The following is a 144179-nucleotide window of genomic DNA, read 5'->3' on the forward strand; positions in this document are numbered from 1 at the left end:
TCTAAGTGTTAGAAACAGAAAGAAGAAGAGAAGAGAAGACTTGGCTGTGTACAGCCAAGAGGCTGTTTCGGTCTGGGGCACCGGACTGTCCGGTGGTGCACCGGACAGTGTCCGGTGCGCCAGGCTGCCTCGGCAGAACAGGCCGCTCTCGGGAATTCGCCGACGGCGTACGGCTAAAATTCACCGGACTGTCCGGTGTGCACCAAACTGTCCGGTGAGCCAACGGTCGACTAGGGCCAACGGTCGGCCGCGGATTCTGCGCGCGACACGTGGCCAAGCCAACGGTCGGAAGGGGGCACCGGACTGTCCGGTGTGCACCGGACATGTCCGGTGCGCCAACGGCTCCCAGATCACCAACGGTCGACTGCGCTGTTTAAGGAAGGAAATCAGGCACCGGACAGTGTCCGGTGTGCACCGGACTGTCCGGTGCGCCCGACGACAGAAGGCAAGATCAGCCTTCCAGATTTGCTCTCAACGGCTCCTAGCTGCCTTGGGGCTATAAAAGGGACCCCTAGGCGCATGGAGGAGGGCACCAAGCAACTTTTGAGCATACTTGATCATCCACACTCAGTCTTTGCGCATCCGTTTGTGATTCTAAGTGATTCGAGCTCTGTTCTTGTGAGAAACTGTGAGATAGTCTTTGAGCTCGATTCTTGGCCGTGTGTGTGCGCATTTCGCTGTGGATTTGTGTGTGTTGCTTCCCTCCCTTACTCCGTGCTTCTTTGTGAATCTTAAGTGTAAGGGCGAGAGACTCCAATTTGTGGAGATTCCTCGCGAGTGGGATAAAGATAAGCAAGGCAAAAACACCGTGGTATTCAAGTTGATCATTGGATCACTTGAGAGGAGTTGAGTGCAACTCTCGTCCATTGGGACGCCACAACGTGGAGTAGGCAAGTTTTTGTACTTGGCCGAACCACGGGATAACCACCGTGTCATCTCTGTGATTGATCTCTTGTGGTTATTGTGTTTTGACTCCTCTCTAGCCACTTGGCCATACTTGTGCTAACACTTAACAAGTTTTTGTGGCTTAAGTTTTGAAAATTGACAGGATCACCTATTCACCCCCCCTCTAGGTGCTCTCAATTGGTATCGGAGCCGTTCTCTCCAAGAAAGGGACTAACCGCCCGAAGAGATGGATCCTAAGGGGAAGGGAATCGTGATCAACGACAAGGAAAAGGAGTCCTTCGTCAACGAGCCAAAAGATGATAAATCCAATGCTCGGGCCACAGACGTAAAGATGGGAAGAAGAAGAAGACAAGGCGCATCAAGGAGATCGTCTACTACGACAGCGACGAATCCTCTTCTTCCCAAAAGGACGACGACAACGACTACAGGAAGACGGTCAATTCGAACTTTTCATTTGATTATTCTCGTATTCCACATAGTTCGAATTCGCATTTGCTTTCCATTCCTCTCGGCAAACCTCCACACTTTGATGGGGAGGACTACGGATTTTGGAGTCACAAAATGCGTAGTCACTTATTCTCTCTTCATCCAAGCATATGGGAGATTGTAGAGAATGGAATGAAATTTGATAGCTCGGATAGTCCTATGCTTATAAATGAACAAATCCATAGAAATGCACTAGCTACTACTGTTCTTTTAGCATCTTTGTGCAGGGAAGAATACAATAAGGTGAGCGGCTTGGACAATGCCAAGCAGATATGGGACACCCTCAAGATCTCTCATGAGGGCAACGACGTCACCATGCTCACCAAGATGGAGTTGGTAGAGGGCGAACTTGGAAGATTTGCTATGATAAGGGGGGAGGAGCCAACCCAAACATACAACCGGCTCAAAACCCTTGTCAACAAGATAAGGAGCTATGGAAGCACGCGATGGACGGACCACGACGTCGTCCGCCTAATGCTAAGGTCCTTTACCGTTCTTGATCCTCATTTGGTGAATAATATTCGTGAGAATCCCAGGTACACCAAAATGTCGCCCGAAGAAATTCTTGGAAAATTTGTAAGCGGGCGGATGATGATCAAGGAGGCAAGGTACGTCGATGACGCGTTGAACGGTCCAATCCACGAGCCTCAACCCATTGCTCTCAAGGCATCGAGAAGCAAGGAGGCACTACCAAGCAAGGTGGCGCAAATTGAGGCGGCCGGGCTTAATGATGAAGAAATGGCTCTCATCATTAAGCGCTTCAAGACGGCGTTAAGGGGTCGCAAGGAGCATCCCAACAAGACCAAGACGAAGGGGAAGCGCTCATGCTTCAAGTGTGGTAAGATTGGTCACTTTATCGCTAATTGTCCCGATAATGATAGTGACCAGGAAAAGAAGAGTGGGAAATGGGAAAAGAAGAAGAATTACAAGAAGGCAAAGGGCGAGGCTCATATTGGAAAGGAGTGGGATTCGGATTGCTCCTCGTCCGACTCCGACAACGAAGGACTCGCCGTCACCGCCTTCAACAAGTCATCCCTCTTCCCCAACGAGCATCACACGTGCCTCATGGCTAAGGAGAAGAAAGTAAGTACTCGAAACTCTACTTATGCTTCTTCTAGTGAGGATTAGTCTAGTGATGATGAAATAAACTATTCATGCTTATTTAAAGGATTAGATAGATCTAAGATTGACAAAATTAATGAATTGATTGATGCTTTAAATGATAAGAATAGGCTACTAGAAAAGCAAGAGGATCTCTTGTACGAAGAACATGATAAGTTTGTAGAGGCTCAAAAATCCCTTGCATTAGAAATTAAAAGAAATGAAATGCTTGCTTGTGAATTGTCTACATGCCATGATTCAATTTCTAAATTAAAGAGCATTAATGATGACTTAAATGCTAAACTAGTAGAAGCACAAAAATCCAACTCTTGTGTTGAACATGTTGAAATTTGCACTAGGTGTAAGGATGTTGATATTAATGCTTGTAGTGAACACTTAGTTTCCATTTCAAAATTGAATGATGAATTAGCTAGTCTTAATGCCCAACTTAAGACTAGCAAGAGTGAATTTGAAAAACTAAAATTTGCAAGGGATGCCCACACTATTGGTAGACACCCCTCAATTAAGGATGGGCTTGGCTTCAAGAGGGAAGCCAAGAACTTAACAAGCCATAAGACTCCTATCTCCACCAAGGAGAAAGGGAAGGCTCCTATGGCTAATAGTGTTAAGAAGAATCATGCCTTCATGTACTATGATAGGAGATACTCTAGAAATGCCTTTAGAAGTAATGATGTTTTTGATTCTTATGCTATGACTGCTTCTAGTTCTCATGTTATGCATGGTAGAAATGTGTTTAGAAGAAATGTTGTTCACCAAATGCCTAGGAGAAATGTAGTTCATAATGCTCCTAGGAAAGTAGTGAATGAACCTTCCGAAATTTATTGTGCTCTAAATGCTTCCTTTGCTATTTGTAGAAAGGATAAGAAAATTGTTGCTAAGAAGTTAGGGGCAAGATGCAAGGGAGATAAAACTTGCATTTGGGTCCCTAAGAATATTTGTGCTAACCTTATAGGACCCAACATGAGTTGGGTACCTAAGTCCCAAGCCTAAATTTGCCTTGCAGGTTTATGCATCCGGGGGTTCAAGCTGGATTATTGATAGCGGATGCACAAACCATATGACGGGGGAGAAGAAGATGTTCACCTCCTACGTCAAGAATAAGGATTCCCAAGATTCAATTATATTCGGTGATGGGAATCAAGGCAAGGTGAAAGGGTTAGGTAAAATTGCAATTTCTAATGAGCATTCTATCTCTAATGTATTTTTAGTAGAGAGTCTTGGATATAATTTGCTATCTGTTAGTCAATTATGTCATATGGGATATAACTGTCTATTTACAAATGTAGATGTGTCTGTCTTTAGAAGAAGTGATGGTTCACTAGCTTTTAAGGGTGTATTAGACGGCAAACTTTATTTAGTTGATTTTGCAAAAGAAGAGGCCGGTCTAGATGCATGCTTAATAGCTAAGACTAGCATGGGCTGGCTGTGGCATCGCCGCTTAGCACATGTGGGGATGAAGAACCTTCACAAGCTTCTAAAGGGAGAACACGTGATAGGTTTGACTAACGTGCAATTCGAAAAAGATAGACCTTGTGCAGCTTGTCAAGCAGGTAAACAGGTGGGAGGAGCGCATCACAGCAAGAATGTGATGACCACTTCAAGACCCTTGGAGCTGCTGCATATGGACCTCTTCGGACCCGTCGCCTATCTGAGCATAGGGGGAAGTAAGTATGGTCTAGTTATTGTTGATGACTTTTCCCGCTTCACTTGGGTGTTCTTTTTGCAGGATAAGTCTGAAACCCAAGGGACCCTCAAGCGCTTCCTAAGGAGAGCTCAAAATGAGTTTGAGCTCAAAGTGAAGAAGATAAGGAGCGACAACGGGTCCGAGTTCAAGAACCTTCAAGTGGAGGAGTTCCTTGAGGAGGAAGGGATCAAGCACGAGTTCTCCGCTCCCTACACACCACAGCAAAATGGTGTGGTAGAGAGGAAGAACAGGACGCTAATCGACATGGCAAGGACTATGCTTGGAGAGTTCAAGACCCCCGAGCGTTTTTGGTCGGAAGCCGTGAACACGGCTTGCCACGCCATCAACAGGGTCTACCTTCATCGCCTCCTCAAGAAGACGTCATATGAGCTTCTAACCGGCAACAAACCCAATGTATCGTACTTTCGTGTATTTGGGAGCAAGTGCTACATTCTTGTGAAGAAGGGTAGAAATTCAAAATTTGCTCCCAAAGCTGTAGAAGGGTTTTTGTTAGGTTATGACTCAAATACAAAGGCGTATAGAGTTTTCAACAAATCATCGGGTTTGGTTGAAATCTCTAGCGACGTTGTATTTGATGAGACTAATGGCTCTCCAAGAGAGCAAGTTGTTGATTGTGATGATGTAGATGAAGAAGATGTTCCGACGGCCGCTATACGAACCATGGTGATTGGAGAAGTGCGGCCACAGGAACAAGATAAACGAGATCAACCTTCTTCCTCAACTATGGTGCATCCCCCAACCGAAGGTGACGAACAGGTACCTCAAGTGGAGGCGCTTGATCAAGGGGGAGCACAAGATGATCATGTGATGGAGGAAGAAGCGCAACCAGCTCCTCCAACCCAAGTTCGAGCGATGATTCAAAGGGATCATCCCGTAGACCAAATTCTGGGTGACATTAGCAAGGGAGTAACTACTCGTTCTCGATTAGTTAATTTTTGTGAGCATTACTCCTTTGTCTCTTCTATTGAGCCTTTCAGGGTAGAGGAGGCCTTGCTAGAGCCGGACTGGGTGCTGGCCATGCAGGAGGAGCTCAACAACTTCAAGAGAAATGAAGTTTGGACGCTGGTGCCTCGTCCCAAGCAAAATGTTGTGGGAACCAAGTGGGTGTTCCGCAACAAACAGGACGAGCACGGGGTGGTGACGAGAAACAAGGCTCGACTTGTGGCAAAAGGTTATGCCCAAGTCGCAGGTTTGGATTTCGAGGAGACTTTTGCTCCTGTGGCTAGGCTAGAGTCAATTCGAATCTTGCTAGCATATGCCGCTCACCATTCTTTCAGGTTGTACCAAATGGATGTGAAGAGCGCTTTCCTCAACGGGCCAATCAAGGAGGAGGTGTATGTGGAGCAACCCCCTGGCTTCGAGGATGAACGGTACCCCGACCACGTGTGTAAGCTCTCTAAGGCGCTCTATGGACTTAAGCAAGCCCCAAGAGCATGGTATGAATGCCTTAGAGACTTTTTAATTGCTAATGCTTTCAAGGTTGGGAAAGCTGATCCAACTCTTTTTACAAAGACATGTGATGGTGACTTGTTTGTGTGCCAAATTTATGTCGATGACATAATATTTGGTTCTACTAACCAAAAGTCTTGTGAAGAGTTTAGCAGGGTGATGACGCAGAAATTCGAGATGTCGATGATGGGCGAGTTGAACTACTTCCTTGGGTTCCAAGTGAAGCAACTCAAGGACGGCACCTTCATCTCCCAAACGAAGTACACGCAAGATCTGCTAAAGCGGTTTGGGATGAAGGACGCCAAGCCCGCAAAGACTCCGATGGGGACCGACGGACACACCGACCTCAACAAAGGAGGTAAGTCCGTTGATCAAAAAGCATATCGGTCAATGATAGGTTCTTTGCTTTACTTATGTGCTAGTAGACCGGATATTATGCTTAGCATGTGCATGTGTGCTAGATTTCAATCCGATCCTAAGGAGTGTCACTTAGTGGCGGTAAAGCGAATTCTTAGATATTTGGTTGCTACGCCTTGCTTCGGGCTCTGGTATCCAAAGGGGTCTACCTTTGACTTAGTTGGATACTCAGACTCCGACTATGCTGGATGTAAGGTCGATAGGAAGAGTACATCGGGGACGTGCCAATTCTTAGGAAGGTCCCTGGTGTCATGGAACTCTAAGAAACAAACCTCCGTTGCCCTATCCACCGCTGAGGCCGAGTACGTTGCCGCAGGTCAGTGTTGCGCGCAACTACTTTGGATGAGGCAAACCCTCCGGGACTTTGGCTACAATCTGAGCAAAGTCCCACTCCTATGTGACAATGAGAGTGCTATCCGCATGGCGGAAAATCCTGTTGAGCACAGCCGCACAAAGCACATAGACATCCGGCATCACTTCTTGAGAGACCACCAGCAAAAGGGAGATATCGAAGTGTTTCATGTTAGCACCGAGAACCAGCTAGCCGATATCTTCACTAAGCCTCTAGATGAGAAGACCTTTTGCAGGTTGCGTAGTGAGCTAAATGTCTTAGATTCGCGGAACTTGGATTGAATTATAGCATACATGTGTTTATGCCCTTGATCAGGTTCATTCTGCATTTTGTTGCTTATTGTGGTGCTCAAGTTGTACAAACACTCCCTGGACCTCACAAGTCCGTTGCAAAGTGTTGCATATGTTTAGGGGGAGATGTGTTACAACTTGACCCTTTCGAGATTAACCATGTGCTTGAGTTTGATGATTTAGTCTCGAAGGAGAATTGAAAGGGAAAAGGTGGACTTGGATCATGAAAGACTTCCACTGCACTCCGATGAGAGGGTAACTTATTCCAAGTTCATCTTTAGACTCTTATTGCCTTTGTATTCTTATTGAAAATTTTGGTGAGGCAATGGGGTTAAAAGGCCAAGATTGATCCCGTTTTGGTGCTTGATGCCAAAGGGGGAGAAATAAAGGCCAAAGCGATAAATGGATCAGCTACCACTTGAGAGATTTTGAAAATAATAGAGTAGAGTTTTTGTTTGTCAAATGCTTTTATTGTCTCTCTTGTCAAAAGTTGGCTTCTTGTGGGGAGAAGTGTTGATTATGGGAAATAGGGGGAGTTTTTGAAATCGTTGATCAATCCCTTTTGGAATGACTCTCTTTATGCCTCAACATGTGTGTTTGACATAGAGATAGAGATTTGAGTTTGATTTGCAAAAACAAATCAAGTGGTGGCAAAGGATGATCCATATATGCCAAAAATGAATCAAAAACAATTTGAGTTTTATTTGAAGTTATTTTGCACTTGTTCTAGTTGCTTTATGTTGTGTTGGCATAAATCACCAAAAAGGGGGAGATTGAAAGGGAAATGTGCCCTCGGGCCATTTCTAAGTATTTTGGTGATTGAGTGTCAACCCAAGTGCTTAAATGTGAATCAATGCCCATGGATGAACAAAGTGAAAATCTAGAGCAAAGGTATGTTTCTAAGTCTTAGTACATTGGTTTTGTGTACTAATATATTTGTCTAAGTGTTAGAAACAGAAAGAAGAAGAGAAGAGAAGACTTGGCTGTGTACAGCCAAGAGGCTGTTTCGGTCTGGGGCACCGGACTGTCCGGTGGTGCACCGGACAGTGTCCGGTGCGCCAGGCTGCCTCGGCAGAACAGGCCGCTCTCGGGAATTCGCCGACGGCGTACGGCTAAAATTCACCGGACTGTCCGGTGTGCACCGGACTGTCCGGTGAGCCAACGGTCGACTAGGGCCAACGGTCGGCCGCGGATTCTGCGCGCGACACGTGGCCAAGCCAACGGTCGGAAGGGGGCACCGGACTGTCCGGTGTGCACCGGACATGTCCGGTGCGCCAACGGCTCCCAGATCACCAACGGTCGACTGCGCTGTTTAAGGAAGGAAATCGGGCACCGGACAGTGTCCGGTGTGCACCGGACTGTCCGGTGCGCCCGACGACAGAAGGCAAGATCAGCCTTCCAGATTTGCTCTCAACGGCTCCTAGCTGCCTTGGGGCTATAAAAGGGACCCCTAGGCGCATGGAGGAGGGCACCAAGCAACTTTTGAGCATACTTGATCATCCACACTCAGTCTTTGCGCATCCGTTTGTGATTCTAAGTGATTCGAGCTCTGTTCTTGTGAGAAACTGTGAGATAGTCTTTGAGCTCGATTCTTGGCCGTGTGTGTGCGCATTTCGCTGTGGATTTGTGTGTGTTGCTTCCCTCCCTTACTCCGTGCTTCTTTGTGAATCTTAAGTGTAAGGGCGAGAGACTCCAATTTGTGGAGATTCCTCGCGAGTGGGATAAAGATAAGCAAGGCAAAAACACCGTGGTATTCAAGTTGATCATTGGATCACTTGAGAGGAGTTGAGTGCAACTCTCGTCCATTGGGACGCCACAACGTGGAGTAGGCAAGTTTTTGTACTTGGCCGAACCACGGGATAACCACCGTGTCATCTCTGTGATTGATCTCTTGTGGTTATTGTGTTTTGACTCCTCTCTAGCCACTTGGCCATACTTGTGCTAACACTTAACAAGTTTTTGTGGCTTAAGTTTTGAAAATTGACAGGATCACCTATTCACCCCCCCTCTAGGTGCTCTCACGTAGCCATAACAACCAGCGCCACAGGCAGAGGCATCGTCGCGGAGGCATCTGTAGTCTTCAGAGCTCCGGACTTCGACCCTCCAATCGCGCTAGCGTAAAGGGCCTTCGTCTCACGATGAGGATCCACCAACCGCAGCGGAGCCTTCATCTTTTTTTTCAAAGACTGCTAGTGGTCCTTGTCCATCACAGCTATTACAATAGCTCCATCATTCCACCCGTAAGAAAAAACTCAGAAATACCAAGCCAGAGAATATGTAGAGTCATCCTTGCCAGAAGCCATCGAAATGCGATCATCCCTTCACCACTCACCCCTTGACACTTTTACCATCCGAGCAAATGCTTCCCGCAGAGCGAGCAAATACATGACCTCTCCTAGCTCAACGCACGTCTCGGCCAGCTCCTCAGCAAACCTGTCACAGACCTTCGCCAGTTTTGCTGCCCTCGCCAGCCACTTCGCCTTTGCCTTCACCTTCCTCCTCTTTCTCACTAGTGGCATTACAACCTTACCCTTGGAGCACCCCTCAGCCATACTACCACTCTTGATTCCACCCTTCTTCCACTCCTCGACATCCCCAACATCAGCGGAGCCTTCTTCAGAATATGATCCGTACCGAAGACTGTTTAGCTCAAACACGCGATGTAGCCTAACATTTGAACCACGTATATCCTAGCTTTTCGGTGTCTCCGTCTCGTCGAATATTTACTAAGAATTTTACGTTGTATTGCGTTGCCTAATGCCATGCAACACAAGAACAAGGGGATTAACGTTGTGTTCTGAAATATTTATTACATTAGCACAACACCCCTGTTCGTTTCCGGATTGCAGTACATGCAACAATATCATATATCCAAGGTTTATCATAAGAGGTAATTGGCTCTTGCCTTATGTTTACTCTATTTCTGCGCCATTGTGTCCTTACACGAACTAATCGGTGACATACCATTTCCTATAAGCACGCTTCATTCGTGTGCCGCGTTTGCTACATGTTGCCTTCCCTGTGTAGCAACACTTTATTGATTTGGTTTACAGAACGTCCTTTATGTGTCGACAAAAAAGTTGCTTGTACATGTTGCACTTATATTATTTTTTCGATGTAAATGTAGTACTAATATGAGCTAATTTCACCTGCATTCATGAAATAATTTTATCTTGTTATGTTTGTGTTTCGTGTGCTTCACTCTCAGCTAAGTTACCTATTTATTTATGTGCAACAAACTCACAGTACAAGGGAATCAACATTAGGTTTTGGATACTTTATAGCAGCACTCTAAATTGTTTTTTGGATTTCAATAATTGCAACAATATCACATAACCAAAGTTTATTTAGAGAGGTAATTGTTTCTAGCCTTTGCTCGTACTCCATTTCTATGCCATTGTGTCGTTGCATAAATAGTTCTATTTTGTAGCATTTAATTCTACCACGCTTGATTCATGTCCTGCCTGTGCTCCTTGTGCATCAACAAATTAATTAAATTTGTTTGGTTTATAGTGTTTACAGAACATCCGATTAGCCACGATTAATCGACGATTAATCGACTGATCGTAACTCCATAGCCGATCAAGGGTAACAACGTGATCAGGGCGATCAGATATCTGATCATCCGATTAGTCAACCTGGCTGGCTGGATTGAAATTTCGGCCCAGTGGCCCACTTCACTTGCCCAGTCTGCCTGGCTGGCTGGATTGAAGTAAAATTCAATCTAGTCAGCTAGGCTGACTAATCGGATGATCAGATCTGATCGCCCTGATTGCGTCGTTACCCTTGATCGGCTCTCTGGAGTTACGATCAATCCATTAATCGCCGATTAATCGTGGCTAATCCAATGTTCCGTAAACACTATAAACCAAACCAATTTAATTAATTTGTTGTCCAGCGGCCCACTTCACTTGTCCAGCGGCCCAGCCCAGATTCCTTTTCCCCAATTCCCACCACGTGAGCAGAAGCTGCACAACCAAGAGCCAACGGAGCAACGCCCAGGCACACACGATACGAACTAGCCAACCAGCTGCCGAGGGAGGAATCCTAGCGGAACACTGTCCAGGTGACGGCGGCGCGCTACCGGTGACGGGGGATACGGCGGCATCGTCCCCTCCTCCATCCCCGGCGCGGCGGCGCCAGCAGCCGGCCTGCAGGTACGGTCTCCAGTCTCCAGAATCCAGATTCAGAGCTTGTCCCTGTTTTCTTGTGTGCTCTGTTGTACTGTAGCCTGTAGGTATGGGCGTATGGCTGTTGGCCTGTAGCTGCCCATGTCCATGTTTGTTGGTTTTCAGTTTTACTTAGATGCTGAAAGCCTGAAACCTTCCAGTGATTATTTGCTTCATGTTGTAGTATGGCTGTTGGCCTGTTGAAGGTTGATCGGTTCCTATAGCCCTGGACGATCAGGATGTCTGATTGACCGATCAGAGCCCGGTTAATCGGGCTGGTCGTCGACTAATCGTGATTAGTCAGCTGATCGCCCCTCTGGTGATCAGGAGCGACCAGTCGATCTGAAAACATTGGAACATTGGTTTATACAACGTTCCTTAATTAGCGACCAAATTATCTTTGGTTCTGAAAGGAGTACTTACATAAGCTCTCGCTTTGTTTGTGATTTCCCTCTGCTTCGTGATTTTCTTTGCTTATACATTTCAATTCCACATGTTCCCAGAAATATAGCTATGCACTCTTGTTGCAACAATCAACAAAAAATCCACTCTCAAATGAAACATGTTTTAACATCTACATTACATATGTTCCCACAATTAAACAGTTGTCTACTCTTGTTGCAACAAAAAACACATATTACAATCCACACTTGCTTCATACATGTTTTATAGAAGTAACAAAGAATTTTAGCTCACTGTCTTGTACTCTTTCCATACCTTTTCAATATGTTTGTTTCTTATTGGTTTGATCCCCAACTTAATCCAACTTACTTTGAAACAAAAACTATGTTGTTGGTATGTAGTTTATACCAACATAATTATTTGTGGTAGTTTAATCTGCAAATATAATCTGAGTTAGTTGAGATCAGCCTTGCTACAATGGGCATCATCATTATATAATATATAAGTTAGTGGAGATCAGCACACATGCATGACATATTGACATGATAATAAAAATAACTCACTTCTCAGTAACTACGATGCTTTCTTAAAAAGGCATTGAACTTCAATAGTATTAACTTTTATTTTATATTAGCCATGTTACTTGACACTTCTTATCCACTTATTTACATGTTGACGACCAACTTTCAGATCAGCTCAACAAAGATAACCTTGCGCCGCCTCCTAAGAAGTATGTACTTTTAAAAGAATACAACCAGAGTTGTATATACTATTCAATTCTGCAGGTATGAATCATAGTTCATAGTAACACCAACAAACATATAGGATCAAGACTACCCAGCCAGGTTCTACAGACCCTCAAAACCTTAATCGTTAGATCATCGCCGTTCTCATGAAGGTACTAAACATTCTACTCTCTTGCCCTCTTCATAATTTGTAATCAATATAATCTGCATATTCTTCTTCACTCACCTTCATAACTATACCACACAAACACAGCAGCTCAAAGACTCTTTAACTACTGATGCTCACCTTTTTTGTATTGGTACCTATGTTGCATACCTATGACGAGCATCGTCACTTTTGGAGCACGAATGTTTTTGTGTACAAGTAACCAAACTGCTGAAACCTTCGCAGTGCTGATCCCCAGCTGTTGAATCCTGCTAATGATGTAATATATAAATTCGTACGAACCTGTCGGTTGACTATGTAGCTAATGTAACCGCTACATTAATCACCTCTGAACAATGTCCAACTCTTTCAATCACTGAATCTTGGTTTGCTTTGTCTTTGCTCTTATGTCCTTATTTACTCTCTGTCAAGCATACATAAACGGTTCGCCACGCGCGCACTATACACTAGTATCCTTCTAATCGTTGTACTGAATCTCTTTCCTGGTGAGTGGTTGCAGAATTCCGGAGGAGGCGCCGCCCATGGCGATGGCGGCGACATCTACAATGTCCGGGCCGCCGAGATCCTCGCCAACGAGGCCCTCGTCAGTCCTCTGCTCTCAACTCTTCTCTACTCACGTCAACTGAATACCCAACCCAATCCAGTTCTATTGATTTCAGCTGCTCCCCATCAATGAGGCCGCCCCAATCTACGAGAATCTGCTCGCCACTTTCCCCACGGCCGTCAGTATACTTTCCCTTGATCCCGTTCACTGCTCCTCATTGTTTATGCCAAAGTACTGATACATAATTCCATGCCCAGGCCAAATACTGGAAGCAGTATGTCGAAGCCTACATGGCCACCAACAACGATGAAGCCGCCAAGCAGATTTTCAGCAGATGCCTGCTCAACTGCCTTCACATTAGTCTATGGTCAACGCTAAACTCACTTGCACCATATCGACTTTGCGGGCACGCACACACACACATGCTCTAGCTGAGTTGGCATGCACATCGAACCATTGATTCTGGTTGGGTTCTTGTAACTTGCAGGCGCTGTTACATCAACTTTATCAGGAGAATTAACGATAAAAGGGGCTCTGAGGGTCTTGATGAGACGAAGAAGGCTTTTGATTTCATGCTCAACTACGTTGGTAAGCAGAGGACTCTCATCCAAGCAGTGTATGGTGATGAAGCCACCTTCGGTGTAGACTACAAAAATAATCTTTAAATCTCCAGGGAATGATGCAGCTTCTGGCCCTGTTTGGATGGAGTATATTAATTTCCTCAAGTCCATGCCGGTCTGTTGTGCTCCTTGTTTTCTTTTCTGTTCCCCATCTTAACATTATGGCCTTACATGTGTGGTTGCATTCTGGGTCATTGCTGACTTGCAAACTCTTTAGGTTGTGACGCCCCATGAAGAGTCGCATCGCATGACTACTGTTCGTAAAGTGTACCAGAAGGCAATTTTAGTTCCAACTAATCATGTAGAGCAGTTGTGGAAGGATTACGAGAACTTCGAAAATTCTGTTAGCCGCACCTTGGTATTTGGAAATTCTCTTTGGGTTTTTAATCTTTCTGCAAATAAGCATGCAAATAAGTCTATAAGTTGCGTTAAAAAAACTGTTCTTATATGCTTTCTGGCTGTTTTACTTTATCACTTCTTTTGGCAATTTTAAATTTGACCTGCCTTTGTTTCATAGTTTGCACAATCATACTCAAGCTGATGATTATCTACACACGTTCCAGGCAAAAGGCTTGTTATCTGAATACCAACCAAAGTTTAACAGTGCTAAGGCTGTATATAGAGAGCGAAAAAAGTACATTGATGATATTGATTGGAATGTACTGGCCACCCCCCCTACAGGCTCGTACAAGGTAAACCATTTCTTATGTCCTAACGTTGCCTCCCTACAGGCTCTTACGAGGTAGGCCATTTCTTAGGTCCTAATGTTGATTCATACGACTTGACTAGCTAATAGCTATGGTGCAAATCCATAAATATTGACTTCAAGAATTGTTTTTTTATGGACAATCATTTGTAGCCTACCCTACTTACTTGGGACTAAGGGCTTTGTATTGTTGTATGGATGATTGTTTGCAATGTTTCAGTTTGAAATATGTTTTACCATATTCCTAATATTTTTTATTTTACCTTTATATGCTCATGTTGGTGGCTCTTGTTGTGTTTAATCTCTAGCAGTCTAGCCTACCTCAATCTACTTCATTTTGTTGTGCTGCTGTTTCTATTGTTTCATCTTGAAGGTTTTCACCCCTAAAAAGATAACTTAATTATATGGCATTCCAGAATTTGCTAACTGCCTTAGAAGTTGCAACCTGTATAGCTACCTAGTTGAAGTCCATTCAGTAGTATACCAGTATTCCACAAGCAGAAGTTTATCTTGTATTTCAGAATCCATCTGTTTAATCTGGAACCAGAGGTTTTATTGGGCCAGTTTGATATGCACCTAATGGATTGCTTTTTTGTGTTTTTTCTTGCTTTGAGTTTGGCTAATACCTCTCATTGAGTTTAGGCATTTGTGTTTTGCCTGCATTAAGTTTAGGCCATTGCTTTCATATCGAACGTAATATGGATACAGATCCACTTCCTTATAAAGTGCAATTTCTTGTTTCATTTACTGATCATGCTTTGGATTATTAGCTTTTCCTGATTTTTTTCCAATATTGGGAAATTATGTCCATTTTCTTTTCAGTCTGTTAGGCCAAACGTCAAAGTGACTGGTTGGTAACTTGTTAACTTATTTCACAGGAAGAGCAACAGTGTATGGCATGGAAAAGACTCTTGGTATTTGAAAAGTAAGTAAACATCTGTGCCACAAGTGCTATGTTGCATGAGTGAAAAATTACACATGATTTTTTTCTGCACTTCATAATTTAATGTTTCAAAGGACATAACAGCTTAATTCTTCATATTCTTCTTTTGCCTTTGCTTCACACAAATCATTGCTTAGTTTAGTTTTTTTATTTGGATATTTTGAGAGCTGTTTTAAGTGGAATTTAGATAGCATGACATGACTTCAACTACAATTGATGATCCCTTCTGAACTTAGGTGTAGAATTTATGTTTTCTATGTTTTACCGATGTAGTTCTAGTAGATGAAAGCCGGTAAGGAGTAAATAGAAAGCTAGAGTTATAGCGTCAGACCCTAGAGTCAAAAGAATTTAGAATTAGCAGGACCAAAACTGAGTATATGAGAAGTGACTTTGGTACTACAATTAGTGAGGATGGAGATGTAAGTTTGGGACGCCAGGTAGTACCAAAGAAGGACACTTTCCGTTATTTGGGATCGATGCTACAGAGAGATGGTGATATTGATGAAGATGTTAGCCATAGAATCAAAGCGGGGTGGATGAAATGGCGTCAAGCATCGGGAGTCCTATGCGACAAGAGAGTACCACAGAAGTTGAAAGACAAGTTTTACAGGATAACGATTAGGTCTTCTATGTTATATGGGGCTGAGTGTTGGCCTACTAAGAGACGACATATGTCACATATCCAACAACTAAGTTTCCCAGAGATGCGTATATTGCGTTGGATATGTGGGCACACAAGATTGGACCGAGTGAGAAACGACGACATACGCGATCGGCTAGGAGTAGCGCCAATTGAAGAAAAACTTATTCAACACCGGTTCAGATGGTTTGGTCATGTCCACCGGAGACCCCCAGAGGCACCGGTGCATAGAGGCATCATAAGACGGGACAACAATGTGAAGAGAGGTAGAAGTCGACCAAACTTGACATGGGAGGAGGCAATCAAAAGGGACTTGAAGCAATGTAATATCCCAATGGAGTTGTGTTTGGATAGAAGTGCCTGGAAAGAAGCTATCCACGTGCCCGGATCGTGATTAAGCCTTTTTTCTTTTAGTGCTCTCAAAAGCTTTTCCCTCCCCTCTCCCTTTTCCCTTTTTGGTGACATCTTGTTGGGTTTCAACTCTAGCCTACCCCAACTTGCTTGGGACTAAAAGGCTATGCTGATGTTGATGATGTTTTACTGTAAGCGTTAACTTGTCTTTATGCTCTGCGATCTGTATGTACCCTTTTTTGTTTATGGTCATTATGTGGGGGCAAATTCTGTATTAAACCATTAATTGAAACTTGTCCAATTTTCACTTTTCGTTACCTCCATATAAGATTACTCCTTGCATATTTGATAATGGCATGAATTTTGTTTCTCTATAGGGGGAACCCTCAAAGAATTGATGCTACAACAGCTAATAGGCGTATCACCTTTACTTATGAGCAAGTAAGCCTATTTCTATCTGTATACTTAGATGCTAGAGGCGCCTAAATGAGATGACCTCCTGTCATAGGCCACACTACCCGGTCCAGAACACAAGGGCAGAGATAGGACAAGGGACTGGGATAATAGATCTAATCTTCTTTCTTGATTAGATGAATACATCTCCTTATGAGAAAAACATTAGATTGGTTAAACGATTATATCCTCTAGAGGAGGCCGCATGATGTATATTTATATCGACATAAATTGCCAACAAGTTGTAGTCTGACTCAGTCACAATAGTGGTAACTGATCAGGATTCTATGTCTAGTCATGTTCGGTTACAACTCTATCTATAACTAGAATACATCTCTATTTATACAGAACAAGGCATGTAGGCCTAAATAATTAATCCTTCCATATTCTAACAACCTCTCTCAATCATAACTTGTGCAAGTTAAGATTGTTTCTAAAGTGCTCCATCTTCTTAGTAGTAAGTGCCTTGGTGAACTCATCTGCAATCTGGATATTAATCTCACATCTAGTAGCTTTCTAGCTACCCTTCCACGCACAAAGTGAAAATCAATGTCAACATGTTTTACTTGACCGTGAAATAAAAGATTTGGCGTGAGATATGTAGCTCCAATATTATCGCACCAAATTCTCGCTGTTTGGAGCTTAGTAACCGGGAACATGGAACTTGGCCACGTTCCTCGTTTCTGGGAACGTTTGTTCCGTTACAGGAACGTGGGAACAATCTTGTTCCGATAGTGTTAAAACCTAGTTTAGTAGCGTACTGCGTACCACGTTCCTATTCATCGATCCCATCGATCAGAGAACCTGGTTACTAAGGTTGGGAGACTAGGAACTTTCAATTCTTGTTGAAGAGATTGAACCCTCATTAGTTATGCGGTGGTATTTGCTAGAACTTTATACTCAGCATTAGTGCTCAACTTAGACATGATTATGTATTGCTTAATTTATGTGTTTGTTGGATGGTTGGGCAATTAATATCATCGGTACGAACTACCCGACAACTATCCGGTACCTACCCGAGTAGTATCCGTTATCCGTTTCTTACACGCCCGGATTATTACCCGGTCCCGTCTTGTATCCGTCCTGAATCTTAACTACCCGTATCCGGTCCCGTATCCGAGAGAAATATATTAGGGTAGGATACAGGATGACCCTGTATCCGACTGTATCCGTCCCATTTTCATCCCTAATAATAGGTGTTGGATGGTTTCAAATTCTTGCTCACAAAAGGGACATGTCGGGGGGTGCGAAGCCCCCCGCTTTGCAAGTCTATCGGCTGTCCAACACCTAATCTTGATATTACTTTATGAAATGCAGATTTGCTATGCTGTTCGTGGTTTTATTGTTGTAGTTTATCCAAGACAAAGAAAAACACATAAATTGCTGTTTGGGCTATTTTACCTTGTACATTTCTCTTTCCTCAAATATTTTAACCCTGAGGTCTGAATTGGCCATTTTTTTCCATTTCACAGTGAAACATATGGGGTTTGTAAATGATCAATGGACCATATGCACTTGATTTAATTTTCACATTTCTTGTTTTCCAGTGCCTGATGTATCTATATCATCATCCTGATATATGGTACGATTATGCTATGTGGCATGTGAAGAATGGTTCTATGGATTCTGCATCAAAAATATTTCAGCGAGCTCTAAAAGCAATCCATGGTAATCTTTTTAGAATTCTTTTGATTAGTTCACTTATGGATATTTGTTCCACTAGTCAATGTACTAGTTTGGAAGTATGTATATAGTTGGAGAGTGAAACCCTATCCTATTAATAGACCAATAGATGTTGGGCCTATCCTATTACACAAGGGTATGAAGATATACAAGGGGCTAACCCCAAAACCCTAAACAGGTTCTACCTCCCTCCCCGCAGTCTTAACTCTATTTTGCACATATGTTGAGACTGGATCGAAAATCGGTGAAGACACTCGACGACAACCCCTTGGTGAAGATGTCAGCGAACTGCAACGTGGTTGGGACGCTGAGAACCCAAATGTCACCGGCGGCGATACGCTCGCGGATGAAGTGCAGTTCGATCTCCACGTGCTTCGTGCGCTGATACCGCACGTCGTTGGCCACTGTGCGGTACTCGGCCTATGCGCTGGAGCGAGAGACGATGGGCTGCCGCTTGGCGGTCTAGGAGATGAGGCTGGTGTCCAGAAACACAGCATAGCCGGAAGTGGACCGACGCGTGTCAGGGCAGCCAACCTAGTCAGTGTCGGTGTAGACCACGAGCTCCGACGTCGGGGAGGGTCGAAGGAGAAGGCCGTAGTCGATGGAGCCGCGGTGGTAGCACATGATCCGCTTGAGAGCTTGGAGATGGGGCTCCCACGTGGTGTGCATGTGGAGGTACACCCGCTGGACAGCGTCGGCGATGTCGGGCCTAGAGAAAGTCAGGTACTGAAGGGCGACGGTGAGGCTCCGGTAGGACGTCCCGTCGGCGACCGGGGGCCTGTCGTCCTTAGAGAGCTTCACCTGAGTGTTGACAGGCGTGGAGCAGGGCTTGCAGTCGGACATGCCAGCACGCTCCAGTATGTCGAGGGCGTACTGGCGCTGGTGGAGGAAGAGACCCTGAGGCATTCGCTCGACGGTGATGCTGAGGAAGTGGTGGAAAGGTCCCAGGTCTGTCATTGCGAATTCGCGCTGAATGGCGACAATCGTGCGCTGAAGAATATCAGGACTGGACGCCGTGAGCACGATGTCGTCGGCACAGAGCAGTAGGTAGACGACGTCGTCACCGCGCCGGTAGATCAACAGGGACGTGTCTGACTTGGCCTTGACGAAGCCGAGGGAGGCCAAGTGGGAGGCGAAACGACTGTACCAGGGCCGCGATGTAGGCAACGTGACTCTTACTCTCATCGAGAGGATGTCACTATGAGTTGGGGCGATTTTCTGTTTATTTTCTCAAACACTACACAATGCCATACCCATCTAAGGGTTGGGGACACATATTTATAGCCCTAGGGGCTGCACTACACACTGCACTACACACTACACAGTGAACACGCTGCACTACAGATGTTGCTGTCCTTGCTATCCTCTAGATGTTAAAGGAGGACAATCAAAAGCTCCTGCTGTCCTCTAGATAGTAAAGGAGATGTTGTCCTTCATACTAAACCTGTTGTCCTTAAAGCAGTCAAAACTGCAGTAAGGAATCCTGCTGTCCTCTACCCACAGACCACAAGACTTATTCCAACAATTCTCCCCCTAAGTCTTGTGCGTCGTCTTGTTGGATAGTTGGGCCATCCCGGACCTGGAGCAAAGCTCAAGGAACTTGATCCTCCCAAGGGGCTTGGTGAGCAGGTCCGCAAGCTAATCCTTGGTGTTGATGTAGCACGCATTGATGATCCCTTCTGCCAAACAGTCACGGATGAAGTGGTACCTCACCCGGATGTGCTTGCTCCGTTCATGGAACACAAGGTTCTTGGCCAACGCTAGGACAAACTGGCTGTCCACCTGGAGTTCCACTGCTCCAACGTCTCTCCCGAGGAGATCACCGAGCAGGCGAGCAAGCCAGAGCGCCTGAGTTGAAACGGTGGAGGCCGCTATGTATTCGGCCTCGCAGCTGGACATGGCCACCACCTGCTGCTTGACCGACTGCTAGCTGATGGGGCACTTGCCGAGGAAGAAGAGTATCCCGATTGTGCTCTTGCTGGTGTCGATGTCGCCGACGTGGTCGCTGTACTGAACAAGGTGTGCCTCCCTAGGTCACCTCGGGTAGTAGAGACCGTGGTCAAGAGTCCCCGCAACATAGCAGACGATCCTCTTCACAACCTGCTCGTGCTCTGACGTCGGTTGCTGCAGGAACCGACTAACGTAGCCGACGGAGTATGCTAGATCCGGTCGTGTGTGGACGAGGTAGCGAAGACTCCCCACAAGACGCTGGTACTGAGTAGCGTCCACCTCCTCCGTCGTGCTGTCACGGCTCAACTTCAGCCTCTCCTCCACCGGAGTGAGAGCTGGGTTGCATTTAGTGAGCCTAGCCAGCTCAACAATGCGCTTGGCGTAGGCGGTCTGGCGAAGTGTGATCCCAGAGTCATTCTGGTGCACCTCAATCCCTAGGTAGAAGGAGAGATGCCCCAGGTCACTCATCTGGAAGGTGGCCTTCATCTCATCCTTAAACGTCGCCACCTCTGCATCCTTGGCGTCGGTGATCACCAAATTATCGACGTAGACACCCACCAGCAGGGCATTTTCTCCATTGCCCCGCCGATAGATGGCCGCCTCGTGCGGGCTTGGCATGAAGCCCATCCTCTTGAGCGTGGAATCCAGCTTGGCATTCCACGCCCTCGGTGCCTGTCGCAAGCCGTAGAGGGCCCTGCGCAGGCGTAACACCTTGCCTTCCTTGCTAGGGATCGCAAAACCTGGCGGCTGATGTACGTAGACCTCCTCCTTTAAGTTGCCGTTAAGAAACGCCGACTTGACGTCCATGTGATGAACGTGCCAGCCCTCCTGGGCTGACAGCGCAAGGAGTCGCACGGATTCCCTCCGTGCCACGGGGGCGAAAGCATTGTCGAAGTCGAACCCCTCCTGCTGTAAGAAACCGTGTGCCATCAACCGAGTCTTATGCTTGACAATGGAGCCGACTTCATACGTCTTCAATTTGAACACCCACTTAAGGGTGATCGCGCGATGACCATGAGGGAGATCAGCGAGCTCCCAAGTGCGGTTCGTCTTGAAAGTAGCCTAGAGGGGGGGGGGGGTGAATAGGCTAATATGAAAATTTTGAAAACCAACTTCGAAAGATTGTTAAATCCACAGTTCAACTGGTGCAGGCCGGTTCAACTGCTACGCGGGCAAGTTGAACCACTCTGAACCAATCCAACTGTTTTGCAAATGTTGCTCACAAGAGCGGAATTACAAACTTCTTGGGGTCGTCCACAAATTTGGAGACTCCCAAGAAACCTAGGGTTTCAAGAACACCAAGAATGCACAAGAGGTGTTTGCAACAAGCTCAAGATCTTAAATGAGATGGGAGAGGAAAAACCAAAATCGTGAGCACAAGCACAAACCTCACACCCAAGAGTTCCTCCAACCAAGTTGAATCTAGAGCAAGATTTAAGTGTGAGAGAGGGGAGAGGAGTGCTTTTGTCTCAAGTTAGGTGAGCAATAAATGTGGGGTGTTCAGCCTCTTTAAAGAGAGGGGTGTGGGGTCCTATTTATAGTCACGGCTCAAAAACTAGCCGTTTGACCCAGGACCCCGTCTAAAACCGGTTGAACCGCCCCTGGCATGTCAGGCAGACTGTCTGCCAGTCTGACTGACTGGCAGACTGACCTGCAGTCTGACTAGGTTGACCAGACCGGTTGAACCGCCCCTGACATCTCTGGCGACCTGTTTGCCAGTCTGACTAGCAGACTGTTGGTCAGAAGTCAGAGGGGTCAGAGACCAGTTGAACTGCCCCTCAAAACCAGTTCAACTGGTCTTGACCAGAGAGTTTAGGAGAGAAAACCCCAGTTCAACTGCCCGGAGGCAAGTTCAGCTGGTGTATGGTCAAAGAGGTTCACAACTGAAGTTGAAGTTCAGCTGGAGTTGAGAAAGCTCAACTGTAGTTGAAAAAGCTCAACTCAGCTGAAGTTCAGCTCAGCTGAAAAGCTCAACTGTAGTTGAAAAAGTTCAACTCAGCTGAAAAGCTCAACTGCAGTTGAACAAGTTCAACTGCTTTTCAACAAGAACACTCTAGGTTTCTCAAACCTAACCACGGTCAACCATATAATATTAAAGAGATTTTTGGTTTTCAAAAATTAGCTTTTGAATTTGAAGGCTTGAGCTATAGCAAACATCATTACCTGTGCGAAAACTACTAAGGAAGAAGTACATCATGCAACTCAAGATATACATAGAGTTTTATACGTCCGTCGCATGAAGTCCTTGCAAGGAGACTGCATAGTGTTTCTTTTTGTCCTTATTACTTTTTTAGTTCCTGTACATTCTAAACATATGCTGGGAACAAAAACTGTTAGTACCCTTATTTGTTTTGTCATTAAATCACCAAAACTCTGACTTAGGGTTGATTGCTCTTACAATCTCCCCATTTTTGGTGATTGATGCCAAAACAAATAAGGTCAAAAAGATAAACATTTGAAGTAGTAAGGTTCTTTTGAACAATTGTATGTAGATGGCCCCCCCCTAAATGTGTGCACAAATTTTGAATCAAGTGTGTTGACATACTATGTCAAATAAGCAACACATTTAGAGGTAGTGACTAAGTCCACACTAAATACAATTATCCGAGGGGTGCAAGAGTGTCATTAAGAGAGCTGTGATGCATATGATTGTTTCTAAACACACATCATTTGTATTTCGTAGCAATATATTTATTACAAACAGATGGGGCAAAAGATGATGGCCGAAAGACCATCATAACACAGTGAATAATATGCCAACTATTTTATTACATCCATTAATAAAAAGATACAAGTCATAACAGTGGCCAAAAACAAAACAATAAACAAGAAAGAAATAAAGAACCAAAAAAACGACTTGGCTATCCATAGATTTTAGAATTTCTCCCCCTTTTTGGCAGCAAGGACCAAAAACGAGGAGAGAGAGAAAGAGAGAACAGGAATCATACCCTCCAGGAGGAGGATAGGATGGAGGATATGAAGGGTAGTCCGTAAAGAAAGTCCGCATCATGTCTTCCTCAAATGATGAGTCCCGAGGGGGCTCATCACCAGAGGGAAAACCAGATGCAGAAGACGTCCTCTGATGAGGAGTAGGAGGATGGTGGTAACCGGAGCCAGAAGGCCTCGGGTCACCAGGAATGGGTCCCTGACCCGGTAGGGAGGAGGAAAGTGACCGGAGCCGGATGGTCTGGGGTCACCGGGAATGGGTCCCTGACCCGAATAGGGAGGAGTCGAGGTATAGTAGGATCCTCATCCTCAGGAGTAATGAATGGCACAACAAATTCCTGTTGGTGCCACTCATTAAGGTTCGCAGGGAAGGTGGGGGTCGGAGGCGGAGGGGACCCAGGAGGCAGGGGATGACCCATGGCGGCGGCATAACGACGAAAGTCCTCATGCAGCGCGTCAGTCCGGCACCTGTGCACGGACTCCTCGATTGCCCGGTCGTGGCACATGGCGAAGGCGCCAAAAATGCCCTTGGCCAGATGAATAAACAGTCCCCGGCCTCGACCCCGTCCCTGACCCTGACCTCTACCTCTCTCGCCGCGGTCCATCGGACGTGAGGCAGCAGCGACGCGAGAGGAGGACTCATGATGAGGAGGCTGAGGAGGTGGCTCATCAGAAGAAGCAGGGCCTCCGGATCCTGAGGGAGCCTGCTTTGTACGAGCAGCTGGGTTGCTGGAATCAACCCAGTATGGTACATAGCGGGAGTGTTTGACAAGCTTCTCGAAGCGAGTCTGAGTGACCACTTCGATCATCTTCATAATAAAGGGTGCAAGGAGACACCCCTTGAGTGGAGACCAGGAAGCACGAAGGATCTCTTCTTAGATCATGTCAAACACGTTTATGCGGGCAAGACTATTTGGAGCAAGGAGAAGAAGGAGAATCCGACTCTCCCCAAGGACATTCATTCGATTTCCGCCTTTCGGGAGAACGATCATCCTGGACAAAGAGTTAAGGTACCTATAGTACCTATGCATGTTGGCAGTGATCCAAAACTCCCGTTCCATAGAAATATGAATAAATTCAGTTTCTTCCCGCATGGGCAGCCTAATGTCATGGACTTTAAGGTTGCTGCCCTGAATATCTTCATCACAGAAGCCTAAGTTAGCTACCGTCGTTTTGCCCACATCTTGCCCGTGTAGCAGTTGAACCGGCCTGCACCAGTTGAACTGTGGATTTAACAATCTTTCGAAGTTTGTTTTGAAATTTTTTAGATTAGCCTATTCAACCCCCAGTGGCCAAGCTTGCCATAGTTGTGAAAGCCGTCATCTCGTGCCAGCTTCTTGTTGCCGACGCCGCCGCCTTGGGCGCCTCCGCGGGCACCACCCTTAGCTTGTCCTCGCGCCCCGGCCTGGGCGCCTCCCCGTGCCTTGCGTGGCTTGCCACGTTTGCGGCCCCGTGTCGAGGAGGAGTCCCCCTTCTTGTCACCCTGGCAGGCCTCTCACTGCTCCTGAGTGAGATGTAGCTTCCCGCCGATGGTGATAGGCCTAGAGAGGGCCTGTGGTTCGTCGACGACCTTGAGACGACCAATCGCTTCTTCGATCGTCATCGTGAAGAGGTCTAGCAGCGACTCGATTGAGTGAGCGATCTGCTTGTACTTCTCGGGAATGCAACGAAAGAGCTTCTCAATGGCTTTCTCATCGTAGGTGTCGTCGCTGAACTGCACCATCCTCGTTGTAGTCGACGTCGCCGTACCGAATTGCTTCCCACATGTGGCGAACCTGGAGCCGTACCCTCATCACCGCGACCCACTCGACGTAGTTGGTCTTGGTGAGGGTAGGCCACCCACCGCCAGGACCGATGTCCTTGACAACGGCCTGGACCCCACGGTGACCATGGTGGGAGCCGCGCCGCCTGTAGAGGCCGCGATCTCTGTCGACCCGGCCGCCGCCACCGGGTGCGTTCTCGCCCAGAGCGCCGTCAGCGCGTCTGCACCTATCTAGGTTGCCGCCGCGCGCGCCCCCATGGGGGTGCGCGGCTGCCCATTGAGCCGCCTGCTCTTGCGCTGCCTCCCTTGCTAGCCTAAGCTCGTCGTTGGTGCTGCCGTCGCCGGAAACAGAGCTGCCAGCGCTACTGCCGCGCAGAGCCTCGAGCTCTGCCGCCGCCGCTTGGGCAGCATCCGCCGCCTCCGCTGCTTCTACTTCCTCTCTCGCTGCCGCTAGTTCCGTAGCCGCTCGTGGCGTGGGTGGAAGCGCGAGTCGTGGCGTCTGGGTCGCGCGTGGCGTAAGTAGAGGCGCGAGTGGAGACATATGAGGAACATGATCAGTCTCAAGGAGGGAGTCGAGATCGGTAGGTGGGGAGGAGCCAGCAAGGTGAAAGACATCTTCGTCAAAAACAACATGACGAGAGATGATGCGATGGGAGAGGAGGTCAAGGCAGCGGTAACCCTTGTGGTCAGGAGAGTAACCGAGAAAAAGGCAGCGAGTGGGGTGGCTCACCGCCTTCGAGGGGAGGCGATTGAGGAGATGGGTAGCAGTGTTTAGGGCCTATATCCAGTAGCTGGCAGGGAGAGACGCCTGAAAGAGGAGGCAACAGATCATGTTGGTTTAGGCGCAAAGGAAAGGTCCAAAGAAAGTGAGAGAAGTCATCCATAATGACCAGATAGTATTTGTAACCAGAAAGGCTGAGGACAGGAGAGGTCTAGAGATCACAATGAACTAGATCAATGGGCTGAGCAGCCCTGGACGTGGAAGTATAAGACGAGAGTGACGGCCAAGCTAGCAAGCATGTCAGAGGTGTCTAGAGGTACTCCGACTGCAAGAAATATCGGAGCGGCTGGAGAGCTGGGACATCACGTCAGGTCCAGGGTGATCGAGGCGACGATGCCAAATGGCAGGGGTGGTGGTGGCGACAATAAGAGCATGGGGGGAGGATACACCGGTGGGGGAAGTGGAGGGCAAGTGAATAGAGTAGAGGGGACTGGATCTGTCACAACGAGCGAGCACGACACGAGTGGGAAGGTAGTGTATGGTGAGCCCCCAGGGATCGAACTCCATAGAATAGTGGTTGTCGCTAGTGAAGCGATGGACCGAGAGAAGGGGATGAGTCAGATGGGGAGCAACGAAGACGTCGTTAAGGTAGAATGGTCACGAAAGAACTGATGCACCTACTGAGATGACCGGGAGGGTGGAACCGTTGCCCACAACGATAGAGGGAGGATGGGAGGGGTTTGGAGCATGCGAGTGAGATAACGAGCTAGCAGTAGTGGTGTGGAAGGAGGCTCCGGAGTCGACCACCCAATCAGTGGGAGAGGGAGGGGGTGGCGAAGGCACGATGTGTGCGGAAAGGGCTAGGGGAGGAGCGCCGACAGAGCCACTAGGAGGGGAGGGAGACAACAAGGTGTCAATCGCCAGAGAGGCAATCACAGCACGGGGGAAGACAAGCGGTCCAGGCATGTGACGGCCCACCTGAGGGTGGATCTCGACGTCATCACGAAGGACATGATTCATGGCTTGATCGAAGGCCACGAAAATGCCACGAATAATCTGACTGTTGTGAAGGGTGACGCGCACAACATCCGTGGCAAAACCAGGCGAAGCCGGGAAGGAGGTGTCATCGACGGCCAGGGCAAAGGCAGGGCCCCCGGCGACAGGAGGAGGGACACCATGTAGAGCTGGGACCATGCGCGAGCAAGGATAGACGGATCTTCGTTGCCTGAGGCGAGGGAGCAGAGAGCGGAAGACCTTGAAGGGAACAGGGGCGGGCGACTCGACTCCGGCGAGCAGAGGCGCAGGAGAAGCCGCGACTTGGGACCCTCAGTGGATGGAGGCGGCACGACCAGGCGCGGGCCCGCGGCGCGGGTTGGCGGTGTCGACGACTGTTGAGGCAGGCGTGGGCCCGCAGTGGGGGCGTGCGTCGCGGCTACCAAGAGGATGCAGCTAACAGGGACTGGACGGAGCTCGGAGTGGAGCACAACGTGGGGAAGACGGTGGTCAGCGTCGGAGGAGCTCGCAAGAGCACGACGATGTCCTGGTGCGCGTTAAGGAAGAGCTCGTGCGGACCTGGAGATGCGCGGTAGGACGGCTGGGGAGAGGCCAGGGGTGGCCGACGGCTGTGTGGGTGGGGGGAGGAAGAGAAAGAAATCTAAACCTAGCTCTGGTACTAACTTGGAGAATGAAATCGTAACCCTAACTCAGGTTTGGGACTTGTATTAATAGACCAATAGATGTTGGACCTGGCCCATTACACAAGAGTATGAAGGTAATTACAAGGCTAACCCCAAAACCCTAAACGGGTTCTAACATATATATTATTCTGATTGGTCTAGCAAAAAAACACAGAACATGCTTTGAGGACGTGGATATGTTGTTGGAATAAAAAGCAAAATTAGAGTTTTAATAAGGTTTCTCTGCTGTGAGGGTTGTTTGGCACCTTTACCTGGTAGCATTAAATGGCTGGTTTAAGTAAATTTCATAAATGAATTGGAATCCCTGAGATACATGTCTAGAGGTAGATGTGTCTATGGAGGGGGAACTGCCTCTGGGATTTGATGTCTTTTGGGAAGTTTGTTTTAGGAGCTGCATATTTTCTAGGAGGTTATTTAACTCCGCTATGTACCGAAGATGTCAGGGTCATACCCCTCCAGTTGATACGTGTTCCAAGAGCTGATTAAAAAAACATGTTTAAAGAGCAGCTAGCATTTCATTTGTCTACCCTAAAGAGCAGAGATTGTAGGTCCTGCAGATCAAATGTAATTGCGACTTGATGTAAGAACTTGGTCACAGGTCAAGTTACATTCTTGAATCCTTGATCAAAAGATGATACATGACTAATCGACCATATGGATGAACTCAAAAGCCGGTGCAGTTGATATTACTTTGACCTGTTTACTCTGAATTTTTAGTCAAAGACTCTTTGCTCTCACAGGATTTTTGGGTTCCCTATCCCCTACAAATCCCATATGAACCCTGCAGTCTTAAAAGTTCACCTTTGTCTAGCCTTCTGCATTCAACAAAGAACACGGGCACATGGTTTTTTTTCTCGTACGCGCAGGAGAGCTGCACATCTTTATAAATTAGAGAAGAGAAATAAAAAGCTTTACAAGAAAGTCCCAGCTTGGTCTGGCCAAAACACCGATTACATAGCGTAAAAAAAAACTCGACCTAGCGACCCTAAAAGACCCAGTTAAACCAGGCTGCCCAGCTGCTTGGCTCCAGCCAAAGCCCAGCAAGCTAACTCGTCCAGAAAACTTTTTTTTTCTCGAAAGCACTCGTCCAGAAAACCTTGCAGCACTTTTTGAATGGAGGGAGACTTCCCATCAAAGGCAACCCGATTTCTCTGCAGCCACAAACACCAGGCTCCCAGGATGATGATATTGTTCAAACCTTGCTTATCTTTGTGAATTCTATTTCAAACCTCTCGCCATCATTCAGCAAAGGAACTGTTTCTCAGCACTGGGTGTCAGGTGCCCCAACCCGAAGGATGCTAGAATCCTGTACCAAAATTGCCGAGCAAACACACATGAGATCAAGAGGTGTTGAATTGTCTCTTGTTCTTGGTCACATAAGGGACAGACTACAGGTAGGACAACCCCCCTTTTTTGCAACATGTCAGCTGTCCAACATTTGTTTTTAATGGCCAGCCAAAGAAAAGTCTTACATTTGGGGGGCGTCCAAGATTTCCATAACCTCTTCCATGGCTAAAAAATGACAGAGCCCTTGAAAAGAACCTTATATCACGATTTCGAAGAGAAACGGCCAGAAGTTTCATGTCTCCATATGTGCTGATTGTACTCGTCATTCAGCAATACCTCATCAACAGTATCCCATAGGAGAAGGTATTGCTGTATACCGATTCAGGAGAGAGGGGTTTTGACATCTCACACCCAAAATCTGTTATCTAAAGCTTGAGCCACCGTCCTAGAAGCTACAACCTTTTTGTCTACCTTCTGAAACACATCTGGTGCCAGGACAGCAATAGAGCATCCATTCAGCCCAAAACAAGGTGTTTTTTCCATTACCAACATAAGAATCCACCGAGATAGCAAATAACTTTTTGATCTGAGGTCAGATGGGTATATCTAGATCACTCCATGGCCTGTTGGGATCAGTCTTTTCTTAGCCAAAGCCATCTTGCTTGCAAATCCTAACCCTGAAGCTGAAGGTTAGGTATGCCAAGTCCCTATGTCGCCCTGATACGGCGATACGGATATGTATACACGATACACCGATACCCTGATACGCTATTTCTCAAAAAAACACTGATATGACGATACACAATATATATTATAAATGAAATTTAATGCTGTAATAGTGGACCACAGCTTATCAGTTCAATACTTCAATTTAAGGGCATCAGAAGTTAATGTTCAACAACTTTCACTGAAGTAAACATTTACTTCCTCTTCTAGAATTTATCTGAACTCAAATAAATGAATCCAGCATTCCAAAAACATCGCTAATGATCTATGTTTTCTGGTCGCTCGACCAGCTAGTTGAACCGGGAGAACGACCAGACGACTAATCTCGATTAGTCGTCGACTAGGTCGACTAATCGACCTCTGGTCGACCTGGTCGTTTACTAGTCGTCCTGTTCATCCAGGACCTATGTATATAGTATATACTGTATGGTATATAGTATATAGTATATAGTATATAGTATATAGTATATACTATATAATATATACTATTATACTATATAGTATATAATTATATAACTATATAATATATATGAAGGATAGGGTAAACATGACATGAATTCAGCAATACTGAAAACAGCAAAGAAACACCTACTAGTTACTAATACTACCAGTCCCAGATACCACACAACACACATTACCACCCAGTTACCTAAAGAAGATCTTCATCCAACTGAAATTCATCACCTGCAGCTCCCCTTCCACCTGATTCTTGTTCACGCGTGTCTGAACGAGAAATCTGGGGTGGTGAAGTCTGGAACTCTGGATTCTAGAACTAGAACCGTGCAGCGCGCACAGATGGTCGCCGGTCAGCCGGTGTACTGGTGAAGTCTGGATTCTGGAACGAGAAGTCTAGGAGCCGGTAGGAAAATAGAGAAGAAGAGAAGAAAAGGAAAGAGATCGAGATGCCAGGAAAGTAGGAGATGTGAACCGTCTGTTTTATAGAGAGTAGAGACGGCGCTGGCGTTCCATCTCCCTGTAGCCGGGTCGCCCGCCAAAAAAAAAGCCCATGAAATCAAAAATTCAGGATCCTAAACCCTAGTCGTGCAGAATCGGCTGATCGAGCGACTAATCGCCCCTAATCGTCGACTAGTCGGACGACCAGGGCGATTAGGTGCTTTGATCGGGTCGGATGTGCTAGTCGAGTACCCTAAACCGACTAGCCCGACTAATCGCGACTAATCGCGATTAGTCGGACGACTTGAAAACAGAGCTAATGATATGCTAGACCACTAGACTCAGATAATCATCAGTTGACCACACAAGCTCACAGACCACACAAGTGCTAATTTCTAACAGACCACAGACTAGACCAGTGGCGGACGCAGCAGGGGGGCAGCCGGGGCAAGCGCACCCCCTACATGCCGCTTGTCCTAGGTACCCCACGTAACAAAATATTTAGATTCTTTGATGACTGATTGCAAAATAGAGTTTTGGATGCAAAATTTCAGTCACTAGACAGCAGTAGAGGCATTTGAACTCGCCGCCATGGAGCCTAACAAGAACAGAGAATGGGAGAAGTAGCAGCGAGTGTCAAGCAGCCAGTAGACTGAGATTTGAGGAGTTTGAGAAGGAAGAAGGGAAGAACACAGCCACATATGACAGACCTCAAGGTGACGGCTCCAATCCGTGGGTGACGGGCTGAAGGCCACAGATCGGCGGCGGCGGTGGCTCCAACCGGTGGCGGCGGCTCCAATTGGTGGGGGCTCCAATCGGTGGCAGCTAGCGACACACATACAAGAGGCAGTGAGCCTTCGTGCCTTTGGCTGCTCGCTACAGTAGCACGTGCACTGTAGGGTTATAACGTATCCCGCAGGTATCGGAGAAGTGTCCCAGGCGTATCTGACTTTTCTTTATTTATTTAAATCCACAGAAATTTCCGATACGTCCCGGATACATATCCGAAAGTATCCGTATCCGATACGGTATCTGACATCGGTACGTGAGTTTTGCGAAGTATCCTTGCATCCTAGCCAAGCCCTCCTAGGTTCAGCGGCCTCGTTACTTTGTCCCATGGCACAAGACAACTACCTCCATTCACCTCTTTCTTCCCTTCCAAAGGAAACCTTGCCTAATTTTGTCAATCACCTTAATCACCCATTTGGAGACAGTCATGGCAATAAGATAGACCGGGATGACATTACAGTGGTGATTTCTACTCCAAGTCAGTACATCTAAATATAATATATTTTTTTCTCAAAAAGCGTAAAAGAAAGGACGGGCCTGGTGCAGCGGTAGAGCCTACCGTCTGTAACCGGAAGGTCCCGGGTTTGAGTCCTAGCCTCTGCATATTATGCGGGTAAGGCTTGGCGCTTAAAGATACCCTTCCCCAGACCCCACACAGTGCGGGAAGCCTACGGCACTGGGTACACCCTTTTTTTTAAAAAAGCGTAAGAGAACTGCGTCCCATTATATTAAGCAAAGGAAGGAAACAAAGGGGCTAGAAAGGGCCCCGGGTACAAGCACTCCTTACGGAGGCCAGCAATAGACATACATAAAACTATCCATAAAGGACCTCCACAGACCCTAAACAATATGTCTAGGAGCAGCCAAAAAGGATAAACCTTTGGCTCCTGCAACTTGCCATTTCTCTCTTTCCTCATTACCAGACTCCGGAAGAAGTGTGAGATTGGGCGAAACTCCATCAAACACCAAACACTATTACACCACTCTGTTTCTATGCTTCCATACCATCCAAGCTCCCAAGGTAATGAGAGAGTCTGAACATTTCCTCCCTAGACCAGAAACAATAGCTGTATAATATATATATTTCTATTTCTATTATTTGGATAGGACATTGGTGTACTGAACCGTGATCTTATATTAAACATTGCTACTGCTTACTCTCTTTTTTCAGCTTTAGCTACAACAATTTGGGTTGGAACAAAATGCTTTGTTATTTTTGTAGCAATGTATTTTTGCATTAGAGGTTTATTAATCCATTTCATGGTTAAAGTTGTTAAGACTTGAGTAAGAATTTGCTCATATTTCTATGCATCTCTTGACATAACTACTAAGTAATAACCTGTTGAAGTAGTTGCCTTGCTCACTCAGAACTGTACTGGAGCACTGGTGTCATTAAAATGTATTTATACTTAAATTATTAACAATTCTCCTACTTCTATCATGTTGAGTATGCTACAAGTGAAGGGCAGGCCTGACACAGTGGTGAAAGCTGTCTCAATGAGTCACTAGGTCACGGGTTTGAAGCAGTCTCTTCGTATTTGCGAGGGGAAGACTTGCCTTAGTTTATTCCAGCACTGGCTTGGCCTTAGTATGCTACAAATATCTAATTAAGAATGTGGAATGGCATGCTTAGTTCTTAATTCTAATCATGTTGTGTACTTGGGTTGACCTGTGATCTTTTTATTCATTTTGAGTTACATTGTTATGTCTAGAGCAGCGAAAGGGCCTTTAGCTGAGTTGGTTAGGTGGTCTCTGAGTAGCACTCCTCATGTACTGAGTTCTAATCTCGATGGGAGCGAATTTCAGGCTGAGGTTAAAGAAGGTCACTTGCTGGTTCCCCTGGTTGTGCACACACGAGATGGACTGACCTATTGGTGGCGGAACCTTGTGGAGGGGCTAGTAGGCCTCAAAGCACGAGTAAAATATGGCTGCTTACGACCTTCCCTCATGTTGCACGGGGGAGGGGGGCAGCTTCCGTGACATTTCTCGGTCTAGGGTCTGATTGAGCTTCTTCTTAATATAATATCGTGGGGGCGGTCTTTCCCCTACTGGGCGAGTTTTTTTGGTTATGTCTAGAGCAGCATTCCTGGCTTAATTTGATCCATGAAATTCTCTTTTAGATTCTGAAGTACTTAAGTATGCCTTTGCTGAAATGGAAGAGTCCAGAGGGGCGATACAGGTCCATGAGCTTCCCTTGAACACTGACAAACTATAATATCTCTTAGGCCAATCTTATTTTCTCATATACACTTTCCTGTGCAGACTGCTAAGACAGTATACGAATCTCTTCTAGGTGAAAATGCTAGTGAGACCTCACTTGCAAATATTCAGGTGAGCTGCCATTACTTTTGACGTAAATATATTCTTTTGTTGAGTGCTTTGTGACAAATTTCACTGTGGTTTCCTACTGTAGTTTATTCGATTTCTAAGGAGAACTGAAGGCACTGAAGCAGCCCGTAAGTACTTTTTGGATGCTCGGAAGTCACCAAGCTGCACTTATCATTTGTATGTTGCTTATGCTACAATGGCATTCTGCGTTGACAAGGATGCAAAGGTTGTGAAAATGGTGACATCTTTGCGTTTTTTTCTCCTTTTTACAGGTCCCAATATTTTTAATAGTGAAGACAATTAAAAATAAATAAAATGTGTCAGTTTCATAGGGTCTATGATGTAGCATTAAGCTTAAGTTTCAAATATCATCACAAAATCAGATCCATATCATCAATAGATTCACATTGTAGCATCTTTCACTATTAATGTTCACGTGAAACCTTGAATCAGGTAATCTGACATGTCAGCTACAAGGCTTTCATGTCCTTTCTGGGTGTTGCATAAAGTGAGACATTTTTTTAATCTGTTCAATTGTGTGTGTTATCGCATCCTATGCTAATATTTTTGGTCTATTCAGTTCCATGCAATCCATTTTAAGATCATTAGTGAATTGAAACCTGCCTAGAGCGGTGAAGTTTGGTTTTAATAATTCAATGCTGCTGCACTGAGATTTTCCACTGGCATTACATCCGGTTTTTATTTATTTTTTTCTTGAAGCAAATAGGCCCAAGTGTTTTTCTATAAAGTCGCAATTGTTGCAAAGAAAATCAATCAATATTTTTCCTTGAATGTGTTTTTCTCTCTCGCTGCACATCTTTATATTAAGAAGAAAAAGAAAGGTATAAGGTCCAAAATAGATCGAGCTACAAAGTGTTACTAACCTTGGGATTGATCATTGATAATTAGTCTCTAAGGACTATAGGTTATATATATAGGCAGTAGGCCTGGGCCTAATGGGCCTTAACACCCCTCCTCAAACTCAAGGTGGGAATGGAGGATCTGAATCTTTGAGTTTGATCAAGTGAAACTGATGTTGTGTTCTTTTTTGTGCTTTGGTGAAGAAATCTGCCAATTGAGATTCTGAGGGTACATATTGAAGATCAATAGTTTTCTGCTGACAATGAGATCGAATAAAAGATGCATCAACACCGATGTGTTTGGTAAGTTCATGCTTCACTGGATCATGAGCAATCTGTATAGCACTCAAGTTATAACATAACAGATGTAGAAGTGTCAGAAGAGACACCAAGATCAGCCAAGAGCCAACGCAACCAAATAATTTCAGCAGTGGTAGTAGCAAGTGCCCGAAGTCCGGGTTCAGCACTAGAACGAGATATGGCCGCTTGCTTCTTAGATTTCCAGGCAATGAGAGATGATCCAAGGAGAATACAGTAACCTGTAGTAGAACAACGGTCAGCAGGATCACTTGCCTAAGTGGCATCGGAAAACGCATGAAGCTGAAGTGGGCTATCAGAAGCAGAGTAAACATCTGGATCTTGTCCCGCGTAAATATCGAAGCACACGAAGCAAATGACCATAATGAACTGAAGTATGTGTTGATACAAATTGGCTCAACATATGAACAACATGAGCAATATCAGGTCTGGTGATGGTGAGATAAACAAGACTACCCACAATATGACAATACTGAGTTGGTTCTGCTAGTGGTGTCCCATCCTTCGGACGAAGTTTTAAATGAATATCCATCGGTGTTGCAACTGTGCGTGTATCAGTAAGTCCAGAGCGATCAAAAAGATCTTGTATATATTTGGACTGAGACAGATAAAAGCCTTTTTGAGTCTGCTGAACTTCAATGCCCAAGAAATAGCTAAGCGGTCCCAAATCAGACATTTGAAATTTCTTACTAAGATGCTGCTTGACATGAGAAATATGTTCTGAGTTGTCACTGTAATCAGCATATCATCCACATATAATAGAAGTAAAGTGCGGCCTTTTGGAGAGACATGGGCAAACAATGCAGGATCATGTTCACCAGAAGAAAAACCAGCAGCTGTGATGACAGAGATGAATCACTCAAACCAAGCACGAGGAGCTTGTTTCAGCCCATACAATGCGCGACGGAGACGACAAACATGCCCTGAGGGAGTATCAACCCCCGGAGGAGGATGCATGTAAACTTGTTGTAGATCACCATTGAGAAAAGCATTCTTGACATATATCTGGGAGATAGTCCAAGAAGATGAGGTTGCAACTGCAATCAAGGTTCGAACAGTAGCCATATGCGCAACAGGAGCAAAAGTCTCAGCATAATCAAGTCCTTGAGTCTGTTGAAAGCCACGAGCCACAAGACGAGCTTTATACCTCTCAATGGAACCATCTGATTTTGTCTTGACTTTGAAGACCCATTTACATGTGATAGGAACAACATGCGAGGGTAAAGGAACGATATCCCATGTACCAGTGCGTTCAAGAGCAACCAATTCATCAATCATAGCTAGCTGCCACTCAACAATCCCAGAAGCTTCCTGATATGTAGTGGGTTCAACAATTGCCACAGCAGCCCGTGGAAAACCATAGCGATCTGGAGGTTCAATGATACCACAGTCACGAAGACGATATCCCTGATTAAAAACATCATTAGACTCATTATTGTTAGTACAAGAATCAGGTACAAGATCAGTATCAGGATCAGTCGTAGAAATAGTGCGGGAACGACGAATGCAGGTTTGGATGGCAGGTGGTTTGGAAGAGTAAGAAGATGACGTGGAGGTGGAAGGTGGTGTTATTGGAATGAGAACATCATATGTGGATGTAGAAGATGATGGTGCAGATGCAGGAATGGAAGGAAGACACTTGAAAGAAGTAAATTCTGTGGGATAATATGATGAGTGAGTAGACTGGTTGTGAAAGAAGGGGCGATTTTCATTGAAGCATGTAAATTTTATGCACAAATTACTTGGCACATGTTGTGGATTGAGTGGAAAAGAAATCTATTTAATTTAAGGTTGTAAATGTTGAGGATTGATAATAGATAGCATGTCAACATCCGATATATATATAGTTGCATAGGAACAAAAGATTGTCTGATGTAGCCAAGATTAAAAGAAACATATAAGTCTGGCATAATATTCGTGCGACAAACATATTTACATCTAAGTAGGTTGTTCATCAATACGGAGTAACAAAAGATAGTTCCAAGTTATTCCTTTAGTATTTATTGAATGGAGCGGTCATAGAGTCTTGTTAGCATCGTAGTCATCTAAACTACAACTTGAACCAAGATCCTTGCATCTACAATAGAGAATTAGAGTTAAATATTTGTAAAACTATTTGGTACATAGTAGGACATTACTTTATTGATATATAAAGGAAAATGTGTTTCAATATTTGTTGAAAAATCATGGGATGATAATTTGATTTATATTTGAGCAGTTTTGTTGTAAGCATCATTTAAGTAGAAAAAACAAATGTCTAATAAGAAGAGATAGTAAGATTTATAGTATTTCAATGGTAAGAACATGTTTTAGAGGTGAAGGTTCATGATTTTTCCGACGTCAAGCGCATGTATAGGTTATGAACTAATACATACAACTTGAAATTTATGATTATGAAAAAGTATGGTAATTCATGTAGACTGTTGGAAATACCTTTATGTCTCTAGCATTACTCACTTCAAAATTTTTATTAATACTCAGCCAATTTACAGAGGTCTCGTTGTTTTGTAAGTAATGGGCTAGAGTTTGAAAAGCTAACCTTTTTGAAGGAGAATCAAAAGCAATCATTTTAGGATTGGAGCAGTCTAAACGACGTATTTCCATCTATTAAGTAAAGATGGCGCATTACCGTCCGGAGTTGCTTGTCGCCATCAGAAAGTGCGGCGTGACAGGTTGCTTGTACTGGACCAGATTTGTCGACGTGAGGAACAGGTGAAAAGAGCAGGTTCACGCCGTCATCTGGATGAAGCAAGCGAGCGCGACTTGATAGCTTGCTGTGAAACGACGGCGTAGGGGATGAAGGAACAGACAACAAAATGAAGTTCATCTTCGTCCATAGGAATTCCGGCGCGACGACGTACTCGTATGTGGCGGCGAGTCCCCAAAAATGCCCGCACAGTGGCCTCCTCATAGTTGGCGGCAAGGGACGGTTGGACGGAGGAAGAGAGCGTGTATCGTGGATTGTTGTAAAACTGCGATGGAAATGGAGAAAACCGACACCAAAAGGGAATAGATTTCAAGCTGATGTCCAGACAGAGCAGAAGAGGGTGGCTCAGCGACTTGCTGAAAAAATGGCGGCCCAAAGGAGATAGCGGCTCCGCTGCGTAGAAGTGATAAGGTAGAGAAAGAGAGAGTAAGGAAGGAGAGAGAGAGAATGAGTGCAAACCTGAGAAAGAGGACCAAAGTAGCAAGCGCTCGAAAGCGACGACGACGCCAAGGCTGCGCTGTAGGCAGTCTGGAAGACGTCGCCTTCCAAATCTCCTAGCACTTTTCTTCCAGGTTGGAGCACTTTCTAGAGAAGACTCGACCAACTCGATTAAAAAAAGGCAGATGAAGAGGTGGCCTAGATAGAGTGGAACAAACAACGTTGCGCTTGAATGGCAGGATATTGGTACTGGCGAACATCAGACGGCTCTAATAATCTGGAATACGTGGCTACCTTACTTTGGGAGCTATGAGGCCTGCTTTAATATATAGAAACATCCAAACACACGAAGATGATCATATCGTGGATGAGTCCCAAAAAGAACTTCACCCGGGGATTTGCCAGAAAGTTTAGATGATGGTTGTCTATTAATGAGATACACAGCAGTGGAAACAACTTCACTCCAAAAGTGTGATGGAACAAAAGAAGATATCAAAATAGTACGAGCACTCAATAATATGACGGTGTTTGTGTTCAGCAACACCATTTTGGGCATGAGCACCAGGACAAGAAAGTTGAGCTTGAGTACCCTCTAAGGTCAATAGCTGGCAGAAAGTGTCAGATAAAAATTCACCACCAGAATCGGAACGGAATATTTTAAAAGTAGCAGAAAATTGGGTGTGAACCATGCGAGTGAAGGACTTACAAAATAGAAGGCAATTCCGAGTGGCGTTTCATGAAGTAAATCCAAGTATAACGAGAATGATCATCAATAAGAATGACATAATATCTACGACCACCTTTTGAAACAAATGGAGATGGACCCCAAACATCAGAGTGAATTAGATCAAAATGTTTAGCAGAATGAGAATCACTAGTAAAATATGGAAGTTGTATTTGTTTTCCAAGATGACAACCTTTACAATGAAAACTAGACTCAACATGTGTAGGGCCTAAAAATCCTGACTTTATTAGAGTGGATAGATGAGATTCACATAAGTGACCTAGACGATGATGCCACTGAGCAAACGACGTCGTGGGACCCGAAGCAGCAAGCACGAGGTGTAGAGGTATGGTAGAAAGGAAGACACAAGGTATCCAAGATGTAGAGGCGAGGCAAAGATCTACGACGACGGTCAGTTCCAATCACATCCCCCGCGTGACGATCCTGTCTAGAAAACAAGATGAGTCGTCAAATCCAACAAAACAATTGTGATCGATAATTTAACCAACTGATAGTAGATCCATGGATAACTCAGGTATAAAAAATACATTTGGAACAGTAAAATTAGAATCAGAAAGAGAACCCTTGTGGGTGACATGACATAATGTACCATCAACTGTCTGAACAGAAGTACCCTCGGTGACAGGTGTAGTAGATGCCAGACGTGACTGATCAGATGTCACATGAAATGAAGCGCCAGAATCAAGAACCCAAGATGATGATAAAGCACCAACAGATGAAGTAGCAGCAACCGCAACTAAGCCTTTAGGACTTGGTCCTATACCACGACCACGAGTAGCACGACGAACACGTAAGTCAGCCAACTTCTCTTGAAACTTAGCAAAGCAGTTCTCAGACCGATAAGTGGTCTTTTTGCATTGTTCACAAGGCTGAAAGGAGATGTTCCTGGCATGGTTTTTAAAGCGGTAAGGCGGTCCAAGGCGTTGGAGCACCGCCTGGACGCCTAGGCGACACCTAGGCGGGCAAGGCGCCTAGGCGTTAGACCACCGCCCGGACGCCTAGGCGACGCCTTAAGAACAGAGGTTCCTGGACAAGGCACAACGGTACCTGAACTGTGAAGTAGTTCAGGTAATGCCTGAGCCATGGTGAGAGTATCTGAACTGTGAAGCAGCCTTTCACGAAGAGAATCAAATTCAGGTCGAACTCCCATAACAAATCTGTAGGTAAAGAACTTCTCAATGAACTTATGGGCTGGACAAGGCACCACGGTACAAGTGGGCACCATGGAGGTCAATGCACTCATAAGACGATCAAAGGCGGAATAATATTCATCAATGGACATATCATGTTGCTCAATCACATGAGTCTGCTGCATAAGGGTATGCAAAAGAGCACCACTATCCTGAACAAACCGATCCTTCAGATGTGACCAGATAGCCTTAGCAGCAGTAAATTTGGACAGACTCATAATCATAGTTGGTTTAATGTTGTTGACCATTACAGCCATTACCTTGCCATCATTGATCTGCCAAGTCTTGATTGCAGCAACATTGCTTCTAGCAGCTGCTAAAACTGGAGAATCTTTGTTCAAATGAAATAGTAAACCGTGACCTCTCAATGCAGTCTGGACACAAAAAGCCCATTCTGGGTAATTCTGCTCATCAAGCACAATATTGACAACAATAGCGTTGGCCGACATATTGCAGAGTAATAAAACACTGAAGAATAACAGATCTGAAACAGACTGGCTGAAAGGTACCAAAATCCCTAGCGGGAGCAGCGGATGAACAGTGCTGCATGCCACGCAGAAGCAGACGGCAGTATGGCGCAGATGGTGCAGCAGTGGACACTAGCAGATCTGATCAGGGCTGCATGCAACGCAGAAGAGCAGACACCCTGTGCTGCGCGCTAACAACGCAGACAGCGGGGCACAGTAGCTCCGCACGCGGGAAAACACACGATGGTGGCTGACAGGAGGCCGCGACGACAGGGACCGCACGCAGAGGGGAAGCCGCGCGCGAGGGGAAGCTGAGCGGATGAAGACGGCGTGGCCTGGCAGAGGTAGACGAAGCCAGCGTGGCCTGGGCGCAGAGAGGAAGCCGCGCGCGAGGGGAAGACGAAGACGACGCGGCCTGGGTGCAGAGAGGAAGCCGCACACGAGGGGAAGCCGCGCCTAGACGAAGACAACGCGGCGTGGCGCGGCCCGCGCAAGGACGAAGACGGCGCGGCGTGGCGCGGCCCGCACACGGACGAAGACAACGCGGCGACTGCGGTCCGCGACGGCGGCTAGGGCGCAGCCCACGCACGAAAGACGGCGCGGCAGCAGCGGTCCGCGACGGCCGCAAGGTGGGGGAGATCCGCGACGGCGGCTAGGGCGGGGGACAGCCGCGAGGGCGACTAGGGTGGGTAACAACCGCGACGACGCCTATAAAAATTAGGGTTTCGTAACCTGCTTTGTTACCATGTTACTAACCTTGGGATTGATCATTGATAATTAGTCCTTAAGGACTATAGGTTATATATATAGGTAGTAGGCCTGGGCCTAATGGGCCTTAACACAAAGAACTGTTTTACGGTGGCCAAAATCTAAGATACACAAACTGATCCATCTAAAAAGAAAAAGACCACAAACTCTAATAATCATCTGGGTGGGCCGGTGGGGGCTGCGAGGAAGGACAACCCCTTGGCCCTAGCAAGCTCCCACATTCGACGCTCCTCCCCAACCTGGATTAAAACTACAACAATGCCAGGAGAGAGGCCGCCAAATACACATTTATTTCTATGATTCCACAACACCCATGCACCCAACACAATGAGAGTATTGAGACCATCTCTGTAAGGACTATCAACTGTTTCGCTGACTTCTTTCCACCAAACCATGAAACTTCGAGTGGTAGGTTGCGGTGCCAAAGCTTGGAGCCCAAATTGCCTAAGCACCAGGAACCATCATTCTCTAGAGAAGACACAAGTTACAATGAGATGATCGATTGTCTCCCTTTCTTGATCAAAAAGAGGACATCTCTTCGGGTGATCAAGGCCACGTTTTTCGAGTCCGTCCGCCGTCCAACACTTCTTAAGGGCAGCCAACCACACGAAAAAATAACATTTTTCATTAAGGAAGAAAAAGATTCAAATGGGAGAGGCTAGAGTCACCCCACCTGAGCAGAACCCACACACTCCTAGAAAGAAAAAAAGATTATAGACATGCCACAAATGAAATTAATACTAGTTTAATTAACTTTTTTAGACCGAGTTCTAGTTAGTTCTGAAGATTGAACATTTTGTACTATATACATATTACATCTTGCTTTCATTTCTTCCTTCGGTTCTATTGTTAATCCTTTGTATTTTGTAACACATTCTAAGTATTCTCTTATAGGTGGCACAAAGTGTTTTTGAAGCAGGTTTAAAGAGGTTTATGCATGAGCCAGGATATATCCTTGAGTAAGTTTTCTTTTAACCTTTTATAGAAAGTTGTATGGTATTTGAAGATCCGTTCCTCTAGATGTACTTAATTTTCTTCCTTTTAACGAAATGACGCACAGTTTTCCTGTGTGATTCGAGAAAACAAGTTTTCTTTTTACCTTTTCATTGGCTCATTGATAATTTTCTCGCCTAAAATATTCTAGTGTTTTAAACTGCTTGTTCTACTTATGAATATGCATGCCATCTTATATTTGCATATTGGTGATTTGAGAAGGGTTCACACTTGCTGTCACATTATAGTAAAATATAAGCCAATTCAGCGGATTATTGAAACTGATGTTATTATTCAGATACACAGACTTCTTGTGTCGTTTAAATGACGATAGAAATGTACGTGCTTTGTTTGAGAGGGCACTGAGCTTACTTCCTCCCGAGGAATCCACAGAGGTAAGACTTTTGTTTTTGTTAGATGTACTATGTGCGTACTGATGTATTGTGTGTGATTGTCCCTGTATTGGGCCTAGGACCACTTACCTCTATTATAATATAAAACCCTAACCCTAAACCAGGGTTGGGTGATATATTATAATAGAGGTAAGTGGTCCTAGGCCCAATACGTGTTAGATGTACTGTGTGCGTACTGATGTATTGTGTGTGATTGTCCCTGTATTGGGCCTAGGACCACTTACCTCTATTATAATATATCACCCAACCATGGTTTAGGGTTAGGGTTTTAGTTGTCCAACAGTTTTACTTCCTCCTTTCAACGTTACTTTGCATTTTCTTATGCGTGATCTCAATTAGCATCGAGGTCTGCTTTGGCAGTAGCAGCAGCAGTAGCAATAACAATAATATATCATAATTTGACTATTCCCACCCTTTTTGTGTAATCCTTAGTTGATTTAGGAAGTATTGTAGTCATGTTCTTGCATATTCCTTAGAGGTGCAAAATGCAAATAGATAGGTATGGTACCATCACTGTACTTACGGCGGTAAGGCGAGCAAGCAAATGGGATCACCGCCTTAATTTCTGAGTCCGCCACTTATGTCTTTATTCTCATAATCTCATGTAGGTATGGAGACGATTTGCACAATTTGAACAGAACTATGGGGATTTATCAAGCATGCTTAAGGTACAAGGCTCTAAATTAGTTTTGTAGTCATGTGCATGTTAAGCTTGTCATGTCAATGGAAGATGTTGGAATGCGAACCTTAACCCTAAACAGGGCTAGGAGTGGTATTAATAGACTGAGTAAATGGGCCAGGCCCAATACAATGAGGGTGATATGGTAATTACAGGGGAACCCCCAAACCCTAGACGGGTAGTCTAACACCCCCCCGCAGTCACAACTCTATCCCGTACAGATGTTGAGACTGGATCGAAAGTCTACGAATACACTCGACGGTAGGCCCTTGGTGAAGATGTCAGCGAACTGCAGCGTGGTGGGGACGCTGAGAACCCGAACGTCACCGGCAGCGACACGCTCGCGGACGAAGTGCAGGTCGATCTCGACGTGTTTCGTGCGCTGATGCTGCACGGGGTTGGTGGAGAGGTAGACCGCACTGACGTTGTCGCAGTAGACGAGAGTGGCGCGCTGAAGGGGACTGTGGAGCTCGTGGAGGAGCTGGCGCAGCCAGGAGGCCTCTGCCACACCGTTGGCCACGGCACGGTACTCGGCCTCAGCGCTGGAGCGAGAGACGACGGGCTGCCTCTTGGCGGCCCAAGAGACGAGGTTGGCGCCCAGGAACACGGCGTAGCCGGAGGTGGACCGGCGCGTGTCGGGACAGCCAGCCCAGTCAGCGTTGGTGTAGACCACGAGCTCCGACGTCGGGGATGGGCGGAGTAGGAGGCCGTAGTCGAGGGAGCCACAGAGGTAGCGCAGAATCCGCTTGAGCGCAGTGAGATGGGGCTCCCGCGGAGTGTGCATATGCAGGCGCACCTGCTGGACGGCGTAAGCGATGTCGGGCCTGGAGAACGTGAGGTACTGGAGCGCGCCGGTGAGGCTCCGGTATGACGTCGTGTCGGCGACCGGAGGCCCATCGTCCTCAGAGAGCTTCGCCTGAGTGTCGACAGGCGTGGAGCAGGGCTTGCAGTCAGACATGCCAGCCCGCTCCAGGATGTCGATGGCGTACTGGCGCTGGTGGAGGAAGAGACCCTGGGGCCGACGTTCGGCGGTGATGCCGAGGAAGTGGTGTAGGGGCCCCAGGTCCTTCATCGCGAACTCCCGCTGAAGGGCGACGATCGTGCGGTGTAGAAGGTCGGCGGTGGAAGCCGTGAGCACAATGTCGTCGACGTAGAGCAGGAGGTAGACGGTGTCATCACTGCGCCGGTAGATGAACAGGGACGTGTCCGACTTGGCCTCGACGAAGCCGATGGAGGTCAGGTAGGAGGCGAAGCGACTGTACCAAGCCCGTGGCGCCTGCTTGAGGCCGTACAGGGACCGATTCAGCCGGCAAACCAGATCCGGACGGTCAGCGTCGACGAAGCCGGTGGGCTGGCTGCAGTAGACAGTCTCCGTCAGAGTGCCATGGAGGAAGGCATTCTTGACATCGAGCTGATGGATCGCCCAGTCGCGGGAGAGGGCGAGGGAGAGGACGGCGCGAACAGTGGCGAACTTGACGACAGGGCTGAAGGTCTCGTCGTAGTCCACTCCGGGGCGCTGGGTGAAGCCCCGAAGGACCCAACGGGCCTTGTAGCGGTCGAGGGAGCCGTCCGAGGTCAGCTTGTGGCGAAACAGCCACTTGCCGGTGACCACGTTGGTGCCTGGTGGACGCGGCACCAGGTCCCAGGTGTGGTTGGCCAAGAGGGCCGCGTACTCCTCCTCCATAGCACGACGCCAATGTGGGTCGGCGAGGGCAGTGCGAACGGAGGAGGGCACCGGGGAAGCGTCGGGTGGAGTGCTAGACGTAGCAGCTGCCAGGATCAGCCAGTCGACGGGGCGGAGAACGCCCGCAGCACGCCGAGTCACCATCGGGTGGACGTGCCCGGGGTCGCGGTGGATGGCGACCGGGTGGTAAACGGACGGCTCGGAGCGAACCACCGGAACGTCGAGAGCGGCTGGTGGGGCCGGCTCGCGGCGGTGATAGACGACGGCGGGGTCGGCGAACCGGGCCGCGCTCGTCGACGGGCCCGAGTCGGGGGGCGCCGAGGTAGTGGCGTGGCCGCGGCGATGGTAGACGAGTGCGGGGTTGGTGAAGCGAGCCGGGGTCGACGGGGCCGCGCGTGGCGCAGGCGGGGTCGACGGGGCCGCGCGTGGCGCAGGCGGGATCGACGGGGCCGCGCGTGGCGCAGCCGGGGTCGACGGGGCCGCGCGTGGCGCAGGCGGGGTCGACGGGGCCACACGTGGCGCGTAAGAGGTCGTAGTGGCCGCACGAGGAGCAGGTAACGGCGCAAGACGGGGAACCGGAGGTGGGGGAGGAATCGGATCAGACTCGAGGAGGGAGTCAAGATCGGTGGGTGGGGTGGAGCCAGCAAGGGGAAACACATCTTCGTCGAAGATGACATGACGAGAGATGATGATGCGGTGGGAGGTGAGGTCCAGACACCGGTACCCCTTGTGGTCAGGAGAGTAGCCAAGGAATAGACAGCGGGTGGAGCGAGGAGAAAGCTTATGTGGAGCGGTAGCGGAAGTGTTAGGGTAGCAGGCACAGCCGAACACGCGAAGGTGGTCATAGGAAGGGGCTGTGCCGTAAAGGGCGAAGTGAGGGGTAGGGTGGCGCACCGCCTTCGAGGGAAGACAGTTGAGGAGGTGGGTGGCAGTGTGCAGGGCCTCTGCCCAGTAGCGGGCAGGGAGAGACGCCTGGAAGAGGAGGCAGCGGAGCATATTGGTGGTGGTGCGGATCATGCGTTCGGCTCGGCCGTTCTGTGCAGAGGTGTAGGGGCACGAGAGACGCAACTGGACGCCATGAGTGAGGAAGAAAGAGCGAGAGGCGTTGTTATCGAACTCGCGACCATTGTCACACTGCAGAGCACGGACCGGGCGACGAAACTGAGTGGATACCCAGGTGAAGAAGTGTGTGAGGGTGGTGAAAGTGTCTGACTTCAACCGAAGCGGGAAGGTCCAGAGAAAATGGGAAAAATCATCCAAAATCACCAAATAGTATTTATAACCAGAAAGACTGAGTACATGGGAGGTCCAAAGATCACAGTGAACCAGGTCAAAAGCCTGCTCAGCCCGAGAAGAAGAAGTAGTAAATGGGAGACGAGTATGTCGGCCTAACTGACAAGCATGACAGAGACCCTCAAAATGTCCCCTACTACATGAAGGATCTAGACTACTGGTAATCTTGGTCATGGCGTCGGGTCCAGGGTGGCCGAGACGACGATGCCATGTGGTGGAGGAGGTGGTGGAGACCAGGACAGGAGTTGGAGACACGCCGACGGTGGAGGGCTGGAGCGTGTAGAGCGGCCCCGAGCTGTCACAGCGAGCGAGAAGGGTCCTGGTGGCCAGATCCTTCACAGAAAAACCAGAGGGGTCAAACTCAATGGAACAGGAGTTGTCAGTGGTGAATCGACGAACAGAAAGAAGATTGTGAGTGATGTGGGGAGCTACGAGAACATCGTTGAGGTAAAACGGCCCAGAGAGAACCGAGGCACCTACTGAGGTGACTGGCAGAGTGGAACCGTTTCCAACGACGCTCGAGGATGGGTGAGAAGGGAGGGTGGGATGAGAGCGAGAGAGCGTGCCTGTCGTGGGAGTGGTGTGGTACGAGGCACCGGAGTCGATCACCCAGTCGGAGGGGGGTGGGGTCATCGCCATGGTGCTGAAGGCAGCAGCGAGGGAGGCGTTGTCCCAACCACCAGCCGGCGGGGACCAAGGCGTCGAGGTGTGGGTCCCCGGGGGCAGGAGCGCGGGCGGAGCCTGGGGCACGACGGGCACACCGTAGGGAGGCGTCGGGGGCATGCCGTAGTGAGGTGCAGTCAGGAGGGCCGGCGCCGAGGGGCGGGAGGCACTCGGTGCCTGGCCCGGCCACATGGCGATGGTCCCGGTCCAGGGGTTGTAGAAGGACGGCCACGCGTGGCCGCCACCCCGGCCGGAGGGACCACCACGAGAGGATCCACCACCCCCACGGCCGCCCTTGCGGGAGCGACGACCTCCGTCGGTCGTGGAAGTCGGACGAGGGGCCGTCGGGACGGCGGGTGGAGGGCGGGTAGGAGCCCCGGTCGACGGGTGGCCTGGCCCCCCGAAGACGGCTGACCGCTGGTAGGAGCGCTGTAGAGAGCCGAGGCAGGAGTGGGCGCCTCATTCGCCATGGTGAGCTCCTCGAGGAGAAGCTCGTTCCGCACGGCGTGGAAGGTGGGGAAGGGCACGCTCCTCTTGATGAGAGCCTTCAGGTGGCCGTAGCGGGGGCTGAGGCCACGCAGGAGGTTCAGCACCAGGGTGCGATCGGCAACAGGCTCGCCGAGATCGCGGAGAGAGTCAGCCAGGCCCTTCATCTGGCGGCAGTATTCTCCCACGGAGAGGTCCCCCTGAGAGAACAGGTGGAACTGGGCGTCGAGGTGGAGCGCCCGCGCATCCCGATTCCCGAGGAACTGGTCCTCGAGGGCGAGCCACGCCTGGCGCGCAGTGTCCGCCTGGTCGCGGATGATGTCCTGGAGCTCAACGGTGATGGTGCCGTGGAGCCACAAGAGGACAACGCTGTCCAGGAGGCACCAGGAGCGAGGCGGCGGAGCGTCGTGGTCGACGAGGACGTGATCGTCGAGGACGAACCTCCGCAGCGTGAGGAGAACCTGTCCTCGCCAACGGGGGTAGTGGGGAGACGCCGGATCCAACACCACGGACACGAGGGCCCGGATGTTGTGCAGACCTGCGGCCTGAGCGTGGAGAGCAGCGATGAGGTCAGTGTCGAGGTCGGAGGCGAGGGGGTCCTCTGGGGGTTCCGCAGGAGCTGTCGGCGGGCGCCCGAGGAGGCGCTGCGTGGTGGCCATCTGGGTGGTCAGAGCGGCGCCCAGGGCACGCTCTCTCTCCAGGGCGAGGGAGGCGACGCGCTCACGCGAAGCCGTCACTGCGGCCTGGATCGTAGCGAGGGTGTCGACGAGCGGAAAGTCGGCGGCGGGGAGTGCGGAGGGTGCGACGATGGGGCTCCAGGTGGGTGAAGCGAGAGCGGGAAACCCCGGCGGGGAGCCACGGCGCAGGGGCAGCGGGGGAGCGGCGTGGAGTGGCCCGAGGCCGGCGATGTAGGGGGCCCCTCCATGGGCGAGCTCGCTGCTGATCGCAGCAGGGGTGGTGGGGCCGGTGGTGACGGTGGCGGTGTCGTCCATGGCGACGACGGCGGGCAGCGGCACCGGCGTGGGGAGGGCTGGCGCGGCGAGCTGCAGGCGCGGAGCCGGTGCAGTAGGGCGCGGTCGGGGTGGGGCGCAGCCCTGCTGGCCGCCAGAGGGCGTCGAATTGCCGGAGACGGGGCTCTGGCGGCGGGTGCTCGGCTGCTCGGCACGGACGTCGGGGCGGCGCACGCAGCAGGGCGCGGACGTCGGGGCGGCGCTCGCAGCAGGGCGCGGGCGCGGACGTCGGGGCGGCGCACGTAGCAGGGCGCGGACGGGCGCGGCTGCTCGGCGCGGAACGGGCGCGTTGCCAAGCACGGCGCGGACGGGTGCGGACCCTGCGCCGCTGCACGGCGGCGTTCCTGGCGGCGGCCACGCAGGAGCAGCGGGAAGTAGGGGCGGGCGGCGCGCCGGGGAGGTAGAGAGAGGAGCCGGCGACTGGGGGCCGGCGGCGGCTGCTGCAGGGGAGAGGGAGAGGAGCCGGCGGCTGGGGCCGGCGGCTGCAGGGGAGAGGGAGCCCCCGGCGGCTGTAGGACAGGAAACCCTAAACCTAGGCTGATGATACCATGTTGGAATGCGAACCTTAACCCTAAACAGGGCTAGGAGTGGTATTAATAGACTGAGTAAATGGGCCAGGCCCAATACAATGAGGGTGATATGGTAATTACAGGGGAACACCCCAAACCCTAGACGGGTAGTCTAACAGAAGATGCTATTTTTTTGAGTACATGGTCGTGGTTTAAATTTATTTGTTCTCTGTATATGTGATTTGGATGTGTACCATCACTGGTGCATCTTATTCACTATTTTGTAAGTGGCCCTCAAATGAATTGCATTAGAACCATAGTAACCATTTGTAGTTTAGGAAAAATTGTTGGAGAGGACGACTGATACAGTAGATTTTTTTTGAATGACACTACAGTAGAGAACATTAATTTGTACTGTATGGTTTAGTTAGTCTTTTGCTCTTTACTTTTCCAAACTGTTATAGGATTTTTTCTCGAACGTGCAGGAGAGCGGCGCATCATTATATTAAGGAGAAAAAAGGGGATCCAACATAGACTGATACAAAAGAAAAAAGGCCTCATGGTGGCCAAAAAAGAAAATACAAGAAAGGGTCCATATGAAAAACTAAACTACAACAACCATGCAAAGACTGGGGAGCTGATTACAACCCTAGTAGAGGGGCTGATAGGACAGTAATACTCCTAGCCCCTACCATCTCCCAGAGCTCCGGTTCTCCCCCCGCCCTTTTGATGACCGTTGCCACACAAGGAGAGATTTTATCAAAGACATATTGGTTCCTCTGGTTCCAAATGCTCCAGGCTCCCAATATGACCAGGTTATTTAAACCTAGTCTTATCGCTCCTTCTACCGAACCATTGATCCTACTACAACACTCCATGAAGTTCCAATCCTCAATCTGTGTTAGATTAGAAACCCTAAACTAGGGTTGGGTGAATATTAATAATAGTGGTACGTGGGCCTAGACCCAATACAGGGACAATCACACACAATACATCTAACACCCCACCGTCGAAACTCTAGTAACGACAGATGTTGACATTGGACTGAAACTCCTCAAACACTGATGTAGGGAGGCCCTTGGTGAAGATGCCAACAAACTGAGAAGTAGTCGGGACATGAAGAACGCACACATCCCCAATGGTGACACACTCGCGGACGAAGTGGAGGTCGAGCTCGACATGCTTCGTGCGCTAGTGCTGGACGGGCTGGTGGAGAGGTACATGGCATTGACGTTGTCACATTATACAAGTGTGCTCCTCGTCAGCGGATTGTAGCCACGCCGCCTCGGCGATGTCGTTCGCCACTCGCGGCCATTGTTGTATTGGAGTGCCTTTATGGTGACGACGAACTGTGTACTCACAAAGGCAATGAAACTAGTTAGTGTGTCGAAGGTGACAGATTTAAGGTGTAGGGGAAGCATCCACAAATAATGTACAAAATCATCAAATATAACAAGATAGTATTTGAAATCTGAAACAATAACGACTGGGAAGTCCACAATCACAGTGTACAAGTTCAAAGGGACTAGACACACAAGATGATGATGACTGAAATGGAAGACGAGTGTGACGCCCAAGCTGACAAGCATGACACAGAATACTAGGTTCTTTATTGCTGAAAGGAATGGCATGGACGACTTTTGACATGACATCATGCCCTAGATGACCAGACGACGGTGCCAGAGCGAAGAGGTGGAATTAACGCTGAGTGCATGAGCACTGGGAAGCTGTAGGGGGTATAGCGGCCCGAAGATATTGCACCTTAGAATCTCCTGTCGGGACGTTAGATCCTTCATAGAGCAACCAGAAGGGTCAAATTCAATGACACAATTGTTGTCAATAGTGAACCGACGAACATAAATAAGATTCTTAATAAGTCTAGGTGAGATTAGAAAGTAATTAAGGCATAGAGAATTTGTGAGGGAAGTGTTCCCTGCTGCAGTAACAGGAAGTAAGGAGCCATCACCAACAATAATGGAAGAAGGAACGAGATATCACGAAGTAGCTGAATGAGTAAGTGAATGAGGATCAGAGGTCATATGAGAGGTAGCACCTGAGTCGAAGTACCAATTGGTATACTGAGGCTGCTGGAGAGTCATGGTGCTGAACGTCGAGGCGAGCAACTGTTGATCCTAGGAAGTAGGAAATCCAGGTGGCGGATTGGGCGGCGGAGTGTAGAAGCCTGGTGGTGCAGAAGCACCAAGTGAGGGTAGGGGCGCCCCCTGAAGATTACCATCTTAGTAGGCTACAAGGAGGGGGACCCTGTGGCTGCTGGTGTTGGGCGGCAACGCCTGTTGCTGCTGTGCCAGAAGCGCCTGCTTGTGATGTGGCGCAGGTGGACAAGGCCTTTGGTACGATGAGCCAGGGATTGTAGTACGTGGGCCATGGACTATCGGAGATTCCCGCAGCAGGCTTGGAGCCACCACATTTGCGCTCATCCCTGTTGCCGCTCTTGTCGCCTTCACCGCGGCCTCCACGTCCGCCCTTGTTGGATGAGGAGGAAGCTCCATGGCCATCGCCTTTGCCGCCTCCGGAGCCGGTGCCCCCTGAGGAGTGCTGGGTAGGGCCGCCGAAGCGAGCGGGAGTGTCGGTGACGAGAGTCGTCGGAGGAGCAGCTCCCATGGTGAGCTCCTCGAGGGCAAGTTCATCGCAGGCCTCGAGGAAGGTGGGGAAATGATGTCCGTGCCGGAGATGACGACCGACTGGGGCGAAGCGCTCGTTGAGTCCATGAATCTGGTTGAGGACGAATGAGCGATAGGAGACAGGTTCGCCCAAGTCAGGAAGGTCATCGGCCATCGTCTTGAGGCGCTTGCAGACGACATAGAGGTCGCCTTGGACGATGATGCGGAGTTTGGCGTCGAGGATAAGAGCGTGGGCCTCTCGATTCCCGAGGAATTGGCTCTTGATGGCGAGCCAGGTGTCACGAACAGTGATGTCGTAGTCTCTGCGGTCTTGGAGGTCGTCAGAGAGAGTGCCGTAGAGCCAGGAGCGGACGACGCAATCCATCCATGTTCAGTCGAGTGAGTCCGGTGCAGGGAGGTCGCGGAGGATGTGGTCTTCAGGGAGTACTTGCCGAGGGTAAGCAGATACTTTTCGCGCCAGCGAGTGAAAGTACCGGCGTCGAGTTCGAGGACGGTGGGAACGAGGCTGCAGATGTTTTGCACGACGATGACTTGAGCGTGGAGGATGAGCACCGCGGCGGCCTCCTGGAAGAGCATGGCCGTGTGGACGGAGGGCCGATCTTCGAGGGATGCCTCGTTGTGGAAGTCGCCATGGTCGCTAGGGGGAACTAGGTCGGCGGCGACGCGCTCCCGGGCTGCGCGCTCGAGTGCTGCCCAGACACGGTCAACGGTGGTGTCCTGCTCCCTGGCGGTAGCGGCGGCGACCTCAGCTTCCGCCTGCTCAGCCCGTGCCAAGGCAGCGAGGCGAGCTGCTTGCAGGGCAGCGACGTCCTCCTCGAAGACTAGAGCATGGAGCCCACCATAGATGAGGACGGGGTAGGGCCGCGCTTGAGCTGTGCGCCGGAAGATGGCGGTGCCTGGGTGGCTGCACGCCGGAGCAGCGAAGATGGGGGAAGACGGCGGCACCGAGGGTAGCACGCACGCCGGAGAGAGGGCCGCGTCGGGGGCAGCACGCCGAAGAGAGGAGGTGGCGCCTAAGGCAGCACGCCGGAGTCGGCCAGGAAGGATGCCTCGACTGCTGATACCATGTACAAACTTATGAGGAGGCTAGAACTGCATTGATTCATTGCATAACAGGGTAGAGAGGTTACACATATATAGACAGGGATCACAGGGTTTATAGAAACATCCAATCACAGTGATTGATCCTTGCCTAATCAACTCATATACCCTACCTATTCTGGGGAAGGTAATCATTTATCTAGCCCTGATTCTAGCTTACCAAAATTGACTAACACATTGTATATCCCGCACCCAAGCTTTGTTTTTGAAGGCCTCCAATACTGCACATTTCTTAGCCCTCCTTGTACTAACTAAGGCATGTGGTCGAGGAGCAAGGTCCAAATTCTCTGCTCATGAAGCCATCGGTCAGTCTAGAAAAGAGTAGTTGCCCCATCACCAACATCCGATTGCACTGCTACTGCAAAGAAATCATGAACCTTCTCTGAGACTTGAATTTGTAAAGAGGAACAGGGTCTATTAGGTTCTGTTTTTGCTAGCCAAAGCCACCTCATTCATAAGCCCCAACATTACTCCTCAAGGCTAGAAATGCCTAGCCCTCCAAGCTCAAGGGGGCGACAAACTTCCCACGCTACCAAGCAATGCCCGCCTTTTACTTCTCTGCGACCTTTCCATAAGAATGCCCGACGTATCTTATCACTCTCTTTGATTGCCCAGGAAGGCTGTGAGACAGTGGACTAGGGGAATTGGCGAATGATTATTGAGAGCAAGGCTCGAGTACATATAGGCAAGGATGCCCACTGGAATAGGAAACAGTCCAATCAGGGAGATCCTTGCCTAATACAATCAACTAACCATATAGGGAGGAGGCGCAGAAGGCAACAAGCCTGTGCTGCCATCTACTACCAAACAGGGAGGAGGCGCACAAGGCAACAAGCCTGTGCTGCCATCCACTACCCAAACCCAAGGGACCTACCAAACATAGGAAGATCCATGCCTAATATAGCTCATGCTAACAAAGGCAAATCAATAGCCATAGCTAAGTAAATTAACATGCTTGTCAACACAAATTGCACTTGTATTCTTCTAGCTCTTGTCATTAAATCCACCTTCCAATCCGGGAGTTGATCTGCAGCCCTGTCTATACTAAGGCTGAACATGTTCTTTTGTTAACTTCTTTAAAGATAGGGACAGTCCTAGATAGCGACATGGGAAATCAGAGACTTGGCAAGGCAACAAGTTTTGAATGATAGCCTCAACTGTTACAGGATCAGTTGCATGTTTGTTGCAAAGTATGTGTTTGTGTGTTTCATACTGCTTTCACAATAACATTTCCAGTTCCTTCTCAGCTCTCAGTGTTCCCTTCTGAGTCTTGATCTTTCTTACAATTTTTCTTCATGTTTGTGACTCTTATAAGTATTTTCATATTTTCGCTGGAGAACTACAATCTATACATTTATTATACGTAAAAGTTATGTTTTCCTCAGGTTGAACAAAGAAGGAAAGAGGCTCTATCTAGGACATCTGAAGATGCCTTATCTGCATCGGAAAACACACTTCATGACATAGTTTCTCGATACAGTTACATGGATCTTTGGCCATGCTCATCAAAAGAATTGGATTATCTAGCGAGACAAGAGGTGTGCACTATCCAACTTCATACATTAAGCTTCTGCGATCTATACATATATGATTGTGTTTGAGTTCTTATGCGATGATGAAGTTAGCGTGCTAAATGACCTATGTCAGGGCCCAAGAGGGCCCGCTATAGTGCCACTACAGTAACAGCGGCACTGTACCACGCCCTCAGGTTGTTTAGATAAAGATAGACTAGTTTGGGATAAGATTAGATCTAGTGCTTAGTGGTCAAGTAACCCTCTCTATATAAGGAGAGGGATTGTATCAATTAAAGGTAAGCAAGAGATTAGAAGGAAATCCTTTCTCTCTTGTCGGTCGTGGGGGAGAAGGGATTAGAAGCAAGAGATTAGAAGGAATTCACGGCGGCTGAGTTCGCGTCGTACTGCGCGGATGAGGGCGTTCAGCGCCAATACTTCGCGTCGTACAACCCGCAACAGAATGGCGTCGTCAAGCGACGCAACCAGCCAATTGTGGGGATGGCTCGAGCTCTCCTCAAGTAGAGGGGAATGCCGGTTGTCTTCTGGGGAGAGGCGGTGGTGGCAGCGGTCTACATCCTGAACCACTTGCCCAACAAGGCACTCAACGAGATGACACCGTACAAGGCTTGGCATGGGTGCAAGCCGACGGTCTCTCACCTACGGGTCTTCGACTGCCTCGCGTTCACCAAGAAGCTTGGCCACATCGGCAAGCTCGACGATAGAAGCACCCGGTGGTGTTCATTGGCTACACGGAGGGCTCGAAGGCCTACCACATCCTTGACTCAGGAACACAACGTGTGCGCGCGACGTAGTGTTCGACGAAGGGCGAGGATGGGCATGGGACAAGGCGGTGGACGACGACACGACTCTGACGTACGACGACTTCACCATCAAGTACGTCCACTTCGAGGGAGCTGGGGGAGTAGGCAACTCTTCTTCGAGCAGGTCTACCCCAGCCCCCAAGTCTCCACCGACTCCAGTGCCACGCTCTCTAGCTCCGGCTACATCGAGCTCTACACCACCACGCTCTCCAGCAACGACTTCGGCTGTCGCACAACCTCCCAAGTTATTGGGCCTACATGCACCTGTCCTTGTCTCAAAGACCTCAGACGACTATGCATGTGCACCAAACAACTTAACAGGATATGTCCGAGTGTCCCAAGGATCTCGGATAAACACTTACCGCCAAGATCGCAGGATTAAGTAAACACAACTCACACACCAACATTTGTAGCGGAAATTCTTTATTACAAAATGGTTACAAGTTACAACATTTACAAGTTATAACAAGGTTTTAATATATATCATCGGAGTTGATTACAAAAGAAATTGTTTTAAAAAATTACAATTTGAATGTATAAAACATTTATAAGTTTTAAAATACATGCTAGCTTAAGTGACAATCCTCAATAAAGAAGCTTAAGATGGGATACACATATATAAGAAGGCCGAGCCCACCGGCACTTAACATCAATCACAATCAAAGTGACTCGTAACCTGTAGCAACAATGAGAATAAAACCCTGAGTACGCAATTACTCAGCAAGACTTACCCGACTAAAGAAAAGACTCTCAAGGGTATGCTGGTTTGTCGGGAATCAAGGTAAAGCTTACCAAATTTCAAAGACTCGATTTGCAGAAAAGCTTACTAGTAGTGGATCCTTATGCCAAAATTTTACTTTACAAGTTAAGTACTTTTCCTGAATCTCACATTAAGTACTTTACAAGTTCAAGGGTCCTAGATCAGCAGGCCAACAATCAGGCGGTCCTTAAGCGATACAGATGGGCGACCTTTCCTGCTCAACGTCTGGTCTCACATTAAATTATTTCTGAAAACCTGGTACCTGTCAGAGGTACCCTACTGAAATGATGAAGTCATCAAGGCCTTTGATACCTTCATCACTCCAGCCTCTTTTTCTTTGTAAAAACATGATTCATAGATCAAAACATTTTGTTCTTAGTCTATGAGCATACTAAGAACATCTAGCTTTTTAAAACAGGTATTAAGGATGATAATCAATAGTTCAAGGAAGTTATGCAACAAAGGTTTAATTATTGAACTCCTACTACCCTAATGCAGCATATAAGTGATAAAAATTTTAAAACAACAAGGAGGTGGCAAATGCATCGGGGCTTGCCTGGGATAAACATAGGTTAGTGTTTGTTAGACGATGACCACTTGACGATCAGCTTTTGGTCTGACACTTGTTCAGGTCATCCATCCTTAAGTTCTTCCATCAGCATCACTTTGCAAAGAAGCCCACGCTTAACAGCATCTTGTGGTCGACTCAGCTTGGGTCTTCCGCATCACGTGATTAATTAACGTACCTAATTGAAATGTATAATGCACATGATTGAATACGAGCAGGAATAGCACAAGATAAATAATGCTATAGAATAGAAAACTAAACACTTAATGGCGAGGCGCAAAACATTCCCATAAGTAAACGCTAGACATTGATAAATGACTAATCACCACAATCTCGCTTCTTTAGCTCATCCGGATCTAACTCAAACCTTAAACATGGCGTTCTAGTCAATTGGATCTAAACCAAACATCAAATAACAAAAGCCATACATATGTTCTATGTTATCCTCAGATCAACATTCAAACTATACTATTTAAACAAAACGTTACCCACACAAAAGAAACTCCAAACAATCAATTTAATACTTGCTGATTTATGGACAGCAGTACATCAGTTATGTGTTTAGCTCATAACTTACAAGATATTCATCCTAAAATAGTAAACTATGACTTTCTGGAAAGCTTCTGAAGTCCTCTATAACTTTGGTATTATCATCACAACAGGATTCGACTTTAGAAAGGTCAAACAAAACTAAACATAAATTCTGTCCAGATTTGGACAGAATTCGACTACTTCAAAAATCCATAACTGGAGTCTCAAACATCCAAATCAGGTGATCCTAGACTTTTTAGAAAGCTAATAGAATTGTCTACAATTCATTATAAACATCTCAGGTTAATTCAATGCATATAAAGGTCAAAAGACATAAGAAAGGCTTTGCTGTCCAAATTTGGACAGATTCAGAGATCCTACTTCAAACAGCTGTAACTTAACTTATAGATCACCAAAAAGGGTGATCCAAAATTTGTTTGAAAGCTTAAGAAAAGTACTACAATTCTCCTATAATTACTAAGGACTTATTCTCATTTTAACTTAGCCAAACAATCCAATTTTCGAAACCTGTACAGAATTTGGACAGATTCAGAAACTGGACTTCAGAGAAGCATAACTCCTAAACTGCTAAGCTTATGGTCATGAAATTTTTACACAAGTGAGATAAAGAAGTGATCTACAACTTCCTATATAACATTTTTACAGAAAACATGGTTTACTTCATTGAACTATCTGCGCAATTAAAACTGTACCTGCAGCCCTAAACAACAAGAATTCCAGCTTAGCTTCTATTAACTTAACCACACCTTACCAACTCTTTTATCAAAGCATCCATTGCCTAATGGGCATCATAAACAAATCTTTAGATCAAACAATACTTTGGCTTCCTAATACTAATGCACATATTTCATAATATGAACTATACAATACACCATATGCACATGATACATCCATTTCACTATTAAGAATCCACCACAACCTTGCATATATCTAATTAGTTTCATAATACAATACATACTTGCCTTAATTCTAACTTATGTCAGGTAACACATCAACCTCCCACTAGAACGACAACCATATTATTACACCCAACTAAGGATTTTCATCAATTAGCTAAGACAAAACATAATCCAAACACAATCATTATGAGTAATCTAGAGGAAAGACATCCTTTCCTAAGGTCACGATGGAGCAAGACACCGGCAATAATAGGGAATCGGAGATCACACCACACCACACCTGCTAACCACAAAAGCATCATTGATACGTATGTTCAACCATCCATCCATTCATTCCTTAATTAAACTAGCTGGCCAAAATATGAATTTGCACATCAAAACCTAAATCGACTAAAAACTCGCAAGGGCAACGACGAGCATCGACTCCATCCAATTACTACTAGACATATTCACTTTAGCGCACCTGTGCTAGAACAAGAAAATCATCGACTACATCTCTAATCAATCCATCAATCAAATTAATTTGCAAGGATAGTGACGAGGCTCACCAAATTCGAATCGACTCGATATATTCTAAAACGACGATGACTTTTGGCTTGGACCTTTCACCGAACACCTGGTGGATGATGTGCTGAAACATTCCGCTTCATCTCAAATACCCTAAGTGCCATACCTCCACAAAATCACACACATACACACAAATCACAAGTTAGCAATCGACGTCGAACGCTAAAACGACAGAGCTAGAACAGGACCTCACCGAGGGTCGACGACGTTACGGACGGGCTGCGCAAAACATCAAACACCCGACAACGCCAATAGGGCTATCCACGACACAACATTCTACTAGGGCATTTTGTCAAACACCATACGGGTGCGGATGGCGCGGGGCTACAGGGGGATGTTCGGCGGCGAGGGGCTGCTGCATAGAGGTGCGTAGCCATGGGGAAGGAGTAGAGGGGCGCTGGTGTCCATGCCTGGGAAAATGAGGGCGTTGGGCGCTGCAGCAGAGAGAAAGATAGAGGGAGGGGGCGTCGGCTTGGGGAAGAAATAGGGGCAGTGAATGCGAGGTCGCCATGGGAAGAGTAGGGACGGCTGCCTTCGGACATGGGGCGAGCTGAGCGGTGGCGCGAACCAGATGTCGGGCGCGGAGATGAAGACTCGACCATGCACGACGAGCTGCTGGAGGTGCAAGAGCAAGCGCGATCGACGGGGACATCACCCAGGCGTGACTTCAGCGAGGATCGAGCGCAGGGGCACGACAGGGCTAAGGGCGAGCTCGGCGAGCACCAAGGGTGAGGTGGCGGCGGCACCCGCCATGGCTAAGGGCGAGCTTGGGCATGGGGATCAGGGAGGGCGGCTAGGCGTGAAGGGGATAAGGAGAAAAGGGTATGCTGCCCAGTTGAACGGCAACAACAGATAGGAACAAGGAAATTAGGCAATGGAGGATAAGTCTATGGAGAGAAAGAGAAATAGAAAATTTTCCTCTCCCAATCTTTAACCAATAGAATACCCAAATAAGTGAAAAATCTAGGATTTGAATCTGAGCGAGATGCAGACAGGCCCATCAAAACAATATCAATTTTAATATTTTTGGACTACGCTAACATTGGTAGGTATTTTTGGGATCAGACAAATTTCCATAGTTGTAGACAGTGGAACAGATTAATTACGAATACTCAGTTCGGTTCTAGTTATCTCGGTCCAATTTAGTTTTGCAGTAATATTGTTGTCGTCGAGTTCTAATAATATTTGCTTGGGCCAAAATCACAAGAGTGGGTCGGGATACCAAATTCATGTTCTCTTAATCCATAAATTTTTAAACAGACACAAGGCTCGACATTTCGCGAAATAAATACGCGAGATCGATACAGCGTCGAAATTGTGATCCTTTCGAAAGCAACGTCACGCAACGTTTACGTTGGCGACAGGTTGTGCGCTGTCCACACACAGGTTAGCACCTTCCACACGCGTCACGATGTCAGGCCATAGAGAGACACGTGCAACGCAAGCGTGAAAGAATTTCAAACGAAGTTTAAGGAACCAGATTCGATTTCAAGGATTAGAGTTTGGGCAAGACGTCGATGGCTTTTGATACCCCAACCATCCATAACAATCTGATATCAGATAGGTTGGGTTTTGATGTACACCGCATGGCTTTTGATACCAATTTCGTCACGCCGTCGTCCCCAACACTGGCGACATCCACATCGGCAGTCACTGCGCCCAAGGCACTGTCGTCGATGCAGCCATCACCATCTCCATCGATGGTGGACTTGTGGGCCAACATAAGGGCTAATCTCGCAAAGATGCAAGCCTCGCTCCTGGTGGTTGAGCAGGGGTTGTTGTAAATCAAGGCAGCGGAGCAACATGAGCAGCAGCTAGCGTTGGCCGCACGGCACCAAGCGTTGGTGGCTGCAGGATGTGGCGCGTGGCCTTCTAGTGCACCGGCGGCTACAGCGGGTGCGCCGGCAGATGCTCGAGGCAACCTTTGTGGCGGTTGACCTCGGCACACAGGGGCGTGACCTCGCCCTGTTGGACGGCCATCAGCAACCGTGTCGGCCTGCTGTCCCAAGTGCGAGCATGGTGCGTGTCCCGCGGGCGACGAACTTCAACTCTACGACAGCGACGGTAGGGAAGGCGTTCCCCTTGTCATTGGTAAGGGCACACTGCTTAGCGCCACTACATTCTGCTATCGGCCGCCACGAGGGCGCCTTAGCTGGCCATTCTTGCGACCAACTCCAGGTGGCCATCCATGTGCTCTCCTTTCGTCCAGATGGCGTCCATGGGATCCAGGTGGCTACACACGTGCAAGTCCAATGCGTGAGGGTGTCCGCCTTATCTTAAGGGATAAAAAAATAAAGAGTCGCAGTCACATTCGTATTCGGAATAATAAAATAAGTTGAGATGTAAAAGGCTTATTTTTAGGTGTTAGGTTTGTGTCCAGAGGAGTCATCGTTAGGTTGCAGATTCCGGACAACCTGCTTGTTAGGAGGGGTGTAGTGTCAGGGCCCAAGAGGGCCCACTACAGTGCCGCTACTGTAACGGCGACACTGTTGCACGCCTCTCGGCTTGCTTAGATAAAGATAGACTTGTTTGGGATAAGATTAGAATTAGAGATAAAGATTAGATCTAGTGCTTAGATGGTAAGTAACGCTCTCTATATAAGGAGAGTGATTGTATCAATTGAAGGTAAGCAAGAGATTAGAAGGAAATCCCTTCTCTCTTGTCGGCCGTGGGAAAAGCCCCGCGGCTGGCCTCCCCAGCGCCCCTAACCCTAGCCGTCACCCTCTAACTCTAGTCATCGCCCTCTAACCCTTGTAGCCATCTGCCGCTCAGAACAACCTAATTAAGTTATCTGCTTTGAAATCTGAGCTCCGGGTTAAAGTTATACTACAAACTAAAGTATCTAAGCAAATATTTTATCGGTCTTTCCAAGTCAATGTGCAATCCTTAAAAGGTGTGAGCGCCGGGTGAAATCTGTCTGTTTGGATTAAGTTCTCGATAAAAACTTGAATTAAAAAGTTTGACTTGAGTATTTGTATGTGGCATCAGCAGTGATTCTGCAAGTTTCTTGCATCAATCAGATGGCACAAACTAGTAAATCCAGGTGATAGATTTCATGCGTGTGTGTGTATATATATATATATTTAAAAAAACATTATTGTATAATTCATATACCAATAATATGATACACCATGGATGTGGCCCTTAAGCACTCTGTTAATTTGGTTGAGAAAGGTAGTATGTTTTCGTGTTTGATATTTTTTGTACAGAGTTAACCATTGGTTATTTGGTTTCCATGGGGAAGCCTCCCTCACTTACGCCTTCTTAATTTTACTATTGCAGTGGCTTGCGAAAAACATTGTTAAGAAGGTTGAGAAACCAGCTATGTTAAATAGCGGTAGCATGCTAGGTAAGGGGCTTACTTATGGTGGATGCCTTAATAACAAACATGATATATGGGAATGTTGCTGAGTGTGTTTGCTGTCTCTGGCTCAGACAAAGGTGCTGCAGGATTTAGTGCGAGTGCGAGGTTATTACCACAATCTGCCAAAGTTGTTCGTCCTGAGACTTCTCAAATGGTTATTTATGATCCAAGACAGATGAAAGGTACATTCGATCTTGTGTATTAGCCATTCTATTTGCAGTACTCTAGGAAGGGGAAGGGGAATTCAGTTTGTGGTGTGATTGGTCATGAGACATTGTTGTTTAGCTTCCCCCTTGGCTGGCAAGCAGAGTGGGAAATCACCGTGGATTCTTGGGCAGGCCCAGAGTTTGCAGCAACTAGCAGTGGGTACACGAAGGAGGTTGAAGCCACGCTCAAAGTGCTATCGCCGTCGATGGTGTCCTTTATTAAGAATTTGCCTGCTATTGAAGGTACTCACCCCTCTCACTTGCCGACGTCGGCGTAATTTGCATGGGGCATTTGAGTCGATGCTGAAAATACGGAGCACCTTGGCAGGACCATCGCCGGATATCGATGTGGTGCTCAGCGTGCTGCTGCAGAGCACATTGCCAGTTGCACAGAGTGCTGGGAAAGCAGGTGGCGTGAGTGAGCTCTCAGGCGTTGGAAAAACGGGACTGAACCAGAATGGATCTGTCCATAGACCTCCAAGGGAGAGAAGGAAGGACGTGGAGAGTAAGTAACACTGTAATGATTGTTTCTGTTCATGTATACATACTAATGCAACGGAATGGAAACGCAACGCAGGGCAAGGGGCGCAGGAGGAAGAGGATGCGTCGGCGGTGCAGAGCAGGGCAGCTGTGCCACGAGACATCTTCAGGCTTCGGCAGATTCAGAGGAGCCGTGGCCTGGGTGTGGGTGGTGCCGCCGTTTCGCAGTCTGGGTCCTCGGCATTTTCTTTCTCGGGCGGTGGAAGCGCCTTCTCTGGGGACCACTCAGCTAGCACAGATTAGCCTACTCACCAGACATGTTCAACAGCTCAGCTCAAAGCTCAACTGCGAGTAGTGAGCTCAAAGGCTACCTCCAGCAGATTTATATCACATTCCTTTTCTCATCCCCTATTTCAAACATCACTTTGCAAACAATATCATCTATAGTTTCATGTCCCCTATTTTACACTACATGCTGGAGACAGTCTAAGGACATAATGACATACTAGTAGGGTGCCCGTGCGTTGCTACGGCAACTTAAAAATTGATACAAAACAATAACGCAATATAATTACAATCTTTGATTGATGATTTTGTAGCTAACAAACAACGCCACCATCAGAAAGGACACGTCGATGAACAGACCAAAATCCACCTTTAGCTAAGAAATTTACTTGTTAGAAACCCCTAGTTGCAAATTCCAATTTAGCATAACTAAAGCAGTGAGGAGGCTTTCAGAAATTCAGCTTGGAAAACTTTTCCAATAAAACATATGCTTGCATTATGAGTTTTTTGTGAAAGTTTTCCAAGCGGTCTTGAGGATGTTGATCCCTATAGAACAACAATGTTGCACTGAAGCTTCTCCCCCACAATGCTTCTCCTCATGCTTCAAATCCTTGAGCAGCAGTAACATACAATTTAATAAGCAAAAATAGCAATTAGATAATGCAGGATGTATTAAAGAAACTATTGATTTAGTAGTTGATCATTACTTGTCTAACACAATCCAGCTTGCATGTGATTTCTTGCACTCAACAGCTACAACATCAGGAGAGCCGAAAACAAGATTATACCTCACATTAATCTACAGAAACAACAAATTAAGCACACAAGCATACAACAACAATAATAAGATGTAAACGAGCATTAGCCCCAGCTCAAATGTCTATATCATACACATCAATTTTCTTAACTCTAATAAATCACATTATCTAATAGAGAAGTGTTCATATACTTTTAGTTTTTAGGCAACTACTGCAAAACCAGAGAAACATTAACAAACTATAGGCAATAAAAACCATGGATTTAGGCGATCATTGTAACTAAAGTGAAAATGATTAGTGATACCAACAAACGTGCACATGAGCCAAAAACCAGAAATAATACCAAAGCTATGTGACGGGATGATGACAAGTATGATGCTACCGCCTCGCCCAGATGATGGGGTGTTGTGGCTGCCCTAACCGCGCCACCACCTTCTCTGCCACCACAGTTGCGGGGGCGGACCCTTGTCAGCCACAGACTTCCCCTTCTTCTATAGCTGCTGGTGGTGGGAAGAGCCCACCATCATCTTCTTCAAGACAACCAGCAATGCCTACAAATCTAAAAGCTCTAAGTCAGAAGCCTAATTGCTGAAGCAAATAACTCAACAACCGAAGACCCAAGATCCATGAAGTAGCAAGAAAAAGCTACTACAACAAATTGGAAGTGATGCTCGCCTAGTACAAACAACAGTACAACACAACAACCACACTAGGGGTTTTAATGCCAACAGGGAGGGAAGTACTTTAATGTTACTTGTAGGACCAACATAAGATCCTGAATTCAGAAACAAAATAAGAGGCTGGTAAGCAGCACCTGGACAAGGCACAAGGGTGGTGACAAAGCAGCACCCCTGTAGGTGAGGCACATCACGTTGGTGAACTCCCTTACACATGGTGTTTACAAACTCGTGTGTGGACTCCTTACCTACACTCCTAGTAGTATGAGAAATATGCTAAAGTATCCAACAGTACAAAACAACAAGAAGATGGATATTTCCCCTTCAGAAAAAATGAGCGAGGAGTTGAAAGGGAAATGTGCCCTTGGGCCATTTCTAAGTATTTTGGTGATTGAGTGCCAACACAAGTGGACTTACGTTAATCTAGGCAAAGTGATGGACAAAGTGCAAATCAAGTGAAAAGGTATGTTTCTAAGACTTAGTACATTGTTTTGGAGACTAATGTATTGTGTCTAAGTGGTGGAAACAGGAAAATTCAAGTTGGAAAGGAGATGGCTTTGTTCAGCCAAAGACAGCTCGGTCTGGGTGCACCGGACTGTCCGGTGGTGCACTGGACAGTGTCCGGTGCGCCAGGCCGGAGTCTGTCAACTGGCTGCTCTCGGGAAGCAATTAACGGCGTACAGCTATAAATCACCGGACTGTCCGGTGGTGCACCGGACTGTCCGGTGAGCCAACAGTCAGCCGGGCCAACGGTCAGCCGCAGAATCCGCGCGCGACGCGTGGCAAGTGCCAACGGTCGGAAGGGGCACCGGACTGTCCGGTGTGCACCGGACAGTGTCCGGTGCGCCAACGGCTCCGAATCTGCAACGGTCGGCTTCGCCAAATAAGGAAAGAGATCCGCACCAGACAGTGTCCGGTGGTGCACCAGACTGTCCGGTGCGCCAGGCGACAGAAGGCAAGAATTGCCTTCTTGAAATGCTCTCAACGGCTCCTAACTGCCTTGGGGCTATAAAAGGGACCCTTAGGCGCATGGAGGAGAAAACCAAGCATTCCTTGAGCATTGTTGATCACTCATACTTCATTCTTGCGCACTTGTTCGACATTCTTAGTGATTTGAGCTCTGTTCTAGTGAGAACCTCGAGATATTGTCTTGAGCTCAAGTCTTGATCTTATGTGTGTGTGTTCGCTGTGGATTTGAGTGTGTTGCTTCCCTCCCTTACTCTTGTGCTTCATATTGATTCTTATTGTAAGGGCGAGAGACTCCAAGTTGTGGAGATTCCTCGCAAACGGGAAAAGAGCAAAGTAAAGAAGAACACCGTGGTATTCAAGTTGATCATTGGATCACTTGAGAGGAGTTGAGTGCAACTCTCGTCCGTTGGGACGCCACAACGTGGAATAGGCATGTTTTGTACTTGGCCGAACCACGGGATAAATCCTCGTGTCTCTTGTGCTTGTCTTCATTGTGTCTATTGTGCTTCACAAGAGTTCTCCTCTCTACTCACTTGATTTTATTATTCTAACTCTTAATCAAGTTTGTGGTGTAAAGTTTTAAGTTCTACTGGATCACCTATTCACCCCCCCCTCCAGGTGCTCTCAATTGGTATCAGAGTCGTTCTCTTCAAGAAAGGGACTAATCGCCCGAAGAGATGGATCCTAAGGGAAAGGGGATGATGGTCAATGATAAGGAGAAGGAGTCCTTCGTCAATGATCCAAAAGATGACAAGCCTACTGACTCGGGCTCAAGCCACAAAAGAAAAGATGGGAAGAAGAAGAAAACAAGGCGCATCAAGGAGATCGTCTATTACGACGACAACGACGAGTCCTCTTCTTCCCAAAAAGACGACGACAACTACAAGAAAAAGAAAACGGTCAATTCAAACTTCTCTTTTGACTATTCTCGTATTCCGCAAAATGCAAATGCTCATTTACTCTCCATTCCACTTGGTAAACCTCCTCACTTTGATGGAGAGGACTACGGATTTTGGAGTCACAAAATGCGTAGTCACTTGTTCTCTCTCCATCCAAGCATATGGGAGATAGTAGAGAGTGGAATGCAATTTGATAGTAGTGATAGTCCCATGTTTATCAATGAGCAAATTCACAAAAATGCACAAGCTACTACTGTTCTTCTAGCTTCATTGTGCAGGGATGAATACCATAAGGTGAGCGGCTTGGATAACGCCAAGAAGATTTGGGACACCCTCAAAATCTCACATGAGGGGAACGACGTCACCATGCTCACCAAAATGGAGTTGGTGGAGGGCGAACTTGGGAGATTCGCAATGATCAGGGGCGAGGAGCCAACCCAAACATACAACCGGCTCAAGACCCTCGTCAACAAAATAAGGAGCTATGGAAGCACGCGATAGACGGACCACGACGTCGTCCGCCTAATGCTAAGGTCTTTTACTGTCCTTGATCCACATCTTGTGAACAATATTCGTGAGAATCCTAGGTACACCAAGATGACGACCGAGGAGATACTTGGAAAGTTTGTAAGCGGGCGGATGATGATCAAGGAGGCAAGATACGTTGACGATGCATTGAATGGCCCAATCCAAGAGCCTCAAACCATTGCTCTCAAAGCAACAAGGAGCAAGGAGGCACTACCTAGCAAGGTGGCACAAGTTGAGGCGGCGGGACTCAATGAGGAAGAGATGACCCTCATCATCAAGCGCTTCAAGACGGCGCTAAGGGGTCGCAAGGAGCATCCCAACAAGACCAAGACAAAGGGGAAGCACTCATGCTTCAAATGTGGTAAGATTGGTCATTTTATCGCTAATTGTCCCGATAATGATAGTGACCAGGAACAAGGGAACAAGAGGGAAAAGAAGAAGGCTTACAAGAAAGCTAAGGGCGAGGCACACCTTGGAAAGGAGTGGGACTCGGATTGTTCGTCGTCCGACTCTGACAACGAAGGACTCGCCGCCACCGCCTTCAACAAAGCGTCCCTCTTCCCCAATGAGCATCACACCTGCCTCATGGCAAAGGAGAAGAAGGTAAACTCTCAAAAATCCACTTATGCTTCTTCTAGTGAGGATGAGTCTAGTGATGATGATGAAATAGACTATGCTAGTTTATTCAAGGGCCTAGATAGAACTAAGATTGATAAAATAAATGAATTGATTGATGCTTTGAATGATAAGAATAGATTGTTAGAAAAGCAAGAGGATCTCTTATATGATGAGCATGATAAGTTTGTAGAGGCACAAAACTCCCTTGCGTTAGAAATTAAAAGAAATGAAATGCTCTCTTATGAATTGTCTACATGCCATGACTCTATTTCTAGCTTAAAGAGCATAAATGATGATTTGAATGCTAAGTTAGAAATAGCCAATAAATCAACATCTTGTGTAGAACATGTTGCAATTTGCAATAGGTGTAAAGATATTAATATTGATGCTTGTAGTGAACACCTAGTTTCAATTTCTAAATTAAATGATGAAGTGGCTAGTCTTAATGGCCAACTTAAGACTAGCAAAAATGATTATGATAAACTAAAATTTGCAAGGGATGCCTACACGGTTGGTAGACACCCCTCAATTAAGGATGGTCTTGGCTTCAAGAGGGAGGTCAAGAACTTAACAAGCCATAAGGCTTCCATCTCCATCAAGGAGAAAGGGAAGGCCCCTATGGCAAATAGTATTCAAAAGAACCATGCTTTCTTATACCATGATAGGAGTTGCAATGATGTTGTTTCACATGCTTATGATTCAAATGCAATGTTTGCTTCTAGTTCTTCTATGCATCATAGAAATGTGGCTAGAAAAAATGCTATGCCTAGAAGAAATATTGTTCATGTTCCTAGGAAAGCAATGAATGAACCTTCTACAATTTATTATGCTTGCAATGCTTCCTTTGCTATTTGTAGAAAGGATAAGAAGGTAATTGCTAGGAAATTAGGGGCCAAATGTAAGGGAGACAAGACTTGCATTTGGGTCCCTAAGACTATTGTAACTAACCTTGTAGGACCCAACATGAGTTGGGTACCTAAGACCCAAGCCTAAATTTGCCTTGCAGGTTTATGCATCCGGGGGCTCAAGCTGGATTATCGACAGCGGATGCACAAACCACATGACGGGGGAAAAGAGGATGTTCTCTTCCTACGTCAAGAACAAGGATCCCCAAGATTCAATCATATTCGGTGATGGGAACCAAGGCAAGGTGAAAGGGTTAGGAAAAATTGCTATTTCATCCGAGCACTCTATTTCTAATGTGTTCTTAGTTGAGTCGCTTGGATATAACTTGTTGTCTGAGTCAACTTTGTAATATGGGATATAACTGTTTATTCACGAATGTAGATGTGTCTGTCTTTAGAAGAAGTGATGGTTCATTAGCTTTTAAGGGTGTACTAGACGGCAAACTTTATTTAGTTGATTTTGCAAAAGAGGAGGCCGGTCTAGATGCATGCTTAATTGCTAAGACTAGCATGGGCTGGCTGTGGCATCGCCGTTTAGCACATGTGGGGATGAAGAACCTTCACAAGCTTCTAAAGGGAGAACACGTGATAGGTCTAACTAATGTAACTTTCGAAAAAGATAGACCTTGTGCAGCGTGTCAAGCAGGCAAACAGGTGGGAAGCTCTCATCATGCCAAAAATGTGATGACCACATCAAGACCCCTGGAGTTACTTCATATGAACCTCTTCAGACCTGTCGCCTATCTAAGTATAGGAGGAAGTAAGTACGGTCTTGTTATAGTTGATGATTTTTCCCGCTTCACTTGGGTATTCTTTTTGCAGGATAAATCTGAAACCCAAGGGACCCTCAAGCGCTTCCTAAGGAGAGCCCAAAACGAGTTTGAGCTCGAAGTGAAGAAGATAAGGAGCGACAATGGGTCCGAGTTCAAGAACCTTCAAGTGGAGGAGTATCTTGAGGAGGAAGGAATCAAGCACGAGTTCTCCGCTCCCTACACACCACAGCAAAATGGTGTGGTAGAGAGGAAGAACAGGACGCTACTAGACATGGCGAGGACGATGCTTGGTGAATTTAAGACGCTCGAACGGTTTTGGACGGAAGCCGTGAGCACGGCTTGCCACGCCATAAACTGGGTCTATCTTCATCGCCTCCTCAAGAAGACTTCATATGAGCTTCTAACCGGTAACAAACCCAATGTGTCTTACTTTCGTGTATTTGGGAGCAAATGTTACATTCTAGTGAAGAAAGGTAGGAATTCTAAGTTTGCTCCCAAAGCTGTAGAAGGGTTTTTGTTAGGTTATGACTCAAATACAAAGGCGTATAGGGTCTTCAACAAATCATCGGGTTTGGTTGAAGTCTCTAGCGACGTTGTATTTGATGAGACTAATGGCTCTCCAAGAGAGCAAGTTGTTGATCTTGATGATGTAGATGAAGAAGACGTTCCAACGGCCGCAATGCGCACCATGGCAATTGGAGATGTGAGGCCACTGGAACAAAAGGAGCAAGATCAACCTTCTTCCTCAACAATGGTGCATCCCCCAACTCAAGAAGATGAACAAGTTCATCAAGAAGAGGCGTGTGATCAAGGGGGAGCACAAGATGTTCATGTGATAGAGGAAGAAGCGCAACCGGCACCTCCAACCCAAGTTCGAGCGACGATTCAAAGGAATCATCCCGTCGACCAAATATTGGGTGACATAAGCAAGGGAGTAACTACTCGTTCTAGATTAGTTAATTTTTGTGAGCATTACTCCTTTGTCTCTTCTATTGAGCCTTTCAGGGTAGAAGAGGCCTTGCTAGATCCGGACTGGGTGTTGGCCATGCAAGAGGAGCTCAACAACTTCAAGAGAAATGAAGTTTGAACACTGGTGCCTCGTCCCAAGCAAAACGTTGTGGGAACCAAGTGGGTGTTCCGCAACAAACAAGACGAGCACGGAGTGGTGACAAGGAACAAGGCACGACTTGTGGCAAAAGGTTATGCCCAAATCGCAGGTTTGGACTTTGAGGAGACTTTTGCTCCTGTGGCTAGGCTAGAGTCAATTCGCATATTGTTAGCCTATGCTACTCACCATTCTTTAAGGTTGTTCCAAATGGATGTGAAGAGCGCTTTCCTCAACGGGCCAATCAAGGAGGAGGTGTACGTGGAGCAACACCCTGGCTTTGAGGATGAACGGTACCCCGACCACGTGTGTAAGCTCTCTAAGGCGCTCTATGGACTTAAGCAAGCCCCAAGAGCATGGTATGAATGCCTTAGAGACTTTTTAATTGCTAATGCTTTCAAGGTTGGGAAAGCCGATCCAACTCTTTTTACTAAGACTTGTGATGGTGATCTTTTTGTGTGCCAAATTTATGTCGATGACATAATATTTGGTTCTACTAACCAAAAGTCTTGTGAAGAGTTTAGCAGGGTGATGACTCAAAAGTTTGAGATGTCGATGATGGGAGAGTTAAGCTATTTCCTTGGGTTCCAAGTGAAGCCACTCAAGGATGGGACCTTCATCTCCCAAACGAAGTACACGCAAGATTTGATCAAGCGGTTTGGGATGAAGGACGCCAAGCCCGCAAAGACTCCAATGGGAACCGACGGACACACCGACCTCAACAAAGGAGGTAAGTCCGTTGATCAAAAGGCATACCGATCAATGATAGGGTCTTTACTTTATTTATGTGCTAGTAGACCGGATATTATGCTTAGTGTATGCATGTGTGCTAGATTTTAATCCGATCCAAGGGAGTGTCACTTAGTGGCCGTGAAGCGAATTCTTAGATACTTAGTCGCTACGCCTTGCTTCGGGATCTGGTATCCAAAGGGGTCTACCTTTGACTTGATTGGATATTCAGACTCCGACTATGCTGGATGTAAGGTCGATAGGAAGAGTACATCGGGGACGTGCCAATTCTTAGGAAGGTCCCTGGTGTCGTGGAGCTCTAAGAAACAAACCTCTATTGCCCTATCCACCGTTGAGGCCGAGTATGTTGCCGCAGGGCAGTGTTGCGCGCAACTACTTTGGATGAGGCAAACCCTCAGGGACTTTGGGTACAATCTGAGAGTGCTATCCGCATGGCGGATAATCCTGTTGGACACAACCGCACAAAGCACATTGACATCCGGCATCACTTTTTGAGAGACCACCAGCAAAAGGGAGATATCGAAGTGTTTCATGTTAGCACCGAGAACCAGCTAGCCGATATCTTTACCAAGCCTCTAGATGAGTCGACCTTTTGCAAGCTGCGTAGTGAGCTAAATGTCTTAGATTCGCGGAACCTGGATTGATTTATAGCATACATGTGTTTTATGCCTTGATCATGTTCCTTAATGCATTTTGTTGTTTATTTATGGTGCTCAAGTTGTACAAGCACTCCTCGGACCTCACAAGTCCATGTGCACTGATGCACATATTTAGGGGGAGATGTGCTACAACTTGACCCTTTGAGACTAACTGTGTGCTTGAGTTTGCTTAATTTAGTCTCAAAGGAGGTTTGAAAGGGAAAAGGTGGACTTGGACCATGCAAGACTTCCACTGCACTCTGATGAAAGAGTAACTGATTCCAAGTTCATCTTTGTCCTCTTATTGCCTATCTACTCTTAGTTGAAGATTTTGGTGAGGCAATGGGGTTAAAGGGCCAAAATTGATCCTGTTTTGGTGCTTGATGCCAAAGGGGGAGAAAATAAGGCCAAAGCAAGAAATGGATCAGCTACCACTTGAGAATTTTGAAACAGTAGAGTTAGAGTTTTTTTGTTTGTCAAAATACTCTTGTTTGTCTCTTATTGTCAAAAGTTGGTCTCTTGTGGGGAGAGTATTTGGTTATGGGAAATAGGGGGAGTTTTTGAAATCTTTGATCAATTTCTCTTGGAACAACTCTCTTTATGTCTCAACAAGTGTGCTTGACTTAGAGATAGGAAATTGAATTTGATTTGCAAAAACAAACCAAGTGGTGGCAAAGAATGATCCATATATGCCAAATTTGAATCAAAACAATTTTGAGCTCTCATTTGTATTGATGTTGCACTTCCTTTAGTTGCTTTTTATTGTGTTGGCATAAATCACCAAAAAGGGGGAGATTGAAAGGGAAATGTGCCCTTGGGTCATTTCTAAGTATTTTGGTGATTGAGTGCCAACACAAGTGGACTTATGTTAATCTAAGCAAAGTGATGGACAAAGTGCAAATCAAGTGAAAAGGTATGTTTCTAAGACTTAGTACATTGTTTTGGAGACTAATGTATTGTGTCTAAGTGGTGGAAACAGGAAAAATCAAGTTGGAAAGGAGATGACTTTGTTCAGCCAAAGACAGCTCGGTCTGGGTGCACCGGACAGTGTCCGATGCGCCAGGCCGGAGTCTGTCAACTGGCTGCTCTCGGGAAGCAATTAACGGCGTACGACTATAAATCACCGGACTGTCCGGTGAGCCAACAGTCAGCCGGGCCAACGGTCGGCCGCGGAATCCGCGCGCGACGCGTGGCAAGTGCCAACGGTCGGAAGGGGCACCAGACTGTCTGGTGTGCACCGGACAGTGTCCGGTGCGCCAACGGCTCCTAATCTGCAACGGTCGGCTTCGCCAAATAAGGAAAGAGATTCGCACCGGACAGTGTCCGGTGGTGCACCGGACTGTCCGGTGGTGCACCGGACTGTCCGGTGCGTCAGGCGACAGAAGGCAAGAATTGCCTTTTTGAAATGCTCTCAACGGCTCCTAGCTGCCTTGGGGCTATAAAAGGGACCCCTAGGCGCATGGAGGAGAAAACCAAGCATTCCTTGAGCATTGTTGATCACTCATACTTCATTCTTGCGCACTTGCTCGGCATTCTTAGTGATTTGAGCTCCGTTCTAGTGAGAACCTCGAGATATTGCCTTGAGCTCAAGTCTTGATCTTATGTGTGTGTATTCGCTGTGGATTTGAGTGTGTTGCTTCCCTCCCTTACTCTTGTGCTTCATATTGATTCTTATTGTAAGGGCGAGAGACTCCAAGTTGTGGAGATTCCTCGCAAACGGGAAAAGAGCAAAGTAAAGAAGAACATCGTGGTATTCAAGTTGATCATTGGATCACTTGAGAGGAGTTGAGTGCAACTCTCATCCGTTGGGACGCCACAACGTGGAATAGGCAAGTTTTGTACTTGGCCGAACCACGGGATAAATCCTCGTGTCTCTTGTGCTTGTCTTTATTGTGTCTATTGTGCTTCACAAGAGTTCTCCTCTCTACTCACTTGATTTTAGTCAAGTTTGTGGTGTAAAGTTTTAAGTTCTACAGGATCACCTATTCACCCCCCCCCCCTCTAGGTGCTCTCAGGAGTGGCAGTGATCATCATTGTTCTAAGAGTTCATAGTTTGGGGACAGGGACAATGGTCGCATTGAGCGGAGGAGGAAGAACTGACGTCTCCTCTCTAGTCCTGCTCAAACTCCTTAGCAGCGGCGAATGAGGATTCCATCAGTATCATAACAGCAGAATCAGAAATGGCAAGAGAACAAAGCGGTTAGGTAATGAGAAGTATTCTCTAGAGGCGAAATAAAAAATCCAGTCGAATAATGAGGCTTACCAATTGTGGGTCGTTCGTTGGTGACTCCCCCTCGACTGATAAATGGAGACAAAAAGGAGCAAGCTTTATGATCTCTGATGCTCGAGTACCAAGTATTGCTTGAAAAACACATGCATAGTCATAGAAGATGAAAGACATTTCAATTAATCCAGAAAAGCATAAGCGTTCATACTTGAGCCACACCGAGTGAAGGTAAGCCATTCCGTGTGCAGTGGGTGGACGTGGGGCGTGGACATGAGCTGGGCAAGGCCGAACTCGGTGACACAGGCGCCGAGTTCCTGTGAGAGAAGGATGTTGCTTGACTTGATGTTCCCGTGAATGAACTTCCCGCCGCTACCCACGGAGTGAAGGTAAGCCATTCCGCGTGTTGTGCCCAGAGTTATCTTCACCCTGGTCTCCCAGTCCAATGGGGTTCTTCCAACAGCTTTGTTACCTGGATTTTACAATCAACAATTAGTCTGCAACCAACTACCATACAGTTTCATTTCCATAGAAATATGTATAATGAGCCTAGTCAGACTTTCAGACAATAAGTTAGCAAAATAGGTGAAATAACTGAAAATAAAAGTGGAAACATCACAGAAGCAAAACTTGAAATGCACCTTTCATTTGGTGACCCAGTCCCAAAATCTCAGTAACCAATTAAATTTGTGGTATCCAAGCAAAAGAGAACATGTCCATACAGACAAATTAAATGAAAAAGAAATGAAAGCAAACTCAGGTGTTCTGTCAAAAATATATCAAAAGTCCTATAGCCCTCCTAGTAAAATCACACAGTTTCCAGTTCATGGTGATTAAGTAGATCAGCCAAATGTGTCTAAACCTGATTAATAATATGCAACACAACATTAACCCATGTAGTGCTACTTGTACCCCCAACTGTCCATGTCGTTCTTGCAGATTAAGTAGGTAACAGAAAAGCAAGGCAGCACTATGAAACCACCAATTATTCTTTTGCATTCACTGCAAAGGCCAGAAAATTTCAGTATCTCAAAAGCCCAAAATTCTAGCCACAAGAGCAGGTCTTTTTAACTGTTTCTAGGGAACTCCAGAACAGCTATTGGAATCCCAAATACCAAATGATTTGAGGAAGTTATATGTCAACATCCTTTATAAAAAAACTATGTTATATTCAGAAGAATAAAAACTAAGGACTGAAGATAGTACATCTGGAGTGTATGTCTATGTTACAAATAATAAATACCTTATTCAGAAAAAAAATTACCTTATTCAGAAAAAAATTAACTAAGGAGTAAGGACCAAAGATTATAATTTACATAACCCAGAATTAGAGAGTTCTCTACAATCGATGTAAAGCATCCCCACTTTGAGAATTCAAGTATGCGACCCCCATCTGGATTATACTTTCAAGTTGAAGTAGCAAATAGCCTCAATTTTGAAAACTAAATTTCAATCTAACAATATGACATGTAAGAAAATGTAAAATGATTCAGACAGATTATTTGAAATGAAGGGGACATACCATGCAAAGCAGCACAAAGGCTACCTAGTGGGACATAGTCATACACCAAGAGCTTCTCATCCTTGGAGTAGTAGTAAGCATGCAATGGGACAGTGTTTTGATGCTGGCAAACCTTGCCAATTAGCTCCATCTGCTGTTCAAATTCCCTCTTTCCCGCCACCACTTCTTTCAATCTCTTGACCACCACTGTTGTTCCATCCTCCAGAACAGCTTTGTACGTAGTCCCATAACTTCCTTTTCCAAGGACTTCAGCCAAAGCCCTCAATAGATCCTCCAAGTCAAAATTATATGAAGAGCCCTCAAAGAAAAACAGTTTATTTCTCTCTGCTTCTTGAATACCACTGCTGTTATATTCCCTCTTGGATTTTTCTCCCCTTTTACCTGCAATTGCCTTTCCTTTGGATGAAGATGATCCTACGCCAGACACTGCATTTTTCTTTCTTTTGAAAATACATACCAAGAGGATGAGGAGTCAAATTTAACATATCAATCAGCACATATATGGAAGTACAGATCTAAGCAATAGCACATGCACCCATAGATAGCTAGAGAGTTGGGAGCAGTTTCTAAAAAACAAAGATATGCCGACCAAACTATCAGACAAGGGTGACGCACAACTACCACGACATACTTCTTTGTCTTGCTCTTTATCTCCTTGACATTTGAGTCATTAAGCTGTAGAAACAAATGAAGTAGTTTATATGCATATGATATTAAGAACAAGTAATGCACGTCCATTGAGTAATCCTGTTTAAGTGCGTAACACAAGCAGACTTCTGTTTTTTGGTTAAAGAGATGATGAATACCCTTGGCATAGTTAAGGCTCAAGCCAGCAAAGAGTTGTCTCCATCGTTGGCACCGAATGATGAGCAAGAGACCCTGAAAAGTCCCTCTTATACGGAAGCCATCACTTGATTTTGAGACTGCTTGCTTTGAACCTGAAGGGACAAAGTCTTATGAGTGGTGAACAAACAGGAATCATAGTCAAAATAAAATTTAATAGATTATCAGTGCATGGAATACAAGAATTGCACATGCATTTGTCTCCGACCAACATCTACTGGATAAGTGAGGGTTTGTCCAAATAGACCAGCGGCTAAAGCTCCGCAAGAGAGCTTCAATATAACAGAATCCTTGTTAATCCTATGGAACTTAAGATTTCAGATCTTCATATATGTAGAACTTTAAGCCAGCATATGGAAGAATACCAATAAGAGTTGGGCCTGCAATTCATTTAAAGGATCTTTAATCCTACCATCATGTTGTAATAATATAATCTAAATAAATACTACAAACATCTAAGTAATGTAATTTAAACTAAAATTTTCAGGATATTCATATGGTAACTCATGTTAAATTAATATGTTAAACCCAGGCAATAGTGTTTATGTTCAACTATTGAACCAGCACTTGCATTTAAAGTAACTAAACACGTATAAGTAGAACTTTAAGCCTGCATATGGATGAATACCAATAAGAGTTGGGCCTGCAATTCATTTAAAGGACCTTAATCCTGCCCTCATGTTGTAATAATATAATCTACATAAATACTACAAACAGCTCAAGTAATGTAATTTAAACTAAAATTTTCAGGGTATTCATATGGTAACTCATGTTAAATTAATATGTTTAAGCCAAGGCAATAGTGTTTCCGTTCAACTATTGAACCAGCACTTGGCATTTAAAGTAATTACACACCTTGTTTTCAGCAAAACCAAGAAAGAACCCAAGATGCCTATTTGGTATAAACCTAAGCCATTGTCAAGCAAAGTTATCCCCCGCGTCCATCGAAGGTGGTTGTATGGTGGTCTATCTCTGTCTTCAATAATTTCTATCTCTGTGAGTAAAGCAGGGCATCTTTGACATAAAATGCTCTTCGACAAGTCACCCCTTCGCCTCCCAGATGATAAGCTAGAAGAGGAGGAAATGAGTTGAGATTTGAGAAAAAGGAAGGGCCTTGAGTGCCGCTGCAAAGTCATCCCCCACGTCCAAAAGAAGTTCCCCAATTCTTAATAACCAAAGAGTTGCACAGAACTAAGCGATTGGAGGGAAATTCACCTCTGCTCACCATGGTCCCAAATCCCCATGCACCTCGGCATGACAGCATTAGGCAATGCAGGTTGAGAACCCCACGCGTCGGCTGACCATCAGGCTTGGTCGCCGCCGAGCCAAGCCGCATGGATTCCTGAACGCCTCAGGGAGCCATCAGCAAGGGTCGCCATCCGGCTAACGAACCTGGAGGTGGTGGCAGCGGCGTCTGGTTGCGAACGAACCTTTAGGGGGGCTACGACCCACGCGCGGCGGACGGAGGAGCGGCTACGGCTCGCGCGTGGGGAGGCGGTGCTGCGGCGGCTACAAAGGGAGTAACGAGAGACAACAGGTAGGGTTGTTCGCGCGGTGGATGCTCAGAGGGTGCGAGGTGCACGCGGAGGTGGGTAGCGAACACGGACAGTAGAGATTATCGGAAGGCAGAACCAAAAGGAGGCAGACTACCCTTGCAGCCTTAATAAGTAGTAGAGATATATAATGAAAATGTCAAATTTGGTAAATAGACATGTCATATGCATAGTACTATCATATGAGAAGTGCGAGAAGGATGTGCAAATCAGACATCATTAATCTCAACTTCCCCATCCTTTTTACTAAAAAATGAACAACATTATTTAAAGGTACTATGCGCTGCTATTGAATAAGCAGAACCACTCTAGATATCTGATAGACAAAAGAACTAAAAATTACATCCATGGCAACACGCCTTCAAATTACTAATTTCAAAAATTTAGAGAGAACACATCGATATAGAATAAATTAAGAAGAGCTAATCATAAGGCTCACCAATTTCTCCTTTGAATAGTAACAGATCTGAGGCAAGCCTACAGCTAATGTTGCAACTCAATCAACAATAGAATCCACAAAAAGACCACTTGTGTACCTAGGAATATAAAGCACGGCTATTTAGACAACGTACCAAAATTAAACTGGCTTACAAACAGAGGGAGTAACTGGCAGCCACAACAGACAGTGAACAACCTAGCGTATACTCCATTATTGGGAAGATAGTTTAAAGAACTTCTGTTTTTTCATATTATGCGCAGTCATTTAATTTATAGTATTAAACCTAGAAGTATCTTCTGCAAAATGCACAGGGACTTGAGAGAGGAAGGAAAACATAAAACAAACATGACGGTCAGGGAAACAACAGTGACTCTGATTATATCAGACTGAAGCAGGTGAAAAATATCAGATATATACCTTCTTGCCCCGTTCTTCTCTTTCAGCACTTTCTTTCTTTTTCAAGTCCTTGTCAGAGCCCTACAATCGTTCAAAACCGGTTGTGACCAACATGGGTAAAAAAGAGAGGAAAGAGCAGTATGCACACACGTAGCGTACCAGCTTGATAAACACTTCATCGCCATCCTTTTTAACTAACAGTTGGTTTGTTTTAACCGATGCCCTACGATTATGTTTGGTCTTCCGATCACCCGGACGCAGCCAGCGTTGTCGATTGGCAACGTGGGGCAGCTCGCCGTCGACCTTCTCATATCCTCGTCGCGGGCGAGGTGGGTGGCCTACCTCGACGAGTCCTCCGTGCTGCCCTGCGCCGGCAATGACGCCTTCGGCCCTGACGCCGTCGGCGACCTCGCACTCGCTCTCGAAGGTTGGGTGCTCGATCCTTGTTGTCACTCTGTGCTATTCCATGTTGTTTCAGCATTGCTGCTTGTGTTCCTTCGGTTAGTCTCTTTATTTCCTGAGCACCAACTGCTCGATAAAAATCGTTAGCGCTCTGCTGGCGCTGCAAACAGCTCTGTTATGCGCACAAGATGTCTGATGGAGTAACCTACTGAGTTTCAGTTAGAGTACGATGGCCCTTAGTATTTTTCGTTTAATCTACACACACCTTAAGTTATAAACATACATCGAGTCAGTGTGTGTAATGTTGATACACAATTTAGACTGACCACCTCTCTCTCTTCCTCTTGGCAGCTTATGAATCTACATCTCATAAGCTGGCTTTCATTCAGCAAAGGTCTCCAGTTACTACAGTACGTTGATCTCAGCCTTTAGTTGTATGGTGGTATTGGACCCTGTTTACTTCAATCTAATTGATACATATTTTCTTTTGTAATTACCTTTTGGTTGGGACAAGGAAAATGGATAAAGCTTTAGCGCCAGTGTGCCACTGTATCTGATAACTATATTCCATCTTTCTTTGTTAAATTACACGAATACATTAATTTGCTTTGTGTTGTTAACTTCAGACTATGTGACTTACAAACTTATATCAGACTGAAGCAGGTGAAAATATCAGATATATACCTTCTTGCCATGTTCTTCTCTTTCAGCACTTTCTTTCTTTTTCAAGTCCTTGTCAGAGCCCTACAATCGTTCAAAACCGGCTGTGACCAACAGGGGTAAAAAGAGAGGAAAGAGCAGTATGCACACACGTAGCGTACCAGCTTGATAAACACTTCATCGCCATCCTTTTTAACTGACAGTTGTTGCATGGCCTGTAGCTCCTTGTCAATTTCAACTTTTCTCTCCTCAGCCTTAAGGGAGAGTAAAGCTTTTTGTTTTTGCTCCAGTACCTTTTCATATTCCTCCAGAGTCATCTCCTGCGTCATGGTCGGAGCAAACATCATTCCACATACTACTTTATTTTGATGCAAAAAAACATCCCAACTTAATTCCAGCAAGTATGCAGGTTCTGGATTGATCAAAGCATCATTTTTTCTCTAGATATATCAACTGTGCAACAAAAACAGTTCATTCAATATTAAGTGGCATCACATCACATCTGATGCATCAAATCATGAACTGGTATGAGTGAAAATGAATATCAACAATCCATTTCTTTTGTGTGTGCTACAGTTGGTCATATCCAGAAACATTGAAAACAGCGAATCAATGGCTCACCATAGTCAAAGTTAGGTGCTAGTACAATATCTGAGATACAACATGAATCTCGCATAACTGGAAAACTGACGTAAAAGCATACACTCTAATATATGGCCATTGCATTTGGCAGAGAAGAGCAAAAAGTAATGGATCGAAAAGCAGAAGAGACTCTAAATACAAAAATAATGCAATCACCAAGAAGCGCCCCCATGTTGGCATTGTGGCACAGCAGCACTGATTTTAAAGCAAAAGGTTCTAGAATAAATAACTATACTACCGAGCAAGGATTGACATGAATGAAACTAAAAGAATCACAAAATATTTCCACCAGTCTACTACACATTTTTCCATATATATAAACAAATGTTAAGAACATTGTAAGTGTCACAGTACCCAAAATCACAAGACGTGCTAGGCAAGTTAAAGGGTGCTACCATCACCCTTACATAATGTGCTAGGCATACTACAACCATACACATTGCAACGCGGAATATGGTAGCAAGAGCATCTTAGTACAAACCAGAAATATACCTTATCCTCAGGTTCCTTTTCTTGTTCTTCATTCTCCGCGCCCTCCTTGTCCTTCTCAACCTTAGACTGTGGTGCATCTTCAGGTTTCTTCTCATCCTCCACCACGGCAGTAGTTTCCTCAGGATTAACAGCATCCACAGTGTCCCTATATGCCACACACACCAAAAGGTCAAAACTCTACATCTTCATCGTAGTAACTTGAGTGGTTCATCAAACCACATATTGAAGACTGAATAGCGACAATCTTAACTGTTCAAGGCCTTCATCAGTTGCAGTTCCCCAATTTCCACGCCCAACCCCTTCACGCTTCATCCCGTAGCCACGGCCAGTGCCGCTGTGGCGCTCATATGCCCGGCGAGGACGTCCGAACTCATTCCCAGCCTGCCCATCGTTGTACCCACCACGTCGCCCACCTCCACGGTAAGGCTGGCGGGGCCCACGGCCCCTCTCTGCCTGCCTACCCTCACCATTTTCAAAATAATACTCTAAAACTCCGAGGTTGAGACGGCATCACAGGATCTCAAAATCGGATAATTCCAACCTCGACATTGGAAGCGTATCGCTATAGGCTCACCAGGTTGCGCGGGCAGCGGAGGCTTGGTGGGCAACTTGGCCATGGTTGTCGTGGGGGATTAGGGTTTCAAGAGTTGCGGTGGCGGTGGCGTGAGACGATCGATGAGGGGGAGGAGGAGAGGGCATGGAGGCGGAGGTGGTGGTGGTGGGCGGTGGGGATGCAGCCGTTACCGCGACAGCGGGAGAGGAGGTGCCCCATCGTCACGTTCGGCAGCGCGGCGATGGGGGGAGAGAGGTGGATTGAGGCGGCGTCGGTTGCAGCTGCGAAGGATGCGGGGAGGGGCGGGTGGGCGGGCAGGTGATGCTCGACGAACGGACGGTGCAGCGGGGGCAGGGGTGGTGCTCGACGAACGGACGGTGTAGATTAGTGGAAGGCAGAACCAAGAGGGGCAGCCTACCCCTTACATTCTTAATAGTAGTAGAGATATATGAAATAAAACAGTTGTGATTGCCTGCTTTTGTTGATTCTTTCCCTTAGCCCTAAAATAGGCCTATATTGTCACTAAGTACTTGATTCCTCCGAGGGCCTCAGGTGCTTACATTACATCGCTAAGTGCTACGGAACATGATGGGTCATGGCCCATGGGGCTTATACGGCTTAGTGACTCGAGACACAATAGGCTCTAGGGGCATATACGACTAAGTCTTTTCCCTACAGTAGGACTTGGTTCAGCAGTAAATATCAGCAACACCAATATGACACTCAATTATAGGTAAAAACAAGTCTTTTCCCTACAATAGTTTTGGGCTTTTGTGGGATGACCTTTTCTTTTGCTTGATATTTTAGCTCCCTTTGACGTATAATCGCCTGATTTCTTCTAAATTGCGCAAGCGATCAGATGTCTGGGTATATGAATCTCCAGTAACAGGGTAGGTAGGTTTGAAAAGGTTTCACACGAATTAAATTATATTTTTGTTTAGTTACCATAACAAGTGCATTTTGTCTCTTAGAAGACATCCGATAACAAGTGCATCCTAAAGACATGGGTTCGCTAAAATGAATGTTTGTTGGACTTCTAGCCTTTACTCGTGAAAGCCTGAATACTCACTGAACTTTCATAGCATCAAAGGTCCAGGACTGATAAAGATGTATGTTGCAGAAACATAAAAGAATGTTTAGGATATTTTGAAAAGGTATGGAATTTACACAGCCGAGTAATTGTCCGAAACATCAATAATTTTTCCCCAGTTTTTCCACTTTCAACCTTAGGCTACATCTGCAGGCCCATGTGCCATTTTATTTGATGAGGTTGGTTCCCTCGCTCCTGCACGAGGATCCTTAGCTGATTCTAGCGGTGTTATGGTTATTTCTCAGGTACCATAAATTTTGTCCCTTCGGGCATGTTCGTTTGCAAGGGATAAATTTCCCAAGTGGACCTAATCCAGAGAGGGATTGAGTGAATCCCTCCCTTTCACTCAATCACCTTGGGGGTTTAATCCCTTTATATGGTTTAATCCCTGCCTTAAAAATCTATTCGGTTAATCCCTGTAACTATGTTCGACCCTACGCTGTCATGCCAGACAATTGAATAGCAGCGTCAGCCGTTAGACCTCCCTCCACCAGGCAACCAAAATTGCTCAGTTCAGCTACCGGATAGCTTGATTGTGTTTCATTGTTGTTGCCTGCTATTGCCTAACATGTTTGAAGAGTTTAGCTACCATGTTTCACGCCTCCAAGATCTTGTGTTTTAGCTGGTGATCATGAACTATTCAGTCGGTGATCTTGTTTTTCACGCCTACCATGTTTAGCCGGTGATCATGTGTTTCAGCTGCCAATCTTCAGTAACATGTTTGAACAGTTCAGTTGTTGAATAGTTTGAAGAACACTGCACACCAACAAACCGTCAGTTGTTGCCTACTGCAGAAGGTGACATTAAGATTTGCATGTATCCTCCAGTTAGTGGATCACAATCACATCATCTCAGGATTAGGTTTCAGAATGCAGAGAAACTGGGTTCATATATGATTCCTGTTTATATATACTTAACATCTTGAATTATATACCATTATCTACTGCCTTTTCGAGAGGACCAGGAATTATATATGCCATTTTGAAACAGGATTAGGTTTCAGAATTCAGAGAAACACATGATCATCGGCTGGTGAGTACTACTGCAGATTAGCTTGCACAGATCACCATTATATACTCCCTCTAACACAAAAGTTTGTAATTTCTCATTCTTTAATGAGTCAGCAATTTTAGGTTTGATCAAATATAAACAAAAAGGTTAGTACTAACATTTGTAATAACATAAGCTAATTCAGTATGATGTTAGACTGGCACTGAAAATGACATTTTATAATCACTATTACGCCGATGGAACTAGCTTCTTCAGCTTTTGACATAGGTAAGTACCGTGCCGGTCGAATTGAGGAGGTGCCGAGCAGCCACACCTAGTTAGAAACAACAACCAACAGGAACACTATATTAATTAATTTCCAACGAACCAAGTAAGATATCTAAAAATCTCATCTCCTCCCAAGTGAAGTGTGCTCATTTATTTAAGATATTTAACAAAAGCCCTCCCCTCACACTCTCTACCAGATGAGAATACTATTGTTTGGCTTCACCTCACTCCACTGCAGTGCTGGGTTGGGCGGCTTTTTACAACAAGCAATTTACATCAAGCAAAATCATGAGCAATTTCACATAGCAACAGCTAATGCCAAGCCTCACTCTATAAGTTGGCATAGCAACAACATGAGAAACAACTGTGTTTACAACAAGCAACACATAACAGAACATCAACACGCTGATGTCAGAAACTCAACATCGACGCTGCCTGGCAGTGTAAAATTACATTTTTTGTTAGAAAATACATCTAGACAAGTACAAGTAAAGATATGTACTCTTAACTGAAACACTAAACCCATTTTTCTGCAAAGGTGCACCATTGTGTTACTAGACAAAACACCTACATGATGGAGTGGTGGTGTCACTGCATTCTGTTTCTTTATTCTTTCTAGTGGCTTCTTGTTGTCATAACGTTCCAAATAAGAGAATAAATAAATCAGCTGGTATCACAGAAAGATTCTAGGAGAAATTGAACGCAAAGCTTCTTTTTTTCTTAACACGAAAAGGTGCAGCTAAATGAGGGCTGCCTAAACAAATAAATCAGCAAAGACAAACATTTGAGGGTTGAGAGGCTTCCATGAGGACAAGTGGATAAGAATCTAAGCAATTTAAGCGAACATTAAATCAAGCATGCCAAATGGGATTGAGAGTTTCACCAAAAACTAAATTCTAAAGTACCATATCCCCTCTTTTCCATTTAGATTCAGAAAATCCACACTCCCTGATTATACTCCTTTTCATCTAGATGTTTTTTCACAATAAGGAATTTTAATGTGCTCACCAAAAATCAGACACTACTACAACTTTTCCAGAATATCACATATGATTATTAAACATCCTATTCTGCAGAGCGCAAAGGCTTCCACACCAACAACACAACATTTTTTGTCTCCAAGTCAATGAAAAATCTCTGTATTTTCCAATTTATCTCCACAAATCAATACTTCGTAACTTGCCACAAACAGCTACATAGATATTTCATTTTAAGAAAAAAACTGGACAACATTTTATGTCACTTGAAGAACTTTGTCTTCTCATTTACATCAGTTCTCCTATTGTTTGCCTGCTAAGATCTATCCAGCACAGTAATCTAGCGTCTATTTCTTAACAAGAAATTCTTTTATAAATTTGCAGTAGCTTACCTGCCTTCTTTGCATCTCGTTCACTTGTGTGGTCACCACTGTAGCTACTCAAGGCGATACCGGAGACAAAAATACACCCACAAAATCCCAGCACAACAGCAACAAGGAGGCACCAGCTGGACAAGAAGCTAGACGATAAATAGATCAACGAATGTCATGAAGATGCGCTGCGTGACCTTGACGATAGATGGCGCAAAGTGGGTCAAAACTAATTCCCATTCAGACTGTAAGTACTATAGATCGGTAGCCAAACTGCATGCCAAATGTCCTAAATACTTCGGATCACTCACGGTGTCCTCCATCATCCCGAATCTCCCAAATACTCTGGATCGAAGAAGAGACGCAAGAACCAAATCAAGAACCCTAAATGCCCTAGATGCGATAGAAGAGACATGGACGAAGAAGAATACTAGTGAGAATGTCGTCAGAGGAGGAGATCGACGCCGCCAATCTCACGTCCTTGAGACCTTAACACCGTCGTCGCCACCACCACCGCTTCCTACCCTTCTCACGCGTTGCCCTATGGCTCCTCCATGTGCGCTCGACGGGAATATTTCCACCGTAGAGGTCGGGCGTCATTCCCTAGCCGACGTGACGAGGAAAGGCCGGTTTCATCCGGTATGCAGCCCACACGCGAATTAACCGAACACCTATTTTCTTGTGACCGGGATTCTTTCCAGATGGAAGTGATCCACGAGGGTTTGGACTAGATCCCGGTCGAGAACAAGCTAACCGAATAGGGCCTTAGGCGGTGTACATGATAAGTAGACTCATATTGTTGCTCTACTTTTTTGTCATATAAGAGTTAAGCGAGAATTGATAAGACCCTGAACATCCTTGTCGGTGTGCTGGAGTCCAAGGAGATTTTTTCCAATGCGTTCTTGGCACAAAAGTCCAAGTGAAATTACTTTGCTAAGAATAGCAGAATCATTGAATATGTTTACTTGCAAATAGTCATTTGCTAAGAACAGTTACCAGGGCCAGAAGCACGCCACACAAGTAGGGGCGCGCGGTAGGTACTAGTACCATTAAGTGCTTTGAGATGTAATTGCCCATGGATGTGAGTGGATCTAGGGGCTTATAATGCTAATGCCTTGCGATGCGAGGGGTCTCAAGGGCTTACGTAGCTAAGTGCCCTATGACACGAGTGGCCCTAAGGGCTTATATTGCTAATGCGCCAGGACATGAGGGGCCTTGAGAGCTTACACGACTAAGTGCCTCGGGACGCGAGAGGCCCTATGAGCTTATATTGCTAAGTGTCCCAAGGCATGAGGGGCCTAAGGGCTTATATCAATAAGTGCCCCAAGGTGTGAGGGCCATCGATTGCTTATACCGTTAGGTACCCTAGGGTGTGAGGGGCTCTAGGGGCTTATACTATTAAGTGTTATAGGGTGCTAGTGGCCTTACGGGCTTATATTGTTAAGTGCCCTAGGTGCGAGGGGGTAGTGGCTTGCTCCTATACCCCACATTATGTGGTCCAGTAGGCTTAGCTAGGAGCACCTTTGTATAAACTGAAGTTAGTATTGGGGATCTTCACTGGTTAAGGCCATGAGAGGCACCCTAGTTGTGGGGCCTCAAGAGTACTGACTGCCATACTATAGGCCTAAAAGTCAATCTCTAATACAAGGATCCTTAAGTGTGTCATGGCAACAACCGAGGGTATGCTCCTCTCCAGGTGCTAATAGGGGGCCCTAGGTTCGTCTCAAAGGCCCACTCTTCTCGACGCCTCATAAATCAACATATGGGAACCTTGGATCCACTCTTCTCACGTCCTAGTTTGACCCTTTCATTGTGCTATTGAGCCAGCTACCACATATCACTTTGACCCTCATCCTTTTTTGTCCTTGCCCTAGTCCCTTAAGCACCATAGGGGGTCAATTTCTATGTTTTTGGCCCCCGGGCGCTAGGGCCAGTGAACCATGAGGGTGACCTAAATCTAGGGTTCCTAGTTGTAGGAAACTATGCACTAGCCTTAGGGCCCTTGGTAGTCCTTTACCTTGTGTATTGTGCTACTAGGGGCACTTAAGGTAATTGGGCGCGTAAACCTAGGGTCCTTAGCAATACAAGAGCCTCGAAAGGTTGTTTCTTATTCTAAACCTTAGAATAGAGTGCTAGGACCATGGTGGAATTGTTAGGCCCCAGAGAGTAAGAATGCCCTAGAGAGGTGTCACCGCACACCCAAACAACAAATTTCATGACGCATCTGAGGCCCTCAGCATCACAAGGGCCATGAAGGAATGTCCCTTTGACCCTAGGTGTCACACCCGGGTTCTAGGGGCAACCAAAACCTGGGTGTGAGAATAATAACCAAATGTGCTAGGATCAAGTCACACACATATGATGACACATGGTACAGAAACAAATGCCACATTATTAATATATAACGGAGTTCTGTACAAAATAGTTAAATAATTACATCATACGAAGACAACGATCCAGCAACCACAGTTGACTGGGAGACGATGGCCTAGACCACTCGCGAACTCATCACATCATTCTTCATGCACCTTATCATGTGGTACATGTCCTTGACCTGGGGGATGTGAGTACAGAAAGGGTGAGCTCTGAGAGCACCTAGAGGGGGGTGAATAGGTGATCCTGTAAAACTTGAAACTTAATCCACAAAACTTGATTAGGAGTTAGCACAATAAAACCAAGTGGCTAGATAGGAGTTCTTGCAAGACACGATAACCACAAGAAGATCAATCACAGATAGACACAGTGGTTTATCCCGTGGTTCGGCTAAGTTCAACACTTGCCTACTCCACGTTGTGGCGTCCCAACGGACGAGGGTTGCAATCAACCCCTCTCAAGCGGTCCAAAGACCCACTTGAATACCACGGTGTTTTGCTTTGTTTACTATATCCCGTTTGCGAGGAATCTCCACAACTTGGAGTCTCTCGCCCTTACACTTTGATGTTCACAAAGAAGCACGAAGTAAGGGAGGGATGAGCAATGCACACAAGACACAAAATCAGAGCGACAATACGCACACAAGTCACAACACGAGCTCTCAACACAACTCAAAGAGTTCTCTACTCAAATGGAGCTCTAGTTGCTATCACAAAGAATCGAATGCACGGAATTGAAGTCTTGGTGCTTAGAAATGCTTAGAGAATGCTTGGTATTCTCCTCCATGCGCCTAGGGGTCCCTTTTATAGCCCCAAGGCAGCTAGGAGCCGTTAAGAGCATTCCAGGAAGGCAATTCTTGCCTTCTGTCGCCTGGCGCACCGGACAGTCCGGTGCACCACCGGACGCTGTCTGGTGCGGATTTCTTTCCTTCTTTGGTGAAGCCGACCGTTGGCGGTTCAGAGCCGTTGGCGCACCGGACACTGTCTGGTGCACACCGGACAGTCCGGTGCCCCCTTCTGACCGTTGGTTCTGCCACGCGTAGCGCGCGGATTACGCGGCCGACCGTTGGCTGGGCCGACTGTTGGCTCACCGGACAGTCCGGTACACCACCGGACAGTCCGGTGAATTTAAGTCGTACGCCGCCGATGATTTTCCGAGAGCGGCCAGTTCGCCAGAGCCAGCCTGGCGCACCGGACACTGTCCGGTGCACCACCGGACAGTCCGGTGTACCCAGACCGAGCAGACTTTTGGCTGCTTCGAGCCAAGCTTTTCCAATTGAATTTTCTCTGATTCTAGCACTTAGACAAACACGTTAGTACACAAAAAACAATGTACTAAGTCTAGAATCATACCTTTGTATTGATTTGCACCTTATCCACAATTTGGCATAGTTTATCACTTAATCACTTGTGTTGGACACTAAATCACCAAAACACTTAGTAATGGCCCAAGGGCACATTTCCCTTTCAATCTCCCCCTTTTTGGTGATTTATGCCAACACGATAAAAAGCAACTAAAAGAAGTGCAACATCAATGCAAATGAAAACTCAAATTTGTTTTGTTTCAAATTTGGCATATTTGGATCATCCTTTGCCACCACTTGGTTTTGTTTTTGCAAATCAAACTCAATTCCCTATCTCTAAGTCAAACACACTTGTTGAGACATAAAGAGAGTTGTTCAAAGACAAATTGATCAAGGATTTCAAAAACTCCCCCTATTTCCCATAATCAAATATTCTCCCCACAAGAGACCAACTTTTGACAATAAGAGACAAACAAGAGTATTTTGACAAACAAAAACTCTAACTCTACTTTTCAAAATTCTCAAGTGGTAGTTGATCCATTTCTTGCTTTGGCCTTATTTTCTCCCCCTTTGGCATCAAGCACCAAAACGGGATCAATTTTGGCCCTCTAACCCCATTGCCTCACCAAAATCTTCAACTAAGAGTAAAAAGGCAATAAGAGTACAAGGATGAACTTGGAATCAGTTACTCTTTCATCGGAGTGCAGTGGAAGTCTTGCATGGTCCAAGTCCACTGTTTCCCTTTCAAACCTCCTTTGAGACTAAATTAAGCAAACTCAAGCACACAGTTAGCCTCAAAGGGTCAAGTTGTAGCACATCTCCCCCTAAATATGTGCATCACTTGCAAATGGACTTGTGAGGTCCGGGGGGTGATTGTACAACTTGAGCACCATAAATAAACAACAAAATGCATTAAGGAACATGATCAAGGCATAAAACACATGTATGCTAGAAATCAATCCAGGTTCCGCGAATCTAAGACATTCAGCTTGCAAAAGGTCGACTCATCTAGAGGCTTGGTAAAGATATCGGCTAGCTGGTTCTCGGTGCTAACATGAAACACTTCGATATCTCCCTTTTGCTAGTGGTCTCTCAAAAAGTGATGCCGGATGTCTATGTGCTTTGTGCGGCTGTGTTCAACAGGATTATCCGCCATGCGGATAGCACTCTCATTATCACATAGGAGTGGGACTTTGCTCAGATTGTAGCCAAGTCCCTGAGGGTTTGCCTCATCCAAAGTAGTTGCGCGCAACACTGTCGTGCGGCAACATACTCGGTCTCAGCGGTGGATAGGGCAACGGAAGTTTGTTTCTTAGAACTCCACGACACCAGGGACCTTCCTAAGAACTGGCATGTCCCTGATGTACTCTTCCTATCGACCTTACATCCAGCATAGTCGGAGTCTGAATATCCAATCAAGTCAAAGGTAGACCCTTTTGGATACTAGATCCCGAAGCAAGGCGTAGCGACTAAATATCTAAGAATTCGCTTCATGGCCACTAAGTGACACTCCCTTGGATCGGATTGAAATCTAGCACACATGCATACACTAAGCATAATATCCGGTCTACTAGCACATAAATAAAGTAAGGACCCTATCATAGACCGGTATGCCTTTTGATCAACGGACTTACCTCCTTTGTTGAGGTCGGTGTGTCCGTCGGTTCCCATTAGAGTCTTTGTGGGCTTGGCGTCCTTCATCCCGAACCGCTTGATCAAGTCTTGCGTGTACTTCATTTGGGAGATGAAGGTCCCATCCTTGAGTTGCTTCACTTGGAACCCAAGGAAATAGCTTAACTCGCCCGTCATCGACATCTCAAACTTTTGAGTCATCACCCTGCTAAACTCTTCACAAGACTTTTGGTTAGTAGAACCAAATATTATGTCGTCAACATAAATTTGGCACACAAAAAGATCACCATCACAAGTCTTAGTAAAAAGAGTTGGATCGGCTTTCCCAACCTTGAAAGCATTAGCAATTAAAAAGACTCTAAGGCATTCATACCATGCTCTTGGGGCTTGCTTAAGTCCATAGAGCGCCTTAGAGAGCTTACACACGTGGTCGGGGTACCGTTCATCCTCAAAGCCATGGGGTTGCTCCACGTACACCTCCTCCTTGATTGGCCCGTTGAGGAAAGCGCTCTTCACATCCATTTGGAACAACCTGAAAGAATGGTGAGTAGCATAGGCTAACAATATGCGAATTGACTCTAGCCTAGCCACAGGAGCAAAAGTCTCCTCAAAGTCCAAACCTGCGACTTGGGCATAACCTTTTGCCACAAGTCTAGCCTTGTTCCTTGTCACCACCCCGTGCTCGTCTTGTTTATTATTGGAACACCCACTTGGTTCCCACAACATTTTGCTTGGGACGAGGCACCAGTGTCCAAACTTCATTTCTCTTGAAGTTGTTGAGCTCTTCCTGCATGGCCAACACCCAGTCCGGATCTAGCAAGGCCTCTTCTACCCTGAAAGGCTCAATAGAAGAGACAAAAGAGTAATGCTCACAAAACTTAACTAATCTAGAACGAGTAGTTACTCCCTTGCTTATGTCACCCAATATTTGGTCGACGGGATGATTCCTTTGAATCGTCGCTCGAACATGGGTTGGAGGTGCCGGTTGTGCTTCTTCCTCCATTACATGATCATTTTGTGCTCCCCCTTGATCACAAGTCTCCTCTTGATGAACCTGTTCATCGTCTTGAGTTGGGGGGTGCACCATTGTTGAGGAAGAAGGTTGATCTTGCTCCTTTTGTTCCTGTGGCCGCACATCTCCAATCGCCATGGTGTGTATTGCGGCCGTTGGAACGTCTTCTTCATCTACATCATCAAGATCAACAACTTGCTCTCTTGGAGAGCCATTAGTCTTATCAAATACAACGTCGCTAGAGACTTCAACCAAACCCGATAATTTGTTGAAGACCCTATACGCCTTTGTATTTGAGTCATAACCTAACAAAAACCCTTCTACAGCTTTGGGAGCAAACTTAGAATTCCTACCTTTCTTAACTAGAATGTAACATTTGCTCCCAAATACACGAAAGTAAGACACATTGGGTTTGTTACCGGTTAGAAGCTCATATGAAGTCTTCTTGAGGAGGCGATGAAGGTAGACCCGGTTTATGGCGTGGCAAGCCGTGCTCACGGCTTCCGTCCAAAACCGTTTGCGCATCTTGAATTCACCAAGCATCGTCCTCGCCATGTCTAGTAGTGTCCTGTTCTTCCTCTCTACCACACCATTTTGTTGTGGTGTGTAGGGAGCAGAGAACTCGTGCTTGATTCCTTCCTCCTCAAGATACTCCTCCACTTGAAGGTTCTTGAACTCGGACCCATTGTCGCTTCTTATCTTCTTCACTTTGAGCTCAAACTCGTTTTGGGCTCTCCTTAGGAAGCGCTTGAGGGTCCCTTGGGTTTCAGATTTATCCTGCAAAAAGAATACCCAAGTGAAGCGGGAAAAATCATCAACTATAACAAGACCATACTTACTTCCTCCTATGCTTAGATAGGCAACGGGTCCGAAGAGGTCCATATGAAGTGACTCCAGGGGTCTTGATGTTGTCATCACATTTTTGGCATGATGAGAGCTTCCCACCTGTTTACCTGCTTGACAAGCTGCACAAGGTCTATCTTTTTCGAAAGTTACATTAGTTAGACCTATCACGTGTTCTCCCTTTAGAAGCTTGTGAAGGTTCTTCATCCCCACATGTGCTAAACGGCGATGCCACAGCCAGCCCATGCTAGTCTTAGCAATTAAGCATGCATCTAGACCGGCCTCCTCTTTTGCAAAATCAACTAAATAAAGTTTGTCGTTGTAACGCCCCGAATTTTGCAGTTGAATTTTTTCTTTTCTTTACTCGCCAAAATTCGGGCGTTACCTTTTCTTTTTCTTTTTCCCCTCGCTAAACCTTGACCTTTTCCAAAGTTCTATCGGAGTTCGGCTTGGAATTCTCGTGTAAAGAAAAACCCTAAAATTACTTTATGTTGTTTGATGCATCATGCCGAACTATGCATTCTTTGATTGCTTAGAAATGTAAGTGCATTCATTTAGGAAGATCGGATTTTGAAAAGGAGAAGAAAACCTTTTCTTTCTTTTTCTTTTTCTTTCTCTCTCTCCTCCTCTTTCTCTCTCCCGCGCCGTGGGCCGCCCCGGCCGGCCCAGCCGCCCCCGCGCGCCCCTTTGGGCCCAGTTGGCCCATGCCGCCCCCCTCCCTTTATTTTTCCCCAAAACCCCCCAATCCCTCTCCCTCTCTCTCATTTTCCCTCTCTCTCCCCTAGCGCCGCCCCTACCCGCCCCTGCCCTAAGCCGCCGCCGCCCCCTGCCCGGCCGCCCCCCCCCCCCCCGCCGTCGGCCGCCGCTCCCTGCCGCCCCCCCCCCCCCCCCCCGCCGTCGGCCGCCCCTCGCCGGTGAGCCCCCCTCCTCCCTCTCTCCTCCCTCCCCCATCCCCCCTCCCCTTCCCCTCGCCGCTCGGCGCCATGGCCGCCGCCATGGCCGGCTCGTCCCGCCCGGCCGCCCGCCCGGCTCGTCCCGCCCCGGCTCGGCCGCCCCTGCGCGCCCTGCCCCGGCCGGTTCAACCGCCCCCCCCCCCTCTGTTTTTTTTATTATTTTATTATTTTATTTTATTTACTTTCTGTGATCATAGCTATTTTATTTTTAGGTAAGCTAATCATTATTAATGCCATTGAAATAGGAAGTTTAATTTAAAATTCCGTTATACTAATTGATTCATGTAGTTAATTGTTTATCTCGTGCGATGTTGATCAACTTAAAATGATTAGGTTCCCACTAGTGCATATAACAGAATTCTTTTGTTAAGAACCAATTGTAATTGATCGTTAGTGCATAAGATTTAACCCCCTGCGAGACCCTTTCCCGTTTCTTTCTAACCATAACAAATGCGATATCGAATGTCATACTTGATGCATACTCACTTTATTTGTTCCCTTGTATGGTGTACTGTTCTTTTGTATTAAATGTGGATGGATGTATGTATGTTTGTAATCGCATAGAGAACGATCCGGTTGAAGAGCCCGAGGAATTCGCAGGAGAAGCCCCTGAGCAGCAGTCGTTTGGTGGAGGCAAGTGTCCTTTGACCTATCTCTGTCCTATTCATTATTTAATTCACCTCCCGCATTACACCTTTATACCTAAGGATTGACTAGCTTTTGTTATCCATGTCCTTGTTTACCTATTTGGGTTGGATTATTACTGTTTAGCTTTATGCTATTGCCCAACTCTAATCAATGAACATGATGTGATTATCCATGATACGCTGTTTTCCCCTTCTTATTTATGATTATACTTGTGGCATTTAAGGGGACTCGAGCGGTTTCTCGAGTGCCTCTCCGTAAGGACCTGTTCTATGGATGACCGCCCGGGAAAACAGTGCAACCATGAGGGTGGAATGGGGTGCCCTTAGCTGAATAATTAGAGGATCCGGGATGTAGTTCACTTAGCCGTCGTGCCGTCAATGGGGCTCGGTGTATGCGGCTCGCTCTGCCAAGTTTGGGTTCGCCCCTTGGGGAGGAGTGCGGTGCATTTAGGAAACCTAACGGGTGGCTACAGCCCCGGGGAATCTTTGTAAAGGCTACGTAGTGAGACCCTGCCTATTCACCTTGGTAGTGTTTAAGGGTTTGATCGGCCCGAGGCAAGAGGGAATCACAGCTTGTGGGTAAAGTGCACTGTTGGGGGCCTTCGGCTTCCGAAGGTCCTCAAAAACATGATTTAACAATGTTTCTAGAGTATAATGTGTGAACAGGTATCTTCGGACTTGAATCAGAAAGGGAGAAGCTCAAAAGACACGAAGGTTGACACAGTGCCGAAGCCGTGAAGCAGGAAAGCTTCGGCATGTTCGCAGAAAGGGGAACCGACTTAAAGATGAAAAGGCCATTTAGACCTCGATAGAATGCTATAGAATTATCACCAAATGTAAAGGGCATGTATGTAATTTTGTATGGGTTGTACCCCGTGCCTATAAATATGTGAACAGTACCCCCGTACTGTTCACGGGGAATTTGTCATTTGCTTTCGCATCACGCTTGTACTTTTGCCTTCCGCAGGACCGAAGGTACATTTGTAATTCAAAGTCACTTATATTCATTAGTACAAATAGAGATAATTCTACGACAATATTTAAATGTTTATCTCATATTCTATGATTTATGTGAATGCTTCATTCTTCGTTGTTACACTTACGAAGGTATGTCCTTCGTAACCTTCGTCCAAGATGCTTTATATCCCGAAGGGATATATCGTTATGGAGGACGAAGGACCTTAACACTTAACATTTTTTGTGTTGCCTTGTTCTTAATTCTTAGCATTTGAGAACAAGTCCCCAACATTGGCGCCCACCTCCGGTGAACTCACTTCCACTTCGAGTCTTCGTGAACACCTTCGGAAGCTATAGACCTTCGCTATGGCGCCGAAGAAAGCTTCAGCGGCTGGGGCTGCAGCACTACAGCCGCTGGATCACAACCAGGAGACCGTCTCTCTTCGGGAGGCCAGAAGCCAGAAGAGAAAAGCTGTTAGCCCGACGCTTGAGGAAGAAGAGCTAGACCAAGAAATCAGAGAGATGGAGATGCTACATCAACAAGTGCAGAGGAAGAAGGAGAAGATGGCCCGCCTAGCTGAGTTGCAAAGGCAAATTGACGAAGCTTCTGAGGAAGTTCGCCATCTCACTCACGATGAGCAGAACAGAAGGCCTCATCAGAAAGACCTTCATCAGGAGGGCTTCGTCAACGAAGACGACTGGTATGATAATTTCCATCAAGGAAATTTTGTTTTTGATGATGCTTCTCCTCTGTCTGCTGAGCTGCAGGCTACTCCTTGGCCTCCATCCTATAAGCCACCCCAGCTCCCCATGTTTGACGGCCACTCCGACCCGAAGCAATTCTTGATGAGCTACGAAGCAACAGTGTCTTCGTACGGGGGCAACGCTGCAACCATGGCGAAGTCTTTCGTCATGGCCGTCAGGAATGTTGCTCAGACCTGGTATTCCTCCCTTCGGCCAGGAACAATCACTTCATGGCAGAAGCTGAAGGATATGTTACTGACCAACTTTCAAGGATTTCAAACGAAGCCAGTTACAGCTCAAGCCCTCTTCCAGTGTATTCAGGATCACGAAGAATACCTTCAGGCGTATGTCCGAAGGTTCTTACGATTGAGGGCGCAGGCACCAACGGTGCCCAATGAAATCGTTATCGAAGCCATGATCAAGGGGCTCCGTCCTGGACCTGCAGCTCAATACTTTGCTCGGAAGCCTCCTCAGACCTTGGAGAAATTGCTCCAAAAGATGGATGAGTACGTTCGTGCTGACAATGACTTTCGCCAAAGAAGGGAGGAGGCCTTCAGGTTTTCTGAGATGACCAGGGGCTTCGGAGGAAGATACTACCCGAGGCATGTCCGTTCCATCCACAACACTCAGAATGATGATAAGGGGAGTCAGCAAAACAGGCCGCAGTGCTCCTCACAGGCTTCGGGGCAACAACAAACTTTCTTTCGGCCACCAGCTCCAAGAGGCAGAGGCGCCAGGGGCTTCGGCGGAAGATTCGGAGATCAGCCAAGGAGACTGTTTTGCCTATTCTGTGGAGAGGGCAAGGGCCACACCACTAGGACGTGCCATGTTACAATCCAGAAGCAAAAGGAACTAGCCGAAGCTGCATCTCAACAAGCCCAGTCGAAGCAGGTTATGCATACTGCTTCGTTTCATCCGCCTTATGTCCCACAATACATAGACAACCACCCTGCGGCTTCTGTAGCTTCGGCAAGTCAACCTCAAGCTTCCTGGCAGCAGCTTCCGCCTCCACCTCCATTGCAGCAAGGTCAACAGCCAGAAGGGAGTCAATACGCTCCACAGCAGAGGGACTTCAGAGAGCAGTCCGAAGCTCGCACAGTCAACAGCACTGTGCCAGAGTCGAAGCACATTTATTGACATATCCTACCTTTGATAGCAGTCTTTTCTATTCAGTTTTGTTTTCTGTGAAGCAAAAAACATTGATAGTTTCCATGTAATAATTTCGTTGTTTCCACGAGAAAAATTTATTCACAGGCCTAAGTTGCCGAAGCCTAAAATTTCTTCCGTTACCAAGAAGGACCTTCGGACTAAAAATTCTTCGGAGTAACAAAAAGTCGTTCTAAGGAACGCAGAGTAAGTTTATAAAGTCACAAAAAGTCGTTCCAAAGGGAGCGCAGCGTAAGTTTTCTGCTCAGAAGTCGTTCCTAAAGGAATGCAGAGCCTACAGCGAAAAGTCAACGCTGATACCGTCTAAGTAAAAGACGAAGAAGCTCCTAAGGGAGGCTTACAGCGAAAAGTCAACGCTGATACCGTCTAAGTAAAAGACGAAGAAGCTCCTAAGGGAGGCTTACAGCGCAAAGTCAACGCTGATGCCGTCTAAGTAAAAGACGAAGAAGCTCCTAAGGGAGGCTTACAGCGCAAAGTCAACGCTGATGCCGTCTAAGTAAAAGACGAAGAAGCTCCAAAGACGTTCCTAAGGGAATGCAGAGCTTACGAATATATTTATGTGTATCTTCGGAACAAATGTCACATGCATAACATAACATCATCACATCATTTTGCATAGCATAAGCATCATACATCATATCGCATTTGGCAAGAGAAGGGGACACTCTTAACCTTCGAAGGGATGCTTTGAAAAAGTGACATTGAAATTGTATAGCTTCGGAATACAGTTTCGGGGAATATTTTCACGAAACATGGACGAACTTTATCAGATCAATATCAAAGTTGCATAGCTTCGGAAAATGTTTTCACGAGACATCGATGTCATTCATCAGAATAATTTTGGCGAAGGCTATCTTCTTCACGACGCATGAAAAGAAGGGAAGGTGTTTTTTCGCCGAAGGCTCAAAAGTGGTATGTATTCAAAGTTTCATGCATCGTAAAGAATTCAATAATGAAAAAGAGACTTGTATATTACATTCAAATGTACAAAGTGTTGCATAGATTACACTTTAAATGTTTTTTCCAAATAGCACCTAATCCTCCCTCAATACTGTTTCGGCGGCTTCATTCAGAAGTTGGTCAACAACCTTGTCCATGATAGTTTCGGCCATTTGATTAATTTCTTCATCCCCTTTTGTGTGGGGGTCGGCGGATCGTCCAACAGTTTCTGAGCGAGGAGAACACTTCTTCAGTACTTTTACAAATCGTGAGCAAAGTTTAAAATGAAAATTACAACGCAACAAGAACGACTAGTTGGTACCTAACTGTCCTTCGGGCTCCCTACTCCTTTCGGCAGCGTCTGCCACTCCTCTAGCATCGTGAATGTCCTTTTCGCTCCTTTCAATGATCTCTCGCGCCATTCCTCGGCCGCCGTCGTTCCAGATATCAGTAAAAAATTTGCCACCAACCACGCTCGCTTCGGCCGAGGGGTTCTTGATGTCTTCGGTAGATAAGGTAGCTTCGGATTGAGCTAAAAATTTTACATGTTCGCAACCTTTCTTCTCTAAGACGGAAGCAATTCCTCTGGCGCCCGAAAAAGCACATATGTCGCCGCGACTGTTCAGAATCTCTTCGAAGGCCTCTGCTTCGTGGCTAATCCATTCCAGCGGACCTTCGGGATTGCCTCGAGAGAAATTCTCTTCGCTGGAAAAGGCGCCTACGCTGGCGAAGCTGGATTTAATTTTATTCACACATTCTACAGATTTGACATAGCATTTCCCCTGAGATGTGCGAAGCTCCTTAACTTTTGATTCCAATTTGTTGACCATAAAATCACTAAGTTCTCGTTTCGTTTCCTCAAGCGCGCGCTCCTCTTTAGCTCTAGCCAGCTGTTTCTGAAGATCTTTAATCTCGCGTTTTTGAGCTTCGGCCTGGGCCTTTGAAGCAGCTTCGTCTTTTTTCACTTTATCTACCAGTGTAAGTAGAATTTTATCTTTTTCCAAAGCTTCGTTTCTCAGTTTGATAACTTCGGAGCGTAAATTATTAAACGCAATTTCATAACTTTCATCTTCGGCGCTCTTTTGCGCTCTTAACGCGTTGCTTAGGATCAGGCCCTATATGAAAAAAGAATTCATATAAGAAAAAAGGAATGAGTTGTGTAAAAAAAAAAAAAAAAAAAAGATAGGGGGTTTTTTCTCAAGTGTTTAATTCCCGTACCTTCAGGCTGTTGTACGCAAGGCTGTCTGCGAGATCCTCTTTCGTCATGGCACTTAACCCAGCTTCAAGCTTCGGAAAGCCTATGCTTCTCGCCATCTCTCGGCAGACGGATAGCTCTTTGTTATCAGGCAGGCAGTATAAGAAGTCATCTTCATTTGTTCCATTGAATATTACTGCCCCCTTCGGATATTTTAGTTCCTTTGCATAATGGATGGCTTCATGAGTTTCTTCTTCAGATAGCTTCTTCCCCGAAGCATGTCGTATCATGTAATCACGCATGCTGGCAGGTGCTTCGGGGATGGCGGTGTCAGTTTCTTCAACTAATATTGGTTCCGAAATTTTTACTGCTTCGGCTTCAAAAGGATGTTCTTTGAAGGGCTCTGAAGGCCCAGCTTCAGCTTCAGCTTGTTGAGCCGAAGCTTCAGTAGAAGCTTCAGCAACTTCAACACTCTTTTTTGGAATTGTGCTTGAAGACTTAATTGTCTCCAAGACGTCTAGTACATTTACCATTCTTTTCCTTTTTGGGGTCACTGATGGCCCCTTTTGGTTTTTTGCTGTCCCAATGATTGCTGTAGGACTCAAAACTTCTGATGTTTTGGAGCCCTCAGTTGCTTCTCTTACCTCCTCAAATTTTTCTGTGAGCGGCGCTTCGGTTTTCTCTTTTGTTTCTAACAACAAAATGTTTGATTGTTCTGATTCTATCTTTGGTGGCACTTCGGCCGTTTCTGCGATCTCCGGCAACAAGGCTGGCTCGATTAGATTTTCAGCTTCGGTGGCTGAAGAAGTTTTCCCGGTAAACTCCGGCACCGAAGCTGGTTCAATATAACGCGGCCGATGCGTAAGAACCTTTATCTTTTTCCTTTTCGGCTCTGGCTCGCTAGGAGCAGCTGCAGCTTCTTCTTTTGCAGAGATTGTGTTTTTTCTCTTCTGCCTTCGAATGGGATAGCAGTAATCAGGGTAGACAAACCCAATGGCATCAAATACCCGATTCAGTCTCTTCTTTTTTCGGCCTCCGAAGGCTGCTGACATTGCATTATCTTCAGCCTTCGAGTAGGTCCCGAGTAGCTCATCACTTAAATTGTCAATACTTTTCAACCACTCATCATCTGGCTCAATAAATTTATCTCCAAATTTGAACGTGTACTTCAGTCTCACAAGCTCACCTTCGTCGGCCTCTTTTATGGTTTCTTGTGGCATTTCCCATTTCTCAGCAAGCGGCCACACCCTGAAGGCGATATGTTCTTGCACTAAGTCCCTCGTTCCTATAAAAGAGCAGACAACGCCGAAGGCTCTTTGGCACTCTTCGGCGGCTTCGTTCATTTCAACCTTCGGCCTCCGAAGGCCGAAGCTTTGCCAAATAGGACGCATAATTATACCTTTGATGTCTTCTCGTGCTGATAAGTCATTCTTCACATAAAACCATTCTGTCATCCAATCCCCGGGCCATCTCTTCCGAAAGGTTGGTACGGGACAGCTTGCCCCGGACCGAGAAACGAAGCTGTAGCAGCCAAAGTTGTTATGGTACTGTTCTTTGCCCCAAGGCTTTGTTTCATATAATAATTCATGAACATTACAAAAGCTTCTTGCGTCAGGCTTCAGACCTTGACTCCTCGCGGCCCACACGAAGATATTTAGCCTTATAATTGCCTCGGGAGTAAGTTGATGAAGATAGACTTCGAAGATTTTCAACACCTCCACGACGAAGCTGCTCAAGGGGAATCGCAGTCCAGCTTTCAAAAAGCTTCGGTACACCACAACTTCATTTTCTTCAGGGTGTGGACAAGTTTTTTCCCCTTCGTCCACCCTCACAATAGACAGATCCCGGAAATACCTTCCTCTCATATTAACAAGATGATTCTCTTTGATAGTTGATTTACCATAAACTGAATGGCTTGGTCGCCAGGGGCGATCTTCGGAGTCTTCGCCACCGCTGTCCATATCATAACTTTCACTGTCACCAGTATCTTCAGACAGCCCCTCCAGAATTTCCTTGGTAATCTTTTCTGTGTTGGACTCCGACATCGCTATAAGAAACCCTAGGTTCTTCTCTTCATCAAGACTCAGCTTCATCTCAGCAGCAGCCTTCTTAGCAGCCTCAGACATCTTCGGAAGCGCTAAAAACTGTTTTTAAAAGCCGAAGCTTCAAAGCTAAAAACTTAGCAGATCACAGTGCACAAGAGCTAAAAAATGAATGAGCAGGGGTGGTTGGCCAGAAAGCGTGCGAAATAAGTTTGCGGCATGGCCGTATTTATACGCTTGATGCGTTGAAAGTTGAAAGACCCCACTTGTCATTGAATGTTGCTATTCTAGCAAAGGGAAGGTGTTTTTTCGGACCTTCGGCATAAAGCCTTCGTTCATATCGCAATCTGAATTTATTATTTCAAACAAATTAATATTGCGAGGGGCTACTGTTGGGGGCCTTCGGCTTCCGAAGGTCCTCAAAAACATGATTTAACAATGTTTCTAGAGTATAATGTGTGAACAGGTATCTTCGGACTTGAATCAGAAAGGGAGAAGCTCAAAAGACACGAAGGTTGACACAGTGCCGAAGCCGTGAAGCAGGAAAGCTTCGGCATGTTCGCAGAAAGGGGAACCGACTTAAAGATGAAAAGGCCATTTAGACCTCGATAGAATGCTATAGAATTATCACCAAATGTAAAGGGCATGTATGTAATTTTGTATGGGTTGTACCCCGTGCCTATAAATATGTGAACAGTACCCCCGTACTGTTCACGGGGAATTTGTCATTTGCTTTCGCATCACGCTTGTACTTTTGCCTTCCGCAGGACCGAAGGTACATTTGTAATTCAAAGTCACTTATATTCATTAGTACAAATAGAGATAATTCTACGACAATATTTAAATGTTTATCTCATATTCTATGATTTATGTGAATGCTTCATTCTTCGTTGTTACACTTACGAAGGTATGTCCTTCGTAACCTTCGTCCAAGATGCTTTATATCCCGAAGGGATATATCGTTATGGAGGACGAAGGACCTTAACACTTAACATTTTTTGTGTTGCCTTGTTCTTAATTCTTAGCATTTGAGAACAAGTCCCCAACATGCACAACCTCTGCAGAGTGTTATGAAACTGATATATCAGCCGTGCTCGCGGTTATGAGCGGCCAAGGGAGCTCCAGAGATTAGTGATACTTGATCAGAGATACTGTGGTACAGGTGGCAATGAGATTGATGGTTTTGGTTTCGATTATGGTATTGGTAAGTGGTATTCTTTCCGTTTGGAAAGGATACATTGGGCTAATAACTTGGGTTAATGTTAAAACCTGGCTTTCTACTAGTAAGTAATAACCTGACCAACTAAAAGCAACTGCTTGACTTATCCCCACATAAAGCTAGTCCACTACAGCCAAACAGGATACTTGCTGAGTATGTTGATGTGTACTCACCCTTGCTCTACACACCAAACCCCCCCCAGGTTGTCAGCATTGCAACCACTGCTCAGGCGAAGATGAAGCTGTGGAAGGAGACTTCCAGGAGTTCCAAGACTACGACGAGTTCTAGGTGTGGGTTAGCGGCAACCCCCAGTCGGCTGCCTGTGAAGGCCGCGTTTATCTACGTTTCTTTTCCGCACTTTGATTTATTGTAAGAACTATATGGACGTCTCAGACGTATGATGTAATCGACTATTTCCCTTATTAATACTATTTTGAGCACTGTGTGATGATGTCCATATTATGTAACTGCTATGTACGTGAATAACTGATCCTGGCACGTACATGGTTCGCATTCGGTTTGCCTTCTAAAACCGGGTGTGACATAAGTGGTATCAAAGCCGTGCTGACTGTAGGACCGCTAACCTAGAGTAGAATGGTCGTTCTAAGGACTATAGACCTCTGTCTCTGCCTTGACTTTGATATCCCTTCAAAAGTTGGTCATACCGACCAAACCTATGTTCTACCATATATTATACCTTGCTGAAAATCATGTTTTATTCTAATCCTTCATTCACTTATGATTCATTACTTGCTGGTCATATTAATTCTGTTCTCACCCTTTTGCTTGCGATGTCTTTTGTAGATGGCTCGACTTAGACACACTGCACGAAAGTCAGTCATCCCCTTCTTACCCTCCCGCCTTGCTGAGCGTCCGCTTCGCCGTCCCGTGGCCGGACAGTCCAGCCACTTGGAGAGACTACACCACCGCCTGCGTGAGGAGCAGGAGCGTCGACGACAGGAGCAGCAGAGCTCTTCCTTCTCGCTCCACCAGGAGATAGAGTCTGTGAGGAGCTGCTCCCCTGTGCTTCCTCTGGAGCCGCCCCCTGCACCACCACTGGGCGCCCCAGCTTCTGGAGTAGCTGCTGGAGGAGACCCAGACGACGGAGATGGTGACGACAGCTCGAGCCACGACACCGACTTCTCTGCTAACCTTGAGCCGGAAGGATGGGTTGCTCGACCCATCACTCGCGACGCTGCTCGCGGGTGTCACTTCCATGATGCGCTCGACACCCTGCTACGTCGGGCATTTGACCGGCATACTTGGTCCGTCGAGTATCGCTGTGTGGTCTACCAGCATAGTCGCGGGGTCTACCCGGACCGCTGGGAGGCGACTTGCTTGGTGCGCTGCCCGGAGGACAGTCTCCAGGGTGCGGAGGCCTGTTCAGAGCACTATTCTATCTCTGAACGGGACTCAGCTGAGGCAGCCATGCAAGATGCTGCACGGCGTGCGCTTTCGCACTACTGCTCGGTTTTCGGTGGGGCAGCTGACGGTCTTGACCTGAAGTATTACCCCCGTCGTTCATCTGGCAGCACAGGAGGCGTGATTGTCTCACCTGTCGGTGAGGGCAATCCTAGGTTGAGCAGCACAGTCAACCTAGCTGCCGTGCTAAACACGGAGCTGGACCATGCATTAGACGAGCTGAGTAGGGCTCGTGCTGAGATCGCCCAGTTGCGGGCTGAGCGCGCGGAACGTCGTCACTTGGATGGTGGTTCCCCCGCTCCCGTCGGGACTCAGCACCCGTACCGCTCACCTCAGCGTGGACACCAGTCTTATGGCAATCCCGACTGCAAGACCAAGATAACTCTAGAACCATAGATCGCTAGAGTTGGATCTTGTAATTAATACGAAATATATACATAGAAGCTTCAGTCTTAGCGTTAGTCTCGGTCTTAGTTAGTCCTAGTTAGACAGGGTAGTTTGCTATATCCTGTGCATTTATGTTTGTCATGATGAACTATGTTTGGTTTGGATCTTTGTAATGACTGTTACCAGAGTGTGGGTATCCCCTGCATTTTGGTTTACCTAGTATGTTAATAAAGTTAGTTATATAGTTGGGAGACCTTTTATTCCACTTTCCTTTCTATCTGAGAAGCTGTGTGGTCTGTGTTGGAGATCAGTGAAGATGTTCATCTGTTCAGTGCTGTTGAAGAATTCTATTCTCTTTTCTTATGCTGCAAGATTTGCCAGATCAGTTCTGATGTGTGGTCGCATTCTGCAGATGTCAGAGAACAGGCGCAGAGGAGGAAGGCGTGCTCAGCAGGAGCGAGCCGGTCAACAAGATGAGGCGCCCCAGCAGCAGCAGCTGCCACCCCCGCCCCCGATGTCGATTGAGCAGATGTTTATGATGCAGACTCAGGCAGTTCAGGCCATCGGTCAGACTTTGGCCGCCATTCAGCAGCAGCAGCAGCAACAGCAGCAAGCACCACCCCAGCCTCAGATGCCTCAGATGCCCAGAGACAAGCGTGCTGAATTCATGAGAGGTCATCCACCAACGTTCGCTCATTCTTCTGACCCTATGGATGCTGAAGATTGGCTGCGCACTGTGGAGCGGGAGTTGCATACCGCTCAGTGCGATGACAGGGAGAAAGTTCTGTATGGTCCCCGTCTGTTGAGAGGAGCAGCCCAATCATGGTGGGAGTCTTACCTCGCCACCCATGCCAACCCCGACACCATCACCTGGGAAGAATTCAGAGGTAGCTTCCGTCAGTACCATGTTCCTGCAGGTCTGATGACTGTGAAGAAGGAGGAGTTCCTGGCTCTCAAGCAAGGGTCATCGTCTGTCAGTGAGTACCGGGACAAGTTTCTGCAGTTGTCTCGCTATGCTCCTGAAGATGTTAACACCGACGCCAAGCGGCAGTACCGTTTCCTGAGAGGCTTGGTTGACCCTCTGCAGTATCAGCTGATGAATCACACCTTTCCGACATTCCGGCACCTGATTGACAGAGCAATCATGACAGAGAGGAAGCGTAAGGAGATGGAAGATCGTAAGCGCAAGATCAGTGGACCGCAGTCTGGAAGCAGCAGTCGTCCTCGTTTTTCAGGCAATCAACCTCAGCAGTTCAGGCAGAATCAGCGTCCACCTCAGCAGCATCAGCAGTTTCAAAGGCAGTACCCTCAGAATCAGTACCAGAACCGTCAGAGCAATCAGTCAGGAGGTCAGTTTCAGAAGCAGAATCAGCAAGCACCTCGCCTTCCTGCCCCATCAAATCAGCAGAACAGTCAGGCAGCACCAGCTCAGGTTGGAAACAGGGCGTGTTTCCACTGTGGAGAGCAAGGCCACTGGGTGATGCAATGCCCGAAGAAGGCAGCCCAGCAGCAGTCAGGCCCCAATGCCCCAGCGAAGCAGAATGTGCCTCAGCCTGGATCAGGCAATCGCCCTCAGCCGCGTTATAATCATGGAAGATTGAACCATTTGGAAGCTGAAGCAGTTCAGGAGACCCCCGGCATGATAGTAGGTATGTTCCCAGTCGACTCCCATATTGCAGAAGTGTTATTTGATACTGGAGCAACGCATTCTTTCATTACTGCATCATGGGTAGAAGCACATAATCTTCCAATTACTACCATGTCAACCCCCATTCAAATTGACTCAGCCGGTGGTAGAATTCGAGCCGATAGCATTTGTTTGAATATAAGTGTGAAAATAAGGGGGATAGCATTTCCCGCCAACCTTATAGTAATGGGTACTCAGGGAATAGATGTCATCCTAGGGATGAATTGGCTAGATAAGTATCAGGCAGTTATCAGTTGTGATAAAAGGACAATCAAGTTGGTGTCCCCACTAGGAGAGGAAGTGGTGACCGAGTTAGTCCCGCCTGAGCCAAAGAAAGGAAGTTGTTATCAGCTAGCCGTCGATAGCAGTGAAGCAGACCCAATTGAGAGTATCAAGGTAGTGTCTGAGTTCCCGGATGTGTTTCCAAAGGACTTACCGGGTATGCCACCAGAGCGGAAAGTTGAGTTTGCCATAGAGCTTCTTCCTGGAACTGCCCCCATCTTTAAGAGAGCTTACAGAATATCTGGACCAGAGTTGGATGAGCTTAAGAAGCAGATTGATGAGCTGTCAGAGAAAGGTTACATTCGGCCAAGCACCTCGCCTTGGGCCGCCCCTGTCCTATTTGTGGAGAAGAAAGATGGTACTAAGAGGATGTGCATCGATTATCGAGCTTTGAATGAGGTCACGATCAAGAACAAGTATCCCTTGCCCAGAATAGAAGATCTGTTCGACCAGTTGAGAGGAGCCAGTGTGTTCTCTAAGATTGATCTGAGGTCAGGTTATCATCAGCTCAGGATCCGACCTTCGGACATTCCGAAGACGGCATTCATTTCCAAGTATGGGTTGTATGAGTTCACAGTGATGTCTTTTGGTTTGACCAATGCGCCAGCATTCTTTATGAACTTGATGAACAGTGTATTCATGGATTACCTTGATAAGTTTGTGGTGGTATTCATTGATGATATTCTGGTTTATTCTCAAAGCGAAGAAGAGCATGCAGATCATTTGAGGATGGTGTTGCAGAGATTGCGAGAGCACCAGTTGTACGCAAAGTTGAGCAAGTGTGAGTTCTGGATCAGTGAAGTCCTGTTCTTGGGTCACATAATCAACAAAGAAGGATTGGCCGTGGATCCGAAGAAAGTGGCAGACATTGTGAACTGGAAAGCGCCAACAGATGCTAGAGGAATCAAGAGTTTCATTGGAATGGCCGGATATTATCGGCGATTCATTGAAGGGTTTTCGAAGATTGCGAAACCAATGACAGCGTTGCTAGGCAACAAAGTTGAGTTCAAGTGGACCCAGAAATGTCAAGAGGCCTTTGAAGCGCTGAAAGAGAAGTTGACTACAGCGCCTGTCCTAGTCTTGCCTGATGTGCACAAGCCCTTCTCGGTGTATTGCGATGCTTGCTACACAGGTTTGGGATGTGTGTTGATGCAAGAGGGAAGAGTTGTGGCTTACTCGTCCCGACAGCTGAAGGTTCATGAGAAGAATTACCCAATCCATGATCTAGAGTTGGCAGCAGTGGTTCATGCACTGAAGACATGGAGGCACTATTTGTATGGACAGAAATGCGATGTTTACACAGACCACAAGAGTCTGAAGTACATATTTACTCAGTCAGAGTTGAACATGAGGCAACGAAGATGGTTAGAGTTGATCAAAGACTATGAGTTGGAGATTCATTACCATCCAGGCAAAGCAAACGTAGTGGCAGATGCTTTGAGCAGAAAGAGTCAAGTCAATCTGATGGTCGCTCGTCCGATGCCTTATGAGTTGGCCAAGGAGTTTGACAGGTTGAGTCTCTGATTTCTGAACAATTCGCGAGGAGTCACAGTTGAGTTGGAACCTACCTTGGAGCGCGAAATCAAAGAAGCGCAGAAGAATGATGAAAAGATCAGTGAGATTCGGCGACTGATTCTAGAAGGCAAAGGCAAAGATTTTCGAGAAGATGCAGAAAGTGTGATATGGTTCAAAGACCGCTTGTGTGTTCCCAATGTCCAGTCTATTCGGGAGTTGATTCTTAAGGAAGCTCATGAGACAGCTTATTCGATTCACCCTGGTAGTGAGAAGATGTATCAGGATCTGAAGAAGAAATTCTGGTGGTACGGAATGAAGAGGGAAATCGCAGAGCATGTGGCTAAGTGCGATAGTTGTCGAAGAATTAAGGCAGAACACCAGAGACCAGCTGGATTGTTGCAACCGTTGCAGATCCCTCAGTGGAAATGGGATGAAATTGGTATGGATTTCATAGTCGGATTGCCTCGCACTCGAGCCGGCTACGATTCTATTTGGGTAGTGGTGGACCGTTTGACCAAGTCAGCCCACTTCATACCTGTCAAGACCAACTATAACAGTGCAGTATTGGCAGAGTTGTATATGTCTCGGATCGTTTGTCTTCATGGTGTGCCAAAGAAGATAGTGTCAGATAGAGGAACGCAGTTCACCTCTCATTTCTGGCAGCAGTTGCATGAAGCCTTGGGCACACATCTGAATTTCAGTTCAGCTTATCACCCGCAGATAGATGGCCAGACCGAAAGGACCAATCAAATTCTCGAAGATATGTTGAGAGCCTGTGCGTTGCAAGATCAGTCCGGATGGGATAAGCGATTGCCTTATGCAGAGTTTTCCTATAACAACAGTTATCAGGCTAGTTTGAAGATGTCACCATTTCAGGCGCTCTATGGAAGGAGTTGTAGAACTCCGTTGCAATGGGATCAGCTTGGAGAAAAGCAAGTGTTTGGGCCAGACATTTTGCTTGAAGCCGAAGAGAACATCAAGATGGTCCGAGAGAATCTGAAGATAGCGCAATCGAGGCAGCGAAGCTATGCAGACACAAGAAGAAGAGAGCTGAGTTTCGAAGTCGGAGACTTTGTCTATCTGAAAGTGTCACCGATCAGAGGAGTCAGAAGATTCGGAGTGAAAGGCAAGCTAGCACCCCGCTACATTGGTCCGTACCAGATCCTCTCAAAGCGTGGAGAAGTGGCCTATCAGCTCAGTTTGCCAGAGAATTTGTCTGCTGTGCATAATGTCTTTCATGTGTCCCAGTTGAAGAAATGTTTGCTTGTGCCAGAAGAGCAGTTGCCAGTGGAAGGTCTTGAAGTCCAGGAGGACTTGACCTACGTTGAGAAGCCAGCTCAGATCCTTGAGATTGCAGATAGAGTCACCCGGAGGAAGACCATCAGAATGTGCAAAGTCAGATGGAATCACCACTCTGAGGAAGAAGCAACCTGGGAGCGTGAAGATGATCTAGTGGCCAAGTACCCAGAGCTCTTTGCTAGCCAGCCCTGAATCTCGAGGGCGAGATTCTTTTAAGGGGGATAGGTTTGTAACGCCCCGAATTTTGCAGTTGAATTTTTTCTTTTCTTTACTCGCCAAAATTCGGGCGTTACCTTTTCTTTTTCTTTTTCCCCTCGCTAAACCTTGACCTTTTCCAAAGTTCTATCGGAGTTCGGCTTGGAATTCCCGTGTAAAGAAAAACCCTAAAATTACTTTATGTTGTTTGATGCATCATGCCGAACTATGCATTCTTTGATTGCTTAGAAATGTAAGTGCATTCATTTAGGAAGATCGGATTTCGAAAAGGAGAAGAAAACCTTTTCTTTCTTTTTCTTTTTCTTTCTCTCTCTCCTCCTCTTTCTCTCTCCCGCGCCGTGGGCCGCCCCGGCCGGCCCAGCCGCCCCCGCGCGCCCCTTTGGGCCCAGTTGGCCCATGCCGCCCCCCTCCCTTTATTTTTCCCCAAAACCCCCCAATCCCTCTCCCTCTCTCTCATTTTCCCTCTCTCTCCCCTAGCGCCGCCCCTACCCGCCCCTGCCCTAAGCCGCCGCCGCCCCCTGCCCGGCCGCCCCCCCCCCCCCCGCCGTCGGCCGCCGCTCCCTGCCGGCCGCCCCCCCCCCCCCCCCCCCCCCCCGCCGTCGGCCGCCCCTCGCCGGTGAGCCCCCCTCCTCCCTCTCTCCTCCCTCCCCCATCCCCCCTCCCCTTCCCCTCGCCGCTCGGCGCCATGGCCGCCGCCATGGCCGGCTCGTCCCGCCCGGCCGCCCGCCCGGCTCGTCCCGCCCCGGCTCGGCCGCCCCTGCGCGCCCTGCCCCGGCCGGTTCAACCGCCCCCCCCCTCTGTTTTTTTTATTATTTTATTATTTTATTTTATTTACTTTCTGTGATCATAGCTATTTTATTTTTAGGTAAGCTAATCATTATTAATGCCATTGAAATAGGAAGTTTAATTTAAAATTCTGTTATACTAATTGATTCATGTAGTTAATTGTTTATCTCGTGCGATGTTGATCAACTTAAAATGATTAGGTTCCCACTAGTGCATATAACAGAATTCTTTTGTTAAGAACCAATTGTAATTGATCGTTAGTGCATAAGATTTAACCCCCTGCGAGACCCTTTCCCGTTTCTTTCTAACCATAACAAATGCGATATCGAATGTCATACTTGATGCATACTCACTTTATTTGTTCCCTTGTATGGTGTACTGTTCTTTTGTATTAAATGTGGATGGATGTATGTATGTTTGTAATCGCATAGAGAACGATCCGGTTGAAGAGCCCGAGGAATTCGCAGGAGAAGCCCCTGAGCAGCAGTCGTTTGGTGGAGGCAAGTGTCCTTTGACCTATCTCTGTCCTATTCATTATTTAATTCACCTCCCGCATTACACCTTTATACCTAAGGATTGACTAGCTTTTGTTATCCATGTCCTTGTTTACCTATTTGGGTTGGATTATTACTGTTTAGCTTTATGCTATTGCCCAACTCTAATCAATGAACATGATGTGATTATCCATGATACGCTGTTTTCCCCTTCTTATTTATGATTATACTTGTGGCATTTAAGGGGACTCGAGCGGTTTCTCGAGTGCCTCTCCGTAAGGACCTGTTCTATGGATGACCGCCCGGGAAAACAGTGCAACCATGAGGGTGGAATGGGGTGCCCTTAGCTGAATAATTAGAGGATCCGGGATGTAGTTCACTTAGCCGTCGTGCCGTCAATGGGGCTCGGTGTATGCGGCTCGCTCTGCCAAGTTTGGGTTCGCCCCTTGGGGAGGAGTGCGGTGCATTTAGGAAACCTAACGGGTGGCTACAGCCCCGGGGAATCTTTGTAAAGGCTACGTAGTGAGACCCTGCCTATTCACCTTGGTAGTGTTTAAGGGTTTGATCGGCCCGAGGCAAGAGGGAATCACGGCTTGTGGGTAAAGTGCACAACCTCTGCAGAGTGTTATGAAACTGATATATCAGCCGTGCTCGCGGTTATGAGCGGCCAAGGGAGCTCCAGAGATTAGTGATACTTGATCAGAGATACTGTGGTACAGGTGGCAATGAGATTGATGGTTTTGGTTTCGATTATGGTATTGGTAAGTGGTATTCTTTCCGTTTGGAAAGGATACATTGGGCTAATAACTTGGGTTAATGTTAAAACCTGGCTTTCTACTAGTAAGTAATAACCTGACCAACTAAAAGCAACTGCTTGACTTATCCCCACATAAAGCTAGTCCACTACAGCCAAACAGGATACTTGCTGAGTATGTTGATGTGTACTCACCCTTGCTCTACACACCAAACCCCCCCCCAGGTTGTCAGCATTGCAACCACTGCTCAGGCGAAGATGAAGCTGTGGAAGGAGACTTCCAGGAGTTCCAAGACTACGACGAGTTCTAGGTGTGGGTTAGCGGCAACCCCCAGTCGGCTGCCTGTGAAGGCCGCGTTTATCTACGTTTCTTTTCCGCACTTTGATTTATTGTAAGAACTATATGGACGTCTCAGACGTATGATGTAATCGACTATTTCCCTTATTAATACTATTTTGAGCACTGTGTGATGATGTCCATATTATGTAACTGCTATGTACGTGAATAACTGATCCTGGCACGTACATGGTTCGCATTCGGTTTGCCTTCTAAAACCGGGTGTGACAGTCGTCTAGTACACCCTTAAAAGCTAATGAACCATCACTTCTTCTAAAGACAGACACATCTACATTTGTGAATAAACAGTTATATACCATATTACAAAGTTGACTCACAGACAACAAGTTATATCCAAGCGACTCAACTAAGAACACATTAGAAATAGAGTGCTCGGATGAAATAGCAATTTTTCCTAACCCTTTCACCTTGCCTTGGTTCCCATCACCGAATATGATTGAATCTTGGGGATCCTTGTTCTTGACGTAGGACGAGAACATTCTCTTTTCCCCCGTCATGTGGTTTGTGCATCCGCTGTCGATAATCCAGCTTGAGCCTCCGGATGCATAAACCTGCAAGGCAAATTTAGGCTTGGGTCTTAGGTACCCAACTCATGTTGGGTCCTACAAGGTTAGTTACAATAGTCTTAGGGACCCAAATGCAAGTCTTGTCTCCCTTACATTTGGCCCCTAATTTCCTAGCAATTACCTTCTTATCCTTTCTACAAATGGCAAAGGAAGCATTGCAAGCATAATAAATTGTAGAAGGTTCATTCATTACTTTCCTAGGAACATGAACAATATTTCTTCTAGGCATATGATGAACAACATTTTTCCTAGCCAAATTTCTATTATGCATAATAGAAGAACTAGAAGCAATCATGGCATGAGAATCAAAAGCATCATAACTTCTATAAACATTCCTAGAATGTCTCCTATCATGATACATGAAAGCATGGTTCTTTTGAGCACTACTAGCCATAGGGGCCTTCCCTTTCTCCTTGGCGGAGATGGAAGCCTTATGACTTGTTAAGTTCTTGACTTCCCTCTTGAAGCCAAGACCATCCTTAATTGAGGGGTGTCTACCAATCGTGTAGGCATCCCTTGCAAATTTTAGTTTGTCAAATTCACTCTTGCTAGTCTTAAGTTGGGCATTAAGACTAGCCACTTCATCATTCAATTTAGAAATTGAAACTAGGTGTTCACTACAAGCATCAACATTAAAATCTTTACACCTATTGCAAACTACAACATGTTCTACACAAGATGTTGATTTATTAGCTATTTCTAACTTAGCACTCAAATCATCATTTATGCTCTTTAAGCTAGAAATAGAGTCATGGCATGTAAACAATTCACAAGAAAGCATTTCATTCCTTTTGATTTCTAAAGCAAGGGATTTTTGTGCTTCTACAAACTTATCATGTTCTTCATACAAAAGATCCTCTTGCTTTTCTAATAACCTATTTTTATCATTCAAGGCATCAATTAATTCATTAATCTTATCAACCTTAGTTCTATCTAGGCCCTTGAATAAACATGAATAGTCTATTTCATCATCGCTAGATTCTTCATCACTTGAGGAGTGTAAGTACTAGTATCACGAGTGCTTACCTTCTTTTCCCTTGCCATGAGGCAGGTGTGATGCTCGTTGGGGAAGAGGGCCAACTTGTTGAAGGCGGTGGCGGTGAGTCCTTCGTTGTCGGAGTCGGACGACGAACAATCCGAGTCCCACTCCTTTCCAAGATGTGCCTCGCCCTTAGCCTTCTTGTAAGCCTTCTTCTTTTCCCTCTTGTTCCCTTGTTCCTGATCACTATCATTATCGGGACAGTTAGCGATAAAATGACCAATCTTACCACATTTGAAGCATGAGCGCTTCCCCTTCGTCTTGGTCTTGTTTGGATGCTCCTTGCGACTCCTTAGCGCCGTCTTGAAATGCTTAATGATGAGGGCCATCTCTTCCTCATTGAGTCCCGCCGCCTCAACTTGTGCCACCTTGCTAGGTAGCACTTCCTTGCTCCTCGTTGCTTTGAGAGCAACGGTTTGAGGCTCGTGGATTGGGCCGTTCAACGCATCGTCAACGTATCTTGCCTCCTTGATCATCATCCGCCCGCTTACGAACTTTCCAAGTATCTCCTCGAGCGTCATCTTGGTGTACCTAGGATTCTCACGAATATTGTTCACAAGATGTGGATCAAGGACAGTAAAGGACCTTAGCATTAGGCGGACGACGTCGTCCGTCCATCGCGTGCTTCCATAGCTCCTTATTTTGTTGACGAGGGTCTTGAGCCGGTTGTACGTCTGGGTTGGCTCCTCGCCCCTGATCATTGCGAATCTCCCAAGTTCGCCCTCCACCAACTCCATCTTGGTGAGCATGGTGATGTCGTTCCCCTCATGTGAGATTTTGAGGGTGCCCAAATCTGCTTGGCGTTATCTAAGCCGCTCACCTTATGGTATTCATCCCTGCACAATGAAGCTAGAAGAACAGTAGTAGCTTGTGCATTTTTGTGAATTTGCTCATTAATGAACATGGGACTATCTGTACTATCAAAGTGCATTCCATTTTCTACTATCTCCCATATACTTGGATGGAGAGAGAACAAGTGGCTACGCATTTTGTGACTCCAAAATCCGTAGTCCTCTCCATCAAAGTGGGGAGGTTTACCGAGGGGAATGGAAAGCAAGTGAGCATTGGAACTTTGCGAAATACGAGAATAATCAAAGGAAAAGTTTGAATTAACCGTCTTCTTTTTCTCGTAGTCGTTGTCGTCGTCCTTTTGGGAAGAAGAAGATTCGTCGCTGTCGTAGTAGACTATCTCCTTGATGCGCCTTGTTTTCTTCTTCCTTTCGTCTTTTCTTTTGTGGCCCGAGCCTGAGTCAGTAGGCTTGTCATCCTTTGGATCATTGACGAAGGACTCCTTATCCTTATCATTGACCACCATCTCCTTGCCCTTAGGATCCATCTCTTCGGGCGATTAGTCCCTTTCTTGAAGAGAACGGCTCTGATACCAATTGAGAGCACCTAGAGGGGGGGTGAATAGGTGATCCTGTAAAACTTGAAACTTAATCCACAAAACTTGATTAGGAGTTAGCACAATAAAACCAAGTGGCTAGATAGGAGTTCTTGCAAGACACGATAACCACAAGAAGATCAATCACAGATAGACACAGTGGTTTATCCCGTGGTTCGGCCAAGTTCAACACTTGCCTACTCCACGTTGTGGCGTCCCAACGGACGAGGGTTGCAATCAACCCCTCTCAAGTGGTCCAAAGACCCACTTGAATACCATGGTGTTTTGCTTTGTTTACTATATCCCGTTTGCGAGGAATCTCCACAACTTGGAGCCTCTCGCCCTTACACTTTGATGTTCACAAAGAAGCACGGAGTAAGGGAGGGATGAGCAACGCACATAAGACACAAAATCAAAGCGACAATACGCACACAAGTCACAACACGAGCTCTCAACACAACTCAAAGAGTTCTCTACTCAAATGGAGCTCTAGTTGCTATCACAAAGAATCGAATGCGTGGAATTGAAGTCTTGGTGCTTAGGAATGCTTAGAGAATGCTTGGTATTCTCCTCCATGCGCCTAGGGGTCCCTTTTATAGCCCCAAGGCAGCTAGGAGCCGTTGAGAGCATTCCAGGAAGGCAATTCTTGCCTTCTGTCGCCTGGCGCACCGGACAGTCCGGTGCACCACCGGACACTGTCCGGTGCGGATTTCTTTCCTTCTTTGGTGAAGCCTACCGTTGGCGGTTTAGAGCCGTTGGCGCACCGGACAGTCCGGTGCCCCCTTCTGACCGTTGGTTCTGCCACGCGTCGCGCGTGGATTACGTGGCCGACCGTTGGCTGGGCCGACTGTTGGCTCACCGGACAGTCCGGTGAATTTTAGCCGTACACCGTCGACGATTTCTCGAGAGCGGCCAGTTCGCCAGAGCCAGCCTGGCGCACCGGACACTGTCCGGTGCACCACCGGACAGTCCGGTGTACCTAGACTGAGCAGACTTTTGGCTGCTTCGAGCCAAGCTTTTTCAATTGAATTTTCTCTGATTCTAGCACTTAGACAAACATGTTAGTACACAAAAACAATGTACTAAGTCTAGAATCATACTTTTGTATTGATTTGCACCTTATCCACAATTTGGCATAGTTTATCACTTAAGCACTTGTGTTGGACACTAAATCACCAAAACACTTAGTAATGGCCCAAGGGCACATTTCCCTTTCAAGCTCACATACGTTCATCACTCAACAAGTTGTGGGGAATAATGTGCATGAACTCACCAAAGGCGGGCTCATGTGAAGTGTAAGGCTTACCAAAGGAGATGGTTAAAGTTGAGCATTGCTTTTAGAGTTGGTCAAAATTTTATTAGCAGTTACTAAGTATAAGTAGATGCCAACCCAAATAAGTAAGATATCAAATTGATAATAACACCCACGATGCAATGCATATGACAAATTAAGTTTAGTTTCATAAATTAATCATGCGAGAATTCTGAGCTACTCATGACCGCAAGCACGACTGATATACCAGTTTTACACTCTACAGAGGTTGCGCCCTTTACCCACAAGTCGTGTATCCCTTCTAGCCAAGGTTAGCTAGACCCTTAGACACTTCCGAGGTGAATGGCTAGGGATCCACTACTAGGTCTTTACAAAGTTCTACTAGCTTCAGAAAACCTGCTACAATTTCTAGGAAAGGCAATATAGGAATCCCTCGTCCGAAAAGCCATCGCAGCATGATCGCCCCGAGAACCTCCCTATACGCAACTCCCCTACTGCCCTATGGCCCAAAATTAATTAACTAAACGAGTATCTGCCTTCTAATCTCAGTCGTCCACTGGTCATCCTACGGTTTGGATCTTAATGTGGCTAGAGGGATGCGACGATATGATCTCGATCGCCGGTGTCCTGATCAATGGCTCACATTTGGTTACCCCTTTATCTATTCCAGACTGCACGATGTGGATCTGACGGCCAGAGGGTCTTCTTCCCCAACTCAGCCGAGACGAAGCAGTGGCATGCTTCAACACGCGGCGCAGCTCCGGTGGGCAGGCGCACAAGCTGTCCCAGAACACAGACTCGAGCTAGGACGTAACTACACGTGGAGCAGACTAGGGAAAATAACAGAAAGGGATTTTCACCATGGTTCAAGACAGCGCGATTCCGATGATGTCCCCGCGGTGCCCTACGCACAGGGACGGAACGCCCGGTATGGCCATGTATGGCCTAAGCCATACCTTGATCCGTCTCATTAGCAGACCAAAGACCACTTAAACTTGGCCCTGCGTCTACCTGCTAGTACTTTTTTTCCGTCGCTGGCTCCACCAATGTTGGCTGCTGGTTGCCCATACTGCTTCAGACATGTATCTAGCTTCGAGCGCGCTTACTGGTTAACTACATAATAGTTGTATCTGCGTATATCGATTTAAAGTCGTTGTTTCTATAGATGGGAAATGTGTCGGTAGGTGTAGACGTGTAGTACACTAAACAAACAAACCAGTAGCTAATGATCATACTGAAGCTCTTAGACTGTCCACGATAGATGGTGTAAATTAGAGGATTTCAATTGTAGATGATACTGTTTGCAGGATGAAGTTTAGAACAGAGGATGAAATAGAAGAGCTACAATTTATTCTCATTTTAGACAATGTTCTATTTTTTATGTATATCGCGAGTTGTTCTACAAGTTGATTGATTATGTGCACGATCCAATTGTGTAGAGTCATACCTAAATTTTTTTTCATCCTCCGCCACTGCCTACGCACACAACGAGCAAATCCTCGACCCATGGGTACACAGTTGTGTGCGAAGCTAAGCGTTAGATGTAACTGAGGCTTAATCGAAATGGCAGGGCAGTGGCGGACGCATGACCAAAAATCATGGGGGGCCAAAAAACCATATTACAAAATCAAGCAAGACGGTAAAAACTATAGTTGCATAAAATTCAAGTTCCATATCTATCAATATAACATACAAGTTCAAAGAAAAGAGAAGCAAACATACAACTATGTTCTTCCTGACCGAATCAAGTCGAGGCGAGCGAGGTTGGGTCTACCAAGAGCGAGATGGTATCATGACGATAACGAGCGGAACGAGGACGTTGGGAAGGGGCCAGGGTCAGGCGACGTCAGGCGTCAGGAAGGAGGCGGCGGTGTCAAGAACGGAGCACCTGGACGGATTGGCCCCGGCAGGCCGGGATGTAAGAAGAAATGGGACCCCATGGATAGATGCGAGGACTAGACCAAAGAGGATGGAAGTTGAGAGAACTGCTCAGGGCAATTTTAGTTTATCCAAACCTTATTTTTTATATACTTTACAGTAGGTTAATATTAGGTATAAGAGGTTATAAAAATTGAGAGGTTCTTCTATGGCTCCGACGGCGTCGGAAAGAATGAGACTGGATGAATAGATGTGAAGATTAGACCAATTAAAAGTACGAGAGTCGATAGAACTAGAATAATTCAACGAGAAGACCCATAACAGAACTGTTTTAGCCTATCTAAATCGTTATTTTTAAATATACTTAACAGTAAATAAACATAATATATAAAAGGTCATAAAGATTGAGGGGGCCATGGCCCACTTTGCCCCCCTGCATCCGCCTCTGTGGGCTGTGGCAGGGGGTCCTTACCAAAGCTTGATGGCGCCGGACCACGGCACGGGTATAGTGTCCCCGATGATTGCATAAGGTTGCGAGAAATCCCGGCGAGTTGATGGACCCTTGCATCCAAGGAATTCCCACACTGATTTCCCCAGCCATCGGCCCATTCCCTGGGTTGCTCCCGAGACCCCAAGAGGCATCGCCGACATAAATCGATGGTGGCCGCCATCAATCCAGTCCGCCCCCATCTCCCTTGCTTCACGAGTCCACTAGTTTGCTTGGGTGACAGGATCGGGTTAAATAGCCATGGGAAAACTCCAGATCATAACCACCACTGCACAAATCCTAGCCAAATCCCGATACTCACGGTGCGATCTAATCGTAACAGCCTTTTGGGTGATTTTATTTGAGCTCGTGTTCGTGGAGGGGATGATTCTGAGCGCGAACTGTTGTGGGCGTGGCTTCAATCACTGCTCACTCGGCACCACATGACAGTCGGCCAGGAGCAAGCAAAGCACGCGGGGTGAGGCCGATCAGCGGCCCAGGTGTTGGCGCCGCGGTTGAGACTGCCCCGTAGGCCCCATTTGTCAGCACCAAAGGGAGTGACCTCGCGTGACGGACCAGGGTTGTGGCCCACACGGAAGAGGAAACCGAGAGAAAGGGTTGGTTGGGCTAGCGTCGTGGGAAAGGAGCAGGAAGAGATGGGCCGAGCGAGGTGGAGTAGACTGGGAAAGGAATTTCGGCCCACGGGGTCAGCTGACCATTTTCTTTTATCTTTTCTATTTTTCTGCCTTCTACTTTTAGTTCCCAATTTCAAATTCAATTTGAATTCAAGTGTTAGTTTCTAAATTAAGACAAATGCTTTTAAACAAACACACAGCATAATTATTTTTAAAAGAAGCATTTTCTAGTGTATCACCTTTACTAAGAGATGCTTTCAACTTAAGTATATATATTCAAAGAAAAAGGAAGAATTTATTTCATATATTGATCTCCCATTAGAAATCATATGTATTTTAGAAGAGGTAACTTGAAAAATAAGAAATCCTTGTTTCAAAAATACATTTTTTATTTCAAAGTCTTTAGATAATTTTAATGTATTCCCGAAATAAGATTTCGAGTGTTACAAATTCTACCCCCTTAAAAATAATCTCGTCCTCGAGATTAGTAAGAAGAGGTATGCAACAAGTTTGGGTTGCAGTTTTTTTTGTATTTGGTCCCAATTCAGAGCACCTAGAGGGGGGTGAATAGGTGATCCTGTGAACCTTGAAAACTTAAGCCACAAAACTTGGTTAATCGTTAGCACAATAATTGCCAAGTGGCTAAAGAGGAATCATCAATAAAACACAATAACCAACAAGGATCAATCACAGAGATGGCACAGTGGTTATCCCGTGGTTCGGCCAAGACCAACGCTTGCCTACTCCACGTTGTGGCGTCCCAACGGACGAGGGTTGCAATCAACCCCTCTCAAGCGGTCCAAAGGCCCACTTGAATACCACGGTGTTTTGCTTGCTTTTTCTCAATCCCGTTTGTGAGGAATCTCCACAACTTGGAGCCTCTCGCCCTTACACTTGAAATTCACAAAGAACACGGAGCAAGGGAGGGATTAGCAACGCACACAAGACACAAGAATCAGAGTGTCAACACGCACACAAGTCACAACAAGAGCTCGCAACACAACTCAATGAGTTCACAACTCCACTAGAGCTCTATATGCTATCACAATGAAACGAATGCGCGAAATCGATGTCTTGGTGCTTAGGAATGTTGTAGGAATGCTTGATTGTGCTCCTCCATGCGCCTAGGGGTCCCTTTTATAGCCCCAAGGCAGCTAGGAGCCGTTGAGAGCAATCTAGGAAGGCTGATCTTGCCTTCTGTCGACTGGTGCACCGGACAGTCTGGTGCCCGATTTCCTTCCAAGAATGGCGCAGTCGACCGTTGGCAGCCTGAGAGCCGTTGGCTCACCGGACATGTCCGGTGCACACCGGACAGTCCGGTGCCCCCTTCTAGCCGTTGGCTCGGCCACGTGTCCCGCGCAGATCGCGCGGCTGACCGTTGGCCCTGCCGACCGTTGGCTCACCGGACGGTCCAGTGCACACCGGACAGTCCGGTGAATTATAGCCGTACGTCGACGATGAATTCCCGAGAGCGACGAGTTCGCCTGTGAACGGCCCACCGGACAGTCCGGTGCACCACCGGACAGTCCGGTGAATTATAGTCGTACACCGCCGTCGAAGTCCCGAGAGCAGCCTTTTCCCTCGAGCCAGCCTGGCGCACCGGACACTGTCCGGTGCACCACCGGACAGTCCGGTGCACCCAGACTGAGCAGACTTTGGCTGCTCGAGCCATCTCTTCTCCAACTCGATTTTTTCTGTTTCCAGCACTTAGACACAATACATTAGTCCATAAAACAATGTACTAAGTCTGAGAAACATACCTTTATCCTTGATTTGTACTTTATCCACCTTTTTACAATTAGGCACTTGTGTTGGACACTAAATCACCAAAATACTTAGAAATGGCCCAAGGGCACATTTTCCTTTCAATCTCCCCCTTTTTGGTGATTTATGCCAACACAACATAAAGCTAGTAGAACAAGTACAAAATCAATTCAAATAAGAACTCAAATTGTTTTGATTCAAATTTGACATATATGGATCACTCTTTGCCACCACTTGGTTTGTTTTTGCAAATCAAACTCAAATTTCTATCTCTAAGTCAAACACACATGTTAAGACATAAAGGGAGTCATTCCAAGAGGAATTGATTCAAGATTTCAAAAAACTCCCCCTTTTTCCCATAATCAATACTTCTCCCCACAAGAAGCCAACTTTTGACAAGAGAGACAATAAAAGAGTTTTGACAAACCAAAAGCTCTATTCTACTATTTTCAAAATCTCTCAAGTGGTAGCTGATCCATTTATCGCTTTGGCCTTTATTTTCTCCCCGTTGGCATCAAGCACCAAAACGGGATCAATCTTGGCCCTTTAACCCCATTGCCTCACCAAAATCTTCAAATAAGAGCAAATGGGCAATAAGAGTATAAAGATGAACTTGGAAAAGTTACTCTTTTCATCGGAGTGCAGTGGAAGTCTTGCATGGTCCAAGTCCACCTTTTCCCTTTCAATCCTCCTTGAAGACTAAAACAACCAAACTCAAGTACATGGTTAGTCTCAAAGGGTCAAGTTGTAGCACAGCTCCCCCTAAATATGTGCATCACTTGCAAAAAGGACTTGTGAGGTCCAGGGAGTGTTTGTACAACTTGAGCACCACAATAAGCAACAAAATGCAGAATTAACATGATCAAGGGCATAAACACATGTATGCTACAATTCAATCCAAGTTCCGCGAATCTAAGATATTGAGCTCACTACGCAGCCTGCAAAAGGTCTTCTCATCTAGAGGCTTGGTAAAGATATCGGCTAGCTGGTTCTCGGTGCTAACATGAAACACTTCGATATCCCCCTTTTGCTGGTGGTCTCTCAAAAAGTGATGCCGGATGTCAATGTGCTTTGTGCGGCTGTGCTCAACAAGATTTTCCGCTATTCGGATAGCACTCTCATTGTCACATAGGAGTGGGACTTTGCTCAGATTGTAGCCAAAGTCCCTGAGGGTTTGCCTCATCCAAAGTAGTTGCGCGCAACATTGTCCTACGGCAACATACTCGGCCTCAGCGGTGGATAGGGCAACGGAAGTTTGTTTCTTAGAATTCCATGACACCAGGGACCTTCCTAAGAATTGGCACGTCCCCGATGTACTCTTCCTATCGACCTTACATCCAGCATAGTCGGAATCTGAGTACCCAATCAAGTCAAAGTTAGACCCCTTTGGATACCAGATCCCGAAGCAAGGCGTAGCGACTAAATATCGAAGAATTCGCTTCACAGCCACTAAGTGACATTCCTTAGGATCGGATTGAAATCTAGCGCACATGCATACGCTAAGCATAATATCCGGTCTACTAGCACATAAATAAAGCAAAGAACCTATCATGGACCGGTATGCTTTTTGATCAACGGACTTACCTCCTTTGTTGAGGTCGGTATGTCCGTCAGTTCCCATTGGCGTCTTTGCGGGCTTGGCATCCTTCATCCCAAACCGCTTTAGCAAGTCTTGCGTGTACTTCGTTTGGGAGATGAAAGTGCCGTCCTTGAGTTGCTTCACTTGGAACCCAAGGAAGTAGTTCAACTCGCCCATCATCGACATCTCGAATTTCTGCGTCATCACCCTGCTAAACTCTTCACAAGACTTTTGATTAGTAGAACCAAATATTATGTCATCGACATAAATTTGGCACACAAAAAGATCACCATCGCAAGTCTTAGTAAAAAGAGTTGGATCGGCTTTCCCAACCTTGAAAGCATTAGCAATTAAAAAGTCTCTAAGGCATTCATACCATGCTCTTGGGGCTTGCTTAAGTCCATAGAGCGCCTTAGAGAGCTTACACACGTGGTCGGGTACCGTTCATCCTCGAAGCCAGGGGTTGCTCCACGTACACCTCCTCTTTGATCGGCCCGTTGAGGAAAGCGCTCTTCACATCCATTTGGTACAACCTGAAAGAATGGTGAGCGGCATATGCTAGCAAGATACGAATTGATTCTAGCCTCGCCACAGGAGCGAATGTCTCCTCAAAGTCCAAACCTGCGACTTGGGCATAACCTTTTGCCACAAGCCTAGCCTTGTTCCTTGTCACCACCCCGTGCTCGTCCTGTTTGTTGCGGAACACCCACTTGGTTCCCACAACATTTTGCTTGGGGCGAGGCACCAGTGTCCAAACTTCATTGCGCTTGAAATTGTTGAGTTCCTCCTGCATGGCCAACACCCAGTCCGGATCTAGCAAGGCCTCTTCTACCCTAAAAGGCTCAATAGAAGAGACAAAAGAGTAATGCTCACAAAAATTAACTAATCTTGAACGAGTAGTTACTCCCTTGCTAATATCACCCAATATCTGGTCGACGGGATGGTCCCTTTGAATCGTCGCTCGAACTTGGGTTGGAGGTGCCTGAGGTGCTTCTTCCTCTTCAACTTGAACATCCTGTGCTCCCCCTTGATCATGCGCCTCCACTTGAGGTACCTGTTCGTCATCTTGGGTTGGGGGATGCACCATAGTTGAGGAAGACGATTGATCTTGCTCCAAATGTTCCTGAGGCCGTACATCTCCAATCACCATGGTGCGTATCGTGGCCGTTGGAACGTCTTCTTCATCTACATCATCAAGATCAACAACTTGCTCTCTTGGAGAGCCATTAGTCTCATCAAATACAACGTCGCTAGAGACTTCAACCAAACCCGATGATTTGTTGAAGACCCTATACGCCTTTGTATTTGAATCATAACCTAATAAAAAACCTTCTACAGCTTTGGGAGCAAATTTAGAAGTTCTACCTTTCTTCACAAGAATATAACACTTGCTCCCAAATACACGAAAATAAGACACGTTGGGTTTGTTACCAGTTAGCAGCTCATATGAAGTCTTTTTGAGGAGGCGGTGAAGGTAGACCCTGTTGATGGCGTGGCAAGCCGTGTTTACGGCTTCCAACCAAAAACGCTCGGGGGTCTTGAACTCTCCAAGCATAGTCCTCGCCATATCAATGAGCGTCCTGTTCTTCCTCTCTACCACACCATTTTGCTGAGGTGTGTAGGGAGCGGAGAACTCGTGCTTGATCCCCTCCTCCTCAAGGAACTCCTCTACTTGAAGATTCTTGAATTCGGACCCATTGTTGCTCCTTATCTTCTTCACCTTGAGCTCAAACTCATTTTGAGCTCTCCTTAGGAAGCGCTTGAGGGTCCCTTGGGTTTCAGACTTATCCTGCAAAAAGAACACCCAAGTGAAGCGGGAAAAGTCATCAACAATAACTAGACCATACTTACTTCCTCCTATGCTCAGATAGGCGACGGGTCCGAAGAGGTCCATATGCAGCAGCTCCAGAGGTTTTGAAGTGGTCATCACATTCTTGCTGTGATGTGCTCCTCCCACTTGTTTACCTGCTTGACAAGCTGCACAAGGTCTATCTTTTTCGAATTGCACGTTAGTCAAACCTATCACGTGTTCTCCCTTTAGAAGCTTGTGAAGGTTCTTCATCCCCACATGTGCTAAGCGGCGATGCCACAGCCAGCCCATGCTAGTCTTAGCAATTAAGCATGCATCTAGACCAGCCTCCTCTTTTGCAAAATCAACTAAATAGAGTTTGTCGTCTAATACACCCTTAAAAGCTAATGAACCATCACTTCTTCTAACGACAGACACATATACATTTGTAAATAGACAATTATATCCCATATTACATAATTGACTAACAGATAGTAAATTATATCCAAGAGACTCAACTAAAAACACATTAGAGACAGAGTGTTCATTTGATATTGCAATCTTGCCTAAGCCTTTCACCTTGCCTTGGTTCCCATCACCGAATATGATTGAATCTTGGGAATCCTTATTTTTGACGTAGGAGGTGAACATCTTCTTCTCCCCCGTCATATGGTTTGTGCATCCGCTGTCGATAATCCAGCTTGAACCACCGGATGCATAAACCTGCAAGGCAAATTTAGGATTGGGTCTTAGGTACCCAACTCTTGTTGGGTCCTACAAGGTTAGTCACAATTGTCTTAGGGACCCAAATGCAAGTTTTATCACCCTTGCATTTTGCCCCTAATTTCCTAGCAACTATCTTCCTATCCTTTCTACAAATAGCAAAGGAAGCATTTAAAGCATGATAAATTGTAGAGGGTCCATTCATAACTTTTCTAGGAACATGAACAATATTCTTTCTAGGCACATGATGAATATTTTTCCTAGGCATATCTCTACCATGCATATAGGAAGAACTGGGAGCAAACATAGCATAAGAATCATAGGCATGTGAATCAAAAGCATTACAACTCCTATGAGACTGTCTTCTATCATTGTACATAAAAGCATGGTTCTTTTTAGTACTACTTGCCATAGGGGCCTTCCCTTTCTCCTCGGTGGAGATGGGAGCCTTATGGCTTGTTAAGTTCTTGGCTTCTCTCTTGAAGCCAAGCCCATCCTTAATTGAGGGGTGTCTACCAATCGTGTAGGCATCCCTAGCAAATTTTAGTTTATCAAAATCACTTTTGCTAGCCTTAAGTTGGGCATTAAGACTAGCCATTTCATCATTTAACTTTGCAATAGAAGCTATGTGTTTACTACAAGCATCAATATCAAAATCTTTACATCTATTGCAAATAACAACATTTTCTACACAAGTTGTTGATTTACTAGCTATTTCTAACTTAGCATTCAAATCATCATTAATGCTCCTTAAGCTAGAAATCGTCTCATGGCAAGAAGATAATTCACAAGACAGCATTTCATTTCTCTTAACTTCTAAGGCATGAGATTTTTGTGCTTCTACAAATTTGTCATGTTCTTCATACAACAAGTCCTCTTGTTTTTCTAAAAACCTATTCTTATCATTCAAGGCATCAATCAATTCATTTATTTTATCTACCTTGGTTCTATCTAGGCCCTTATAAATAAACATGAATAATCTATTTCATCCTCATCACTAGATTCGTCCTCACTTGAAGAAGCATAAGTAGAGTTTCGAGTACATACCTTCTTCTCCCTTGCCATAAGGCATGTGTGACGCTCGTTGGGGAAGAGGGATGATTTGTTGAAGGCGGTGGCGGCGAGTCCTTCATTGTCGGAGTCGGACGAGGAGCAATCCGAATCCCACTCCTTGCCAAGATGTGCCTCGCCCTTTGCTTTCTTATAGTTCTTCTTCTTCTCCCTCTTGTTCCATTGATCCTGATCACTATCATTGTCGGGACAGTTAGCAATAAAATGACCAATCTTACCGCATTTGAAGCATGAGCGCTTCCCCTTGGCTTTGGTCTTGCTTGGCTGTCCCTTGCGACCTTTAAGCGCCGTCTTGAATCTTTTGATGATGAGGGCCATCTCTTCATCATTAAGTCCGACCGCCTCAATTTGTGCCACCTTGCTAGGTAGCGCCTCCTTGCTTCTTGTTGCCTTGAGAGCAAGGGGTTGAGGCTCGTTGATCGGACCATTTAACGCGTCGTCCACGTATCTTGCCTCCTTGATCATCATTCGCCCGCTTACGAATTTTCCAAGGACTTCTTTGGGCGACATTTTGGTGTACCTGGGATTCTCACGAATATTATTCACCAAATGAGGATCAAGAACGGTAAAGGACCTTAGCATTAGTCGGACGACGTCGTGATCCGTCCATCGCGTGCTTCTGTAGCTCCATATTTTGTTGATAAGGGTCTTGAGCCGGTTGTATGTTTGGGTTGGCTCCTCGCCCCTTATCATCGCGAATCGTACAAGCTCGCCTTCCACCAACTCCATCTTGGTGAGTAATGTGACGTCGTTCCCCTCATGAGAGATTTTGAGGGTGTCCCATATTTGCTTGGCGTTATCCAAGCCGCTCACTTTGTGATATTCATCCCTGCACAATGAAGCTAGAAGAACAGTAGTAGCTTGTGCATTCTTATGAATTTACTCATTAATGAACATGGGACTATCCATACTATCAAAGTGCATTCCACTCTCTACAATCTCCCATATACTAGGATGGAGAGAGAATAGGTGACTACGCATTTTGTGGCTCCAAAATCCGTAGTCCTCCCCATCAAAGTGTGGAGGCTTGCCGAGAGGAATGGAGAGCAAATGTGAATTTGAACTTTGCGGAATACGAGAGTAGTCAAAAGAAAAGTTCGAATTAACCGGTTTCCTTCTCTCTTAGTCGTTGTGGTCGTCGTCCTTTTGGGAAGAAGTAGACTCATCGCTGTCGTCGTAGTAGACGATCTCCTTAATGCGCCTCATCTTCTTCTTCTTCCCATCTTTCCGTCTATGGCCCGAGCCCGAGTCGGTAGACTTGTCATCCTTTGGCTCGTTGACGAAAGACTCCTTCTCTTTGTCGTTGATCACGATTCCCTTTCCCTTAGGATCCATCTCTTCGGGCGATTAGTCCCTTTGTGAAGAGAACGGCTCCGATACCAATTGAGAGCACCTAGAGGGGGGGTGAATAGGTGATCCTGTGAACCTTGAAAACTTAAGCCACAAAACTTAGTTAATCGTTAGCACAATAATTGCCAAGTGGCTAAAGAGGAATCCTCAATAAAACACAATAACCAACAAGGATCAATCACAGAGATGGCACAGTGGTTATCCCGTGGTTCGGCCAAGACCAACGCTTGCCTACTCCACGTTGTGGCGTCCCAACGGACGAGGGTTGCAATCAACCCCTCTCAAGCGGTCCAAAGACCCACTTGAATACCACGGTGTTTTGCTTGCTTTTTCTCAATCCCGTTTGCGAGGAATCTCCACAACTTGGAGCCTCTCGCCCTTACACTTGAAATTCACAAAGAACACGGAGCAAGGGAGGGATTAGCAACGCACACAAGACACAAGAATCAGAGTGTCAACACGCACACAAGTCACAACAAGAGCTCGCAACACAACTCAATGAGTTCACAACTCCACTAGAGCTCTATATGCTATCACAATGAAACGAATGCGCGAAATCGATGTCTTGGTGCTTAGGAATGTTGTAGGAATGCTTGATTGTGCTCCTCCATGCGCCTAGGGGTCCCTTTTATAGCCCCAAGGCAGCTAGGAGCCGTTGAGAGCAATCTAGGAAGGCTGATCTTGCCTTCTGTCGACTGGTGCACCGGACAGTCTGGTGCCCGATTTCCTTCCAAGAATGGCGCAGTCGACCGTTGGCAGCCTGAGAGCCGTTGGCGCACCGGACAGTCCGGTGCCCCCTTCTAGCCGTTGGCTCGCCCACGTGTCCCGCGCAGATCGCGCGGCCGACCGTTGGCCCTGCCGACCGTTGGCTCACCGGACGGTCCGGTGCACACCGGACAGTCCGGTGAATTATAGCCGTACGTCGACGATGAATTCCCGAGAGCGACGAGTTCGCCTGTGAACGGCCCACCGGACAGTCCGGTGCACCACCGGATAGTCCGGTGAATTATAGCCGTACACCGCCGTCGAAGTCCCGAGAGCAGCCTTTTCCCTCGAGCCAGCCTAGCGCACCGGACACTGTCCGGTGCACCACCGGACAGTCCGGTGCACCCAGACTGAGCAGACTTTGGCTGCTCGAGCCATCTCTTCTCCAACTCGATTTTTTCTGTTTCCAGCACTTAGACACAATACATTAGTCCATAAAACAATGTACTAAGTCTGAGAAACATACCTTTATCCTTGATTTGTACTTTGTCCACCTTTTTACAATTAGGCACTTGTGTTGGACACTAAATCACCAAAATACTTAGAAATGGCCCAAGGGCACATTTCCCTTTCACCAATATCAAAAGATTCCTTTTTCCTTCAATACTAACTAGTAGGTGATTGGGAAGGCGTAAGCATCTTTTATGTCGAGCTGTTTAATAGTCAAGGTGAGGGGTGGTTATAGTGGGCATAGGTTGAGATAAGATAGCCTCTCTGGTGCTCTCCCCCGAGTCGTCCTCTGTCGATAGTGCGCTCACCGACCACAAATGGCGGCGCACAATGGCAGATGGTTGGAGCCAAAGGTCTTTCCTTTTTGGCCGACCAGCTTCTTAGCTCCTAGGTTTGTGGTTTTTTAGTTTTGGTCCTTATGGATAGTTTTGTGTATGCCTGCTTCTGGCCTCCTAAGGAGTGTGTTGTATCTGGGTCCTTTCTGCCTCCCCTATCCCCTCTACTTTAGTATGGGTGCGCAGTTCTCCTGCGTTCTTTTCGAAAAAACAAGGCCTTACAAACGAACCACACCTGGGACTTGGTGTCACGTCCCTCTGGCGCCAATGTGGTCACCGGGAAATGGATCTTCAAGCACAAGCCGAAGGCAAATGGCTCCTTGGATCGGTACAAGGCTTGCTAGCTCCTGCGGGGATTCACCCATCGTCTCGAGGTGGACTATGACAAGACCTTCAGCCCTGTGGTGAAGCCTGGTATCATTTAGACTGTTCTAACTCTGGCTCTCTCACGGGCCTGGCTAGCGCATTAGCTCGACGTCAAGAATGCATTCCTCCATGGCACTCTGACGAGATGGTGTATTGCATCAGCCGGTCAGCTTTGTGGACCCGGCGCACCCCAACATTGTCTACAAACTCAAAAATATGGCCTTGATCACCCGAAGAGATGTCCTTTTTGCGATCAAGAAAGGGAGATAATCGATCATCTCATTGTAACTTGTGTCTTCTCTAGAGAATGAGGGTTTCTGATGCTTAGGCAATTTGGGCTCCAAGCTTTGGCACCGCAACCTACCACTCGAAGTTTCATGGTTTTGTGGAAAGAAGTCAGCGAAACAGTTGATAGTCCTTGTAGAGATGGTCTCAATACTCTAATTATCCTGGGTGCATGGGTGTTGTAGAATCATAGAAATAAATGTGTATTTGGCGGCCTCTCTCCTGGCATTGTTGTAGTTTTAATTCAGGTTGGGGAGGAGTGTCAAATGTGAGAGCTTGCTAGGGCAAAGTGGTTGTCCTTCCTTGCAGCCCCCACCGGCCCACGCAGATGATTATTAGAGTTTGTGTTTTTTCTTTTTAGATGGATTAGTTTGTGTATCTTAGATTTTGGCCACCGTAAAACAGTTCTTTGTGTTAAGGCCCATTAGGCCCAGGCCTACTGCCTATGTATATAACCTATAGTCCTTAGGGACTAATTATCAATGATCAATCCCAAGGTTAGTAACATGGTAACAAAGCAGGTTACGAAACCCTAATTTTTTAGGCGTCGTCGTGGCTGTCCCCCGTGATAGCCGTCGTCGCGGATCTCCCCCACCTTGCCACTGTCGCGAACCGCTGCTGTCACACCGTCTTCCATAGGCGGGCCACACCCTAGCCGCCGTCGTGGACCACGGTCGCCGTGCCGTCTTTGTTCGTGTGCGGGCCGCGCCACGCCGCACCGTCTTCGTCGTGCTCGGGCCACGCCGCGCCGTCTTCGTCTGGGCGCGACTTCCCCTCGCGCGCGACTTCCTCTCTGCGCCCAGGCCGCGTCGTCTTCGTCTTCCCCTCGCGCACCCTCGCGCGCGGCTTCCTCTCTGCTCCCAGGCCGCGCCATCTTCGTCCGCTCGGCTTCCCCTCGTGCGCGGCTTCCCCTCTACGCGTGGTCCCTGCCGTCGCGCGCCCTCTACGCGCGGTACCTGTCGTCGCGGCCTCCTGTCAGATGCCATCGCACGTTTTCCCGCGTGTGGAGCTACTGCGTCCCGTTGTTCTGCGCTGTCAGCGTGCAGCACAAGGTGTCTGCTCTTCTGCGTCGCACGCAACCCCAATCAGATCTGCTGGTGTCCACTGTTGTACCATCTGCGCCATACTGCCATCTGTTTTTGCGTCGCACGCAACACTGTTCATCCGCTACTCCCACTAGGGATTTTGGTACCTTTTAGCCAGTCTGTTTTAGATCTATTGTTCTTCAGTGATTTATTACTCTGCGATATGTCAGCCAACGCTATTGTTGTCAATATTGTGCTTGATGGGCAGAATTAGCCAGAATGGGCTTTTTGTGTCCAGATTGCATTAAGAGGTCACGATTTACTATTCCATTTGACTAAAGCTTCTCCAGTTTTAGCAGCTGATAGAAGCAATGCAGCTGCAATCAAGACTTGACAGATCAATGATGGCAATGTAATGGCTGCAATGGTCAACAACACTAAACCAACTATGATTATGAGTTTGTCCAAATTTACCACTGCTAAGGCTATCTGGTCACATCTGAAGGATCGGTTTGTTCAGGATAGAAGTGCTCTTTTACATACCCTTATGCAGCAGACTCATGTGATTGAGCAACATGATATGTCCATAGATGAATATTATTCCGCCTTTGATCGTCTTATGAGTGCATTGACCTCCATGGTGCCCGCTTGTACAGTTGTGCCTTGCCCAGCCCACAAGTTCATTGAGAAGTTCTTTACCTATAGATTTGTTATGGGAGTTCGACCTGAATTTGATTCTCTTCGTGCAAGGCTGCTTCACAGTTTAGATACTCTCACCATGGCTCAAGCATTGTCTGAATTGCTTGCTAAAGAGACTCGTCTGAAGTCTATGTCTTCTATTACTAGTGTGAGTTCTCACAGTGTGTTGGCTGATGCTCAGAGGTTCAGGAACACCTCCTTTCAACCTTGTGAACACTGCAAAAGACCACTCATCGATCTAAGAACTGCTTTGCTAAGTTTCCAGAGAAGTTGGCTGACTTACGTGTTCGTCGTGCTACTCGTGGTTGTGGTATAGGACCAAGTCCTAAAGGCTCAGTTGCAGTTGCTACTACTTCATCTGTCGGTGCTTTTATCATCATCTTGGGTTCTTGATTCTAGCGCTTCATTTCATGTGACATCTGATTAGTCACGTCTGGCATCTACTACACCTGTCACCGAGGGTACTTTTGTTCAGACAGCTGATGGTACATTATTTCTGATTCTAATTTTACTATTCCAAATATATTTTTTGTATCTTAGTTATCCATGTATCTACTATCGGTTGGTCAAATTACCGATCACAATTGTTTTGTTGGATTTGATGACTCATCTTGTTTTGTAGACAGGATCGTCACACAGGGGATGTGATTGGGACTGACCGTCGCCATAAATCCTCGCCTCGCCTCTACATCTTGGATACCTTGTGTCTTCCTTCCTACCATACCTCTACACCTCATGTGCTTACTGCTTTGGGTCCCACGACGTCGTTTGCTCAGTGGCATCATCGTCTAGGTCACTTATGTGGATCTCGTCTGTCCACTCTAATAAGGTCAGGATGTTTAGGCCCTACACATGTTTAAGTCTAGTTTTCATTGTAAAGGTTGTCATCTTGGAAAACAAATACAACTTCCATATTTTACTAGTGATTCTCATTTTGCTAAGCATTTTGATCTAATTCACTCTGATGTTTGGGGTCCAGCTCCATTTGTTTCAAAAGGTGGTCATAGATATTATGTCATTTTTATTGATGATCATTCTCGTTATACTTGGATTTACTTCATGAAACGCCGCTCGGAATTGCCTTCTATTTATAAGTCCTTCACTCGCATGGTTCACACCCAATTTTTTGCTACTATTAAATTATTTTGTTCTGATTCTGGTGGTGAATTTTTATCTGACACTTTTCGCCAGCTATTGACCTTAGAGGATACTCTAGCTCAACTTTCTTGTCCTGGTGCTCATGCCCAAAATGGTGTTGCTGAACGCAAACACTGTCATATTATTGAGAGTGCTCATACTATTTTGATATCTTCTTTTGTTCTATCACACTTTTGGAGTGAAGTTGTTTCCACTGCTATGTATCTCATTAATAGACAACCATCATCTAAACTTTCTGGCAAATCCCCGGGTGAAGTTCTTTTTGGGACTCCTCCACAATATGATCATCTTCGTGTGTTTGGATGTATATGTTATGTCTTGTTACCACCACATGAGCGGACCAAATTGACTGCTCAATCTGTAGAATGTGTATTCCTTGTATACAGTCCTGAACACAAAGGCTATCGTTGTTATGATCCTTCTACTCATCGTATTCTAATTTCTAGAGATGTGAGTTTCAATGAAAATCGCCCCTTCTTTCACAATTAGTCTACTCACTCATCATATTATCCCACAGAATCTACTTCTTTCATGTGTCTTTCTTCCATTCCTGCATCTGCACCATCATCTTCTACATCCACATCTGATGTTCTCATTCCAATAACACAACCTTCCACCTCCACATCATCTTCTTCTTACTCTTCCAAACCACCTGTCATCCAAACCTACTGTCGGGGACCATAATTAGGGGTACCCCCAAGACTCCTAAACTCGGCTGGTAATCACCATCAGCACAAGCTGCAAAAGCCTGATGGGCGCAATTCAGGCCAAGGCTCCGTCCACTCAAGGGACACAATCTCGCCTCGCCCGAGCCCAGCCTCGGGCAGGAACAGTAGACCCAGGTGGATTCATACCTCGCCCGAGGGCCTCCTCAAGCAACGGGCGCACCTTCGACTCGCCCGAGGCGCAGCTCGGGCAGGCTTCGCAGTGAAGCAACCTTGGCCAGATCGCCTCGCCAACCGACCGTATCGCAGGAGCATTCAATGCAAGGATCACCTGACACCTTATCCTGACGCGCGCTCCTCAATCAGCAGGGTCGAAGTGACCGTAGTCACTTCGCCCCTCCACTGACTGACCTGACAGGAAAACAGCGTCGCCTGCCCTGCTCCGACTGTTGTGCCACCCGCCAGGGTGAGGCTGACAGCAGTCGAGTCCAGCCTCAGGCGCCATAGGAAGCTTCGCCTCGCCCGACCCCGGGGCTCGGCCCTCGCCTCGACCTCGGAAGACGGCCTCCGCCTTGCCCGACCCTAGGGCTCGGCCCCCGCCTCAACCTCGGAAGACGGTCTCCGCCTCGCCCGACCCCAAGGCTCGGCCAAAATCTCGACCTCGGCAGACGGTCTCCGCCTCGCCCGACCCCAGGGCTCGGCCTCCGCCTCGACCTCGGAAGACGGTCTCCGCCTCGCCCGACCCCAGGGCTCGGCCTCTACCTCGACCTCGGAAGATGGTCTCCGCCTCGCCCGGCCCCAGGGCTCGGCCTCCGCCTCGACCTCGAAAGACAGTCACCGCCTCGCCCGACCTTGGGCTCGGACCGACCATGTTGCAGGGGGGTACATCATTACCCTACCCCTAGCTAGCTCAGGCTACGGGGAACAAGACCGACGTCCCATCTGGCTCGCCCTGGTAAACAAGCAATGATGGCACCCCGCATGCTCCCATGACGACGGCGGTTCTCAGCCCCCTACGGAAGCAAGGAGACGTCAGCAAGGTCCCGACAGCCCCAACAGCTGTGCTTCTACAGGGCTCAAGCGCTCCTCCGACGGCCACGACATCACATGCACAGGGCACTAGCATCTCTCCGACAGCCACGTCGGCATGTACGTAGGGCTCTGGCTCCTCTCTACCGGACACGTTAGCATATTGCTACACCCCCCCATTGTACACCTGGACCCTCTCCTTACATCTATAAAAGGAAGGTCCAGGGCCCTCGTACGGGGAGGTGGCCGCGCGGGAGGACGGGCTGACGAGCGGACTCTCTCTCTCTCTCTCTCTCTCTCTCTCTCTCTCTCTCTCTCTCTCTCTCTCTCTCTCTCTCTCTCTCGCTCGCTCTCTCGCGAACGCTTGTAACCCCCTACTGCAAGCGCATCCACCCTGGGCGTAGGACAACATGAAGCCACGGTTCTCCCCTCCTTGTGTTCAGTCTCGCACCGACCCATCTGGGCTGGGGCACGCAGCGACAATTTACTCATCGGTCAGGGACCCCTCGGGGTCGAAACGCCGACAGTTGGCGCGCCAGGTAGGGGCCTGCTGCGTGTTGACGAATAGCTTCCCGTCAAGCTCCAGATGGGTAGTCTCCAGCAACCTCTCCCGCCCGGGACGCTGCTCCGTTTCGGGAGTCTCGAGTTCATGTCCCTCGACGGCGGCTACGACATGGTACTCCTTCCTCCACCGCGCGACAACGACAACGACGGCCGTTAGCCCACCCGGCGGCGGCGGACTTGGTGACGTCTTTCCCCCATGGCGGAAGAGCAGCATCCGGGTCTGTCCCGTCACTTTACCCGCCGTAGGAGGAGGAGGCGGGGCAACCATGGCCAAGCAGGAGGCGGCACCTCGTTGGTTGTCGAGCGAGTCGACGACGCCGGCGCCCCAGCGGGGGACACGTCCGGCGTTGACCTCGCGTCTGAGACGAAGACGAGCGTCGTTTCCCCGCAACACGCCAACCCCAAGCGGACGGATGACGCCAGCACGCTCACGAAGAACTTGCTGGGCGTTAGCCTCGTACCTGAGATAACGGTGCAGTCCATCCCCGACGCGACTTCGTCACCGTCCGTCGATCAAGAGGTACCATCCGTTTTCCACCCTATGCCTTTTAGATTCAGCTTCGACCCACCAAGCGACCCCGCTTCGGTGGACGCTTTCATAAAGGCATATCCTAACCTTTCGGGGTACCATATGTGGTCAACCTGGGACCGATTGACGGCTGTCTCGACCTACAGGCCCCCGGGTTCCGAGGAAGATGATGAGCCCGACTCTGGTTGGGATTTCTCCAGGCTCGGTAACCCCAGTGCCATGCGAGACTTCATGGCCGCATGTGACTACTGTCTCTCCGATTACTCCGATGGTGGCCATAGCCTTGACGACGAGGACTGTGGCCCAAGTCGCGAATGTTTCCACGTCAATCTAGGGGGTCTCGACGAAGGCAACCACCTTGGTATGCCAGAGGACGACGATCCCCCTAGGCCTGCGCCTCGTGTTGACATCCTTCGGGAGCTAGTTGTGGTCCCAGTCCCTGCGGGGGTCAGGACACACAGCTCGAGCAAATCCGCGAGATGCAGGCCAAGCTCGACGAGGAAGCAGGACAACTTCTGCAGCTCCGGCAGAACATCGGGCAGGAGTGGGCAGGCCGAGCACCAGCCAGAGAAGTGTGTCATCTGGCGCAAGACGTCCAGCACCGCATCGCTGACGATGCCAGGGCAAGGCTGCCCCCGGCTTCTAGTGGGGTCGGCCAGAACCTGGCTGCAGCAGCAATACTACTCCGAGCAATGCCGGAGCCATCCACCACCGAGGGCGGCGTATCCAGGGAGAACTCAAGAATCTCCTGGAGGATGCTGTGGTCCGACGGGCCGAGAGCTCTGCCTCCCGAAGGCACGGGTACCCCCGGAGCATTGCGCCGCGACTTCCCGATTCATGCGGGAAGCCTCGGTCCACACCGGGCGCACGCGGGACGCAACGCCTGCAGCCCCGGGTCGCCTCGGCAACGAGCACCACCACCGCGACCGTCGAGCCCACCTCGACGAGAAGGTGCGCCGAGGCTACCACCCTAGGCGTGGGGGACGCTACGACAGCGGGGAGGATCGGAGCCCCTCGCCCGAACCACCTGGTCCGCAAGCTTTCAGCCGGGCCATATGACGAGCGCCGTTTCCGACCCGGTTCTGAGCCCCGACTACCATCACCAAGTACTCGGGGGAAACAAGGCCGGAACTGTGGCTCGCGGACTACCGGCTGGTCTGCCAGCTGGGTGGAACGGACGATGACAACCTCATCATCCGCAACCTCCCCCTGTTCCTTTCCGACGCCGCCCGAGCCTGGCTGGAGCATCTGCCTCCTGCGCAGATCTCCAACTGGGACGACCTGGTCAAAGCCTTCGCCGGAAACTTCCAGGGCACATACGTGTGCCCTGAGAACTCCTCGGATCTCCGAAGCTGCCGCCAGTAGCCAGGATAATCCCTGTGGGACTACATCTAGCGATTTTCGAAGCAGCGCACCGAGCTGCCCAACATCACCGACTCAGATGTCATCAGCGTCAAGACGACGAAAGCCTCCGACCTCCTCACTGACCTTGAAACGACATTCAAGTGTCTGAGAGTGAAGGGCGTGAAACTCAATCCCGAGAAGTGTGTCTTCGGAGTCCCCCGAGGCATTGAAGCGTCCCCAATCCTCTGGGACTCAAATGTGATACAATTACTAGTCCCAGGAGGCTAGTAAACACATTTATACATCAGATGATTCCAGATCTGCTTAAACGAGACAAACCTATAAAGGTGGCGAACAACTTTAAGAGTTGGTCCACAACTCGGGACATATCATCAGAGTGGGGCTGAAGCAGCCCGATATACGCAGTGAAGCAATTCAGCGGTCCAACATCCACAGGCAAGGTTGGGAACAGTCGTAACTCTTACCCGATCTCCTTTTTCTGAAAAACAACAAATAAGCAAGGGTGAGTACAAACGTACTCATCAGCCCACCTTCACCCGCGGAATGGGGAAATCAGATATAATGCATGGAATATGTAGAGCTCAGGATATTTGCAAAAATAGCAATATTTTATGCAGGGTTGTTTTGAAAAACATTTTGTATTTTGCAAAGCGCATCCTCTCCAAAAGGAGCAGGAAGTTTTTCAATATTAGAACAAAATCCCCTGGACTAAACCATCCAGGTATCTCAGCAGTTTCCCACTGGTTTTCATTTTCAAAAACAACTATTGGACTTCCCGTCCACCATAGCTCACGGCTCAACCGCCGGTCCTTTTAAAAACCACTTTTCTCAAACACACCCTTTTTTTGGAAAACCAAACACTAATTGCCATACCACACCAGACTCGTCCATTCCTGTGGACACAAACTATTCGAATAGGTTCTCAAACTCTGCGCAGAGGTGTACACTTTACCCACTAGTCCGGCTCTGCGATCCCATGATCAATGAGACCCGAATCCGACTCTCTTTCTTTCCCCGCACGTCCTAACCTTAACGGTTATCCGGAAGGAGTCAGGCCACCACCATGTCCAAACCGGACAAAACTTTCCCCCTCCTTATCCTCCCGGTGCTCCCCAGCCTTCATAACCCTGGGGTTGGACCGTACAAGTTCAGATTGACTGACTGCCCACACAGTCTCGAGTGGTTGTACTATTAAAGAGTACAGGTAGAGAAGATGACAAACCGGTCCTTATACGAGGGGACAATCCTTCTGCTCACGCCTAAACCAGCTGAGCCATCACCTTAGGCCCTCCCCTAAACCAGGGAGTCCCTGATTATCCCTACTCAAAGGTGATAAGGGTGAAAACCCTTCATCATACACATTTTGAAAAAACATTTTCTTTTGAAAACTCACACCTTTCCTCAAATCATTTGTAACAAATATATCCGGGATTGATTGCGGCAAGCGGCTGGGTGGCCATAATAACTTGTCTTAAAATCATATCATGCATAAAATAACAGGCTGAGGGTTGTGGTTGAAAAATCATAGGTAATTTATGCATCAAAGGGATCCAGTGAGCTTGCCGTGCTTATTCGGCGAAGGGGGAAGGGGAGCTCGCGGAACTGGCTTCTGGCTCCACCGCCTGGTGTAGACTTGTAGATCTGGCCTCCACGAGACGGCACGAACACTCCGATAACTATGCAACATGAACAAGCAAACATACAAACAAGCAAGTATGCCAACAAATATTTAGTATAGTGGTCAGAATAGCGATATATGGATGGGTAGAGTCTTGAGTAGAATCTGTGTCATGTGGTGTTGTGATATTACTAGTGGTGGAGCGGAGGTGCTTACCAGGAGGGTGGACTGGAGGCGAAGCGACACTATGCGTGTAGCTGGCAGAGCAGAGTAACTGAGTGGGTGGGGTGTTTTCCTTGGCTGAGGGTGTGGAGTGTGTGTGGAGAGGGAGAGGGTAGCTGGGTGTATTTATAGCTGGGTGTATGTGGTGTAGCACAGTGAAGTTCACTGTAGGTGAGAATAGTGACGAATGAATCGTCTGACTTAGTATGAACAGGAGAGTTATAGGCAGAATATGGGACGAGAGTATTTTGGGAGTCTTCTGGAACATGAACCATGCTTAAGGGATGACATGGTTGGATAGGGAATAATTTGATAAGAATTTAGAAACAAGTATTATTGGAATCTGAGTTTGGAAGCCTGGTTCAAAGGAATCTCAAAGTTAAGCATGCTCAACTTGGAGAAACCTAGGATGGGTGACCAGATGGGAAGTTCCCACTGGAAGGAAAATCACAGTCACCAGAGTTCGTATGACTGGAATATGGGTCTGGCTGGTCTTAGGTGGACTGGACAGCATGATGGATGAGTAGTTGAAATTTGGGATGACTAGATGACCGATGAATAGTAACGATGATTAGTAACGATGAATAGTGGTGATGGAAAAGTAATTATAGATATCATCGATGAATAGTAACGACAATGAATAGTAATGATAAATAGTAACGATAATGAATAGTGTATGTGAATAGTAACGATGAATAGTAATGGTGAATAGTGATAGTGAATAGTTCGTATGAACGAACGATGAACGATGAATAGGAACTATGAACGAACGGACGAACGATCGAATGATCGGACGAACGAACGATCGGAATTTCGGCAGCATAACGGCAGGAAAAGATTATTTGGACGAATGAACGGACGAACGATCGAATGATCGTACGAACGAACGATCGGAATTTCGGCAGCATAACGGCAGGACAAAGATTATCTGGAAGAACGATGAATAGGGACCATGAACGAACGATGAACGATGAATAGGGACTATGAACGAACGATGAACGATCGAATGATCGAACGAACGAACGATCGGAATTTCGGCAGCATAACGGCAGGACAAAGATTATCTGGAAGAACGATGAATAGGGACTATGAACGAACGATGAACGATGAATAGGAACTATGAACGAACGATGAACGATCGAATGATCGAACGAACGAACGATCGGAATTTCGGCAGCATAACGGTAGGAAAAAGATTATTTGGACGAACGAACGGACGAACGATCGAACGATCGGACGAACGGACGAACGAACCATGAACGATCGGACGAACGATCGAACGATCGGACGAACGAACGAACAAACTAAGAACAGGGGACGAACGATCGAAGAACGATCGAACGATCCTTGTGCTAGTGTGTGCTTGTGTGGAACATGGAGTGGGTGTGTGTGTGGGGGGGAGAGAGTTGCCATGAAATGGCTTGGGGTGGGATGAGAGGAGGCCCTTGCCCCTCTATTTATAGCCATGGTGGGGGGATTAGGGGGAGAGATGAGAGGATTAGTGGGAGGATGAGAGGATTAGTGGGAGGTTAGCATGTATTTGTCTTGTATAAGTGAGATTTGCTTGTAGAGCTCACCGTATGACACTGGAGGCATACATATACGTATGAGCATGAGGAAAGTTATGAAGAAAATATTTGTAGGGACTTGAAAAATGATTCTGAAGGTATTTCTCAAGAGGAAAATACCTAGAGATATATCGGTGGAATATTTGGGCAGTAGTTCTGGAAAGAACTTGAAGAGGATCACTAGGGAAATATCTGGGCAGTATTTCTGTAAACAATTTGAGAGGGGTCACTGGAGAAACATTTGTAGGATATTTTGAGGAGGATTTTGGAGAGAATATAGACCACTATACTTTATTTGCTGATATCAACTTGCAAACAAACATTTTGAAATGAAATTTGAAATTCATTTTGAATTTTAGAGAAAGTTTGAGGAAATTTCAGGATTTGAATTTTTGGGATGCTACAAATCTACCCCACTTAAAAGGAATCTCGTCCTCGAGATTCGGCTTAGAAGGGTTATGGGTATAGCTTTACTTCAGCTACATATCTTCACTTTGCAACTCTTCGAGGAGATGGAACTTCAACAAAATCTGGCCTTTTAGGAGCATCCGGTTGATGATTGCAAACGCTGATTCTGGCTACTCAAAGATCATCTTCAGGCTTCTAGGTTTCGCTTGGCAGCTAGCTTATTGAAGAAGCATCGATGCCAACACGCAAACCTTTCTCTTGCGGACTTCCACTTGGATTCCTTCCTTGATTGGTCTTCTAGTGCTTCATCAACAAAACTTGGGTCACCACTTCTCATCCAGAAACTTATAAGCTTCGATGATCTGGTCCTCCACAAGCTTGCTATGGGCCTTCTTCTTTTTCTCCATAGCAGGAACCTTACTGGAATACTACCCCACTTAAAAAGAATGAGGGTAGAACTCTTGAATCTTGGGGATTTGAACTCCTTGAAGTACCTCATAACAAGGGTGTTACGGGGCCTTCTTCTGCTGTTGCTGCTTGACCAGGCTGCGGAGAGATGACTGACACAGGGTTGATTTTGGGAGAACCTTCTTCTCATCTTCTCTTCACTATCTTCTTTTCTCTTCTCACTTTTCACTTTTCACTGCCTCTTTCTTTCTCTTTGCTCTTCCCACTTGAGGATTCTATCAAAGAGTATTACTATCATACAGAGGAGGAAACCAAAGACTATGAACCATGTGCAACAGTCTTCAATCCAAGAATCACCAAGCATTGTGATCTTAGGGGCGAGGGAGTGGAAAATGGAGTTGCTTGGGATTTGGCAGAGGGGATTTTATCGGGGCTGTTTTTGCTTTGTGCGAGATGGGAGTTGAGGGAGCTGGTGGGGGGATTTATAGGCGAGCGGGGGTGCTCGGGGGGGTGGAGTGGTGGTGATGGAGCAGGTGCCACACGGTAGTAGACGCGACAAGGGGAGGGGGGACTTGGTGTTGCCGGCGACGATGGCGGCGGTGGGTGCGCTGCAAAGGGGGGGTGGGTGGCGGTAGTGCGCTGCAAAGGGGGCGTGGGTGGCGGTAGTGCGCTGCAAAGGGGGGGGCGTGGGGCGGTGGTAGTGCGCACGGAGGCGGGCACGCGTGCGAGGGGCACGGGTGAGTGGTGGGGTCGATGACCTTGATGTTTGTGGTCTCTGGTTCCAAGAATCTTTGCCTCTCTGTATGGTAATAACTCCTTCTGTCCTCTTTTCCTGTTTACTTTGACTCAGGGGTAGTGCTTTGATTCTCACGGTCGGCCCTTTTGACTGAGCAACTGGACTGGTTCCTTCTGTAGCTTATTCCAGGCTTCAAGGGTAAGCTTCCCGGTATCTTCTTGGGTAAGGCACTTTTCTCTTGAGATGGGTTAAGAGGAGAATGGAAGCATAAGGTGAGGATTAGAGCTAATTTGTGATCTATGTTTTTAAAGAAAACCTTTCTTAAAAAAAGAAAACACATAAGCTCAGCAATGATAAGCACAAACAAATCAAATGTTTTGAATAAGGGAAGAATAGAGTTTTTCCAAAGCACGAACTACTCAGATTCGGGGGCTAAGCATAACTACTATTGCTCAGCTCCTGCATTGAGGACTATGCTAACCAGGACTTATGAGCACTAACGTTAAAGCATCACATATGCACTCAAAAGAGGAGAAAACATCAAGCGAAATTCATTTTGAAATGCCCTAGGGGCCCACACAATTAGAGTTTTGCAAAACACGAGTCTACACGATTACCTTTCATACATGCAGGGCTCTAGCCAAAGTGAAGAAAAACTTCACTACCCAATGCATGCAGAGGACTGGGCATAACTAACTTCAGAACAAGCAGCTTCTCTTCTGGCGGGGCTGGCACACAACTTCAATCTGAGACATCTCCTGGATGGGTCAACAGGGAGCTGATGTTGATGACTTCTTCTGGCGGCAACTGAGATGGCAACACAGGGTTGAACTCTTCTTCAAGCTGGACTGGCTCTTGTAGCTCCTCAAAGGGCGGCGGTGCTGGCGGGGTGCTTGTAGCTTCTTCCTTGACCTCAAGGGACGGTGCTGGAATCTTCTTCATGGTGAGGGGCTCAAACAACTCCAGCGGGGGATCTTGGGAGGATTCAGGGTGCTCTTGCTTATCCATAGCCTGAGGGAAGACTGGAATTCCTTCCAAGACTATGGCTCCTTCCGGTAGTTCCCAAGCCTTCTTCTCTCCTCTGATAGAGACTGGGTGACCTTCAAGAATCTGGGGGTCTTCAGCTTTGATGGGTTGAACAGGGTTGGATGGAGCGGGCTCTTGGATCCGCAGGGCTCTACGTTGGTTATGGGTTACCAAGTAGGCCTCCATCAACTTCTGGATGTGCTCATCCTTGGCTTGCTTCAGGGCTTCAACAGCAATGACTTCACGACTCTCCAAGGCAGTTGCACGGGCTTGAGCTGTGGTGAGATCCACATGGAGCTGACGGTTGCGCTTCTCTGCATCTTCTGCTCGGGCAATCATCTGACGGTGGTGCCGAGCCAAGAAATCATACTGTGCATCAAGGGTGAGCAGGTATGCAGTGAGGTACACGACTGTGGGGTCGTCCTCAAGCAGCTGCTGCTCTTCCAATGCACGCATCCTGGCCATCCAAGCGGGACGGTCTCTCTGAAAGGGCGGAAAGAATCTGAGCGGGGTGTCGGCCACTTCTTCTTCATAGATCTGACATAAGGCCCTCAATGCCTTGCGGGCGACGACTTGGCAGGTGTCTTTGAATCTGTGCCCAGCAGCAGTGACACTCCATTCCACATGGTGTGGACTGGATCCAATGTATACAGTCACGACACACTTCTCTGTGCCATGCTCGACGAACTCACGACCATCATACTCTGGCTGGCTCCTGATTCCGAGGCGGACTGTGCATGCTCTCAGCAACTTGGGGAAACCATCTTCATTCTGAAAGAAGCTGGTTTGGCACTGAACCTCCATCTGACTTCTGAGAGAAGGAAAGGGGGAAAACATTTTTGAAATGAAGGGATGAGAGCAAGAATTTTTTTTAAGAAAATAGTTTGGACTCAAAAACTTTTGATCAAGCTAAGGGTTACGTCCTGCGGCCAACCTAACAGCTCTGATACCACCTGAAGCGTCCCCAATCCTCTGGGACTCAAATGTGATACAATTACTAATCCCAGGAGGCTAGTAAACACATTTATACATCAGATGATTCCAGATCTGCTTAAACGAGACAAACCTATAAAGGTGGCGAACAACTTTAAGAGTTGGTCCACAACTCGGGACATATCATCAGAGTGGGGCTGAAGCAGCCCGATATACGCAGTGAAGCAATTCAGCGGTCCAACATCCACAGGCAAGGTTGGGAACAGTCGTAACTCTTACCCGATCTCCTTTTTCTGAAAAACAACAAATAAGCAAGGGTGAGTACAAACGTACTCAGCAGCCCACCTTCACCCGCGGAATGGGGAAATCAGATATAATGCATGGAATATGTAGAGCTCAGAATATTTGCAAAAATAGCAATATTTTATGCAGGGTTGTTTTGAAAAACATTTTGTATTTTGCAAAGCGCATCCTCTCCAAAAGGAGCAGGAAGTTTTTCAATATTAGAACAAAATCCCCTGGACTAAACCATCCAGGTATCTCAGCAGTTTCCCACTGGTTTTCATTTTCAAAAACAACTATTGGACTTCCCGTCCACCATAGCTCACGGCTCAACCGCCGGTCCTTTTAAAAACCACTTTTCTCAAACACACCCTTTTTTTGGAAAACCAAACACTAATTGCCATACCACACCAGACTCGTCCATTCCTGTGGACACAGACTATTCGAATAGGTTCTCAAACTCTGCGCAGAGGTGTACACTTTACCCACTAGTCCGGCTCTGCGATCCCATGATCAATGAGACCCGAATCCGACTCTCTTTCTTTCCCCGCACGTCCTAACCTTAACGGTTATCCGGAAGGAGTCAGGCCACCACCATGTCCAAACCGGACAAAACTTTCCCCCTCCTTATCCTCCCGGTGCTCCCCAGCCTTCATAACCCTGGGGTTGGACCGTACAAGTTCAGATTGAGTGACTGCCCACACAGTCTCGAGTGGTTGTACTATTAAAGAGTACAGGTAGAGAAGATGACAAACCGGTCCTTATACGAGGGGACAATCCTTCTGCTCACGCCTAAACCAGCTGAGCCATCACCTTAGGCCCTCCCCTAAACCAGGGAGTCCCTGATTATCCCTACTCAAAGGTGATAAGGGTGAAAACCCTTCATCATACACATTTTGAAAAAACATTTTCTTTTGAAAACTCACACCTTTCCTCAAATCATTTGTAACAAATATATCCGGGATTGATTGCGGCAAGCGGCTGGGTGGCCATAATAACTTGTCTTAAAATCATATCATGCATAAAATAACAGGCTGAGGGTTGTGGTTGAAAAATCATAGGTAATTTATGCATCAAAGGGATCCAGTGAGCTTGTCGTGCTTATTCGGCGAAGGGGGAAGGGGAGCTCGCGGAACTGGCTTCTGGCTCCACCGCCTGGTGTAGACTTGTAGATCTGGCCTCCACGAGACCATTCTTAAGGGATGACATGGTTGGATAGGGAATAATTTGATAAGAATTTAGAAACAAGTATTATTGGAATCTGAGTTTGGAAGCCTGGTTCAAAGGAATCTCAAAGTTAAGCATGCTCAACTTGGAGAAACCTAGGATGGGTGACCAGATGGGAAGTTCCCACTGGAAGGAAAATCACAGTCACCAGAGTTTGTATGACTGGAATATGGGTCTGGCTAGTCTTAGGTGGACTGGACAGCATGATGGATGAGTAGTTGAAATTTGGGATGACTAGATGACCGATGAATAGTAACGATGATTAGTAACGATGAACAGTGGTGATGGAAAAGTAATTATAGATATCATCGATGAATAGTAACGACAATGAATAGTAATGATAAATAGTAACGATAATGAATAGTGTATGTGAATAGTAACGATGAATAGTAATGGTGAATAGTGATAGTGAATAGTTCGTATGAACGAACGATGAACGATGAATAGGAACTATGAAC

The 144179-nt window shown here is 46.8% G+C and overlaps 4 protein-coding genes across 18 annotated transcripts; 2 read left to right on the top strand and 2 right to left on the bottom strand.

Moving 5' to 3' along the window:
* The first annotated feature begins 10687 nt into the window (after window positions 1–10687).
* On the top strand, window positions 10688–62418 carry LOC100278777 (uncharacterized). 12 transcript variants are annotated; one of them, XM_020538887.3, is made up of 25 exons: window positions 10688–10884; window positions 11989–12028; window positions 12124–12196; window positions 12710–12793; window positions 12870–12932; window positions 13012–13121; window positions 13242–13342; window positions 13428–13489; window positions 13592–13732; window positions 13938–14066; window positions 14959–15005; window positions 16392–16455; window positions 18015–18135; window positions 33043–33101; window positions 33185–33253; window positions 33336–33476; window positions 41638–41702; window positions 42035–42131; window positions 42758–42817; window positions 53602–53754; window positions 61180–61246; window positions 61333–61443; window positions 61570–61710; window positions 61796–61972; window positions 62045–62418. In XM_020538887.3, the coding sequence occupies exons 3-25, from the start codon at window positions 12191–12193 to the stop codon at window positions 62248–62250; spliced, it is 2274 nt and encodes a 757-aa protein (XP_020394476.1). In that variant the 5' UTR covers window positions 10688–10884; window positions 11989–12028; window positions 12124–12190; the 3' UTR covers window positions 62251–62418. The 12 variants fall into 12 exon arrangements, 10 of the variants coding, with proteins under 10 accessions (XP_020394476.1, XP_020394480.1, XP_035815409.1 ...); NM_001360918.1 differs by having other exon boundaries at window positions 10767–10884; window positions 61600–61710; window positions 62045–62415; XR_004849944.1 differs by lacking the exon at window positions 18015–18135 and having other exon boundaries at window positions 61600–61710.
* Window positions 62419–62521: 103 nt separating this feature from the next.
* On the bottom strand, window positions 62522–77147 carry LOC103630314 (probable inactive receptor kinase At5g58300). 4 transcript variants are annotated; one of them, XR_004850373.1, is made up of 6 exons: window positions 76657–77147; window positions 74599–75536; window positions 73116–73548; window positions 63334–63549; window positions 62940–62985; window positions 62532–62842 (listed from the first exon to the last, which is right to left on the bottom strand). XR_004850373.1 is itself a non-coding variant. In XM_020539544.3 (5 exons), the coding sequence occupies exons 2-5, from the start codon at window positions 74726–74728 to the stop codon at window positions 63523–63525; spliced, it is 453 nt and encodes a 150-aa protein (XP_020395133.1). In that variant the 5' UTR covers window positions 74729–75536; window positions 76657–77134; the 3' UTR covers window positions 62532–63522. The 4 variants fall into 4 exon arrangements, 1 of the variants encoding a protein (XP_020395133.1); XR_004850372.1 differs by having other exon boundaries at window positions 62522–62842; window positions 62940–63549; window positions 76657–77146; XR_002262894.3 differs by having other exon boundaries at window positions 62532–63549; window positions 74599–75273; window positions 75405–75536; window positions 76657–77143.
* Window positions 77148–78001: 854 nt separating this feature from the next.
* On the top strand, window positions 78002–78783 carry LOC109940638 (proteasome assembly chaperone 2-like). The gene is made up of 2 exons (XM_020540244.1): window positions 78002–78256; window positions 78583–78783. The coding sequence occupies exons 1-2, from the start codon at window positions 78061–78063 to the stop codon at window positions 78648–78650; spliced, it is 264 nt and encodes an 87-aa protein (XP_020395833.1). The 5' UTR covers window positions 78002–78060; the 3' UTR covers window positions 78651–78783.
* Window positions 78784–79889: 1106 nt separating this feature from the next.
* LOC103631509 (RGG repeats nuclear RNA binding protein A) lies at window positions 79890–80642 on the bottom strand. Its single transcript, XM_020540132.1, has 3 exons — window positions 80600–80642; window positions 80276–80510; window positions 79890–80170 (listed from the first exon to the last, which is right to left on the bottom strand). The coding sequence occupies exons 1-3, from the start codon at window positions 80640–80642 to the stop codon at window positions 79915–79917; spliced, it is 534 nt and encodes a 177-aa protein (XP_020395721.1). The 3' UTR covers window positions 79890–79914.
* Window positions 80643–144179: the final 63537 nt, after the last annotated feature.

This window comes from Zea mays, chromosome 6 (assembly GCF_902167145.1).
Source record: "Zea mays cultivar B73 chromosome 6, Zm-B73-REFERENCE-NAM-5.0, whole genome shotgun sequence".
NCBI lineage: Eukaryota > Viridiplantae > Streptophyta > Magnoliopsida > Poales > Poaceae > Zea > Zea mays.

What these genes read in the sequence shown, in the direction of transcription:
- LOC100278777 (XM_020538887.3), top strand. An exon ending in TCCTCGCCAACGAGGCCCTC is followed by an intron (nt 12,794 to 12,869) that starts GTCAGTCCTCTG and finishes TATTGATTTCAG; the next exon opens with CTGCTCCCCATCAATGAGGC. An exon ending in TGCCTTCACATTAGTCTATG is followed by an intron (nt 13,122 to 13,241) that starts GTCAACGCTAAA and finishes TGTAACTTGCAG; the next exon opens with GCGCTGTTACATCAACTTTA.
- LOC103630314 (XM_020539544.3), bottom strand. Translation starts at nt 74,728, where the DNA reads ATGGAGCTAATTGGCAAGGTTTGCCAGCATCAAAACACTGTCCCATTG. An exon ending in CTTCACTCGGTGTGGCTCAA is followed by an intron (nt 73,151 to 73,287) that starts GTATGAACGCTT and finishes TCCATTTATCAG; the next exon opens with TCGAGGGGGAGTCACCAACG. An exon ending in CAACGAACGACCCACAATTG is followed by an intron (nt 63,550 to 73,115) that starts GTAAGCCTCATT and finishes TAGAGCTTTTAG; the next exon opens with ATTTGTAGGCATTGCTGGTT.
- LOC109940638 (XM_020540244.1), top strand. Translation starts at nt 78,061, where the DNA reads ATGTTTGGTCTTCCGATCACCCGGACGCAGCCAGCGTTGTCGATTGGC. An exon ending in CCTCGCACTCGCTCTCGAAG is followed by an intron (nt 78,257 to 78,582) that starts GTTGGGTGCTCG and finishes TCCTCTTGGCAG; the next exon opens with CTTATGAATCTACATCTCAT.
- LOC103631509 (XM_020540132.1), bottom strand. Translation starts at nt 80,642, where the DNA reads ATGGCCAAGTTGCCCACCAAGCCTCCGCTGCCCGCGCAACCTG. An exon ending in TCCGCTGCCCGCGCAACCTG is followed by an intron (nt 80,511 to 80,599) that starts GTGAGCCTATAG and finishes TCGGAGTTTTAG; the next exon opens with AGTATTATTTTGAAAATGGT. An exon ending in ACTGATGAAGGCCTTGAACA is followed by an intron (nt 80,171 to 80,275) that starts GTTAAGATTGTC and finishes TGTGGCATATAG; the next exon opens with GGACACTGTGGATGCTGTTA.